The sequence below is a fragment of the Gobius niger genome, assembly GCF_951799975.1.
Source record: "Gobius niger genome assembly, chromosome: 5".
Lineage (NCBI taxonomy): Eukaryota > Metazoa > Chordata > Actinopteri > Gobiiformes > Gobiidae > Gobius > Gobius niger.
The window spans coordinates 6,600,778-6,744,956 of NC_136856.1; the positions used below are offsets into that span (position 1 = coordinate 6,600,778).

The 144,179-nt window shown below is 42.0% G+C and overlaps 4 protein-coding genes across 4 annotated transcripts; 2 read left to right on the forward strand and 2 right to left on the reverse strand.

The window, feature by feature from the left end:
- Nucleotides 1-15,536: 15,536 nt before the first annotated feature.
- Nucleotides 15,537-16,565, reverse strand: LOC306963524 (uncharacterized protein; the record flags this gene model as incomplete). Its single annotated transcript, XM_079557097.1, has 1 exon — nt 15,537-16,565. A coding segment is annotated over one exon (960 nt), but the record flags the coding sequence as incomplete, so codon positions are not given.
- A 17,172-nt stretch (nt 16,566-33,737) lies between these two features.
- LOC306963458 (uncharacterized protein) lies at nt 33,738-45,416 on the forward strand (the record flags this gene model as incomplete). Its single annotated transcript, XM_079557029.1, has 4 exons — nt 33,738-33,887; nt 34,044-34,117; nt 44,208-45,360; nt 45,411-45,416. The coding sequence occupies 4 exons, from the start codon at nt 33,738-33,740 to the stop codon at nt 45,414-45,416; spliced, it is 1,383 nt and encodes a 460-aa protein (XP_079413155.1).
- Nucleotides 45,417-69,158: 23,742 nt separating this feature from the next.
- Nucleotides 69,159-82,011, forward strand: pdhb (pyruvate dehydrogenase E1 subunit beta). Its single transcript, XM_079556263.1, has 11 exons — nt 69,159-69,257; nt 69,345-69,404; nt 72,513-72,620; nt 74,464-74,526; nt 74,667-74,702; nt 76,251-76,441; nt 77,801-77,895; nt 77,969-78,079; nt 80,113-80,204; nt 80,286-80,427; nt 81,536-82,011. Exons 1-11 carry the CDS (start codon nt 69,222-69,224, stop codon nt 81,679-81,681), a joined length of 1,080 nt encoding a protein of 359 aa, XP_079412389.1. The 5' UTR covers nt 69,159-69,221; the 3' UTR covers nt 81,682-82,011.
- Nucleotides 82,012-85,400: 3,389 nt separating this feature from the next.
- On the reverse strand, nt 85,401-140,042 carry fer1l4 (fer-1 like family member 4; the record flags this gene model as incomplete). Its single annotated transcript, XM_079556163.1, has 48 exons — nt 85,401-85,581; nt 86,634-86,734; nt 89,188-89,486; nt 90,273-90,396; nt 90,506-90,623; nt 92,553-92,651; nt 92,757-92,842; nt 94,527-94,708; nt 94,855-95,009; nt 95,984-96,154; nt 97,773-97,900; nt 98,124-98,237; nt 98,374-98,508; nt 98,644-98,741; nt 100,297-100,336; nt 100,552-100,674; nt 100,759-100,853; nt 103,240-103,414; nt 104,578-104,739; nt 104,840-104,947; nt 106,133-106,306; nt 108,702-108,836; nt 109,007-109,131; nt 110,930-111,104; nt 111,287-111,439; nt 111,508-111,624; nt 113,596-113,683; nt 113,844-114,068; nt 116,374-116,608; nt 119,727-119,835; nt 119,957-120,051; nt 120,124-120,199; nt 120,274-120,396; nt 120,471-120,550; nt 121,706-121,892; nt 123,384-123,561; nt 124,950-125,115; nt 126,117-126,201; nt 126,271-126,333; nt 127,978-128,109; nt 128,190-128,250; nt 131,304-131,465; nt 131,540-131,584; nt 132,436-132,530; nt 133,192-133,291; nt 136,049-136,137; nt 139,823-139,878; nt 139,964-140,042. The coding sequence occupies 48 exons, from the start codon at nt 140,040-140,042 to the stop codon at nt 85,401-85,403; spliced, it is 6,102 nt and encodes a 2,033-aa protein (XP_079412289.1).
- Nucleotides 140,043-144,179: the final 4,137 nt, after the last annotated feature.

Consider the following 144,179-nt stretch of genomic DNA (forward strand, 5'->3'; position numbering starts at 1 on the left):
CATTTGAAAGCTAAGACCCACAAGACTGATCTTTTTCCTCGCGTTGTTGCTGTGTTGGGTCATCTTTTGTATGTTTTTTTTTTTCTTTTCTTTTCTTTTTCCATTTTTGTCACATTTTTGTTGAATTTTTGTCTTTTTTTTCCCGTTGAGTTTTTGTTACATTTTTGTTGAGTTTTTCATATTTTTTTTGTTTTTTTCACTATTTTTTCTATCATTTTTTGTTGTGTTTTTTTGTCATGTTTTCCTCCTCTTTTTCTAGCTATTTTGATGCTTTTCTTTTTAGCCTTTAGATTTGGGCAAAGCTCGGTTGAGGCAGAACTGGGGGCCCTTCTGTGCTCTTCCAGAATGGACACATGGCCAGTCCGCCCCTGCATTCCTCCATGCAGATCTTCTCGAGAGCAGTGATGTTTTGGGGCTGTCGCCGAGCAACACGGACTTTCAACTCCCTCCACAGATTTTCTATGGGGTTGAGGTCTGGAGACTGGCGAGGCCACTCCACGACTTTCAAATGCTTCTTACGGAGCCAGTCCTTCGTTGCCCGGGCGGTGTGTTTGGGATCATTGTCATGCTGGAAGACCCAGCCACGTTTCATCTTCAAAGCTCTCACTGATGGAAGGAGGTTTTGGCTCAAAATCTCCCGATACATGGCCCCATTCATTCTTTCCTTAACACGGATCAGTCGTCCTGTCCCCTTAGCAGAAAAACAGCCCCAAAGCTTGATGTTTCCACCCCCATGCTTCACAGTAGGTATGGTGTTCTCGGGATGCAACTCAGTATTCTTCTTCCTCCAAACAAGACGAGTTGAGTTTATACCAAAAAGTTGTACTTTGGTTTCATCTGACCACATGACATTCTCCCAATCCTCTGCTGTATCATCCATGTGCTCTGTGGCAAACTTCAGCCGGGCCTGGACATGCACTGGCTTAAGCAGGGGGACACGTCTGGGATTCCCTGTGGTTGTAGTGTGTTACTGCTGGTAACCTTTGTTATTTTGGTCCCAGCTCTCTGCAGGTCATTCACCAGGTCCCCCCGTGTGGTTCTGGGATTGTTGCTCACCGTTCTCATGATCATTTTGACCCTACGGGATGAGATCTTGCGTGGAGCCCCAGATCAGGAGGGCCAGCTCCGTCCTGGGCTGCCCCCTGGACTCTGTGGAGGAGGTGAGGGACAGGAGGGTGTTAGCCAAGCTCACCTCCATCATGGACAACACCTCCCACCCACTGCACGGGACTGTAGAGGAGCTGAGCAGCTCTCTCAGTGGCAGACTGACACACCCTCAGTGCAGGACGGAGCGCTACCGCAAAGCCTTCATCCCCACTGCTGTCAGACTGTGCAATAAGACTGTGAAGTAACGCCGACTGTAACAAGTGAATTTCTCCTTTGTGAGATCAATAAAGGTTTATCTTATCTTATCTTATCTTATCTTATCGAGGGAGATTATCAGTGGTCTTGTATGTCTTCCATTTTATGATAATTGCTCCCACAGTTGATTTTTTTCACACCAAGCTGCCTGCCTATTGTAGATTCACTCTTCCCAGTCTGGTGCAGGTCTACAATTCTTTTCCTGGTGTCCTTCCACAGCTCTTTGGTCTTGGCCATAGTGGAGTTTGGAGTCTGACTGTTTGAGGCTGTGGACAGGTGTCTTTAATACAGATAACCAGTTCAAACAGGTGCCATTAATACAGGTAACGAGTGGAGGACAGAAGAGCTTCTTAAAGAAGAAGTTACAGGTCTGTGAGAGCCAGAGATCTTCCTTGTTTGAAGTGACCGAATACTTATTTTCTACCATCATTTACAAATAAATTCTTTAAAAATCCTACAATGTGAATTCCTGGATTTTTTCTTTCACATTCTGTCTCTCACAGGTGAAGTGAACCTATGATGAAAATTACAGACCTCTGTCATTATTTTAAGTGGGAGAACTTGCACAATTGGTGGCTGACTAAATACTTTTTTGCCCCACTGTAAATGAGACCCCTGGAGAATAAGCAGTATCAATTATGTAAGATGATTCTCCAGTAACTTCTATTGCACCGCTCTCTACTCTGCCTCCACACTCGTCACTCCGGTCTGCGTCCACACTCGTCACTCCGGTCACATTAGTGCAGAAGCAGCAGCTGGTCTTTGTGGTCGCCGCGCCTGAACTGTGGAAGTTCACACTAAAGACTCGTCTCTTGAAATTGGATTTTAGAACTCACTGAATTCTGTCCAGAAAACAATAAAATAATCGCAACAATCACAATAATCTGATGCTGACAAGTTTGTCTCAGCTTTGGTACAAACACATTCAAGCAAATGTATGTCATTTCACTAATTTCAGATGATGTTTTTTCGAGTGTTGAGTGTTTGTCTGTGTGTCCCATGTGGCCCTGAAGTCAGATGTGTTTGTGTTTCAGCCGTGAGCTTCAGTCTCTGCTCTGAGAGGCCCCTGTACCACTTTGTGGATAAGAACCTGACCTGGAGCGAGGCTCAGCAGTTCTGCAGACGCCACTACCATGACCTGGCCTGTGTGAGCAGCTCTGAGGACAACCTCAGACTGCCCCGCCCTCCAGGCTACAGCGCCCCCGTGTGGATCGGCCTGTACGACGACCCCACAGACCTGAGCCAGTGGAAGTGGACGGCCACCAACTCCAGCGGATCCTACTGGAACTGGAGGTCTCAAGAACTACGTTACATTCTCAAGCCTCAGCTGTGTTGTGAAATCTACAAGTTTAACTTGCGCATCTTCAGGTGCTCCTATGAGCAAAAAGCCGTCTGTTATTCAGGTAAGGATTTGGGATTCGTGGCAGAGATGGTGGATTTTGGCGGCAGTTTATAGATGTGTTTTGTTTTTGGAGGTTCCAGCCCAAAAGTCTTTCATTTAACACCTGATCGTCTGAATTGGAGCGAGGCTTTGACCTACTGCAGAACTCACCACACAGACCTGGCTTTGATCGAGAGTGCAGAGGAGGACGCTGCTGCTAATGCTGCTGCTGCTGTTGAAGATAAGTATGTATGGATCGGTCTGTTCAGATCTACAGGGAGGTGGTCGGACAAAAGGACGGTCGCCTTCACAGCCTGGGACCCCGCGCTGAGTGGATCTAAAACCTACCACGAGCCTTTCTGCGCTGCACAGAACAAGAATAACACCTGGGAAGTCTCTTCCTGTCAGCAGAGACGCTCATTCTACTGTCAAGGTAACACTTCACACTTCACCTCCTCAGCCCTGCAGTGGCCACTTCGGTTTGTTTGTTTGTTTGTTTACTTTATTGTCCCCGTAGGGAAATGTGTCCTCTGCATTTAACCCATCCTTCGATGCCGCTGGGGCGACCCGTAAGGAGCCGTGGGCGACGGCCGTGCCGCCCGGGGACCCGTCTCCATGATGTGGAGCCAGGCTGGTGGTCAGAATCACCTGGCTGGAGGATTCACCTATTGTACATGTTTTTAGTGGTAGGGGAAACCGGAGTACCCGAAGGAAACCTACGCAGACACGGGGAGAACATGCAAACTCCACACAGGCCCCGTCCTGGTGGGAATTGAACCCGGGATGTTCTAGCTGTGAAGCGGAGGCGCTAAGCGCAGTGCTAACACTGGGTGGCGCTGTGGCTCAGCAGTTAGATTAAAAACTGTGTTGTTGTTTTTTTACTATTGTGAAGCACTTAGTGATGTTTGTCTGTGAGAAGTGCTGAACAACAACACTTTGCCTAAGACGTTTGCTTCCTGTTTTGTTCAGGAGAGCCCAAAACCTTTGGTTTGTTTGTGAAGATGAAGTTCTCTGGACTCGGCCTGGATGATCCAGTGATGAACCAGCAGATGTTAGACGAGGTTGGTTTAAATCTCATTCCCAGAGCTGGACTCACTCAGCAGAGGAGCTTTAACTCTGGGTTTGTTTAGATCCAGAGAAGGTTTGAAGCTGCAGGTCACCCTGACGTCAAGATCAAGTGGAAGACTGCCCCGGAAAAACAAGAGAAGAAAAAGAAAAACGAAGAACCTTACTGTCCTCGGAACCTGTGACCTGTGTGTTCTTCAGATTCACCTACGATGCTACTGGAGGACTTAGTTAGAAATAGATAAAATCACATTAGTACATTTATATTTTCCTTGTCATAACTAAACTATCTAATCTCTGTAACATCTGTGAAACATCTCTGATCAGTGATGGGCAAGTGAAGCCTGTAACACTGAAAACAGTCTGGTGAGGTTCAAAGTCTGAGCTGCTTCATTGTGTTTGAACACTGACCTCTTGTGGACAAACTTTATTATTACAACACAATCATGTGGAAGAGAAGTTTCAAACAAACATTATTTGCAGCCCGATGTTGATGTTTGATCAGATCAGTCACAGGCCGATAAATCAGAGGCATTTTCTTAACGCGAGTCTGTGATTCACGGAGCTCTAGTGGGCGGGGCCTCCGTGGGCGGGGCCTCAGTCCCCTCTGCAGCTCAAAGGCCGGACATCAGTGCGTGATCGTTTTATTTCATTCAGTCAGAGCTCATTTACACACTTGTGTCATCTCTTCAAAAGCAGGACTTTGTAAGGAATAGTTTATTCTGACCCACAGCACTTTCACCACATGACCCGGGACAGTCACATGACCCGGGACAGTCACATGACCCGGGACAGTCACATGACCCGGGACGCTGATGCAGAGACAGTCACATGACCCGGGACAGTCACATGACCCGGGACAGTCACATGACCCGGGACGCTGATGCAGAGACAGTCACATGACCCGGGACGCTCATGCAGAGACAGTCACATGACCCGGGACACTGATGCACAGACAGTCACATGACCCGGGACAGTCACATGACCCGGGACAGTCACATGACCCGGGACACTGATGCACAGACAGTCACATGACCCGGGACGCTGACGCACAGACACTTTCACCACATGACCCGGTGTAGTGATTTCAAACTACCCCCCATTCACCTTACGCCCCGGTACTTTGAAATTGATTTCAGATTACCCCCGGGGTAACCTAAAACTGATTTCAAGTTACCCCCCCCCGATTTCAGATTACCCCCGCCACAATATGTATTGTTTGTTTGGCACGACTGTGTAAATAGAAAATGCCCGGATAGGGCTAAGGTAAGGCTAGCTTTAGTTCGTAAACTCCACTATCCTTAAGTTTAGGGCTAAGGTAAGGCTAGCTTTAGTTCGTAAACTCCACTATCCTTAAGTTTAGGGCTAAGGTAAGGTTAGCTTTAGTTCGTAAACTCCACTATCCTTAAGTTTAGGGCTAAGGTAAGGTTAGCTTTAGTTCGTAAACTCCACTATCCTTAAGTTTAGAGCTAATGTAAGGTTAGCTTTAGTTCGTAAACTCCACTATCCTTAAGGTTAGGGCCAAGGTAAGGTTAGCTTTAGTTCGTAAACTCCACTATCCTTAAGTTTAGGGCTAAGGTAAGGTTAGCTTTAGTTCGTAAACTCCACTATCCTTAAGGTTAGGGCCAAGGTAAGGTTAGCTTTAGTTCGTAAACTCCACTATCCTTAAAGGAATAGGCCACCGTTTTTATATACTAAGATATGTTCTTAGCTCACTTTAGTCGAGTTAATATATCCCCGTCTGGTCTTTGTCCGCGCGCTCTGTCACGCAAACGGAGCACATACGCAGCCTCTCCCACATGTCACATAGCTCCGAAAAAGCTCACGATAGAAGCTACCAAGCTCTTCCACGTGTTCCCTATTTAAATAAAGTTACGTGAAGTGTTTTCATGCGAAGTATATTTACCCAGAAATGTAGCATGTCGATTTTATAAGCAAATAAAAAGGGGGACTATATTGTGAGGCGTAATGATACGAGGAGCAAAACGTCCGCGTAGTAACTCCTAAAGACTTCCCCCCGCTCACTTCCGTCAATAACCTTTAGGAGTTACTGCGCGGACGTTTTACTCCTCGTATCATTACGCCTCACAATATAGTCCCCCTTTTTATTTGCTTATAAAATCGACATGCTACATTTCTGGGTAAATATACTTCGCATGAAAACACTTCACGTAACTTTATTTAAATAGGGAACACGTGGAAGAGCTTGGTAGCTTCTATCGTGAGCTTTTTCGGAGCTATGTGACATGTGGGAGAGGCTGCGTATGTGCTCCGTTTGCGTGACAGAGCGCACGGACAAAGACCAGACGGGGATATATTAACACGTCTAAAGTGAGGTAAGAACATATCTTGGTATATAAAAACGGTGGCCTATTCCTTTAAGTTTAGGGCCAAGGTAAGGTTAGCTTTAGTTCGTAAACTCCACTATCCTTAAGGTTAGGGCTAAGGTAAGGTTAGCTTTAGTTCGTAAACTCCACTATCCTTAAGTTTAAGGCTAAGGTATGGTTAGCTTTAGTTCGTAAACTCCACTATCCGTAAGGTTAGGGCTAATGTAAGGTTAGCTTTAGTTCGTAAACTCCACTATCCGAAAGGTTAGGGCTAATGTAAGGTTAGCTTTAGTTCGTAAACTCCACTATCCGTCAGGTTAGGGCTAATGTAAGGTTAGCTTTAGTTCGTAAACTCCACTATCCTTAAGGTTAGGGCTAATGTAAGGTTAGCTTTAGTTCATAAACTCCACTATCCTTAAGTTTAGAGCTAAGGTACGGTTAGCTTTAGTTCGTAAACTCCACTATCCTTAAGTTTAGGGCTAAGGTAAGGTTAGCTTTAGTTCGTAAACTCCACTATCCTTAAGTTTAGAGCTAAGGTATGGTTAGCTTTAGTTCGTAAACTCCACTATCCTTAAGTTTAGGGCTAAGGTAAGGTTAGCTTTAGTTCGTAAACTCCACTATCCTTAAGGTTAGGGCTAAGGTAAGGTTAGCTTTAGTTCGTAAACTCCACTATCCTTAAGGTTAGGGCTAAGGTAAGGTTAGCTTTAGTTCGTAAACTCCACTATCCTTAAGTTTAGGGCTAAAGTATGGTTAGCTTTAGTTCGTAAACTCCACTATCCTTAAGTTTAGGGCTAAGGTAAGGTTAGCTTTAGTTCGTAAACTCCACTATCCTTAAGTTTAGGGCTACGGTAAGGTTAGCTTTAGTTCGTAAACTCCACTATCCTTACGTTTAGGGCTAATGTAAGGTTAGCTTTAGTTCGTAAACTCCACTATCCGTAAGGTTAGGGCTAATGTAAGGTTAGCTTTAGTTCGTAAACTCCAGCATCCTTAAGTTTAGGGCTAAGATAAGGTTAGCTTTAGTTCGTAAACTCCACTATCCGTAAGGTTAGAGCTAAGGTAAGGTTAGCTTTAGTTCGTAAACTCCACTATCCGTAAGGTTAGGGCTAAGGTAAGGTTAGCTTTAGTTCATAAACTCCACTATCCTTAAGTTTAGGGCTACGGTAAGGTTAGCTTTAGTTCGTAAACTCCACTATCCGTAAGGTTAGGGCTAATGTAAGGTTAGCTTTAGTTCGTAAACTCCACTATCCTTAAGTTTAGGGCTAAGGTAAGGTTAGCTTTAGTTCGTAAACTCCACTATCCTTAAGTTTAGAGCTAAGGTAAGGCTAGCTTTAGTTCGTAAACTCCACTATCCTTAAGTTTAGGGCTAAGGTAAGGCTAGCTTTAGTTCGTAAACTCCACTATCCTTAAGTTTAGGGCTAAGGTAAGGTTAGCTTTAGTTCGTAAACTCCACTATCCTTAAGTTTAGGGCTAAGGTAAGGTTAGCTTTAGTTCGTAAACTCCACTATCCTTAAGTTTAGAGCTAATGTAAGGTTAGCTTTAGTTCGTAAACTCCACTATCCTTAAGGTTAGGGCCAAGGTAAGGTTAGCTTTAGTTCGTAAACTCCACTATCCTTAAGTTTAGGGCTAAGGTAAGGTTAGCTTTAGTTCGTAAACTCCACTATCCTTAAGGTTAGGGCCAAGGTAAGGTTAGCTTTAGTTCGTAAACTCCACTATCCTTAAGTTTAGGGCTAAGGTAAGGTTAGCTTTAGTTCGTAAACTCCACTATCCTTAAGGTTAGGGCTAAGGTAAGGTTAGCTTTAGTTCGTAAACTCCACTATCCTTAAGTTTAAGGCTAAGGTATGGTTAGCTTTAGTTCGTAAACTCCACTATCCGTAAGGTTAGGGCTAATGTAAGGTTAGCTTTAGTCCGTAAACTCCACTATCCGAAAGGTTAGGGCTAATGTAAGGTTAGCTTTAGTTCGTAAACTCCACTATCCGTCAGGTTAGGGCTAATGTAAGGTTAGCTTTAGTTCGTAAACTCCACTATCCTTAAGGTTAGGGCTAATGTAAGGTTAGCTTTAGTTCATAAACTCCACTATCCTTAAGTTTAGAGCTAAGGTATGGTTAGCTTTAGTTCGTAAACTCCACTATCCTTAAGTTTAGGGCTAATGTAAGGTTAGCTTTAGTTCGTAAACTCCAGCATCCTTAAGTTTAGGGCTAAGATAAGGTTAGCTTTAGTTCGTAAACTCCACTATCCGTAAGGTTAGAGCTAAGGTAAGGTTAGCTTTAGTTCGTAAACTCCACTATCCGTAAGGTTAGGGCTAAGGTAAGGTTAGCTTTAGTTCATAAACTCCACTATCCTTAAGTTTAGGGCTACGGTAAGGTTAGCTTTAGTTCGTAAACTCCACTATCCGTAAGGTTAGGGCTAATGTAAGGTTAGCTTTAGTTCGTAAACTCCACTATCCTTAAGTTTAGGGCTAAGGTAAGGTTAGCTTTAGTTCGTAAACTCCACTATCCTTAAGTTTAGAGCTAAGGTAAGGCTAGCTTTAGTTCGTAAACTCCACTATCCTTAAGTTTAGGGCTAAGGTAAGGCTAGCTTTAGTTCGTAAACTCCACTATCCTTAAGTTTAGGGCTAAGGTAAGGTTAGCTTTAGTTCGTAAACTCCACTATCCTTAAGTTTAGGGCTAAGGTAAGGTTAGCTTTAGTTCGTAAACTCCACTATCCTTAAGTTTAGAGCTAATGTAAGGTTAGCTTTAGTTCGTAAACTCCACTATCCTTAAGGTTAGGGCCAAGGTAAGGTTAGCTTTAGTTCGTAAACTCCACTATCCTTAAGTTTAGGGCTAAGGTAAGGTTAGCTTTAGTTCGTAAACTCCACTATCCTTAAGGTTAGGGCCAAGGTAAGGTTAGCTTTAGTTCGTAAACTCCACTATCCTTAAGTTTAGGGCTAAGGTAAGGTTAGCTTTAGTTCGTAAACTCCACTATCCTTAAGGTTAGGGCTAAGGTAAGGTTAGCTTTAGTTCGTAAACTCCACTATCCTTAAGTTTAAGGCTAAGGTATGGTTAGCTTTAGTTCGTAAACTCCACTATCCGTAAGGTTAGGGCTAATGTAAGGTTAGCTTTAGTCCGTAAACTCCACTATCCGAAAGGTTAGGGCTAATGTAAGGTTAGCTTTAGTTCGTAAACTCCACTATCCGTCAGGTTAGGGCTAATGTAAGGTTAGCTTTAGTTCGTAAACTCCACTATCCTTAAGGTTAGGGCTAATGTAAGGTTAGCTTTAGTTCATAAACTCCACTATCCTTAAGTTTAGAGCTAAGGTATGGTTAGCTTTAGTTCGTAAACTCCACTATCCTTAAGTTTAGGGCTAAGGTAAGGTTAGCTTTAGTTCGTAAACTCCACTATCCTTAAGTTTAGAGCTAAGGTATGGTTAGCTTTAGTTCGTAAACTCCACTATCCTTAAGTTTAGGGCTAAGGTAAGGTTAGCTTTAGTTCGTAAACTCCACTATCCTTAAGGTTAGGGCTAAGGTAAGGTTAGCTTTAGTCCGTAAACTCCACTATCCTTAAGGTTAGGGCTAAGGTAAGGTTAGCTTTAGTTCGTAAACTCCACTATCCTTAAGTTTAGGGCTAAGGTATGGTTAGCTTTAGTTCGTAAACTCCACTATCCTTAAGTTTAGGGCTAAGGTAAGGTTAGCTTTAGTTCGTAAACTCCACTATCCTTAAGTTTAGGGCTACGGTAAGGTTAGCTTTAGTTCTTAAACTCCACTATCCTTACGTTTAGGGCTAATGTAAGGTTAGCTTTAGTTCGTAAACTCCACTATCCGTAAGGTTAGGGCTAATGTAAGGTTAGCTTTAGTTCGTAAACTCCAGCATCCTTAAGTTTAGGGCTAAGATAAGGTTAGCTTTAGTTCGTAAACTCCACTATCCGTAAGGTTAGAGCTAAGGTAAGGTTAGCTTTAGTTCGTAAACTCCACAATCCGTAAGGTTAGGGCTAAGGTAAGGTTAGCTTTAGTTCATAAACTCCACTATCCTTAAGTTTAGGGCTACGGTAAGGTTAGCTTTAGTTCGTAAACTCCACTATCCGTAAGGTTAGGGCTAATGTAAGGTTAGCTTTAGTTCGTAAACTCCACTATCCTTAAGTTTAGGGCTAAGGTAAGGTTAGCTTTAGTTCGTAAACTCCACTATCCTTAAGTTTAGAGCTAAGGTAAGGTTAGCTTTAGTTCGTAAACTCCACTATCCTTAAGTTTAGGGCTAAGGTATGGTTAGCTTTAGTTTGGGTTATCTTATCATCACTATCTATTATATAATTGAGCTTTTATGTAAACCTAGTGTTTTATTCACTGTGTTTTATGGCAAAGAGTGTTGGAGAAGTAAACAGCAGCTGCATAAGGAGTCGTACCAACACCACAGAGGAGCTCGGTCAGCAGCTCATCTCCATCTCAAAACCACTGATCTTTCCCGGAGGTTCAAATTTAAGCCAAAGTAACAGGATCCTGGTTTGAGAGAGAAGTGAAAGAAGCCGTTATTGTGATTTGAAAATAAAACGTTTCATTCTCCTGCGTAAACAAAGATCTTTAGTGTCTCTGACGAGGCTTTTGGAGGAAACGAGTCCAAACCTTACATGACAAAGTACAGATGACGGTTTAAAAACCTTTATGCTGTAATCATGATATCTATCAAAGGACGTGTGCGTTAGTTCATGTCTGTAATGTGTGTGATGTGATTATTGATTGTTTCTTTTCTAATGATGATAAAAAAAAAATACTTCCTGTTGCAGCGACTTGTGTGAAAATCTTGTAGAAATAAAGTTCTGAAAGAAGTTGATTTGTTTTCATTTATTTATCCTTAAACATATATGTAAATATTGATGTATTTAGTGTTATACAGTGAGAGTCACTAAAGCAGTGCTTAATTTGATCCCCTGTTTGGGGGAACGCATTCCCCCAAATCAGTTTTTTTCAGGGCAAAGGATCCGGGAAATATTTTTGAGGATCCGGCAAAAATGTATCTGATATAATGATGTTTAATGAGAGTGTTCAGGCAAATGTTTTGGCCTGTTCCCCCAAATCCATCACATCAGACAACAAGTGAAATGAAAATACTAATTTACAAATTAAGCACTGCACTAAAGTATCAGTGTCAGATACATAGTACGTATAAAAGTATAACTACAGCTTCAACAGGTCAGGACTTTTGAATGAACCGGGAATCATGTAAAAATAACTTTTGTCATCGACATGTTGAGTCTTGATTTTTATCTTTTATCTAAGTCAGAAAACACTCAAATCACATCACAGCGCTGATCAGATCAAATGAAACACGACGCTGAAAGGATTAGATTTCATTCAGCAGCTAAACATTTCATCCGGAACCGTCCATTTAACCCCTGAGCCTCGTGACTGCACAGGAACAGCCTCACTGTGAGATTAGGTTTGTCCCATAGAAATACATGGACTGTAAAAATCACAAATGTTTCCTCCTCTGATCAGAAGAAACACACATAACCAAAACAATCTGAGTTTAACGCTTTGATGTTGGAGCACTTATCAAAAATCAGGTTTAAACATCAATGTTTTAATTCATTTTAAATACAACACAGTTTTACATACAATTGACTGAATAGACTAAACAGTGCTAGTGTGAACAGTGTAGCTCATGTGGCTGGGGTGAGCTGGACTCCGCGTTGTGTTTAATTAAAGGTAAATTGCGTAACATTTTGGACTATACTGTTGCGGCGAAACAAAACATGCTCCTAATGACCAGCTCAAGACAGAAAATACTAATACTGCAGTGTGTAATAAAAGAATGGGTTTGGAAGAGAAACTAACCTGTTTAAATCTCAAATTCTGCTGACTTTAGTCACATCTCCATGGAGACGAGCTGGAGACGCACCCACTCCCGGTAAAGCTTACAGTCATGTCTTAAATGTTTGTACATTTATTCGGTATTTTTCAATTATGAAAATATCTGTCATAAAATAAATGCTTGTATTTCAATTTTCCTTGTATTTCAATTCTAGCATCCAATCCAGAGGAGGCAACCAGCACCAACACCATTTATAGTCTGGCTAATAATGAATCCCGGCTTTAGCCTTTGCTCACATGTAATCCTACAACAAACAAACAAAGACATCCATAAACATAAATAATAAATGGCACATAGACAATACAATAACTTTAAATATATGTTAAAATTGAAATAAAATCAAAGGACGCCAGATCCTCACCTCGACCCACAAGAGACAATCAGAAAGGGAAGAGAAAGGGGGATTTATAAGGGTGCAGCCAAAAAGGGTGTGACATCACAAGGGCCCAGGGGCGGACTGGCCTTATGTCCACTCTGGAAGAGCCCAGAAGGGCCACTGGCTCTCGGGCCACCGGTCTGGCCTTTCCATTTTCTCATCTTATCCCCGACCTTAACCTCTCACCACCCGCCTAAACCCAATGCATTCTCTCCTCTTTGACTAAAGGCAAAAGCTTTTAGATTTGGGTAAAGCCAAACTGGAGAACATGCGATCGGCTAAGGCGGGAGTTAAGAGGTTTTAACCGAGCTTTACCTAAATCTTAAAGCTTAAAAAGGAAAGAATCAAAACAGCGACGAAAATGAGGATGAAAACGGAACAAAAATGTGCCGGGAAAGCAACAAAAACATGACAAAAAAGAGACGAAAACACAACAAAGCAATGGAAAAAAAGGAACACAAAAACACAAAACGAAAGTGACACAAAAGTGACGAAAACACAACGAATACACGACAAAAAAGAGACGAAAAAGCAACAAAAACATGACGAAAATGTGGCGGCAACGTGACAAAAAGTTTCAATCACTTTTGTACGTCTTAGCTTTCGAATCAGGCTCTTCGGTCAAGAAGCTTTTAGATTTGGGTAAAGCCGAACTGGAGAAAATGCTCTCGGTTAAGGGTTAAATATGTATTTGTGGAAGTGTTGCATTTACGCTGGTTTGGGCCTGGCTGGTCCAGAGTCAGGGCCGTTTGTCTGTCCCGGTCCAGCCCCTGCAAGGACCAGAAAGCCAAACAAAACACTACCAGAAACGGGACTAAAATAATTGAAACAATGAACACAAGGACAATCAACAATATGAAAAATAACATGAACTTTAAACAAAACAACACTCGCTACCATCCAATGTGCCAGGATTTAACCGGCTGTATCAACTCTGCTGCACCTACACAGCAGTTAGAGGCTTTATTAATCCGTTAAAGGAGTTGAGCAGAGTGAGCGATAATGACTTTGACAATTTCCCACGAGTCAGTTCAATCTAATGTTAAGTCTGTTGGTGTGGAACAGCATTGAAACTCTAGCATAAGTGTTGCTTAATTTATTCAACTGGACATTTTGATCCATAGTCGCCTGACGCTTCGAGAATCATACAATTCTCTTATTTTTATTTATGGTTTATTTGGTAGGGACAGTGCAAGTTAATGAACAAGCCACGCCGGATTGTAGCTCATTTTCATCCGTCGTCCCCCAATCCAATCCAATCCACTTTATTTAGATAGATAAGATAAGATAAGATAAGATAAGATAAGATAAGATAAGATAATCCTTTATTGATCTCACAAAGAAGAAATTCACTTGTTACAGTCGGCGTTCAAGAAGATCCAAAGTGCTGCACATGCAACAAAATCAATCAAATCAAAACAATACACATGAGCTCTACCGCTATAGATACAGACGGCATCTCTGGAATCGCCCATATATGGTCATTTTTGAAAACTGTTAAGGGGGAAAACAATTTTGAATAAAATTATATTTTCTCTAATTATTCAAAAACTACTGTAACAAATGCTGAATTATGAATATAGTTTTTACTACATAATGATACAAAGACATGGGGAGGAGCAAAGTGGTTCAACAGCCCATAAATACATGAATAACGGAGAATGCTAACTTGATGCTACATGTTAGCATCGGGCTTATGCTAACGGTTAGCTAGCGCTTGCTACAACTGCCGTTTTTTCACTTCTACTGAACAATCTGCTGTGAGAAAATATCCATATGGGCCTGATTTACACTTGACTTTATTTATGTGATAAATAAGTTGATATTCCACCAGAAAATGGCTAAAAAGAGGGAAAATTGTGTTTCTCTAAAGATTCTATGTTCCCCCTCGGCGAAGCCACGCCCCCTTCTATGACGAGATGCCGTCTGTATCTATATGGGTGTAAAACAATAAATATGAATAAAACAGTTTAAAACAATAAATATAAATAAAAACACATTAAAAACTATGAATAAGAATAAAACTCTAAAAAAAAAACTCTAAAACTCTAAAACTCTAAAATAAGTAAAAAGACACAGGGGACCACACGACTCACGCGGTGCTAAAAGCCAGAGAATAAAAGTGAGTCTTAAGACGAGATTTAAAACACTCCGCGGTGGGGGCCGTCCGGATGTGGGGGGGGGGGCAGAGCGTTCCACAGCTTAGAAGCTTAGCTCTGTCCCCTCTGGTTTTACGGTTCGTCTTCGGAACCACGAGCTGGAGCTGGCCCTCAGACCTCAGAGCGCGTGGGTAATGCGCACTCTCAAACACACTCTCGTATATCCTGGCCTATTGTACATGAAGTTTCTCCAACTGTTCAACTCCAACTCTCACATGAAGCGTTTTCTAGCGAACTAGTTCCATGCACCCTTCCTTTATACCGGGGGGGGGGGCCCTTTGTCTCCGCGGGACTCGACCAATCGACTCAGTCCGTAACGTGATATGATTGGGGCCCAAGTGGGATGGGAGGAAGGCTTATCTTGCGGAGTGTGATTTAAGAATTTTTAAGCTGCTTCACACAAGGGCTCCTGTTAAGATTTTTTTGATTGAAATATCTTTTGATTTCAGTAAATATGACCTCCTAATGCTACAAATACAACAAATGACCATTTTCAGTTAATTACAAGCTTTAAACTGTATTGAAACGATGAGTTGCATAATAATTTGGAACAGTGGATTTTGAGGTTTTTACTATATTTATTTTTGATAAAAATACTGTTTTCACTGGGAGATTTTTTCCACCACATTTAAATGATCCTCGACCAGTTAAAGACTTGAAAATGATGCTGACTCTCATTTGAGTCGACAATTTAGAAAATCTTAGAAAAATGTCATTTGCATAATAATTTGGAACGCAGTGTAGCCCCTTTAAAAAAAAAGCATGAATACAAAAATGATCATTAATATCAGTCACTGGGTCCATGATCTCTCTGTACAAGATGAAAAATGTCATCAAACATGTTATAATTTTACCTCTATATAATATTATAGGCCTTTAAAACGCTGTGACGTCACCTGCAACCCAGCAATTCTTATAATCTTGAGCGCAGTTAATGTCTTTCTCTATTATAATTTTATCTGGTTGCACAATATACTGAACAATCACATACTAACGAGTTTGTACCAAGACAAACTTATCAAACTGGTATGTCACAGTAAGATTAAAAATGAATACTCCCGTGATGGTCCATGTGTTGGACTGACAGCCTCACTAAAGTCACCCAGAAACGCCCACAGCGACACGATGAAGTCTGATCTCCACTTCTTTCAGTTGTAGTTTTGCTTTTGCTTGAATGTGTGACAGTTCTTTGGTCACACCTTTCTTCTCTTTGGAGATATGAGTCTGTGTACGAAGCCTGAGTTTTCCTCCCGTCTGGACTCTGTGAAGCCTGATCTCCAGCTTTTTAAGTCTCACTTTGGGTTCACTTGATCTGGCCTCAGGAGCTCTTGTACTGTGCGCCTTCAGATGAGCATGTTTTCTTGCCATATGTTTCTTATAATTTCCTGACTGACTAAAGGCCTGTCCACACTCCTCACAGACGTGGGGTTTTTCTCCAGTGTGAACTCGACGATGTAAGTAGAGGGAAGACGGAGCTGCGAAGGTTTTCTGGCATTGGTCACAACTGTAAGGTCTTTCTCCGGAGTGGCTTCTCATGTGGTTCTTGAGAACATGTGAATATATAAAGGTCTTCCCGCACTGGTCACAGCGGTAAGTTTTCTCTCCGGTGTGGGTTCGGTAGTGAATATTGAGATGCTCCGCTCTCTTAAAAGTCTTATCACACCGATCACATTTGTGCGGCCTCTCTTCACTGTGCGCACGTTTGTGATTTGACAGTTCACCTGCTGACCAGAACTCATGTCCACACTGGTCGCACTTGTGCTGCTTTCCCCCAGTGTGACATCGCTGATGCCTCATTAAGGTGTTTCTCCATTTGAAAGTCTGGCCACACTCCTCACATTTGAACATTCTCTCACTTCTATGGACGTGCTGGTGTGACGTAAGCTGAGCAAATAACTTGAACTTTGTGCCACACTGATCACATTCAAACGGCTTTTCTTCAGAGTGAGTTTTCATGTGCACCTTTAAGCTCGCCGACTGAGTGAACGCCTTCCCACAGTCGTCACAAACGTAAGGCCGCTCTCCAGTGTGAGTGCGGCGGTGCACTGTCAAGTCTTTCAAGGTTCGGAATTCATTTCCACAATCGTCACAAGAATACGGTTTTTCGCCAGAGTGGATTCTTATATGACACTGATATGAATAAGAAGAGGAAAACGTACTCCCGCACTGGTCACAGCTGAAGGGTTTCTCTCCAGTGTGGGTTCGGTAGTGATTCGACAGGTGCTCTGATCGCCTAAAAGTCTTATCACACTGGTCACATTTGTACGGCTTCTCATCTCTGTGGACGTGCTTGTGATTTGAAAGCAATTTTTTGTCCCTAAACAACTTTCCACACTGTTCACACTCATATGGCTTCTCTCCAGTGTGAACGCTCTTGTGCATTTTGAGGGAATCGGCCCGTCCGAATGTCTTATCACAAACATCACAGCTGTACAGTTTATCTCCAGTGTGGACGATCATGTGGGATTTGAGAGATTTCGCTAAAGAAAAGGCCTTTCCACACTGATCACAGCTGAAGAGTTTCTCTCCAGTGTGGATCTTCTTGTGTGCATACAGGGAGGCCGACTGAGAAAACGCCTTGTCACAAACATCACACCTGTACGGTTTCTCTCCAGTGTGGACTCTGGTGTGTATCTGAAGTTGATCTAATGAAGAAAAGCTTTTCTCACACTGGTCACATTCAAACGGTCTCTCTCCGGTATGAATTCTCTTATGCATTATAAGATTGTTGGACTGTGTATACTCCTTCCCACACTGATCACAGCTGTAGGGTTTCTCTCCAGTGTGGGTTCGATAGTGACTGGTGAGTTCTCCTGATTGCTTGAAGGCCTTATCACACTGGTCACATTTGTAGGGTCTTTCTTCTTTGTGGACACGCATGTGGCTTAAGTATTTCTTTCGCTGCCCAAACGTTTCTCCACACTGGTCACACTCATGTGTTTTAACCTCATCGTCGACATGGTTTCCAAGAGCGCCGGGCGTCGAGAGGCGTTTGTCGTTCCGGAGCGACATTTCAGATGTTTTGAGAGAGTTAAGTCAGGCTGTTTCTCTGCAACACAAGGAAGATTTCATCAGTTTTAACACAATCAAACCTGAGTGAACTTAAACATAAAAAATAAAATATGAAGAGTTCATTTGTAAAAAGTGCCATTATTGCTTGATTATTGAAAAAATAATAATCACCATTATTTTTGTCATAATTGAAATCGCGGTTATTCAAACGATTATTTGTTGCCTTTAAAAAAAAGTCTATCTTTATTTTATTTATTTATTAATCCAAACACTATGATGATATTTTCTGTTTTCTGGACAGTCATAAAAGTACAAATGATTTCAAGTTTGCCTTGATTAAAGCGAGGTCCCTGTTTGATGACATCATCACACAGCGCCGTTTGTTTTTACGTCAGACAAAAGCCTGAGCCCCGGCAGGTGAAAAGCGAAGGGAAATTAATCCCAGCGCCGTGAAATAACGCAAGTCTGCTTTGCAAAAAAAAAAAAAAATTGAAAAAGGAAAAAAAAAAAAAGGAAAAAAAAGAAAAATTGAAGTAAAATAAAATGAAATGTAAAAAAAAAAATTCTAAAAAAAAAAACTTGAAAAAAAAAAAAGGAACAAAAAAAAATGTAAAAAAAAAACATTGAAAAAATATGCCTATTTGGTCATTTTGAACATGTAAAAAAACGGTCCTTTTTCTTACATATAGGGAAGGTTTTAAAGAGTCCTTTGAAAGGTTTCACTAATTTCTCAGTGGGTAATTGTTACTCACCTCTCACACTCACTATGTGCCTAATTTGACCCAATTTCACTGTATAATTCATGAATAAATACACTACCAATATGCCTATTTGGTCATTTTGAACATGTAACAAAAGCTCCTTTTTCTTAGATATAGGGAAGGTTTTAAAGAGTCAGTTGAAAGGTTTCACTCATTTCTCAGTGGGTAATTGTTACTCACCTCTCACACTCACTATGTGACTAATTTGACCCAATTTCACTGTATAATTTATGAATAAATACACTACCAATATGCCTATTTGGTCATTTTGAACATGTAACAAAAGCTCCTTTTTCTTACATATAGGGAAGGTTTTAAAGAGTCCGTTGAAAGGTTTCACTAATTTCTCAGTGGGTAATTGTTACTCACCTCTCACACTCACTATGTGCCTAATTTGACCCAATTTCACTGTATAATTTATGAATAAATACACTACCAATATGCCTATTTGGTCATTTTGAACATGTAACAAACGGTCCATTTTCTTACATATAGGGAAGGTTTTAAAGAGTCCTTTGAAAGGTTTCACTCATTTCTCAGTGGGTAATTGTTACTCACCTCTCACACTCACTATGTGCCTAATTTGACCCAATTTCACTGTATAATTTATGAATAAATACACTACCAATATGCCTATTTGGTCATTTTGAACATGTAACAAAAGCTCCTTTTTCTTAGATATAGGGAAGGTTTTAAAGAGTCTGTTGAAAGGTTTCACTAATTTCTCAGTGGGTAATTGTTACTCACCTCTCACACTCACTATGTGCCTAATTTGACCCAATTTCACTGTATAATTTATGAATAAATACACTACCAATATGCCTATTTGGTCATTTTGAACATGTAACAAAAGCTCCTTATTCTTATATATAGGGAAGGTTTTAAAGAGTCATTTGAAAGGTTTCACTAATTTCTCAGTGGGTAATTGTTACTCACCTCTCACACTCACTATGTGCCTAATTTGACCCAATTTCACTGCACAATTTATGAATAAATACACTACCAACATGACTGGTCATTTTGAACATATAACAAAAGCTCCTTTTTCTTACATATAGGGAAGGTTTTAACAAGTCCTTTGAAAGGTTTCACTCATTTCTCAGTGGGTAATTGTTTCCTTCCCTATATGTAAGAAAAAGGACCCCGAGGCGACACCAGGCCAGCTCGGAGATATAGCCCCACCACCGTGTCCTGGGTCTTCCACGAGGCCTTTTCCCACTAGGACATGCCTGGAACACCTCCCGCGGGAGGCGACCAGGGGGCATCCGGAACAGATGCCCGAGCCACCTCAGCTGGATCCTTTCGACGTGAAGGAGCAGCGACTCTACTCCGAGCTCCTCCCGGGTAACTGAGCTCCTCACCCGATCTCGAAGGGTGCGCCCAGCCACCCTGCGGAGGAAACTCATTTCGGCCGCTTGTATTCGCGATCTTGTCCTTTCGGTCATGACCCAAATCTCATGACCATAGGTGAGGGTGGGAACGTAGATCGATCGGTAAATCGAGAGCTTTGCCCCGACTCAGCTCCCTCTTCACCACGACAGACCGATACAGCAACCGCATCACTGCTGACGCTGTCGATCTCACGCTCCATCCGTCCCTCACTCGTGAACAAGACCCCGAGATACTTGAACTCCTCCACTTGAGGTAAGGACTCCCCACCGACCTGTAGAGGGGAAGCCACCTTTTTCCGGTGGAGAACCATGGCCTCAGATTTGGAGGTGCTGATCCTCATCCCGGTCGCTACACACTCGGCTGCAAACCGCCCCAGAGCGTGCTGAAGGTCCTGGTTTGTTGAAGCCAACAGCACAACATCGTCTGCAAGCAGCAGAGATGAGATCCTGAGGCTCCCAAACCAGACACCCTCCGGCCCCTGACTGCGCCTAGAAATTCTGTCCATAAAAGTAATGAACAGAACCGGTGACAAAGGGCAGCCCTGGCGGAGACCAACACGCACCGGGAACAGGTCTGACTTACTGTCGGCAATGCGAACCAAGCTCCTGCTGCGGTCATACAGGGAACGGACAGCCCTTAACAGAGGGCCCCAGACCCCATACTCCCGGAGCACCCCTCACAGGGCACCACGAGGGACGTGGTCGAACGCTTTCTCCAGATCCACAAAACACATGTGGACTGGTTGGTCGAACTCCCACGAACCCTCGAGCACCCGATGAAGGGTATAGAGCTGGTCCAGTGTGCCACGACCAGGACGAAAACCGCATTGTTCCTCCTGGATCCAAGGTTCAACTATCGGCCGGATCCTCCTCTCCAGCACCCTGGAGTAGACCTTACCGGGGAGGCTAAGGAGGGTGATTCCTCTGTAATTGGAACACACCCTCCGATCCCCCTTTTTAAAGAGAGGGACCACCACCCTGGTCTGCCAATCCAGGGGCGCTGTCCCCGACCGCCACGCGATGTTGCAGAGATGTGTCAGCCAAGACAGTCCTACAACATCCAGAGACTTAAGGTACTCAGGACGAATCTCATCCACCCCCGGAGCCCTGCCACCGGGGGAGCTTTCTCACCACCTCGGTGACTTCAGCCTGGGTGATGGACGAGCCCACCTCCGAGTCCCCAGCCTCTGCTTCCTCATTGGAAGACGTGACGACGGGATTAAGGAGGTCCTCGAAGTACTCCTTCCACCGCCCGACGACATCCCCAGTCGAGGTCAGCAGCTCCCCACCCGCACTGTAAACAGTGTTGGTGAAGCACCGCTTCCCCCTCCTGAGGCACCGGATGGTTTGCCAGAATCTCTTTGAGGCCGACCGATAGTCTTCCTCCATGGCCTCCCCGAACTCCCCCCAGACCCGAGTTTTAGCCTCCGCGACCGCACGAGCTGCAGCACGCTTGGCCTGCCGGTACCTCTCAGCTGCCTCAGGAGTCCCACAAGCCAACAAGGCCAGGTAGGACTCCTTCTTCAGCTTGACGGCATCCCTTACTTCCGGGCGCCACCACCGGGTTCGGGGATTGCAGCCGCGACAGGCAATAGAGACCTTACGGCCACAACTACGAGGAGTAACAATTACCCACTGAGAAATGAGTGAAACCTTTCAAAGGACTGTTTAAAACCTTCCCTATATGTAAGAAAAAGGAGCTGTTTCTACGTGTTCAAAATGACCAGTCATGTTGGTTGTGTATTTATTCATAAATTGTGCAGTGAAATTGGGTCAAATTAGGCACATAGTGAGTGTGAGAGGTGAGTAACAATTACCCACTGAGAAATGAGTGAAACCTTTCAAAGGACTTGTTAAAACCTTCCCTATATGTAAGAAAAAGGAGCTTTTGTTACATGTTCAAAATGACCAAATAGGCATATTGGTAGTGTATTTATTCATAAATTATGCAGTGAAATTGGGTCAAATTAGGCACATAGTGAGTGTGAGAGGTGAGTAACAATTACCCACTGAGAAATGAGTGAAACCTTTCAAAGGACTCTTTAAAACCTTCCCTATATCTAAGAAAAAGGAGCTTTTTCTACATGTTCAAAATGACCAGTCATGTTGGTTGTGCATTCATTCATAAATTATACAGTGAAATTGGGTCAAATTAGGCACATAGTGAGTGTGAGAGGTGAGTAACATTTACCCACTGAGAAATTAGTGAAACCTTTCAACGGACTCTTTAAAACCTTCCCTATATGTAAGAAAAAGGACCGTTTGTTACATGTTCAAAATGACCAAATAGGCATATTGGTAGTGTATTTATTCATAAATTATACAGTGAAATTGGGTCAAATTAGGCACATAGTGCGTGTGAGAGGTGAGTAACAATTACCCACTGAGAAATTAGTGAAACCTTTCAAAGGACTCTTTAAAACCTTCCCTATATGTAAGAAAAAGGACCGTTTGTTACATGTTCAAAATGACCAAATAGGCATATTGGTAGTGTATTTATTCATAAATTATACAGTGAAATTGGGTCAAATTAGGCACATAGTGAGTGTGAGAGGTGAGTAACAATTACCCACTGAGAAATGAGTGAAACCTTTCAACTGACTCTTTAAAACCTTCCCTATATGTAAGAAAAAGGAGCTTTTTCTACATGTTCAAAATGACCAGTCATGTTGGTTGTGCATTTATTCATAAATTATACAGTGAAATTGGGTCAAATTAGTCACATAGTGAGTGTGAGAGGTGAGTAACAATTACCCACTGAGAAATTAGTGAAACCTTTCAAAGGACTCTTTAAAACCTTCCCTATATATAAGAAAAAGGAGCTTTTGTTACATGTTCAAAATGACCAAATAGGCATATTGGTAGTGTATTTATTCATAAATTATACAGTGAAATTGGGTCAAATTAGGCACATAGTGAGTGTGAGAGGTGAGTAACATTTACCCACTGAGAAATTAGTGAAACCTTTCAACAGACTCTTTAAAACCTTCCCTATATCTAAGAAAAAGGAGCTTTTTCTACATGTTCAAAATGACCAGTCATGTTGGTTGTGCATTTATTCATAAATTATACAGTGAAATTGGGTCAAATTAGGCACATAGTGAGTGTGAGAGGTGAGTAACATTTACCCACTGAGAAATTAGTGAAACCTTTCAACGGACTCTTTAAAACCTTCCCTATATCTAAGAAAAAGGACCGTTTGTTACATGTTCAAAATGACCAAATAGGCATATTGGTAGTGTATTTATTCATAAATTATACAGTGAAATTGGGTCAAATTAGGCACATAGTGCGTGTGAGAGGTGAGTAACATTTACCCACTGAGAAATTAGTGAAACCTTTCAACGGACTCTTTAAAACCTTCCCTATATGTAAGAAAAAGGACCGTTTGTTACATGTTCAAAATGACCAAATAGGCATATTGGTAGTGTATTTATTCATAAATTATACAGTGAAATTGGGTCAAATTAGGCACATAGTGCGTGTGAGAGGTGAGTAACAATTACCCACTGAGAAATTAGTGAAACCTTTCAAAGGACTCTTTAAAACTTTCCCTATATGTAAGAAAAAGGACCGTTTGTTACATGTTCAAAATGACCAAATAGGCATATTGGTAGTGTATTTATTCATAAATTATACAGTGAAATTGGGTCAAATTAGGCACATAGTGAGTGTGAGAGGTGAGTAACAATTACCCACTGAGAAATTAGTGAAACCTTTCAACGGACTCTTTAAAACCTTCCCTATATCTAAGAAAAAGGAGCTTTTGTTACATGTTCAAAATGACCAAATAGGCATATTGGTAGTGTATTTATTCATAAATTATACAGTGAAATTGGGTCAAATTAGGCACATAGTGAGTGTGAGAGGTGAGTAACAATTACCCACTGAGAAATTAGTGAAACCTTTCAAAGGACTCTTTAAAACCTTCCCTATATGTAAGAAAAAGGAGCTTTTGTTACATGTTCAAAATTACCAGTCATGTTGGTTGTGTATTTATTCATAAATTATACAGTGAAATTGGGTCAAATTAGGCACATAGTGAGTGTGAGAGGTGAGTAACATTTACCCACTGAGAAATGAGTGAAACCTTTCAAAGGACTCTTTAAAACCTTCCCTATATGTAAGAAAAAGGACCGTTTGTTACATGTTCAAAATGACCAAATAGGCATGTTGGTTGTGTATTTATTCATAAATTATACAGTGAAATTGGGTCAAATTAGGCACATAGTGAGTGTGAGAGGTGTGTAACAATTACCCACTGAGAAATGTGTGAAACCTTTAAAAAGGATTCTTCAGTACCATCCGAAATGTAGAAAAAAATCCACTTTAGAGGATATAATACATTGTCGACGGTCCCTAATTAGTCGTGCATTGGCCTAGCGTGTTGATCTACGCTTAAGAGGACGTACATTATATTGTTGACGGTCCCTAATTATCTCTGCATTCGTGGTAATAATCTACGCTTAAGAGGACGTACAATACATTGTTGACGGTCCCTAACCGTGAGCGCATTGGTCTACCGTATCAGCGGTAATAGTCACGCACAACAAAACAGCGTTACGGCTGGCTTGACTGGCATTTTGCGGATGACGGCTCACTTGACCGCAGTGTTTTACGCCACGCTGTGTCAGTGACTCTGCTAACAACAACAAGGATGGAAACGCAACAAAAATGTGACAAAAACTCAACAACTTCCCCCCTGGCTCCTCTCCCTGTAACCAAACTACCAGTCCGTAAAACTGTCTCAAACAAGTCCAGTCCGTCTGTGCTTCGAGTAAACGCTTGAAGCTCGTATATTATAATAAATACTTACATGAGCAGAGGCGGAGGAGCCGTGACCACTGGAACAAAGCTGTGGAAACAAACCCAAGAGGAAGTAGAAGTTGGGACGGAAAGGAAGGAGGAGCTGCGTGAATCTAGTGCGTGTAACTGAAAACAGAACAGCTCTCCCTAGTGGAGCACAATGACATCTCACTATTTCTCAGGCAGTGGTTCTTGATCGTGTCAGAAACAGGAAACCCAGGGCAGCTCGAGGAGACGAAGCTTTTTAACCCCTTAACTCCCAGCTGAACCGAGCACATTTTCTCCAGTTTGGCTTTACCCCAATCCAAAAGCTTCTGGAAAAAAGGTGTTCTCACCTTTTTTAGCGACAAAACTGAGACGAAAACAATGATGGAAATGTGACAAAAAAGTGACGAAAAATGTGATTAAAATTTGACAAAAACAAATTACAAAAATTTGACCAAAAAAAAAAAAAATGTGAGAAAAATGTGAGAAAAAAATGACAAAAAAATGACAAAAATGTAACAAAAAAATGATCCCTCACTCTCCACTCTCTCCTTTACTCCCATGTAGGTCGGCCGTCTCTCTCCTCACCACGTTTTATTCATTGGCTCTTGTTCATTTACAATAATTTACATTTTTGTTTTTTGTCACATTTTTGTTGATTTTTTGTCACATTTTTGTTGAGTTTTTGTTGAGTTTTTGTTGATTTTTTGTCACATTTTTGTTGATTTTTTGTCACATTTTTGTTGAGTTTTTGCTGAATTCTTGTTGAATTTTTGTCACATTTTTGTTGAATTTTTGTTGATTTTTTGTCACATTTTTGTCACATTTTTGTTGAGTTTTTGTCACATTTTTGTTGAATTTTCATCCTTGTTTTCTTCTCATTTTTTGTGGCTGTTTTGGTGCTTTTTTTTTAAGCTTTTTGATTCGGGTAAAGCCAAACTGGAGAAAATGGGATCCGTTCAGGTGGGAGTTAAGAGGTTAAAAGAGAAATCGAGGCCAGGTCACTCTTGTAAAAGAGATGATAAATCTCGATGAGTTTTTTTTTACCTGGTTAAATAAAGGTTAAATAAAATAAAAAATAAATTATCCTGTTTTGTAAAATGTTTCCCCTTTTCTGTTTCTATCGGTTTCTTCTGATTTTATTTAATTGTTTCCCCTCTGTCTTCCCCTGGCTTTTAACCATGTTCATATTTGTTTACATGTGTTTATTTCTGCCCTACTTTTATTTTGTAATTACATAAAATAAAATAAGCCCCTCCTCTTTCTTTATTTCCGCTTCCGCTTCTCGGTCCGTTGTGGACAGTCTGTTCCGCGGCTGAACTGTCAGCGACTCGACCCCATCTGTTCCTTCTGGTGAGTTTGTGCGTTTGATTTCATTTCAATAATTCACTTCTTCAAACCGCGTCTGGTTCGAAATCAGACTCACACTGAGCGTCATTTTACGTGAAAACATGTTTCCTTTGGCGGGATAGTGCTGTTTTTCCCAGGATAGTTTGTGCATCAACCAATCACAAGTCATGAATGTGAAACGTCATGCATTTATCAACCAATCAGCTTAACCCTGTCCCTGCACGAGCTACTCCCCCTGTGGGCTGAAATGTGCACTGTACCAACTATCCTAGGAAAAAAAATAATGTTGTCGCAGATGGGAACGAATGGTCTGCGTTTGTTTGTGAGGGACAGTTATTCAGTGGGGACAGAGCACAACAACACAAGACAGAGGCAGGAAACAACAACACAAGAGCGAGGCAGGAAACAACAACAACACAAGACTGAGGCAGGAAACAACAATAACACAAGACAGAGGCAGGAAACAACAACAACAACAACACAAGCCAGAGGCAGGAAACAACAACAACAACAACACAAGAGCGAGGCAGGAAACAACAACAACAACACAAGACAGAGGCAGGAAACAACAACAACAACACAAGACAGAGGCAGGAAACAACAACAACAACAACAACACAAGACAGAGGCAAACAACAACAACAACACAAGACAGAGGCAAACAACAACAACAACACAAGACAGAGGCAGGAAACAACAACAACACAAGACAGAGGCAGGAAACAACAACAACAACAACACAAGACAGAGGCAGGAAACAACAACAACAACACAAGACAGAGGCAGGAAACTACAACAACAACAACAACACAAGACAGAGGCAGGAAACAACAACAACAACACAAGACAGAGGCAGGAAACTACAACAACAACAACAACACAAGAGCGAGGCAGGAAACAACAACAACACAAGACAGAGGCAGGAAACTACAACAACAACAACAACACAAGAGCGAGGCAGGAAACAACAACAACACAAGACAGAGGCAGGAAACTACAACAACAACAACACAAGACCGAGGCAGGAAACAACAACAACACAAGACAGAGGCAGGAAACAACAACAACACAAGACAGAGGCAGGAAACTACAACAACAACAACAACACAAGACCGAGGCAGGAAACAACAACAACACAAGACAGAGGCAGGAAACAACAACAACACAAGACAGAGGCAGGAAACAACAACAACAACAACAACACACTGACCAAGACAGAGGCAGGAAACAACAACACAAGACAGAGGCAGGAAACAACAACACAAGACAGAGGCAGGAAACAACAACATCAACAACACAAGACAGAGGCAGGAAACAACAACAACAACAACAACACACTGACCAAGACCGAGGCAGGAAACAACAACAACAACACAACACACTGACCAAGACAGAGGCAGGAAAGATGCGACTTCACAATCTGAGGATTTGAAGCTCAAGCTGCCCCTGAGAGGAAATCATTGTTAACCTCTTACCGCCCGCCTGAACCGAATGCATTCTGTCCGCTTTGGCCATTATATAGGTCTGTGTAGCACCTCATTTGAAAGCTAAGACCCACAAAACTGATCTGTTTCCTCACGTTGTTGCTGTGTTGTGTCACCTTTTGTATGTTTTTTTTTATTTTGGTCACATTTTTGCTAAGTTTTTGTCACATTTTTGTTGAATTTTTGTTGAGTTTTTGTCACAATTTTTTGAATTTTTGTTGAGTTTTTGTCACATTTTTGTTGAATTTTTGTCACATTTTTGTTGAATTTTTGTCACATTTTTGTTGAATTTTTGTCACTTTTTGGTGAATTTTTGTCATTTTTTTGTTGAATTTTGTCATTTTTTGTTGAATTTTGTCTCATTTTTGTTGCGTTTACATCCTTGTTTTCTTCTCATTTTTTGTGGCTGTTTTGGTGCTTTTTTCCCCAAGAAGCTTTTTGATTCAGGTAAAGCCAAACTGGAGAAAATGGGGTCCGTTCAGGTGGGAGTTAAGAGGTTAAAAGAGAAATCGAGCAAATTCATTGATTCATTCGTTTTGCTTTTTGTATGAATTGCACTGTTCAGTTTTATTCAGGTAATTGTAATATTTCAGTGATACTTCGTGTCTTTGTCTGTCTAGATCAGGGTCACCAGCCTTATTTCAGCTGAGCTACTTAAAGAGCATTAAGTTGTTCGAGGGCCATCAGTTAAAAACAAATCCTTAAAACTTAAACGTACACTGCTCACTTAGATGTCGACCACACTGGTTTAGATCATTGACGGTGAGTCCAGAGCCTGATACTGAAGGACATGATCGTAGAGAGACAGTAGTTGTGCGTAAAACTGATTAGATCAAACATTTTTGTTCGTGTCTCTCCAGCACTTTTCATCAGACCTTTGCTAACTTGAGATGAAAGTGAATGTGTTTTTGTCCTTGATTTATTGATGACAGAGGAAATCCTGCTCTTGGGTTCACACCAGTGCCTGTGCACAAAGGAGACCCCAGACTCCGGCCTCGTATAAAGATTTCTTTTATTGCCATTATTCCTGTTATAGTATCTATAGTGTCTGCTGAACCAAAGGAATGGCCTAAATGTGCAGATACAGCGGCAACACTTGGAGCCGCAGGCCGACAATCACAAGGTGACTGCACCTTCATATAAGAGGCCTTTATATTCAGCGCTCTTGGCCAAATGTGCAACAAGTCCTCCAAATCCATACGACACAAGTGGTCGTTTGTCTTATCCCTGAATTACGACCATATAGGACGTCTACTAAAACAGCGCCCCCAAGCTCCCATTGAGGGTATGTACATTACATTTAACCCAATTAAGAAACAACTTCATTTTACGTAGTGTTTATGACCAGCTTCAACGACGATTCCAAAAGTCAAACGCAAAGAAATAAATCACAAACTTGCAAAATTAGCCCCACATGCAATAAGTAAAGCAGCCCCAGATCTTCAGCCCTGCCGCACCTGTGGAAGAACTGAACGTCCAGCGGTGCCAAAGGCTCTCCAAGCGGCTCTGCGCTATTACGCATCACACCTCCCCAACCGCAGCAGCGGCTACAATTTACCGCTCTCATTATATTACATTATATGTGTGAGCTATAGGTTATCGCCATTTTACTCACAACAACAGCGACACCAAAGCACTACTTACCACTGATGTCTTCGTGTCTTCTCCTCCAGATGCGTCTCCAGCTCCATATCTCTCCTGTCACTTCCATCTCTGTCCTCAAACGTCCTCGTGTCTCAGACTCCGTGTCTCCCGTACGTCCGGTTGTTCGGTGACCGCGGCGAGCCTCGGATCCGCCCCGGGTTCCAGAGCGTCTGATGCGGGGAAAAACCTCTCGTCATCCCGGTAAAGTGTGGCCTCGGCTCCGCTGCTGTTCTCCACAAAGTCCTGCGTCTCTGTCAGAGTTCCTCTGGAGAACGAGCTCCAAATGTCCTGATCAAACTGAGCTCGTTCATTTCTCCGCATTTTCGTCATTTAAGGATAAAAATATAAAACATCACAGCTGTGTTTAGCTCGCGGGTTTTTTAACTAGATTTGATGGAAACCCGCTCCGTCCAATGAAAACACGTGAATCAGACAGAGGGCGTTTGGGCAGGTGAGCCTGCGCTCTGATTGGCTGAAGGGTTCCAAATAATCTCACATTTCCGAGTGCACAATTCCGGCCTGTGATATATGAAGAGTTCATTTGAAAAAAAAGCTGATTTTTATTTTATTTCTTTCGTTCCTCTACTCTACACATGACGCTTGTGAAACTACATTTCTGTGACTTTGATTAACCTCTTAACTCCCGCCTGAACCGAGAGGATCTTTTTCCTCACGTCAGATTTTTTTTCCATCATGTTTTTGTTGGGTATTCAACTCATTTTTGTAACTTTTTTTGTCATTTTTTGGTCAAATTTTTGTAATTTTTTTGTCACACATTTTTTATCAATTTTTTGTCATTTTTTGTCACATTTTTGTCACATTTTTGTCATTTTTTCGTCCATTTTTTATCCATTTTTTGTCATTTTTTGTCACATTTTTGTAACTTTTTTGTCAAATTTTTGTCTTTTTTTTTTTTTACATTTTGATCATTTTTGGGTCATTTTTGGTCACATTTGTTGTCACTTTTTCATCAATTTTTCGTCACTTTTTTTGTCACATTTCCATCATTGTTTTCGTTTTGTTGCTATTTTCACAGCTTTTTCCCAGAAGCTTTTGGATTGGGGTAAAGCCAAACTGGAGAAAATGTGCTCGGTTCAGGTGGGAGTTAAGTAAGAACTCGTGACTTTATATTTTGATGCTGCTGAAACAAACCTGGGAATGAAAAACTCTGGAATCATAGGGTTGAACCGAATGACTTGCAGCACAGACACCGGGTTAATTACAAAAAAAGGTCAAACAATAGGAAACAGGGCTGGAGCAGGAGGTGCAGCGGAGGAGAATCTAGGGCTGGATGGAGAATTACACAGAAAAAGGTAACTTTAAACAGGTAGGTTGCAAGTTTTATACAGCAAAATATCAAAAAGCCAAGATTAGTCCAACACAAGGTAAGGGACGATCTGGCAGAGTCGAGGACTGAAGAGGCTTCAGATGGAGGTGGTGATGAGTTACAGGTGCTCGAAACAGACAGACATGGACACACAGGGACAAGAAGAAGATCTTTATTTATACAGCGCCTTTCACAGACATGGTCACAAAGCGCTTTACATGAGACAATTGTACATTCACTCCATGCTGGTAAACTAGGGCTGCTCGATTATTGAAAAAATAATAATCACGATTATTTTTGTCATAATTGAAATCACGATTATTCAAACGATTATTTGTTGCCTTTAAAAAATCCATCAAAAAAGTGACAAAAATCCAGCAAAAAAATGACAAAAATCCAGCAAAAAAATGACAAAAATCCAGCAAAAAGCCTCAGCTGCTTTGTCCCCTTCATGTTCAACCTCCTGATGAGCACGTTTTCTTTTCATGTGTGTCTTCAGACTTCCTGACTGAGTAAAAGGCCTGCCCACACTCCTCACAGACGTGGGGTTTTTCTCCAGTGTGAACTCGACGATGTGTGTAGAGGGAAGAATAAGCTGCGAAAGTTTTCTGGCATTGGTCACAACTGTAAGGTCATCATCATTGCTTTCAAATCACATGCAAGCCCACAGAGATGAGAGGCCGTACAAATGCGACCAGTGTGATAAGACTTTTAAGCAATCAGTGCACTTGTCGAATCACTACCGAACCCACACAGGAGAGAAACCCTTCCGCTGTGACCAGTGCGGGAGTGCGTTTTCATCTTCTTCTTCATATCAGTGTCATATAAGAATCCACTCTGGTGAAAAACCGTATTCTTGTGACGATTGTGGAAAGAAATTTCGAAACTCGAAAGACTTGACAGTGCACCGCCGCACTCACACTGGAGAGCGGCCTTACGTTTGTGACGATTGTGGGAAGGCGTTCACTCAGTCGGCGAGCTTAAAGGTGCACATGAAAACTCACTCTGAAGAAAAGCCGTTTGAATGTGATCAGTGTGGCACAAAGTTCAAGTTATTTGCTCGGCTTACGTCACACCAGCACGTCCATAGAAGTGAGAGAATGTTCAAATGTGAGGAGTGTGGCCAGACTTTCAAAAGGAAAAGTACCTTTAAAAACCATCAGAGACGTCACACTGGGGAGAAGCAGCACGAGTGCGACCAGTGTGGACATGAGTTCTGGTCAGCAGGTGAACTGTCAAGTCACAAACGTGTGCACAGTGAAGAGAGGCCGCACAAATGTGATCGGTGCGATAAGGCTTTTAAGAGACCAGAGGATCTAATGGTTCACTACCGAACCCACACCGGAGAAAAACGCTACCGCTGTGACCAGTGCGGGAAGACCTTTGCACGTTCACATGTTCTCAAGAAACACATGAGAACCCACTCCGGAGAAAGACCTTACAGTTGTGACCAATGCCAGAAAACTTTCGCAGCTTATTCTTCCCTCTACACACATCGTCGAGTTCACACTGGAGAAAAAACCCACGTCTGTGAGGAGTGTGGGCAGGCCTTTTACTCAGTCAGGAAGTCTGAAGACACACATGAAAAGAAAACTTGCTCATCAGGAGGTTGAACATGAAGGGGACAAAGCAGCTGAGGCTGGATCACATAAACCTGAAGTCAGACTCAAACAGCTGGAGATCAGGCTTCAGAGAGTCCACACTTAACTGTCTCTGCTGTGAAACAAGTGACTGTAAATAGTGCAGCGTCTCCTGTTCCAACGCTCCAAGTGTCCAGGGTTGAATGTTTATGAAGGAAATATGAGTTAACGTGAAGTGGAACAAATGTACAGGTAGAAAGTAAAGTTTAAGTTTACTGCATTAACCCCTTAACTCCCACCTGAACCGAGCACATTTTCTCCAGCTTTACCCCAATCCAAAAGCTTCTGGGGGAAAAAAGGTGTGAAAATAGCAACAAAACTGAGACGAAAACAAGGATGAAAATGTGAAAAAAGTGAGAAAAAATTGATGAAAATCGAGAGAAAATGGACGAAAAAATGATAAGAATTTGACAAAAAAAAATGCGAATAATTTGCCGAAAAAGTGACAAAAAAATTACAAAAAATTGACAAAATTTGACAAAAAAGTGAGAAAAATTTGACAAAAAAATTACAAAAATTTGACGAAAAATTGAGAAAAAATGGACGAAAGTGTGACAAAAAAATTACGGAAAATGACAAAAATGGACAAAAATTTGACGAAAAATGGATAAGAATTTGACAAAAAAAATCGAAAAAGTGACCAAAAAAAATCGAAAAAGTGACCAAAAAAAATGTGATGACGTGAGGAAAAAGATCCATTTAGGTGAGTTTTGTAGGTCTTAGCTTTCAAACGAGGCGTTACACTGGCCTACAGGATTTGGGTAAAGCTGAACTGGAGAAAATGCTCTCGGTTCAGGCGGGAGTTAAGAGGTTAAAGCAATTCTACATCATCAGTCAATGCGTGGATCTGGTCTCTTCTCTGTATATAATTAAGACTAACTCGACTCTTTACATAATCGTGAATATTTGTTCTACACGAGTATATTTTTGAGCAGTTTTTATAAGTCATGTTTTAATATGAAGTAAATGTTTGTCGAGGCGATACATCCTAAATGTGAGTGTGTGATATTAAAGCATCAATGCACGTGGTTTCCCATTGTTGTTCAATTGTTTGTTTGTTTTCATACAAAGTCACACAAAAGCATTACATCACTGTGTGTTTTTTACATTCTCAATAAAGGAGAAAAATGACGAACTCGACTCATCTTCTTGTCAAGTCTTTCTGTCGGTCACATTCAGGGGCGGACTGGCCTCATGTCCATTCTGGAAGAGCAGAGAAGGGCCACCGGTCTCTCCATTTACTCCTCTTATCCCCGACCTTAACCTCTTACCCCCAGCCTTAACCTCTTATCCCCCGCCTTAACCTCTTACCACCCGCCTTAACCTCTTATCCCCGACCTTAACTTCCTATCCCCGACCTTAACCTCTTACCACCCGCCTTAAAGGAATAGGCCACCGTTTTTACATACTGATATATGTTCTTACCTCACTTTAGTCGAGTTAATATATCCCCGTCTGGTCTTTGTCCGTGCGCTCTGCCAGGCAAACGGAGCACATACGCAGCCTCTCCCACATGTCACATAGCTCCAAAAAAGCTCACGATAGAAGCTACCAAGCTCTTCCACGTGTTCCCTATTTAAATAAAGTTACGTGAAGTGTTTTCATGCGAAGTATATTTACACAGAAATGTAACGTGTCGATTTTATAAGCAGATAAAAAGGGGGACTATATTGTGAGGCGTAAGGATACGAGGAGCAAAACGTCCGCGCAGTAACTCCTAAAGACTTCCCCCGCTCACTTCCGTCAATAACCTTTAGGAATAGCGGTCCCATCAATAAAGATTGAGACAAACAGACGGACTTCGGATGGACTGGCGGTGTACATGTCAGGATGTACCGCTACTCCCAGGAGAAAGGGTGCTGCTCAGAAACTTCCGTCGCCATGACCAAGGCAAGCTGGCGCCCCGTTGGCAACGGTCACCCTACGTTGTTGTGTCTCAACTCCACCCTGATTCGCCGGTATATGAAATTCGGCCTGAAGGTCAGGTGGGGCCTATAAAGACTATGCATCGCAATAACCTTAAACCATGCCCACTAGAACCTGGCGATCAGTTGGTTACGGAGCCTGCCCAATCGAGACACTCTGTGCCACCAAATTCTATGCCGCTCTTCTTACCTGTTGTATTACCTGTTACAGAGTCTCGTTCGGCACCCGAGCCAGCAGGGAATGAACAAACGCCAGACCCAGGGTTTCCACATGAACAGCCACCCGTAAGACGTTCTCAGCGTCGCAATTTGGGTAATCTACCGTTAAGGTACAGAAACCAATCACTGTAGTAGTCGGGACGACTATCTGAAAACTGGGGGGAGATGTCAGGAGGAGAGGACACATCGCGCGGGGTAGTTTTAACTTTGATTTTGTATATGCGTTGTTTCTGCATGTTTTGTTTTCCTTACGGGATTTGAAGTGTTTTTAGTTTAACGCACCCCTGCCGAAATGGATTGATCCTCCCGCCCAGCCAATCAGACTGTTCCCCCAAACGGCGTAATCAGTGGACAGTGTTTTTAAACGAGGAAGTGGGACTGGAAGCGAGGAGAGTCACCGGTGGACGTGGGGACCGAGGGACAACTCGCCGCCGCCCTATCGCAGCAGGACCGTGGATCCAAGACCAGCAGCAGCAGCAGCAGCAGCAGCAGCAGACAGCATATGATACGCCCTACAAGAGCTAAGTGAAGGGACGAACCCATGATTATCGCCGTGTGTGTGTGTGTGTGTGACGGGTTTTGACGAGCGGTTTCACTGACGGCTACTGTGTCGCTGTTTCCAGCTGTGCTTCGCCTGGTCGCACGGAGGGGTGTCGCGGACCTGCGAGGGGATCGAACCACGGGACGTATACGGAGCTCCACGCCAGCGGAGGCGCAGCGCCTACCCGATGCCGGGACGGCTCCAGGCTGGTGACTCATACTACGGATTGTCATTCCCCGGAAATCGTTTTAACCTTTAGAGTTTTTAACGAACATTTTATCTGAACAATTATTTTTATCAGAACAATTTTATCCAAAAGACTTTTATGAGAATAAACTTTCTAAAACTTTCATTTGTGTTGTGTTGTGTGGCCCGGGCTCAGAACGAGTTTCAAACTGCGACATACACAGTGGAGATGGCAGCAGTTCTGGTGGCGGTGAAGTGGATAGAGCATTCAAAACTAAGACAAGTAGTAGTTCAAGAACAAGGCAGGGTGTGCTGTTCCATATTCTTGTGTCTGTGAACAGAATAAGGAGGGGTGACGGGGAGGTTCGCTTTCTTTGGGTGCCAGCGCATGCAGGAGTTGGCTTGTTGCACGGTATGGCTATGCTAGTTCCTCTGACCTGAAGTTGTGAGCGCCAGTATTTCCTGTCTGTGTTCTTTTCCTATAGAGATTAGCTCAGACCTGCTGGAATAATAATCATATTTTCTAAAGATTACGTTGTGGGCAGTGAGTTCCTGGTAGATGATCATTTACAGTGTGTTCAAATCTTGATGTAGGATGTAGCGAGTTCAGAGGAGACGCCTGTGATCATAAAGGATTCATAGTTTGTCTTGAAGCTAAAGGCTAGTGTAGCGGACAGTAACTATTGGGTGAGGCCGCTTCCTGCCTAATGACGGAAGCGGCCTCTTTAAATCTCCCCCGCGCCTGGCACTCATTCTCAACTGCTGCTGGCTGGTGACCGGTGCGTTTTTAACTTCTCCTCTCGGTTTTAGTAATTTTAATGTTCATTTATCTTTCTGGTTTTAGAGCTTGTTTTAATGAACTCCGGTGGCGGCTATTTCCCCCCCGTTTTTATACCAGTTTTAAGGCGGGACAAGCGTTTAATATTTTGTTTACATTTATTATCTTTCGGTTTTAACGTTGTTTCCCTTTTAATTGCAGATTTTAGCTACTGTTTTGTTTAGAGTTTGTTTTAGGGTTTGGTTGCATTTGAGTTTGTTTTTGTAGCCTTTTTAAACCCTTTTAGCTCTGCGCCAGTTTTGTACCGCAGTCCCTGGGTCTTTTAGTCTTTAGATTTCAGTTCCCTTGGATGTGCTCGAGTGGGGGAGTCGGCCCGTTTTCTTTGTTTTGCACTTGGGATTTTGGTTATTTAGTGTGTGTGTGTTTGTGTGTGTGTGTTTGTGTGTGTGTGTTTGTGTGTGTGTGTGTGTGTGTGTGTGTGGGGAGCACTTTCCGTTTGTTTGGGGTGGGGCTCCCCCCTCTCAAGCCATCCAAGTTTGGTTATTTTCTAACGTTTATTTGTGTTTCAGATTTCCTTTGGTGCTGGCCCAGGGGCTGCAAGGTTTTATTGTAATTTTGCACTTTTTCACATTGGCCATTTTTAATATAAATTTTAATCATAATAGTAAATACTTTTAATATCGTTCTCCTGGTCCTTTAAAATAAACTTTTAATTACATATTTTAAAAGCACTGTCTCTGCCTGTTTTTACAAATCCTTATCTGCGTGTCCTTTGGTTTTATCCTGGTTTTATCTTTGGGTTAATTCTGTTTTTAAAGTACCTCAGGTCACACATGCAATAATAAGTATAAAGGGCAGTCACTGTTTTACACGGTGCGTTTATGTTTGACATGGCAACAGCGTTTCGCGCTGTTTTCGTGCGCACTGCGTTGCGATTACAATAGGCCCTTGCGCCGGCTCGCTCGGGCCAAATAATCTTGGTCAAACGGCCAACTAAATCTTATCTAGTCAAAACAACTCAAATAAAAGGATTATGCTCAATTTGGGACATTAAAGGGACCGAGGGATATTGTACATCCAATTACACAATGGAGATCATTTGTCAATCAATCAATCAAAACTTTATTTATAAAGCGCTTTTCATACAAAGTTGCAACACAAAGTGCCTTACAGATTAAAAGCAGTTCCCGCCCACCCAACCACCCACTCTTCCAGACAGACAACACTGCTCAGCCCACACCCTCCCCATAGACACGCACACGCACACACACACACACGCACGCAGCTCTCAGTCGTACAGGAGTTGTCCATCTTCAATGGAGGTATTCAAATCATCTTCTGTACTGGTGGTTGAAATCTCGAACGTTTTACCTCTCAAAAGGCTTCGAAGCCTTTTGGACGAAGCCTTTTGGATGAGAGGCGAAACATTCGAGACTTCAACCACCAGTGCAGTTCTGTAGGTCTTCTGGTGAGAGGGTCCGTGAGGCGTGAAACAATTCAGTCATCTTCTGTACTCTGGTTGAAGTGTTGAATGTTTCACCTCTCATCCAAAAGGCTTCGTCAGTAACACTAAGCACAGCTCCGCCCACAGACCAGATCTTTATCCGATCGTCGGGCCGAGCTGAAACGTTAGTGATCAAGAGAAATAAGATTAAACTAAAACTAGCAATTGGAAGTGTGAAACTACAAGTAAAACATGTGGTCCTGTTGTGGCTTAAGGTACAAGACCAAGAGGAATGACATTTGAGACGATGAAATAAGGTTTATTTGATATTTCCAAAAACAGTTAAACATTTGTTTATCGTTACCATGACAACAGCTCCAATGGAAATTGATAAGAATCTTGCTTCCTGCCTCCAGCTAAGCCCCGAATGTTTACAAACAATTAAAGGGTCTATGGATACAGACGGCGTCTCTGGAATCGTCCATATATGGTCATGTTTAAAAACAGTTAAGGGGGAAAACAATTTGGAGAAAAATCTAAACTTTAGATTAGATAATTATTCAAAAACTACTTTAACAAACGCTGAAATATGAACATACTTTTTCTATTAGATAAAGATGCAAAGACATGGGGAGGAGCAAAGTGGTTCTACAGCCCATAAATACATAATAACGGAGAATGCTAATTTGATGCTACATGTTAGCATCGGGCTAATGCTAACAGTTAGCTAGCGCTTGCTACAACTGCCGTTTTTTCGCTTCTACTGAACAATCTGTTGCGAGAAAATATCCATATGGGCCCGATTTACACTTGACTTTATTTATATGTAATAAATAAGCTATGACAGGCGTTTAAGCTAGCTTCATGTACATTTGCTAATGTTAGCTATGACAGGCGTTCAAGTTAGCTTCAAGCTACATTATGCTAATGTTAGCTACGACAGGCGTTTAAGCTAGCTTCATGTACATTTGCTAATGTTTGCTACAGCAGCCATTTTTTTTGGTTCTACTTCTACAATTTGAGGAAAAACATTGTTATTTACACAAAGAAGAGTGAGGAGGAGTTATTTGTGCCTTTATGTTTGATAAAAGACTTATATATACATATCATGCAAAATGAACTTTTTGTAATGTTAAGACTCTATTTTCAGACTCTGTTGACACCTTCAAGAGTGAACTTCAGACCCATTGATTTGTCCAGGCTTTTACTTTGCTACGTTTGTGCTGCTATGATTTTGTTTTGTCTTGGCCTTTTTATATTGTGTGTAATTTCAGATGTTTTTACACAAACCGCTCGTGCGTCAGATTAACTGTTACAGCAGACGACACGTTTCACTTCAGGGTCAAAATATTACAGTTGAACATTAAAAAATATATATTTAGTGTTAGAATTTTGCTTTGCAGATTGGGAAAAAGTAGATTAAAAAAGAAAATGCATTGAGAATTTACATTTTTTTTTAATCCTAATTCACAAATCTGTTGGGTTAATGCAAATCTTACTTACTGACGTGGACGCCCTAAACAATGTTGGAATTACACAAAAAATGGTAGAAATTATTTTTATGACCAAAGGAATGTTTTAATACTGGGGACATGATGATTGGTTGACATTGGGGCGTTTTTTGGGGATTATTTTTTGTTTTGTTTTTTGTATTATTTTGCTTTGTTCGTGTACAAAGGGTGTAGTGTGTAAGCTCATGGGCTGACCCATACTCCGGAACAGTAGGAGGCTGTAATGCTCCTTTAAGCTGGTTGCCAACCGCTGTAAAACAAGAAGAGGAAGAAGATTCATGCACGCTCCTCCTTCCTTTCTGTCCCAACTTCTACTTCCTCTTGGGTTTGTTTCCACAGCTTTGTTCCAGGGCACCGCCTCTGCTCATCGTCGTAAGTGTCTATTATAATATACGAGCGTTTACTCGAAGCACAGAAGGACTAGACTTGTTTTTGTTGTCGAGTAACATCCTCATCGTGTGAGATGAGCCCGATGAGGGAGGACTGGTAGTTTGGTGACAGGGAGAGGAGCCAGGGGGGAAGTCCACAGTGGGTTGTCAGTGTTGGAGACGATCTTCCTCAGCTACACGTGCTGATGCCTATGGTGATTTTTGGGCTGCAGATTTATTAGAATGAATAGATTTTGGTTTAGGCTTTAACCAAAGTGTATTGGGTTTTTTAGCCGCTTTTTCATCCGGGTTGTCATTGGTCATTTCAAGTAGACTATGAATGAAAGAACATAAAAACACAAACTTATATGAACTCCAAACACCACGTGCCGTGGTTGAGGCATTTGTGAGCTCAGTATCAAATGTGCAGCTCAAAACATTTATCTTATGACAAACAATTTTGTTTTACCTTTTGCACATTTTAAATGAGGCTGTTCGAAAAGGAGTGGGGGAAGTAAACACTTATTTAGTCCCACCCCTTTTAAGTACTCTCAGCATCTTGTTCTATTTACTTATTAAGCTTCCTTAAAACAATACTTTGAGCACTGTGATCTAAGTCCAAGTTGTCAGAGATACATAGTGAATACTACCTACCAATCAACATCTGGTTTACAACAGCTGAGCCTGAAAAGTCATATATTTTCTTCAGCTACAAACCTAGAGAATATTCATTCTTTGTATTGATTCTTAAACTGTCTGATATTTGGACATTGTTTGAGGTCTACATGTAGTTTGTTCCATATTTTACGACCACAAACGGACACACAGAAATGTTTTCATCCTGTATTAGGATAAATGCTCTGCTCGCTGCCGTGCTCAGTGCGAATAATACACAAAACAATACAAAATATAGCGACAAGTGCATACTGTATATTTATATTTATATACACTAAAAGACGTGGCCCGGCATGGCGCAGCCGGGGCCCCACCCTGGAGCCAGGCCTGGGGTTGGGGCTCGAACTCAAGCGCCTGGTGGTCGGGCCTCTGCCCACGGGGCCCGGCCGGCACAGCCCAAAGGGGCGACGTGGGCCCGCCCTCCTGTGGACCCACCACCCGCTTCTGGCGTTCAGGACATGGAACGTCACTTCACTGGGGGGGAGGAGCCTGAGCTTGTGTGGGAGGTTGAGAGATACCGACTAGATATAGTCGGGCTCACCTCTACGCACAGCTTGGGTTCCGGATCCCAACTCCTGGAGAGAGGCTGGACTCTCCATTTTTCTGGAGTTGCCCGCGGGGAGAGGCGGCGGGCTGGGGTGGGTTTGCTCATATCCCCCCAGCTCAGCCGTCACGTGTTGGAGTTCACCCCGGTGGACGAGAGGGTCGCGTCCCTACGCCTTCGGGTTGGGGACAGGTCTCTCACCGTTGTCTCGGCCTACGGGCCCAACATCGGTGCAGAGTACCGGCCTTCTTGGAGTCCCTGGGAGGGGTACTAGATAGTGCTCCGACTGGGGACTCCATTGTTCTGCTGGGGGACTTCAACGCCCACGTGGGTAACGACAGTGAGACCTGGGAGGGAGTGATTGTGAGGAACGGCCTCCCCGATCTGAACCCGAGTGATGTTCTGTTATTGGACTTCTGTGCTAGTCGCAGTTTGTCCATAACGAACACCATGTTCGAGCACAAGGGTGTCCATAAGTGCACGTGGCACCAGGACACCCTAGGCAGGAGGTCGATGATCGACTTTGTAGTTGTGTCGTCTGACCTCCGGCCGCGTGTCTCGGACACTCGGGTGAAGAGAGGGGCTGAGCTGTCAACCGATCACCACCTGGTGGTGAGCTGGATCCGCTGGCAGGGGAGGAAGCCGGTCAGACCTGGCAGGCCCAAACGTATTGTGAGGGTCTGCTGGGAACGACTGGCGGATCCCTCTGTCAGTGGGGTCTTCAACTCCCACCTCCGGAAGAGCTTCACCCAGATTCCGGGGGAGGCGGGGGACATGGAGTCCGAGTGGACCCTGTTCTCCTCCTCCATTGTCGATGCTCGTAGTTGTGGCCGTAAGGTCTCTGGTGCCTGTCGCGGCGGCAATCCCCGCACCCGGTGGCGGCGCCCGGAAGTAAGGGATGCCGTCAAGCTATGGCGCCCCCTGCAGGTGGTGGGTCCACAGAAGGACGGCCTCACGATTAACCGGGCCTGTTGGTCTCTCATAAGGAGCTTCTGAACCGCTCTTTGTCTGACCCGTCACCTCGGACCTGTTTGCCCTGGGAGACCCTACAGGGGCACGAAGCCCCCGATAACAGAGCTCCAGGATCATTCAGGAGCTCAAACCCTCCACCACGTTAAGGTGGCGGCTCCAGGAGGGGATGAATAATATCTCTGAATACAAAATAAGCGACAAGTGCAATTTACCCAAGAGGCTACAAAGTTTTACCACATTATTTTTCATGTTTCAGTGGTTTTATGCTGACAGTTCCTGTTTATACAATTTCTTGGTAACTCTCTATCCACTCACAGTGTAATAGTAAGTCAGCGTTTGGATTGGAACAGAAAAGTCTGTGTGTTCATTCACTTATGTGGAGTTAAAGACAGAAAAAGAGCACATGAAGTTTCAGTCTGTGGTTGTGGTCATGATAAACTCGTGTTTCCTGTTCTGTCAGTTTCACTCATGGCTTCACTTCCTTGTGTAGCAGTTGTTGTGTGTTTTAATTTGTTTCACAGCCACATGATGTTTTTATATTCACGGTGTTCACGGCTCTTTAATAGTAGCTGAATCTTTTGGAACAGATCATTTTAAAGGAGGTACAGACAGCTGTTGTGTTTTTGTTAAGACACTTTGTGTTTGTGACTGTTGTCCAGAGGTGGGAGACTCGAGTCACATAACTTGACTGGAGTCACATTTTCGGGACTTGAGACTTACTTGACCAAAGCTGCAAAAAGACTTGACTTGACTTTGGACTTGCTGTTTGTGACTCGAGACTGAACTTGGACTTGAGGCCAGTGACTCTCAATGACTCGCTGTGACTTTATAGTTATTATTTATTTGAGTGAAACTGTGAAAGATCAGGATTCATTTTGTAAAAGCGGCGCATCTTTGTTTACATTATGGTGATTATCCACATGTGTGTTCGGTTTCCCGACACAGCTTCTGATCAATACAGCGCGAAAAGGCAGGAGGAAATACCACGTCGAAATACGTGCATTAAGAGTTTTCTAAAGACAGTGAAGAGGAGGAGATTTACGGACAGGAAAACGTTTGAAACAATGGGCTGGACCTACAGCGCAGACGGAGCCTCCAGAACCACCATGTAAGAGCTGATTCATAACAGGAATCTTGGGGTTTTTCCATGTTTTAATTCGTTCACACAAAGTTTACAGCATTTAGAGGTTATTTTACGCATCCGCCACAGCCCAGTGACAGCGGGACTGAAGGCTACGCAGAATCTACTCTGAGCAGGGGCGAATCCGAGTATACAGGGGCTGGGGCAGCACAGGGGAACCACTGACAGAAAAACTGCCAGAAACTAAGAAAAATAAAAAATATGATTTTATATTTATGTTTCAGACTGCAGGGAAAAGCAGCTCATGTTTAAAATACTATATTTCATATTTTTGAAGTCGCCCCCCCCCGGGCCCCATTCCTTAAAATGCTGTCCCAATAATGTTGTACATAGACTGGAGTATTTAAAATATATATAGTTTGAATTTTTTGGTGATTAAATATTTCAAAAAAATTAAATCCAAATAAATAACAATAATTATTAACAATTAACAATAATATCCAAATTGTTGTTTGGACAATGTGCAAAATTGGAATATCGAGTATTTTTATAAATTGTAGAATCTGACTCTACAAACATGAAGAGCTGGCGAAAGTTAAAGACAAAGTAAATAACGCACACTGTAACTTGCCTCTTTGGTTCAAACTGAAATGGAACTGCAGAGAAGTGTTTACAAAGCACAAAGCTACGGCAACTCACGGCTGCCCGTGTGACTGAAACATTTATGACGGCGCTTGGTATTAGTTGGTTTTACGTTCAAGCGAGAAAGCGCAGTCAAAAATGTTTCAGTCACACTGGCAGCTCCACGTTTCCCTACAAAGTTAATTTATAACACAAATTGTATCGAAACCAGTGATCTTTTGTTACTTGAATAAGTAAGGATTAAACAACTCGGAGCCGCATTAGACGGTTCTAACGCCCGACACAGTGTTGTTTAATCCGCTTATACCAGGGTCCCACAAACGCAACATTTATAATAAATGTTTTTTTCTTTGACTAAAGTCACTAAATCTGCCAGACTACGGGACTATTTTGTGTGGGTTATTAGCCGGTCACTGAAGGCTGGTCTCAGAGCGAGTCATTCTCCGCAGCTATTACGAGGATCTCAGTCAGGCTCAACGACACAACATCAGCACAGAATCACAACACAACAGGACTAACCCGGAAACACTTTTCCCTGGAAGTAAACACCGATATGCGGCACTCGTGGGCAGGAGTTATTTACCTTTTACAAGGTTTAACCTGAAGCTAGCTAGCTAGCTCAACCAGCTCAACTGTTTATGGAAACAGCTGCGGTGGAGTCGCTCACACCTGGGCCCCCCCAACTGAAACTTTTATGTTTGACTTTACTAATCCAGACAAATATGCTTCAATGCAGGATCATTTTATGTACGCCTGAAAATGATGAATAGCCTTAACCGTTTTCAATAGAAATGTAAAGCTCATATGTTATTAACAGTAGCTAACCTAGCTGCTCACTCTCCTCTACAAACATTTAGCAAACACTAAATCCATCTCATACGTTCCTGTCAGTCACTAATTACGCCTTTATCTGACTCAGCTGTGTCATGCGTTGCTATGGCGACGCCACAGCGGAGTGATATCCCAGTGATTTAACTACCGGACTACGTGTGCGGTTATACCAAAATAATGCACCAGCCAATCAGAGTCCAGTATTCACCCAGACCATGGTATAAATACTAATAATCAGTATAACTTGGTTCATGTTTCAATCAATAATGACAAATATCTTTATGTGCAGCTAAATCAATACAACAGGTTGGACGCATCAAACCAAAAGATTAGCAAGACCTCATTTGCATAATCGCACACTTGTCGATCCTAAAAACATCGTCTGAATTTCAATAATAGATATTGGAAAAATATAGTTATTTGTTTTTGCCAATATCGCCTCTAGTGGAGATTGAAACCAATCTTTTCCAAATCATTGATTGCTCATAGATTGACCATCTGTGAGTTTTTGTTTTAACTTCTCCTTGTTCTCTTTCCTGTGTTGATGATAATAAACATATTCACCCTTTTCTTATTTTTGCAGAGAAACCTTACATCCTCCTCTAATGGCGTCTGACATGTCACTAAGCTGTGACCAGTGTGAGAAGACCTTCTCAACAACAGACTCTCTGAAAAAACACCTTGAAATTCACAAGGAGGTAAAATCGCATGAGTGTGACCAGTGTGGAAAGACGTTTGGCCGTAGAAAGGATTATTCAAGCCACATGCGTGTCCACAAAGAAGAAAGACCCTACAAATGTGACCAGTGTGATAAGGCCTTCAAAGTATCAGGAAAACTCACCAGTCACTATCGAACCCACACTGGAGAGAAACCCTACAGCTGTGATCAGTGTGGGAAGGAGTTTACACAGTCTGGTGCTCTTAAGAATCATAAGAGAGTTCATACTGGAGAGAGACCGTTTGAATGTGACCAGTGTGAGAAGAGCTTTTCTTTCTTAAACCAACTTCAGATACACACCAGAGTCCACACTGGAGAGAAGCCGTACAGGTGTGATGTTTGTGACAAGGCGTTTTCTCAGTCGGCCACACTAAATGCACACAAGAAGATCCACACTGGGGAAAAGCCCTTCAGCTGTGATCAGTGTGGAAAGGCCTTTTCTTTATCAAAATGTCTAAAATCCCACATGATCGTCCACACTGGAGATAAACTGTACAGCTGTGATGTTTGTGGTAAGACATTTGGACGCGCTCAATCCCTCAAACAACATGAGACCGTTCACAGAGGAGAGAAGCCATATGAGTGTGAACAGTGTGGAATGTCTTTTAGGATCAAATCATTGCTTTCAAATCACATGCAAGCCCACAGAGAAGAGAGGCCGTACAAATGTGACCAGTGTGATAAGACTTTTAAGCGATCGACGCACCTGTCGAGTCACTACCGAACCCACACAGGAGAGAAACCCTACAGCTGTGACCAGTGCGGGAGTGCGTTTTCATCTTCTTCTTCATATCAATGTCATATAAGAATCCACTCTGGTGAAAAACCGTATTCTTGTGACGATTGTGGAAAGAAATTCCGAATCTTGAAAGACTTGACAGTGCACCGCCGCACTCACACTGGAGAGCGGCCTTACGTTTGTGACGACTGTGGGAAGGCGTTCTCTTGGTCAGCTGGTTTAAAATCACACATGAAAACTCACTCTGAAGAAAAGCCGTTTGAATGTGATCAGTGTGGGGTGACTTTTAAGAGGTCTACTGAACTTACATCACACCAGTTTGTCCATAGAAGTGAGAGAATGTTCAAATGTGAGGAGTGTGGCCAGACTTTCAAAAGGAGAGGCGCCTTAAGAACACATGAACAACATCACACTGGGGAAAAGCAATACGAGTGTGACCAATGTGGGAACAAGTTCTGGTCATTAAATAAACTGTCTTATCACAAACGTGCGCACAGTGAAGAGAGGCCGCACAAATGTGATCGGTGTGATAAGGCTTTTAAGAGAGCAGAGCATCTGATGGTTCACTACCGAACCCACACCGGAGACAAACCTTACAGCTGCGACCAGTGCGGGAAGAAATTTAGAGATTCAAAAGGTTTTCAAGTCCACCTGAGAGTCCACTCCGGAGAAAGACCTTACAGTTGTGAGTACTGCCAGAAAGGTTTCAAAGCTCTCTGTTCCCTCAACGCACATCGTCGGATTCACACCGGAGAAAAACCCTTCGTCTGTGAAGAGTGTGGACAGGCCTTTAGTCAAAAAGGAAACCTGAAGAGACACAGGAAAACCCACACTGAAGAGAGGATGTACAGCTGTGACAGATGTGAAGACAGTTTCAGGAAACATTCTGAGCTGAAGGCGCACTGTCTTGAACATGAACGAGACAGAGCTGCTGAGGTCGTATCAAGTGAACCTAAAGTCAGACTCAAAAAGCTGGAGATCAGGCTTCACCGAGTCCAGATTCATGCCTTAACCTCTTAACTCCCGCCTGAACCGAGAGGACCTTTATCCTCACGGCAGATTTTTTTTTTCTATCATTTTTTTGTTGGGTATTCAACTATTTTAGTAACTTTTTTGTCACTTTTTTGTCAATTTTTTATATATTTTTTTATAAATCTTTGTCCTTTTTTCTGATAATTTTTTGTCACATTTTTTCGTTATTTTTTTAATCCATTTTTTGTCATTTTTTATCACATTTCCATAATAATGCTAAAAAAAATTAATCAAATTTTAATCAAATTTTTGTCATTTTTTTGTCGATTTTTTGTCATTTTTTTGTCATTTTTTGTCATTTTTTTGTCATTTTTCTAATCAAATTTTTGTCTTTTTTGTCACATTTTTGTCATTTTTTGAATAAAATGTTTGTCATTTGTTGTCAAATTTTTGCCACATTTCCATAATTTTCTTTTCGTCATTTTTTGAATCAAATGTTTATCACATTTTGCCTTTTTTTGCCACATTTGTCATTTTTTCATCCATTTTTTGTCAATTTCTTCTCAATTTGTTGTGACTTTTTTGCCACTTTTTTGTCCCTTTTTTGTCAATGTTTTCTCAAACTGGATTTTTGTCATTTTTTGTCACATTTGTCATTTTTTCATCAATTTCTTGTGACATTTTTGCCACTTTTTTGTCAATGTTTTCTCACTTTTTTGTCACATTTCCATCATTGTTTAGATAATTAATATATTTACTTGAAATACTGTCCACAAAACATGCCACACAATTGTCTGTCTCCAAAATAAAGAATATGAAACAAGAACCAACATATGAATCAGTTTCAGCATGTCATTCATGTCATTGAAGATAAAGCACACCATCTTCCAGATCACAAGTTTTTATTGCCATTGTAATGTTTCACAGACTTATTTGGTGCAATAGTGCATCATGAAACTGACTTTAGACATGACAAAACGTCTGGTCAAAAGAAATAAACAAAGATAAACAAGATATGGCAGTGTAAAGGTAGCTCAACTCTTTTTGTAAAAGGTTCATACGGTCTTCTTGGTTAGACTATTACTGTTTTCTTCTTTCGGTAAGACAGAAGGTGATCGAAACTAGTAAAGCAGGTAAACAAACCTTTTTGCCTTACCTAAAGAACAAAACAGTAATAGCTCAACTCTGAGTATACAAAATGAAAACATCAGGTAGCGAGTTATTTACTGATCAGGAGTCTGGCAGGATACAATAGTCTTATGCAACAGCTGAATATTCTAGTCACAATAAACTGATAACTTCTGCAAGTCTATATATTAGTTATCTACGCAGCATGGTCAATTACTTTTACCCCTAAAACAGCTGAAATGCATTATGTTTGCACTGTTCTGAATGTAATGCTCATAACTACCCATTTGTTCTGTTGTGACACTTGAACCCACAAAATGCATTGACTTCAAAAGTGTGATCATGACTACGCAGTAAATCACTACCTAAACAATCCCATATAAGTGGAAAGTCTCTGGACCAGCGTTCAGCGCACACTGAACTGCTGAACCTCTGCAGGCGTCGTCTTCTGTGGGGCACAAGAAATGAGTTCCAGGGAAGTTGATCTTCAGTCTGTTGTGTAGTTATGTCGTCTCAACCTGAGGGGGGAAAGTACAGGCTTTTGAATTGACAAGCATTTCATACTTCCATACCAGAACAGAAAACAGATTTTCAATGAGTTGCTCAGAATACAATGGTCCTGAAACAATCCAAAATACTTTGTAGTCGTTTCATTTGTGGTGGTGTATTGATACTATCCATTAGATCTGGGATTATACCTCCTCCCTGATGAACGCCGACGTTTCCTCCTGTCCACCACTTACTCAGTGTCCATCATGTGTTTTTGAACAATTTATTGATTTGTACAAGACATGGCTAATGACTAGAATAGCGAGAGGAGAAGGAAGCTGTACGAGAGCTCACACAAACAATGCTCTCTTATAGCAGTAGATCGGTAACTGCTGCTCACCTCAAAGTCTAGTCATCCGGATCAGGACTGGACGCACACTCTTCACAGCTGAGGTCTTCCTCCTCAGCGCAAACAGCAGCTGTGGAACAAAAGCATAAAAGATATAATGATGTCATTTCAAAGATTTAATCACAGATATCTGTAACAGTGTATGCAGAATGTGAACCTCAGGTTTGATGGGTGTTGAGTGGGCTCACTGGGAAATCTCTGAGCTTGTGCATTTCACCACATCTGCTTGTAGCTTCTCATGTAGACTTGGAGTGCAGTGAAGACACTGTGGTCTGAAAGAGGCAAAGATAAAACATAATGTCAGTCATGAATATACACTGCTCACAAAAACTTAGGGCACACTCAAAAAACACAAAACATATACAGACAAGTGCATACTGTATATTTATATTCATATACACTAAAAGACGTGGCCCGGCATGGCGCAGCCGGGGCCCCACCCTGGAGCCAGGCCTGGGGTTGGGGTTTGAACTCGAGCGCCTGGTGGTCGGGCCTCTGCCCACGGGGCCCGGCCGGCACAGCCCGAAGGGACAACGTGGGCCCGCCCTCCTGTGGACCCACCACCCGCTTCTGGCGTTCGGGACATGGAACGTCACTTCACTGGGGGGGAGGAGCCTGAGCTTGTGCGGGAGGTTGAGAGATACCGGCTAGATATAGTCGGGCTCACCTCCACGCACAGCTTGGGTTCCGGATCCCAACTCCTGGAGAGAGGCTGGACTCTCCATTTTTCTGGAGTTGCCCGCGGGGAGAGGCGGCGGGCTGGGGTGGGTTTGCTCATATCCCCCCAGCTCAGCCGTCACGTGTTGGAGTTCACCTCCGACTGGGGACTCCATTGTTCTGCTGGGGGACTTCAACGCCCACGTGGGTAACGACAGTGAGACCTGGGAGGGAGTGATTGGGAGGAACGGCCTCCCCGATCTGAACCCGAGTGGTGTTCTGTTATTGGACTTCTGTGCTAGTCGCAGTTTGTCCATAACGAACACCATGTTCGAGCACAAGGGTGTCCATAAGTGCACGTGGCACCAGGACACCCTAGGCAGGAGGTCGATGATCGACTTTGTAGTTGTGTCGTCTGACCTCCGGCCGCGTGTCTCGGACACTCGGGTGAAGAGAGGGGCTGAGCTGTCAACCGATCACCACCTGGTGGTGAGCTGGATCCGCTGGCAGGGGAGGAAGCCGGTCAGACCTGGCAGGCCCAAGCGTGTTGTGAGGGTCTGCTGGGAACGACTGGCGGATCCCTCTGTCAGTGGGGTCTTCAACTCCCACCTCCGGAAGAGCTTCACCCAGATTCCGGGGGAGGCGGGGGACATGGAGTCAGAGTGGACTCTGTTCTCCTCCTCCATTGTTGATGCGGCTGCTCGTAGTTGTGGCCGTAAGGTCTCTGGTGCCTGTCGCGGCGGCAATCCCCGAACCCGGTGGTGGCGCCCGGAAGTAAGGGATGCCGTCAAGCTGAAGAAGGAGTCCTACCTGGCCTTGTTGGCTTGTGGGACTCCTGAGGCAGCTGAGAGGTACCGGCAGGCCAAGCGTGCTGCAGCTCGTGCGGTCACAGAGGCAAAAACTCAGGTCTGGGAGGAGTTCGGGGAGGCCCTCGTGGTGCCCTGTGGGGGGTGCTCCGGGAGAATGGGGCCCGGGGCCCTCGTGGTGCCCTGTGGGGGGTGCTCCGGGAGTATGGGGTCCGTGTCCCTCGTGGTGCCCTGTGGGGGGTTCTCCGGGAGTATGGGGTCCGGGGCCCTCGTGGTTCATTGCCGGCAGTAAGTCAGACCTGTTCCCGGTGCGTGTTGGTCTCCGCCAGGGCTGCCCTTTGTCACCGGTTCTGTTCATTACTTTTATGGACAGAATTTCCAGGCGCAGCCAGGGGCCGGAGGGCGTCCGGTTTGGGAGCCTCAGGATCTCATCTCTGCTGTTTGCGGATGATGTTGTTCTGTTGGACCTTCAGCTGCTCTGGTTGGTATTACGAAGCAAAATCATTAATACCTGGCAGGCCCAAGCGTGTTGTGAGGGTCTGCTGGGAACGACTGGCGGATCCCTCTGTCAGTGGGGTCTTCAACTCCCACCTCCGGAAGAGCTTCACCCAGATTCCGGGGGAGGCGGGGGACATGGAGTCAGAGTGGACTCTGTTCTCCTCCTCCATTGTTGATGCGGCTGCTCGTAGTTGTGGCCGTAAGGTCTCTGGTGCCTGTCGCGGCGGCAATCCCCGAACCCGGTGGTGGCGCCCGGAAGTAAGGGATGCCGTCAAGCTGAAGAAGGAGTCCTACCTGGCCTTGTTGGCTTGTGGGACTCCTGAGGCAGCTGAGAGGTACCGGCAGGCCAAGCGTGCTGCAGCTCGTGCGGTCACAGAGGCAAAAACTCAGGTCTGGGAGGAGTTCGGGGAGGCCCTCGTGGTGCCCTGTGGGGGGTGCTCCGGGAGTATGGGGCCCGGGGCCCTCGTGGTGCCCTGTGGGGGGTGCTCCGGGAGTATGGGGTCCGTGTCCCTCGTGGTGCCCTGTGGGGGGTTCTCCGGGAGTATGGGGTCCGGGGCCCTCGTGGTTCATTGCCGGCAGTAAGTCAGACCTGTTCCCGGTGCGTGTTGGTCTCCGCCAGGGCTGCCCTTTGTCACCGGTTCTGTTCATTACTTTTATGGACAGAATTTCCAGGCGCAGCCAGGGGCCGGAGGGCGTCCGGTTTGGGAGCCTCAGGATCTCATCTCTGCTGTTTGCGGATGATGTTGTTCTGTTGGACCTTCAGCTGCTCTGGTTGGTATTACGAAGCAAAATCATTAATATAAATAATAATGGTCCCAAAATTGAACCTTGTGGTGCACCATACTCCATGGAATTCCTTTTAGATTCATGTTTTTTTATAGTGGTAAAGACTGTCTACAATGGACCAAGAAGCGGAAGAGGAAATAAAGAAAGAGGAGGGGCTTATTTTATTTTTTATTTAACGGATATGTAATTACAAAATAAAAGTAGGGCAGACATAAACACATGTAAAAAAATATGAACATGGTTAAAAGCCAGGGGAAGACAGAGGCCCCCCTCTAATTAAATAAAATCATAAGAAACCGATAGAAACAGAAAAGGGGAAAAATGTTACAAAACAGGATAATTTATTTTTTATTTTATTTAACCTTTATTTAAGCAGGTAAAAAAACCTCATTGAGATTTATCATCTCTTTTACAAGAGTGACCTGGCCTCGATTTCTCTTTTAACCTTTTAACTCCCACCTGAACGGATCCCATTTTCTCCACTTTGACTTTACCCTAATCAGAAAGCTTCAAAAAAGCACCAAAACAGCCACAAAAAATGAGAAGAAAACAAGGATGTAAACGCAACAAAAAAGTGACAAAACTAAAAAAAAATGTGACAAAAACTCAACAAAAATGTGACAAAAACTCAACAAAAATGTGACAAAAATTCAACAAAAATGTGACAAAAACTCAAACAAAAATGTGACAAAAACTCAACAAAAATGTGACAAAAACTCAACAAAAAATCAACAAAAATTCAACAAAAATTCAACAAAAATGTGACAAAAACTCAAACAAAAATGTGACAAAAACTCAACAAAAATTCAACAAAAATGTGACAAAAATTCAACAAAAATGTGACAAAAACTCAACAAAAATTCAACAAAAATGTGACAAAAAATCAACAAAAAATCAACAAAAATTCAACAAAAATGTGACAAAAACTCAACAAAAATTCAACAAAAATGTGACAAAAAATCAACAAAAAATCAACAAAAAAATCAACAAAAATTCAACAAAAAATCAACAAAAAATCAACAAAAAATCAACAAAAATGTGACAAAAATTCAACAAAAATGTGACAAAAATTCAACAAAAATGTGACAAAAATTCAACAAAAATGTGACAAAAACTCAACAAAAATATGACAAAAACTCAACAAAAATGTAAATTATTGTAAATTAACAAGAGCCAATGAATAAAACGTGGTGAGGAGAGAGACGGCCGACCTACATGGGAGTAAAGGAGACAGTGGTGAGTGAGGGATTTGAGATTGGAAAAGAATCTAAGCGCTCTGTGGTGAACTGTATCCAGCGACTGGAGCGATTTCGCAGAATAAATACATGAATAAACTACCTGTAAAGTGGCAGATCATATTTGCAGGATGCATTATGGATTATGATGGCTTTGATTGGCCTCTTGGTTTTATGAATGTGATATTTTGCCAGGTGATAGTCTGCACAAGAAGGGAAAGGTCTCCAGGTATAATTATATCATAAAAATAAAACATTAGGTCACGATCCTGGAGGCTAATCACCTAGAAGAGGAGGGGCTTTTTTTTGTAACTTGAGAATTCAACCTAAAAGTATAGTTGTACAACGGAATTTCTCCTGACAGCTGAAAGAATGTTTATGTTTTAGAAAAAAAAAAATCATAATCTGTACTTTTTGTATGATAGTAGCAGTTTATTCAGTCCAACAAATACAACACACAATAACAACATCTCTATCATTTCTGACTGAGCGAAGGGTTTAACCTCTTAACTCCCACCTGAACATGTTTTCTCCAAACTCTCCAAATCTGAAAGCTTCTTCAGAACAGAGGCAAAAGGTGACCAAAAAAAGAGACAAAAATGACAAAAATCCAGCAGACAAAATGACAAAAATCCAACAAAAAGTGACAAAAATCCAGCAAAAAAATGACAAAAATCCAGCAAAAAAGTAAAAAAAAAATCCAGCAAAAAAGTGACAAAAATCCAGCAAAAAAGTGACAAAAATCTAGCAAAAAAATGACAAAAATCCAGCAAAAAAGTTAAAAAAAATCCAGCAAAAAAGACTAAAATCCAGCAAAAAAAAAATAGACAAAAATACAGCAAAAAAGTGTCAAAAATAGATACACAATATCACAATAGATATTAGATCAGGGCTGGACTGGGACTGAAAACCAGCCCTGGACTCTGGTCAGCCTGGCTCAAATTAGCGTAAATGTGACACTTCCACAAATACATATATTAACCTCTTACCCCCCGCCTTAACCGAGAACATTTTCTCCAGTTCGGCTTTCCCCAAATCTAAAAGCTTCTTGACTGGAGAGCAACACTGTAACTCCTCATTTGAAAGTTAGAATCTAGAAAAGTGATGGTAACTTTATGTCACGTTGTCGCTGCATTTTTGTTTTTGCTTTTTTGTGGCTTTTTGGTGTGTTTTCGTCTCTTGTTTTTCGGGGTTTGTTTCATGTTATTGTTGTTTCTTCACCGCTTTTTTCATCGCTTTCTCGTCACGTTTTCGTCACATTTTGTTGTGTTTTTGTCACTTTTTTGTTGCTTTTCCAGCACTTTTTTGTTCTTGGCTGCTTTTCTTTTAAGCTTTTAGATTTGGGTAAAGCTCAGTTTCCCCCTCGGGTAAGGGTTAGGTCAAGTGAGAGGCCAGACCGGTGGCCCGAGAGCCAGTGGCCCTTCTGTGCTCTTCCAGAATACAGGACATGTGGCCAGTCCGCCCCTGAACAGTATAATAAGCATTATAAAAAGCTACATATAAATCTGTAAAGTGGCGCCATCTGCTGGTCTGACAGGCACAGTGACACGGTGGAGTCTTATCTCCAGCTCTTTAAGTTTGTTCTTTGCTTGTGGTTGAACCTTAGATGGTTCTTTGATCACACTTTTCTTCTTTTTGGGGTCATTTTGTCCTCGAGGCCTGTTCTTGCCTCGACTGTGGACGTTTCTGGTGTGGACTCGAACTCCGCTTAATCGAGCAAAAGCCTTTCCACAGACACCACAGACGTACGGTTTGATTCCCGAATGGACTCGCTGATGCATTATTAGATATTCTGAACATGAAAAACTCTTCTCACACTGGTCGCATCGGTAACGTTTTGTTCGAAGGTGGATTTTCAAGTGGCGTTTGTGATGATCTGAGTCGGCGAATTCTTTCCCGCACTCTTCGCAGCGGTACGGTTTGACTCCCGTGTGGGTTTGATGGTGTCGGGAAAGCCCAGTCGATAATTTAAAAGCCTTATCACACTGGTCACATTTGTATGGCTTTTCATCTCTGTGGACGACTTTGTGACAGTTCAGTGCGCTCCGGTCAGAAAATGCTGCTCCACACTGATCACACTCAAATGCTTTCTCTCCGGTGTGGATGCGCTTGTGCTTTTTAAGGGAAGAGGAATGTCTAAACGTCTGATCACAAACATCACAGCGGTGCGGCTTCTCCCCAGTGTGGATTCTCATGTGACATCTGACGTTTTTTGCTAAAGAAAAAGACTTTCCACATCGCTCACATTCATATGGTTTTTCCCCAGTGTGGATGGTCTTGTGCTGCTTCAAGGTGGAACTGTCTCTGAACTCCTTCCCACACAGATCACACCCGTATGGCTTTTCTCCAGTGTGAGATCTCATGTGGCTTCTATAACTAAACAGCTGAGCAAATGCCCACTCACACAGTCGACACTTGTAAGGCCTCTGACCAGAATGAATCTTCTCATGTGACTTTAAGCCCGATGCGCTTGTAAATCTCCTCCCACATTGGTCACAGCTGTGAGGCCTTTCTCCTGTGTGGACTCTGTAGTGACTTTTGAGGTTGTCTGATTGCTTAAAGGCCGCGCCACACTGCTCACACCTGTAGGGCCTCTCTTCTCTGTGGATGAGTTGATGACGTACAAGCTTGCCTCTGAGCCTGAACGTTTTCCCACACTGCTCACACTCAAATGGCTTCTCTCCGGTGTGAACACTCCGATGTTGTTTTAGGGCATTGACACATCTGAACGCCTTCCCACACTGATCACAGCTGTAGGGTTTTTCACTCGTGTGGATTCTCACATGGCCTCGGAGATTGGCTTTGGAAGTGAACGCCTTCTCACACTGATCACACTTGAACCGTTTTTTACCGGTGTGACTCATCAAATGCCGTCTATAATTACCCAATCGAGCAAATTCAGCCCCGCACTGGTCACAGCTGTAGGGTTTTTCTCCTGTGTGGGTTTGCCTGTGATTGCTGAGGTGCGCCGCAGTTTTAAAGGCCTTGTCATACTGGTCACACTGGTATGGCCTCGCCTCACTGTGGATCTGCTCGTGACTTAACAGAGCGCTTCTAAGTCCAAATGTCTTTCCACACTCATCACAGGGAAAAGGCTTCCTGTGGGTTTTCAAGTGAGACTCACAGCTGCGCTTTTCCATCTTTACTGTTTAGGTGGTCCAGGTCTGCAGAAAGGGAACACAGACACACAATTAGTCATGGTTTGTTGTCTTCAGATCATTAAAGAGGGTGTGCATACAATATGATGAGTTACTGCAAGGACTAGAAGAAGCTGTTTGGGCAAAAACTAATAATTAAGTCTTGTCCAGCAAGTACCATACACATGTCATCGCTCTCATGAGCTACATATAAATCTGTCAAGTGGCACCATCTGCTGGTCTGACAGGCACAGTGACACGGTGGAGTCTTATCTCCAGTTCTTTAACCCCTTAACTCCCGCCTGAACCGAGCACATTTTCTCCAGTTTGGCTTTACCCCAATCCAAAAGCTTCTGGGAAAAAAGCTGTGAAAATAGCAACAAAACTGAGACGAAAACATTGACAAAAAATTGACGAGAAAATGACAAAAATGTGATAAAAAAAAATAACAAAAATTTGATAAAAATTTGACAAAAATGTGATTTAAAAAATTACAAAAATGTAATTTAAAAAAATGTGATAAAAAATACAAAAATGTGATTAAGAAAATACAAAAAATTGATAAAGACGAGAAAATGACAAAAATGTGATTTAAAAAAATGACAAAAATTTGATAAAAATTTGACAAAAATGTGATTTAAAAAATTACAAAAATGTAATTTAAAAAAATGTGATAAAAAATTGACAAAAATGTGATAAAAAAAGTGATTAGAAAAATACAAAAATGTGACAAAAATGACAAAAAAAACAAAACAAAAATGTGATAAAAAAATTACAAAAATGTGATAAAAAAAGTGATTAAAAAAAATTACAAAAATGTGATTAAAAAAATTGATGAAAAAAAATACAAAAATGTGATAAAAATTGGACAAAAAAATGACCAAAATGTGACAAAAAAAATGTGACAAAAATGACCAAAAAAAATAACAAAAATGTGACAAAAAATGTGACAAAAATGACCCCAAAAAAATAACAAAAATGTGATAAAAAAATTACAAAAATGTGATAAAAAAATTGATGAAAAAATGACCAAAATGTGACAAAAAAATGTGACAAAAATGACCCCAAAAAAATAAAAAAAATGTGTTAAAAAAATTACAAAAATGTGATAAAAAAAAAGTGATTAAAAAAAATTACAAAAATGTGATTAAAAAAATTGATGAAAAAAAATACAAAAATGTGATAAAAATTGGACAAAAAAATGACCAAAATGTGACAAAAAAAATGTGACAAAAATGACCAAAAAAAATAACAAAAATGTGACAAAAAATGTGACAAAAATGACCCCAAAAAAATAACAAAAATGTGATAAAAAAATTACAAAAATGTGATAAAAAAATTGATGAAAAAATGACCAAAATGTGACAAAAAAATGTGACAAAAATGACCCCAAAAAAATAAAAAAAATGTGATAAAAAAAAATTACAAAAATGTGATAAAAAAAAAGTGATTAAAAAAAATTACAAAAATCTGATTAAAAAAATTGATGAAAAAAAATACAAAAATGTGATAAAAATTGGACAAAAAAATGACCAAAATGTGACAAAAAAATGTGACAAAAATGACCAAAAAAAATAACAAAAATGTGACAAAAAAGTTACAAAAATGAGTTGTATACCCAACAAAAAAAATGATGGAAAAAAAAAAGTGATGACGTGAGGAAAAAGATCCTCTCGGCGGGTGTTAAGAGGTTAAGTTTGTTCTTAGCTTGTGGTTGAATCTTAGATGGTTCTTTGATCACACTTTTCTTCTTTTTGGGGCCTTGGTCATTTCATCACTCTAATAACTGAATTGAAATGTGACTATTTTACAAAGCCTGTATTTAGATCCATAGATCCATATTTGAAAGATACAACATCGCTTTTCATTGTTTTGCTGATGATGTTCAGATATACATTCCAGCAAAACCAAACACAATTGAATCCCTCTTAAAGCGTCTGCAAGAAGTAAAAACTTGGTTGGCCCAGAACTTCCTAAGTCTTAACGAGAAAAAGACAGAAGTTATTGTTTTTAACCAAGGCCGTGGGAACCCAGCCTGGTGGATCGTTTGTGAACTGCAGGCAATATTAACCTCTTAACTCCCACCTGAATCGAGCACATTTTCTCCAGCTTTACCCCAATCCAAAAGCTTCTGGAAAAAAGGTGTGAAAAGAGCGACAAAACTGAGACGAAAACAATGATGAAAATGTGAAAAAAGTGAGAAAAAATTGACGAAAAAGTGACAAAAAAACTACAAAAACTGACAAAAAATTGACGAAAAAGGGAGAAAAATTTAGAAAAAATTGACAAAAAAGGTACAAAAAAGTCACGAAAATGCCCAACAAAAAAAGTGATGAAAAAAAATCTGACGTGAGGAAAAAGATCCATTTAGTTTTGTAGGTCTTTCAAATGAGGTGTTACACTGGCCTACAGGATTTGGGTAAAGCTGAACTGGAGAAAATGCTCTCGGTTCAGGCGGGAGTTAAGAGGTTAATAAATAGGAGTTATGCACAGAAAAAGTATTTTGGGGGTAAATTTTGTCCCTCAGCGCCCCCTAACTAAAACATCTTCCCACGGCTCTGTTTTTAACAACAGCAAATCTGCAAATGACCCGCATGACGCTCTTGGCTCTCTGGCTCCTCCCCTTCAAGCCTCTGCCAGAAACCTTGGGGTAGTTTTTGATAGTATAGATAGATAAATGTCTTCATGGATCTGCTCCTGAGTCTCTCTCTGAGCTTTTGTCCGTTTATGCCCCAGTCAGGTCAGTAAGGTCTGCGAGTCAGCTGTCTTTGAACGTGCCCAGGTCCCGTTTAAAGACGCGAGGAGATCGAGCGTTTAGTGGAACAGTCTCCCCCGAAAACGTCAGAGCTGCTCCAACCATAGAAACCTTTAAGACGGCCCTTAAAACACATCTGTTTGCGTTGGTGTTCAGTTCAAGCTGAGCTGTATTATAACTCTATTGTGTGTGCTTCTCTTGTTGTTTTGTACTGTCATTTTATATTGTGCACCTGTATGTGAAGCACTTTGGGCACCTAGTGTTGTTGTAAACGTGCTATACAAATAAATTTGACATTGACATTGATTCCCTCTCGACTGTGGTCATTAATCATGGGAGGAGTGAGGAAGTAGTTCAAAATCCGTGCAGTAATCTTCACTTTGCTGTGCGGATGCCAAACTACTCCTGGTATTATTACGCCTTACAATATAGTTCCTCCTTTTATCCGCTTAGAAAATCCACATTGTTTAATTGTGTGTAATTATACTTTGTAGTGGAACACTTCACGTAACCATATTTAAATAGGGAAAACGTGGAAGAGCTTGGTAGCTTCTATCTTGACCTGTTTTGGAGCTATAGAGGAGAGAGGGAGAGGCTAAATGCTGACGCCGTCTGCGCTGTGTTTACGTGACTGAAGGCACGGGGGAAGATCAGACAGGTCCTAAAGAACTCGTCAAAGCTCAGGTAAGAACATATCTCAGTATGTAAAAACGGTGGCCTGTTCCTTTAATAAATAGTTTTATTTCCTCTTATAATCTAGATTTTATGTTTTTAGCTGAAACATGGCTAGACAAAAACACTGGTAATGCAGTTTTGATTGAGTGTAGTCCATCTCACTTCAATTTTGTGCCTGAAACTCGCCAAAACCAGAGGGGTGGGGGTGTTTGTGCCATATTCAGGGACAATTTACTCCTACGAAAATTTTCATTTGGGCTTTTTCCATCGTTTGTGTCATTCAAAATGGAGATAAAACAATATTCCATACTCTATATGACCACTTACAAACCACCACACAACTGTTTTACTGAAGATTTTACTGAATTACTTTCATTTATTTGCATTGATTTCGATTGTTTAGTAATTTCAGGTGATTTTAATGTGCATCACTCTAAAAAGTAATGACTTAACCCAATGAGATAAATTGAGGCAATCCTCTCCATTTTTACGTTGTATCAACTGAACAGAAATTGTCTTCAACTTATTGCTTCTTTCAATTTGAGGTAACTTGATTTTCTCAACAGTAAACCTTTTATTAACTGAACATACTCAATAAATATCTGCATTGATCGACATTTTTGAGTTGGTTCCTTACTTATTTGAGTCGCTTCCATTGATATTGTACCACAAGCTTAACCCATTTTAAAATGTTAACAACTTGAATTTGTTAGTTTTAGTTGCATTTTACAAAGAAATGATCACAAACAAACGTATTATTTTATTGTAGATTGGATTTATAGATTGTAATTGTAATGCTTTATGTTCACACCTGTCCAGGGACTGCGGATGGAAAACATCTGCTGAGCTAAATCTGGTACAAACCATCTCCTCTTGTAAAGACTAGTGGTTCTGCACATTGTCCCTGTTTCAATAAATAAATAATGAAATAATTTGACAAACTGCATTTATTGTGCACTGGAGCGAATTGCTGCCTCTCGACGAGCATCAACGATTGAAAGCAAGTCAGAATTAGATGAACAGCATTTTTTTTTTTTTTACAAAAGTATATTTAAAACACATACCGGAAAATGTGAGTCTTTAATTTTCCTCATTATTTCATCAGTCGCTCCTACAAACCATGATCCCAGTTCCTAGAGCTTCAGCCAACAAACAGCTGTGCCATAAATGTGGACTCCAGACTTTCAGTGGTTATTCTTTTGAATTCTTCATTCAGCTACAAAATACACAACACAAATACCACAGTTAAAAAGGCAAAAATAAATCACTACGGGTAATGTACTGCAATTTGCAAGACTTGAACAATACATCCTAATAAATACGAAGTGACAGGCATGAAATATGTACACAGACAGCTGCAGGTGTGTCCATGAGAGCAGCTACATTTTTAAATTCTCTGATGATACGGCTCTATTGACCCTTCTGCAGGAGCAGACTCTGATCATGGTCCTGCTCTGCTTCATCCAGGGGTGCGATGACGACTTTCTGGACTTAAATGTGACAAAAACTAAAGAGCTTGTTGTTGACTTTAGGAGGAATCCAGAGAGCCCCAAACCGAGCTTTATTCACGGGGAGGAGGTGGAAAAGGTCGACTCTTTGAAGTACTTGGGGACTGTTTTTGATTCCTCTCTACGATTTGATAAAAACACAAAGTGTCAAACGTGGACATCAGCGAGTTCACCTGATGAGGAAACTGAACTCTTTTAATGTATCAGCAAATATTAATTTCTAAGTCCTGAGGAAAGTAATGTAAACCTACAGAACTATGACAAGCTACAACACTACACTTTCTCCCCATCCTAACAAACAAGACTACAACACTACACGCTAATATTACACAATACAGAACACTAAATACAGCTAACCTAGCTAATTCTTATGCTAAATGCTACTAATCTCTCACTAAGACTAAACTACAACTAAATCTAATAACTATCTTTCTTTTCTTTTATCTATTTGATAGGGACAATGCATATTAATGAACAGTTGCACATGACCACTGTAAATATGCCATCTATCTAAACTACGACAAGCTAATAAATCTAACTAAAAGCTATGCTAATAAATCGCAAACCTGAAAATCGATATAAAGACACTCGCTATTCCAAACTCCAACTCGCTACGGGCGTGTGTGCGGAGTGGGCTGCTTTTATACTCCACAGAAGAGAGGTCGCTGACGTCGGCGGCCTCCGGCTGACGTCAGCGACCCGCTCAGAGCAAATCACAAAGGAGACCAACAGTAAAGCATGTGTAGCAGAGTGGAGGTTACTATAAAATAAATACATATGTTGCCACAACGCCACCCAGTATAACTGGGAAATACCTTAACAAGTCTAAGGCACACAGGTTCGTTAAAAGGACCGGGCAGAGGCAAATGATTTACAAAAGCATGTTCTGTTTTATTATAAAAGTTAAGTTTGGTTTCTTAAAAAGTTCATTTTGGATGTTTCGTTCTTTAAAAGCTGAATCCAGGACGTTCAGAAGAGAGCAAGTGGACAGACATACAGGCAGGGGAGGCATGATGGTGCTGCCAAGACCCTGGTAGCGAAAGCGAAGCCACACCCTACGAGCCCGCAGACCCCGGACCACGTCCAGCTATGCGACACCACTCGGACCGGCATCAGCAGCGCATCGAGGCATGGAAGTTGCACACAAAGTTGACGGCCTTAAGCCTACGTCGCCGGCTTGACGCTCCCGACACGACGCACAACCAGACAAGCCAGACTAGCCGCTAGCGAAGCCCCGCAGCAGGTGTGACGTCAGAGAGGTGAGAGGGCAGGTGATGGGGAAGGGACACCTGCCCCACCTCACTACACATGTAATGCACTCGATAAGGTGCAGATGGCGCCACACAGACGGTTTGGGACACAAAGACAGGATTTCAACAAATATGCACTAACTTGTTAAAATAGTGACAGATACATGTAGACAACACTATAAGATACCCATTTATACAACTTAGTTAGAAAAAAAAGTTGATTTGGGGCTTAGTTGTTCTTTAACTTTTATCATTCTTTTATTGAAAGTGTCTTAACCTTTTCTTTTATTTGCTGGTTTGACGCCGGTCTGTGAACAATAAGAACAGTCTGAGCCACATTGTCAAAGTGTGTAGCCAGATTTCTGGTGTGCGTTTTGAAGACCTCGCCTCACTCTGTAAGAAAAGAGACGTCCAAAAGACTCCATCGATTTTGGGTCAACAAAATCATGTCTTTACTCTGATGCCTCCGGGAGGCGATATGTCGTCCCCCAACAGAAAAGAAACCGCTATTCAAAATCCTTCATTCCGACTGCTGTCAGAAACTTAAATGACAACATCTAGGAAGGCAGTGTTTATCGTGTTCTTTTTTTCCTGGTCCCCTTGTGTCCTGATGCTCTTACAGTTCATGACGTCTGCATATGGTTGTATGTGTCTCCATTTACTGTTTTTTATGACCAGAGACCAGTGAACAGAACTGCCCATTGGGATGAATAAAGCTGTTTTGATTTGATACAAATGTGTAAAGAAAAAAGTAAAAAAATAAAAATGCATTACCTGTGATGGATTGAATAGTGCAGGCCTCCACGGCAGACTTTGCAGATCCAGTCCATATTGAAAAAACATAATAATAAGTGAGCAAAGGGAGGAAAAAAAATGTTTTCAATAAGCAGCAAAATCTGATGAGCAAGTCTGAAAGGAATTCTGCAGCTGCACACGTTGTTATGGTACACCGGCTAACTTCATTGGCGTGCTACTCATATCACTGGTTGTTTGTGTTTTAAATAATGGATACGCACCTTAAAAACTTAGCTTAACAATGTTTTTTTTCCTCCTTGTGAAAAAGCCAGGTCAAGGACAGTGCAGCCATGCGCTAAACGACATAGTGGACTCTCAGAGCGGGGGATGAGCAGGGACAGAGTCTATGACCTGACCGTGAGACATACGCGACTGTTAATAAGCCTCCATCGTTATCAGCTGTTCTCCGGTCGAGTTTTATTTTGTGAGCAGACAACACGGGAGTCGAGCGCACGAGAGATGGAGAAAGAGAAAGAGAGGGATGAACTGTCCCCTCTCGGTTATAGGAGAGGAAATAGTTACTTGTTGTGGAGTTTGGGCTGGTCTCCAATCGGGCAGAAAGCGCAAAAATAACACTGCGCAAATGAGTGATACGTGCCTTTGCCCAATTTGTCGTGTAAACTCGTTGCAACAGAGTCCATGGATGACTTATTAGAGTGTGGATGTGACCAGCATGCAAAAGAACTGCTGTCCTTGAAATGCTTGGTTTAACTCAGCACGACTCACAACAAAGGTCACACTCTAGATCTACTTATTACAAAAGGTGTTGATATCAAATGTGAATGTTGTTTTTGTGTCTTCTTTGACCTGTGTGTTACACCTAAACCAGTGGTTGGGCCTGGAGTTATTCAAAGAAGACACATAAATGATACAACAAGGACACAGTTTATGGAGATGATCAGATTTGAAAATGCCCCATGTTCTAAAGTTGATAATCTGTTGGACTCTTACACATCAAGGGTCTTAAATGTTTTGGATACTATTGCTCCTGTCAAGGTTAAAATGGTTAACAATAGGCAAAAGGCACCTTGGAGAAGTGAAGATTCGGTCAGGGCACAGAAAAGGCAGTGCCGAAAAGCCGAACGGAAATGGCACAAGTCAGGTCCAGGTTCATTTTGAGGTTTACAAAGAAGTGCTTTGTGAGTTCAACCAGATTTTGCGTGGAGCAAGGGAGAAGTATTTCTCTACAATCATCTCAAACTGCAGAAACAATTCTCGCGTTCTGTTTTCCACAGTAAACAGATTAACCAACCCTCCAGTTTCGCTGCCCCAAGAACTAATCTCTACATCTAAGTGTAATGAGTTTGCAATATTTTTCTATGACAAAGTCCAAAGCATTAAAAATGCCATAATTTCCACAACACAAATAGAAACTCTGCCACCAGATAAACACCTTGAGCTGACACATTTCACACCTGTTACTGACAAAACAATGGAAGAGCTTATCTCCGGTCTGAGTTCATGTACATGCTGCCTTGATGAATTACCCACTAGATTTCTGAAGTCTGTGCTGACCAGCTTGTTACCACAACTTGCTCAGTTAGTTAACATCTCACTCCAGACTGGAGCATTTCCAAAGGCCTTGAAAACTGCAGTCATTAAGCCTCTTCTAAAAAAGAGCAGCCTTGATGCCAAGGTACTGAACAACTACCGGCCCATATCAAACCTGCCATTCTTAGGAAAAGTCCTAGAGAAAGTAGTATATCAGCAGCTCACTTACTTTCTCCTGTCTAACAATGTGTTTGATACTTTACAGTCAGGATTTAGGCCCCATCACAGCACTGAGACAGCTCTGATCAAGGTGACAAATGATATCCATATGAACACCAATGCAGGTAAGGTCTCAGTTTTAGTTCTGCTGGACCTGAGCACTGCCTTTGACACATATAAATATCTTAGTGCTATCTTAGACTCAACGTTATCTTTTTAAAATCATGTCATATGTGTAAAATTGTAAATTTTAATCTTCGTAATTTTAGACAAATCAATCGAACATCACTGCCAGAAAATGCAGCTAAAATGTGTCTTCATTGTATGATCTTTTCACATATTGAATATTGCATCACTAACTGGTCACTGACACGTCTGACTACTTTAAAACCAACCGAGTCGCTTTATAAAAAAGCTTTACAAATATTTGATTAAAAAAACATTTTCATTTCATCATTGCTTAATACTTGAAAAACATAATATTCAAAATTTTTAAAATGGCTTGTTCAGTTTATAAGACTCTCTCCACCATCCTTGAATGAATTCATTAAGTTCAAATCCACCAGAGGCGACTGTGTGGTTTCTTAAGGACGCACAGCGTTTAGTCACAGGTGTATCAGTGAAAGGGTTTGGAACAGCATCCCAGCAGACACCAGAGACTGTACCACATGCACAGTCTTTAAAACTAAACTTAAAGGTTGAATCAGACATGTGACCACTGACCATTATCCTTATGTTTCATGTCTCAAGTTGAATTGTGTGATGATCTTTTGTCTTTAACGTTGTACACTGGACTTTGTATTTTCTTAATCTGCCAGGGACTACAGATGGACAGTAGCCACTGGCTAATTCTGGCATATTTACATTTCTATGTTCATTAATATGCATTGTCTCTTTAAATAAATAAAATAAAAAAATAAAAAATAAAAGTATTGTTGGCGTGTTCGTTCGTTGGAAGGAAAACCAAGATTCGATCAGTTAAATTCAAGGAAATATATTCCCTGTTGTTTACAATTCTAATACAGAGCTCTGGGTGGTAAGCGGGTGGTAAGCGGGTGGAAAGCGGGTGGTAAGCGGGTGGTAAGCGGGTGGTAAGCGGGTGGTAAGCGGGTGGTAAGCGGGTGGAAAGCGGGTGGTAAGCGGGTGGAAAGCGGGTGGAAAGCGGGTGGTAAGCGGGTGGTAAGCGGGTGGTAAGCGGGTGGTAAGCGGGTGGAAAGCGGGTGGTAAGCGGGTGGTAAGCGGGTGGTAAGCGGGTGGTAAGCGGGTGGAAAGCGGGTGGTAAGCGGGTGGAAAGCGGGTGGAAAGCGGGTGGTAAGCGGGTGGAAAGCGGGTGGAAAGCGGGTGGTAAGCGGGTGGTAAGCGGGTGGTAAGCGGGTGGTAAGCGGGTGGTAAGCGGGTGGTAAGCGGGTGGTAAGCGGGTGGTAAGCGGGTGGTAAGCGGGTGGAAAGCGGGTGGTAAGCGGGTGGTAAGCGGGTGGAAAGCGGGTGGTAAGCGGGTGGAAAGCGGGTGGAAAGCGGGTGGTAAGCGGGTGGTAAGCGGGTGGTAAGCGGGTGGTAAGCGGGTGGTAAGCGGGTGGTAAGCGGGTGGAAAGCGGGTGGTAAGCGGGTGGAAAGCGGGTGGAAAGCGGGTGGTAAGCGGGTGGAAAGCGGGTGGTAAGCGGGTGGTAAGCGGGTGGAAAGCGGGTGGTAAGCGGGTGGTAAGCGGGTGGTAAGCGGGTGGTAAGCGGGTGGAAAGCGGGTGGTAAGCGGGTGGAAAGCGGGTGGAAAGCGGGTGGTAAGCGGGTGGAAAGCGGGTGGTAAGCGGGTGGTAAGCGGGTGGAAAGCGGGTGGTAAGCGGGTGGTAAGCGGGTGGTAAGCGGGTGGTAAGCGGGTGGTAAGCGGGTGGTAAGCGGGTGGTAAGCGGGGCTCACGTCAGGCAGTCTGAACTGCCCGCGTGTCCCTACACCCTGTATATAAACACAGTATCATTAATATTTATGATGTTGTATTTTTCTATCTTCACTCATCTCTTCGCATGTTATTTTCTTTAGAATGAACGAAAGCGAGTGGCGGATTCTTCTTGATAAGATCCAGCTCCTCTGACAGCTGATAAGCCTTTGATCTTGGTTAATTATTGTAGAAAGAGCAAAGAGCAAGAATGTGGTTTGGCAGCGTGTAAGTGTGAGTCCTAAACCTTCCTTTGATCATTATTCACTGCCAATGAGAGCACAAACATATTAAACATATTAAACATATTCAAACAATATTATTAAACTTAATTCATTCCCCCTTTCATAACAATGTGACCGGTTACATTTCCTCAGGGACAGGCGCCTCCTGTGGTACCAGAGCAGACGGACCCTTGGACTCTGGTCTCACCGCAGTATCGATGATCCCAGTGCAGAGACTTATAAAACACAGTACAACAACATCCAACAACTGCAAAAATAGCAAGGACAGACACAATGGAAGTCACTACAGTCAAGAATGCTCATTTCTAAGTAACTGTATTCTGGTAAAGTTACACTTTCCTGTGAGTATTTAGGATACAGTTACTTTCCTGATTACATCCCAGAATTCCATCATTAGATTGTAGCTTAATTTTGCAATATTATGAAAGAACTCACCTATATCGTAGACTCCTTCCCAAGGCCGTGGGAACCCAGGGTGCTGAGGGCGCTGCAGCACCCCCTGGTGGATAGTTTGTGGACTGCAGGCAATATTAACCCCTTAACTCCCACCTGAACTGAGCACATTTTCTCCAGCTTTACCCCAATCCAAAAGCTTCTGGAAAAAAGGTGTGAAAATAGCAACAAAACTGAGACGAAAACAAGGATAAAAATGTGAAAAAAGTGAGAGAAATTTGACGAAAAAGTGAGAAAAATTTGACGAAAAATTGAGAAAAAATGGACGAAAAAGTGATAAGAATTTGACAAAAAAAATGCGAATAATTTGACGAAAAAGTGACAAAAAAGTCACAAAAATTTGACAAGAATGAGACGACTGCCCAACAAAAGAAAGTGATGAAAAGAAATCTGACGTGAGGAAAAAGATCCATTTAGTTTTGTAGGTCTTTCAAATGAGGCGCTACACTGGCCTACAGGATTTGGGTAAAGCTGAACTGGAGAAAATGCTCTCGGTTCAGGCGGGAGTTAAGAGGTTAATAAATAGGATTTATGCACAGAAAAAGTATTTTGGGGGTAAATTTTGTCCCTCAGCGCCCCCTAACTAAAATATCTTCCACGGCTCTGCTCCTTCCGTTACCTGGGCACCACCGTCACCCAGGACCTCAAATGGGAGCCAACCATCAGCTCCCTCATCAGGAAGGCCCAGCAGAGGCCGACCAAGATGCTGGTGCAGTTCTACATGGCCAGCATCGAGTTCATCCTCACCTCCTCCATCACCATGTGGTCAAGCATTGACTGCGGCACATTGTGTGTGCTGCTGAGAAGGTGAGTGGCTGTGAGCTCCCATCTCTCGAGGACCTGTTCACCTCCAGGACCCAGGGGCGTGTAGGTCAGATCACAGCTGACCCTTCTCACCCTGGACCCACCCTCAGACCCACAGCGTGAACAGTTTATCCCCTCCGTCATCAGACTCCTTTTGGCTTTATTCAGCAGCTCGTGTCCTGACGAAGACCAGGAGGCGGGGACACATTACACCGGTTTTAGAATCGCTGCATTGGTTCCCCGTGTGTTTCAGGATTGATTTTAAAGTTCTTTTAATGTTTTTTAAATGTCTTAGTCACTCAGAGAATAGACTTTAAAACAGCTCTGCTTGTTACAAGTCTTGTCATGGTTTAGCACCAAAGTCCATCTCTGACATGTTACAGCCGTATGAACCATCTCGGGCCCTGAGAACTTCAGGGAGGGGCCTCCTGGTGGTTCCCAGTAAACACGGTGAGGCTGCGTTTCAGTTTCATGCAGCTAAAATCTGGAACAGTCTTCACGAGGATGTGAGACAGGCCTCAACTCTGACAATGTTCAAATCCAGGCTGAAAACAGTTCTTTTTACCGATGCATATGACTGAAAGTATTTTATCTACACTCTCGCCTTGTACTGTAATTGATTATTTTTATGTTGATGAGGAGAAGGAGCCACAAAACAGAGGTTAGGTAACTTTGTGTGAACGAGCAAGAAAAAATTGTGCTCAAGACAGAGCGAATCTAAACAAGACTTAAAAATGCAAATAACTGAAAGTGTTTTATCTACACTCTTGCCTTTTACTGTAATTGATTATTTTCATGTTGATGTTTTTATTGATTGTATTTGTTTTCTTATATTTATGCAACTGTGAAGCACTTTGAATTGCCTTGTGTAAGAATTGTGCTCTACAAATAAACTTGCCTTGCCTTGGTCCTTCTTATCTTTCAGAACTGCTTTTACCTTACGAACCTTCACAGCCCCTTCGCTCCTCCGGCAGGGGTCTCCTAGTTATTCCTAAAGTCACAAAAAGACTCGTGGTGAGGCGTCTTTCCAATATTACGGCCCTCGCCTCTGGAATCACCTGAGGAGCAGCTCAGACCTGAGGAGGAGCTCAGACCTGAGGAGGAGCTCAGACCTGAGGAGGAGCTCAGGGCTGAGGAGAACGTTCATGTTTTTAAGAGCAGCTCAAGACCCACCTTTTTAGCTTAGCCTTTAACTGACTAATGTATTTATTTAGTCCTAATATATAAAATGTATATATATATGGGAGGTTGTGCAGGCGCATTGTTTTAAATGTTGTATCTGTAAAGCACTTTGTGATGCCTTTCGGTATGAAAAGCACTTTATAAATAAAGTTTGATTGATTGATTGATCATGAACAAAAACAAGACCCAATAACTCTGTATCAAGACTCATGAACTAATGACACCAGCTCTATTGCACAATGTGGTATGTCCACACTCATATCTACTGCTAACATTTACTGTGAATGCACTCACGCTGTTGTTGTTGTCTTGATCATAGTTTAAATGTAATCTTCTTATGCATGCCCTTATGGTCTTATAGTTTTAAGCTTTTATAGTTTATTATTTATCTAAGTTATGTGTTAAATGTTTATGCTTCATGTTGTACGACTGAACCGCAAAACAGTCCTAGTTGTGAACCTGTTCGTGACAATGGCAGTAAAACTATTCTGATTCTGTAAAGTCCTGGTTAAATTACTGTCCCACCATCTCTCACTCGCCCGTGTCCTTGGGCTTTTCCCATAACACACGCTTTGTCCCGCCTCCGTGTCCCACCCTCCCTCTCTAATTGGCTGTTTTTCATGTTGCGTACCGAGCGTCACCGTGATCCTGAGCGCTGATTGGCCGCTCCCCCTGACCTCGCGCTGTCGCCTCCTCCTCCGGCACAGAGGACAGATTCAACATGGCGTCGCTGAGGTGTTTTCTCCGCTCCGGAAAGGTCCCGCGCGTTTAATACAACACGATTAACGCTTTTCACCGGATTGTTCACCTGTTTAACGCTGTGTTTCGTTGTGTTTTCGGACAGAATGCGGTGGCGGCTCTGCAGAGGAGCGGCTTTCACAGCAGCGCTCCGGCCGCTGTCCAGGTCAGTGCTAGCTTTAGCGTTAGCCGATGACTTTTTAGCCATGTTTTCTTGCGCATTTAACCCATCCCGTTACAAATATCAATCTTAACCCTCTCTCTGGGATTGACGGCACCCCTGCTGGCTTAATTCAGTATCTTACAGTCGCTGTTTTTCGGCGCAATTGCCTCTTGTCTAGACATATGCACTACAGGCTGTGGCATTGAAGCAGATGACAGAATGGGGCGTTCATGGTTCTTGGAAAATTATTGAACCAGCACTTATTAATTATGCTTTATTTAGCTGACCCACAATCACAATTGGTTGCATTAAACATTATTGCTCCTGTTTTTCACTGGGGAATGGTATTTTTCAAACCTGCTAAACCTGTAATTTAAGTGTCTACAAATATGTTGCAGCTGTAAAATGTTAAAACCTAGGCCAAAATGCAGTAGAGTTCGGGAATGTGACGTCATATCGCTAAGCATCATGGGATTAGCAGCAATTGTAAACAAATGGAGATTTTAAAAGTTGAAATACTGGAGTTATTGTTCACATTAAAACACCACAGTGTGTTAGATGTATTTACCAGCAGTAACTCAGCAGCTAACGGAGCTGTTCCACGGCTTTTTCCTCCACTTTTTATACCGTTACTCAATGGAAACGTATGCTAACAGCTGCAAAGATGGCGGATCTCCATGGTAACTGTACAATTTCCCGAACTCTACAGGGGAGGATCGCTGTTATTGTTTATTTCCGTGATTTTCAAGGAAGTTTTAGCGACTGGTGGGCATTAGGGCTGTCACGGTATGAAAATTTTACCTCACGGTTATTGTGACCAAAATTATCACGGTTTGCTATAGAGCTGTGGGAGACGGTCACGCTAACGTTAGCTTACTGCTATAGAGCTGTGGGAGACGGTCACGCTAACGTTAGCTTACTGCTATAGAGCTGTGGGAGACGGTCACGCAGGAGAGTCAGAGGTTCGAAGTCTTGCTGCTTTAGAGACACTTTTTCCTGCACGTTCCACAAACAGGAAAACTGTCTCTATCAACTGTCCTTCAGCTTCTTAAAATACACAAAACATGTCCAGACTTCAGGCTCGGTCTCTGAGGCTGATCCTGCGCTGTCGTGTCGGACATGATTCCAGCTTTGAGAAAGTTTAGTTTTGGTTGTAGCTACAGAGGCGCCTGCGGCAGCTTCAGCAGAGGAGACGACGGCTCATGAGGCTCACTTTGCCTAAACCGCGGGCGCCGTAATCCACCGCGGTAACATATTATTTCAAAAACAAGACGGTAATTATTATTGTCAACATTTTTACCGGGGTTTACCGCTACACTGGTAACCGTGACATCCCTAGTTTTTAGCTAATGTTAGTCAATGGAAACGTATGCTAACAGCTGCAAAGATGGCGGATCGCCATCGTAACTGTACAATTTCCCGAACTCTATTCACCTTATTCCGCCCCGCCCACTTTTGCCACTTTTTGCGTTGTCTCGGCGCCTCTTTTTCCAGACACTTCCGGTCGAGCGCGAAGCCCGTTCATTTTAACGGAGAACGAGGGAAAATATTCTCCGCTCAAATCTGATGTTTAGTCGATTGATTTGTGTAAAATGTCCGATGTTCATTTGCACCAACATGTCGACACTGCAGCGTTTCTCTGTGCGGCCTGAAAACGGCTTTGTTTTCCTGTAGTGACTGATTTTATGTGGACTTCTCCAGCCCCATGTTAACACATAGGAGAAAAGGGGCGGGCACAATTCATGGCGGCGCCCACGCGAGCCTCCGGAATAAGGTGAATAGGGAGCATCGCTGTTATTGTTTATTTCCGTGATTTTCAAGGAAGTTTTAGCGACTGGTGGGCAAACAGCTGATTTTTCCGAGCTTGAAGATCTGTTTACTTAAATCACAGATCTTTTACAGCAGCGATCTTTTCACAGATGCAGTGCTCTGTTTGTGAACGATGTTTTGACCCACCATCGAACTGTTAGTATCTGTTTAATACATTTGCGTTGCCCACCAGTGCCTCGGACATGACGACACAGCGATGCCCTTAATACTTCTCATAAAACCGCTTATCCCCAGCCTTTACCGAGTGCATTCTCTCCAGTTCGGCTTCACCCAAATCTAAAAGCTTCTCGACCGGTTTACAGCCTACAGGCCAGAGTGACGCCTTATTTGAAATAGGGCTGCAACTAACGATTATTTTGTAATCGATTAATCTATCAGTCATTTTTACGATTAATCGATTAATCACTTGGCTGTTAATGGTGTAGTAAAAATTATTTTTTTTCCATTTTTTTAATCACATATAGCTTAAGTCGCGCTGTTAAAGGGAGTGCTGATGGAGTAAACTAAAGGGAAATGTTTTTTGAAGGCTCTATTCATGAAATTTACATTGTACAAACCACTACAGACCCTAAATATAAAATCAAAGTAGGTTTTCATCAAAAATGCTACCTTTTTTTGGTCATTTTTGCTCCATTTTAGTCTGTGTGAGCAAGAAAACGATTAATCTATTAGTCGTTTCAGCCCTAATTTGAAAGCTAAGACCTACAAAACTGATCGTGTTTTTGTCGCTTTTTTTATTGTGTTATTGTTGTGGTTCAGGCACGTTTTTGCCGCTCCGTTGTGAATTTTTTTTTTTGCTTCTTTTTTGCCTTATTTTTGTCTATTATTATTTCTTTTGTCGCTCCTTTGTGAATTTTTTTTTTTGCTTCATCACTTTTTTGCCATGTTTTTGTCGAATTATTATTATTTCTTTTGTCGCTCTTTTGTGTTTTCATTCTCATTGGTATTTTGACACTTTTTCCAAGAAGCTTTTAGATGTGCTTAACGCCAAACTGGAGAAAATGTGGTCTGTTCAGGAAATTAAATGCTGTAACGTTCAGTAAGAAACAAAAAACAAACAAGAATCCTCCCCGTCTTTGCTTTTTCCTTTTACAATCATTTTTTTCCTGAAGGCAACCAAATGTCATGTCACAGAAATGAACAAATACACTTAACCTTGAATTAACAAGCATGACCAAACCCTGGTACAATCTGGTGACTTTGTTTTAGAGTTTAAATAAAGCGTTACATTAAAGTCTTTCTTGAGAGGTTTGTTTATCGATGCACTTGTTGTTTGTACAGATGACGGTGCGAGATGCCCTGAACCAGGCGATGGACGAGGAGCTGGAGAGAGACGAGCGCGTGTTTCTGTTGGGAGAGGAAGTGGCGCAGTACGACGGCGCCTACAAGGTCAGACTGATGAGGTCAACTTGAATACGGCCCTTTATTTTCTCTTGGGCTTTAAAGGGACTATACAGAGTTTAAAAATGTTAAAATTAAAGGAACAGGCCACCGTTTTTACATGCTGAGATATGTTCTTACCTTAGCTTTGACGAGTTCTTTAGGACCTGTCTGATCTTCACCCGTGCCTTCAGTCACGTAAACACAGTAAAGTGAAGATTACTGTGCGGATGCCAAACTACTCCTGGTATTATTACGCCTTACAATATCGTCCCCCCTTTTATCCGCTTAGAAAATCCACATTGTTTAATTTTGTGTAATTATACTTTGTAGTGGAACACTTCACGTAACCATATTTAAATAGGGAAAACGTGGAAGAGCTTGGTAGCTTCTATCTTGACCTGTTTTGGAGCTATAGAGGAGAGAGGGAGAGGCTAAATGCTAGTTTTTGCTAAGAATGCTAAGTATTTTCCCCCCCTACATGTTTCAACAATGTCCTAAGGTGTAGAATGAGCCCAGACCTGTTCCCCACAACTGCCTCGAAAATGCTGCACTGTCACTCAAAAAGGTGTGAATTCGGGTCCGAAGTGCCGTCGTGCACGAGCTTAATATATAGGGATGCACCGATGCCGATACCACATGCTTGTACTCATACTCGTACTTATTCATGAGGTCCCGACACCATTTGACGTGCGGCCAGCGCACCTAAGAGGCGCAGCTACGAGGCGCAGCTCTCAGCTGAGGAGAGAAGAAGCAACAAACTGGAGAATTGTTTAGTGTAAACATAATAATCCACATAGAGCCAACTTTATTACAGACTGCGCTCTCTAAACCAGAGTCTGAGCTGGATTTAACCAGAGCTTAATGTTGTTAGTGCTGCAGCGTCTGCAGTGTTTACAACATACAGGCTAACGATGCTAACTCGCTGCAGCGTCTGCAGTGTTTACAACATACAGGCTAACGTTGCTAACTCGCGGCTAACAGTTTTGGCAACATTCTGACGCTGTTTTAAGCCCAGGGGTTTATTCATCTGAAAAACTAACCCAGCGACTAAAAAGTCCTCAGAAAATCCAAAATGTTTATATTGAGGGAAAATGAGCTGCAGCAGAACAATGAAGACGCTGTAGCTACTCGCTATAAACACACGAGAAAATCTACAGGAGCTGAAGTAAAGACGAAAAGAGACCATTTAAGTAACATCTCCATACTATTGTTAAATAAAAACACATAAATAAATAAAGCTCAGGCATTGGGAGCTTTAGGACATGGGCTTTTCTGTCTATGATGGACAGAGACATAAAAATAATAATAAATAAATTATATTGAATGAAAATATAAATAAATAAATAAATAAATAAATGGCATCAGCACAATTCTATTATAACTGCTCTTAAATGTGTCGCCGACTTTACTTAAGGAAAAGTACATGAGTAAATTTACTAATTACAAACCAATGCTGTGAAAAAAGTAAGAATGTTGAAGAAAATGCCTTGTACTCGTATCGGTATTCGGTATCGGCGAGTACTTAAATCCAAGTACTCGTATCAGTTTTAGAAAAAGTGGTATCGGTGCATCCCTATTAATATAGAAGCTGCAGTTACACGTATGACCTGAGGTGGCAGTAGTGAGTATAAACTAGCTAACTTGCATCTAGCCCTTTAACTACTTTTGTTATAATAATAGAGTAAACTGCAGTAATCTGACTATTGTTGCCGCCTAAAGACTTCCTGGTCAAATAACGGTCAAATAAAATTAATTACAAATAAAGGAAGGTTTTAAAAAGTAATTGAATAAGGAAAACATAAGACAATAGATTAAGGCGAGTCATTCATTCGAATCATGTTTGTTTTAGGTGAGCAGAGGTTTGTGGAAAAAATATGGAGACCAGCGGATCATCGACACTCCTATTTCAGAGGTGAGAGTGAAAATCTGTCACAATGCTGCTACTCTTGTGTTTTGCTGCACCGTAAATATTCCACGTAGACTTCTTTGAATGTTAGTGACATTCCTCAAATGTCTGTGACTCTGCTTAACCTGTTTGCTGTTTTTCTGTAGATGGGCTTCACTGGAATCGCTGTCGGAGCCGCGATGGTGAGTCTGACCCCCTTTTCATGAGCTCGTGTGGCTAATGACGAAAGCATTCTAAAGTATTATGTTTTCACTGCACAACTGTGTCAAAATTAAGAAAAACAAACAAGAAACGTCTTTAACATATTACACTGCAGTTTTTGCTGAAACTGTTCACAATCTTTTGCTCAACGTTTGCTTTCAAAGTTGAGGTTTTTGTAGCTTAAAGGAACAGGCCACCGTTTTTCCACACTGAGATCTGTTCCTACCTGAGCTTAGACGAGTTGATCCGTACCTGTCTGGTCTTTGTGCCTGTGGAAGAGCTTGGTCGCTTCCAACTTCACCCCGTTTGGAGCTATAGGAATATACTGGGAGAGGCCAAATGCTAACAACATTTTTGGTCGTTTTGCGTGACTGAGCGAACAGACAAAGACCAGACAGGTACGCATCAACTCGTCTAAAAAAACAGTGGCCTGTTCCTTTTAAACAATATTGTATTTGGGCTTTAAAGAGGGGGTATTCTGCTTTTTCCAGTCCCACAGCACCAGTCTATATCACACTACAATGATGACCAAACCTTCTGTTGGTCTGTAAATGCAGTAAATTAGAATAACTGCCTTGTATAAAATGTCTCTCTCAAAATGGCTGTAGTGAATGTCTTGAAATAGGCCTCTGTCTCTTTAAGAACCTCTGACTCTTTCCGACACGCCCCCTCCACACGCTGTCTGTGGCATCAGTGGGGAGGGGGTTCTGCTGAGGAGCAGTGGTTGGTTACTCGGCTGGTGACGAAAGCTCGGAGGCGTCTCCAGGAGGTGGGGGCGTTCCTAGGAGGACTCAGGCAAACCTATCCCTAAAATGGCCGCCATCAGAGTTTTTACAGATGACTCAAAAATACGTGAATGTGCCAAGGCAACACTTCAGGCATGTTTTTAATGAGGGAGTGACATAATAACATGATGGAAAGCTTGAAAAAGTCCATTTTGCATAATACCCCCCCTTTAAAGCGCTTATACCAGGGTCCCACGAAACAAACATTTTATAACAAATGTTTTTTTCATTTACTAAACTCACTAAATATGCCAGACTACCGGGACTATTTTATGTGGGTTATTAGCCGGTCACTGTCTGAAAGTCATTCTCCGCTGCTAGCACGAAGATCTCCGTCAGGCTCAACGACACAACATCAGCACAGAATCACAACACAACACTACCGGACTACGTGTGCGGTTATACGAAAATAATGCACGCAGCCAATCAGAATCGAGTATTCACCCAGACCATGGTATAAATGAACCATATGAGTCAGACTGGCTCAGATAGTCTCATAACAAACGCTCTTGTTTTTGCGTGAACACCACAGACTGCTCTGTGTGTTTCCCAGAGTGTATGTCATGTGTTGTTTTATTATTGCAATATATTTAGTTTTGTGGTATTGATAATGCATCAGCTGGTAAAGTCATGATGATTTTATGATCTGTTTTACGGCTGGATTGATCGACTGAGCTTCTGTTGCCTCTAAACTACCTTCATCTCACGTTTTACTCGTCTGTCTGTGTTTTCCTGTGTCTTTAGGCGGGACTGCGGCCGATCTGCGAGTTCATGACCTTTAACTTCTCGATGCAGGCCATAGACCAGGTCATAAACTCCGCGGCAAAGACCTGCTACATGTCGGCGGGTCTGCAGTCGGTGCCCATCGTGTTCAGGGGCCCCAACGGATCCTCGGCCGGAGTCGCTGCTCAACACTCGCAGTGCTTCGCTGCGTGGTGCGTTCACTGACCACACAGATCGTCTTCAGGCTCTTTAATGGGGTGGGAATGTGTCACAGATGAGACTTTATTCCTGTTGTGGGACTTGCTTAACCTCTTAACACATTACAGCTGTTCGTTACGCAACACCACGCCCCCTCGGACTAAAAAAGAAGAAAAGAAACGCAATATCTAAAAATGTCCAGATCGTGTCTTTGATCGTCATTTATTTCACTTCTGTTCATCACAGAGTTACCAAAATCACACATTAGGTGTATTAGAGTGTCCCAGCAAAAACGTGTTTTGTGTGTTAATCCCCACCTGAACATTTTCTCCAGTTTGGCTTTACCCAAATCTAAAAGCTTCTTGAAAGAAAGCGGTGACGAAGATGAAAACACAACAAAAAAAAGCATCAAAAACAGGATTATAAAGTGAAAAAACTAGTGGTGGGGCCAATGACAGAGTGAAAAGAAGACAGAAAAACACCGCAGCCCCACCCTCTTTCAAAACAGCGACATAAACAACTCATTTCATGGCCACAGCCCCACGCCAACCAGCCCCAGCTTCTCTTTCTCCGCTCTCCGCTGTCTCCTCCGCCTCGCGGCTGAGGCCCGTTTCCTTTTCTGATCAAATCCAAAGAAATACGTCCCACATCTTCGTGTTGTCAACGTTTATCTCCATTTTGACAGAACTATCGCCAGGTTGAAGCTCGTAGTAGCAGTAGCTTTTAGCATGAACTGCGTTGTTGTGACAGTGATCACGTGACACTGTTGACACTGTTGACCAATCAGGAGACGCGCACATGTTTCCCACGCTCACAAACAGAGGCCTATATGTTCTGATCTGGTCAAATGGCCCAACTCACCCGTAAATAAATACTTGGGGACTCCTGCCACAACTGTCCCATGTTCTTTAGCAGGTCATAGTTGCAGAAGAGGAGATTTAGTTTGTCACAAAGCTACTGACTGTAATTAGTTCATCGGCATACAGTTCAAAATTAATGTTTAACTGAATAAACAGTTAGTAAACACAAGTGCATCTTCTTGAACATGAATTATTTTCATCCCCAATAATCATAGTAGAACGTTCTCAAGCAGTTTGTGATGCATTTTGGAAACAGGAGATGAGCCCCTGGTCTAACGCACCAAAAACTCGTCCTCAAAGACTGGAGAACGAGGAGCTGACAGCATTTAGGCCAGTTTTTTGTCAATTTTTGTTGTTTTTCTCACTGCCATTTTGTTGTTTTTGATGAGAAAAGATTGGGAGTTAAATTCTTAAAGGGGTGTTGTGATTTGTGACTATTCCAAGGCATGAGGATGACATTGTCGATATTGTGCAGTTTTTAAGACGTGGTCCCGTGTTTTCCGCTGTGCTCAGGTACGCTCACTGTCCCGGGCTGAAGGTGGTCAGTCCCTGGAACGCTGAAGACGCCAAAGGACTTCTCAAAGCCGCCATTCGGGACGACAACCCAGGTCTGCCCCCTGCTGGTGCGAGGGAGTTATGTGTCTGACTGCGCTGGCTGATCCCGCGGTTTGTCTGTTTCAGTGGTGTTTCTGGAGAACGAGCTGATGTACGGCGTTCCCTTCGATATGTCGGAGGAAGCTCAGTCCAAAGACTTCGTAGTTCCCATCGGAAAAGCCAAGATCGAACGGACAGGTCAGTGCACATTCATTCCGCCTTACCCAAATCTAAAAGCTTCTCGACATGAGTTTACAGCATTTAGACCTGAACGCTGAGACCTACAAAACTGATCGAAACTGATCTTTTTCCTTGCGTTGTTGCTGTGTTGTCGGCACGTTTTTGGTATTTCTTTTCATTGCTTTATTGTTGTTCTTTTGTGGCGTTTTTGTCACATTTTTCACTTTTACATCACATTTTTGTCACATTTTTCATAATTTTTCACGTTTTCATTATTTTTTCTTCACTTTTTCATCACATTTTTGTCATTTTTTTAATCAATTTTTTCACATTTTTCATCAAATCTTCGTCACTTTTTCCTCACATTTTTCCCTTTTTTGTCATTTTTTTATACATTTTTTACACTTTTTCATCACATTTTTTGTCACTTTATCATTTTTTGTATAATTTTTTTTCATTACATTTTATCACGTTTTTTCCATCATTTTTTGTCACTTTTCTATAATTTTCTTATAACATTTTTCATCAAATCTTTGACTTTTTCATCACATTTTTCCCGTTTTTGTTATTTTTTCATCACATTTTTTCACTTATCACATTTTTTTGTCAATTACTCAAATCTGTAATTTTTTTATCACATTTTCCCCCCTTTTTTGTCACTTTTACATCACATTTTTGACTTTTTGTATCAATTTTTTTCAGATTTTTCATCAAATTTTTTCACTTATCATTTTTTTAAATCATTTTTTTAATCAAATTTTGTCACATTTTTTTATTATCACATTTTTGTCATTTTTTGAATCAATTTTTTCACATTTTTCATCAAATATTCGTCACTTCATCACATTTTTCCCCTTTTTGTCATTTTTTCATCAATTTTTTGTCATTTTTTCATCACTTTTTCGTCACTTTTTTTTTTAAATCATTTTTTGTATCATTTTTTTTCATCAAATTTTGTCACGTTTTTTTCATCACATTTTGTCACTTTTCTATAACTTTTTCCCCCCACATTTTTCATCAAATCTGTCACTTCATCACATTTTTCCCTTTTTTGTAATTTTTTCATCACATTTTTTCCCTTTTGCATCACAATGTTGTGACTTTTTGTATCGATTTTTTTTTCTTCAGATTTTTCATCAAATATTTTATAATTTTTTCATCACATTTTTTGTCACTTTTTTATAATTTTTTGTATCTTTTTTTAATCAAATTTTTGTCATCTTTTTTTAAATTACATTTTTCATCACACTTTTTCATAAAATCTTTGTAATTTTTACCTCACATTTTGTCACTTTTTTCCTCATTCTTTTGTGGCTTTTTTGTCACTTTTTTGCAAGGAGCTTTTTAGATTTGGGTAAAGCCAAGCTGTAGAAAATGTGCTCGGTTCAGGTGGGGGTTAACAGGCTAAAGAAAGAAGAGGGACCTTTCATTGAGCTATAACCTTTTGTGGAGCATTGACTTAAACAATACTTGATTTATGATACCAATACCTGAACAATACCATTTACTTAAATATTTGTTTTCTTCAGTGACAGGGAAAAGTATATGCCCGATTCCTGATTTCTTACTGTTTCTGATCATTGAGCCAATTTTTATATCTCACACAGACATTCTAAAACAAAATGCAGTTTCCAAATGATTTTCACATTTATTAAAGGGGCTGGAAGCAAGTTCGCCATTTTATACTCACTACTGCCACCTCAGGCCATATGTGTAACTGCACCTTCTATATTAAGCTCGTGCATGACGGCAATTCGGGCCGAAGTGACACATTTTTGAGTGACCGTACAGGATTTTAGAGGCAGTTGTGGTGAACAGGTCTGAGCTCATTCTATACATTAGGACATGGCTGGAACATGTAGGGGGAGGAAAATACTTAATTTTAACATTTTTAAACTCCTTATAGTCCCTTTAAGGTAAAGAAAAATCCAAACTGTTACGGTGCAGAGCCCGAGTCAACAGTCCATCCATAACCATAAGAAAAATCCTCTAAATAAGCAGATTATGTTTAACTTACAAAATAAAACAAGTCTTTGCTCTTTGTTTTGAAGGAGGTCACGTGACGGTGGTGTCTCACTCCAGATATGTCGGACACTGTTTAGACGCAGCAGCTGTTTTGGCCAAAGAAGGCGTGGAGTGTGAGGTACGTGCAAGTGTTTGTCTTTTCGGGGACGGTCATGCTCTCTCTTCCCCTTTTATTATTCTAAATTGTCTTTGATTTTAGGTGATCAACCTGCGATCGATCCGGCCCATGGACACGGACACCATCGAGGCCAGTGTGAGGAAGACCAACCACCTGGTGACGGTGGAGGGCGGCTGGCCACAGTTCGGGGTGGGAGCTGAGATCTGCGCCACAATCATGGAGGGTACGTTAAACCATCCAGGGCCGGGCGATATCGAGAAAAAGACATACCTCAATATTTTTGGGGGGATTTTTTCTGATAACGATGAATGAATAGCTTTTCAAACCATCAGAAATATGCAAGATGTGCTGCAAAAGTCTAAGTTTACATCGCTTTGGTGCTCAAAAAGATAATTGTTAGACTATAAAAAAAAAAAAAACACTTTCCACATTTGTTCCTCTATTTTATTCCACATTGTTTCAGTTTTTTCCCCCCAGTATTCGCCCACTACCCCCCCATTTCCATCATTTTTTTTTGTAAGGCGTAATAATACCAGGAGTAGTTTGGCATCCGCACAGTAAAGTGAAGATTACTGCGCGGAAAGTGAGGGGCCTTTTCTCTCAGAGCTACATTATCAGGACACGTGTGCGAACACATGAGCCACAGTTAAAGTAAAAAGGGAGAATATGGAAATGTATAAAAAATACTGCAAATTATTACAGCAACATTGAAAGTAAAAAATCTAAGCCCCATCAGTTCTAACTGCCGGTCACAAACAGGCCTGAGGTCAGAGGTCAGTGACTCCACATTATTTACATGAGGTGAATCTGAGCTGATCTCAGACCCTCTCTAACCCTAACCAGAGTCTGGAAAAGTGTCCGAGTCGACACATTCATTGATGTAGTTATTATGTGACAGGGTCATTGAGAATGAACACAGTACAAAACAAGTTTGAAGCTGATGTTTTTGCTGGTGCTCATGATCAGCTCCTGTCCCTTTTTCATTTCTTTAATAGGCTCACAGACAGAAACTGGACCTGACTCCTGAAACATCACTGATGCCCTGAACCCAAATGGGATTAATTACAAAAAACTTATTGTCTAAGTTTGTCATTTCAAATTTAGAAGCTCAGCAAATGTTTGGCTGATTGGAAACCTCTGCAAGCTTAAAAATGTGCAGATGTACAGACTATTTTAAGTTATATTATAGCAAACAATAAAAAAGCTGCTAAATCATAATTGACTTAATATAAAAGGCTTCGTCTGTTGCGGCCCCCGACCAACACTGGGTTCGCATTTTTGGCCCCCAGAGTTTGAGACCCCTGTCCATGACCATCTCCTGTCTCCCTCAGGTCCTGCCTTTAACTACCTGGACGCCCCCGTGACCAGAGTGACCGGAGTGGACATCCCCATGCCCTACGCCAAGATCCTGGAGGACAACAGCGTGCCCCAGATAAAGGACATCATCTTCTCCATCAAAAAGACTCTAAACGTCTGAAGCAGCTCCTCAAATGGACGCCTCGGTCCACTAACGCAGGGGTAGCAAAACAAAGTGAAACGCCGACACTTTCTAACGCTTTAGCCGGAAACGACGCACAAATAAAGTAACCATCGATAAAATAACTCCCTCTACTGTTGGCTGTAAAAAAAAAAAAAAAGTGTTGTGGGATCTTGTGGCGAAATGTTTTATTTATACAACACTCCTATTTTAGCAATAATCACGTGGACTTTGTGAAATAAAGTGTGGATTACGAAAGGGACGGTCTCGTATTGGTAAAAATAGTAAAATGCCAGTTATGAGCAGCAGGAGCAATGTGTTGAGGTTCTATATCCATCCATTTGTCAGGCTACTCTTCATTATAAAATGTGCTGAAATATTTAGTGACTTTCCTCTAGGGATGCACCGATACCGATACCACATGCTCGTACTCGTACTCGAGGTCCCGATACCAGAAACCAAACACCTACGAGGCGCATCTCTCAGCTGAGGAGAGAAGAAGCAACAAACTGGAGAATTCTTTAAAGGGGGGGTATTATGCAAAATGGATCCATCATGTTATTATGTCACTCCCTCATTAAAAACATGCCTGAAGTGTTGCCTTGGCACATTCACGTATTTCTGAGTAATCTGTAAAAACTCTGATGGCGGCCATTTTAGGGATAGGGATTATTGCTGCACCCTGGAGTCTGCAGTGTTTACAACATACAGGCTAACGTTGCTAACTCGCGGCTAACAGTTTTGGCCATTCTGACGCCGTTTTAAGCCCAGAAGCCTCAGAAAATCCAAATTAAAGACATACAGCATGTTTATATTGAGGAAAATGAGCTGGATAAGTTACTACAAACACATGAGAAAATCCACACGGAGCTGAAGTAAAGACGAAAAGAGACCGTTTAAGTAACATCTCAATACTATTGTTGGATAAAAATACATACATGAATAAAGAACAGGCATTGGGGAGAAGAAAATGCCTTGTACTCGTATCGGTATTCGGTTTTAGACAAAGTGGTATCGGTGCATCCCTGCCTTCCTCTGATGTTGAAGTCCGTGCTCAGGAACAGAGCAGTCGCCCGTGAGGATCTGACGAAGCCGCCTCCATTTAAGTCCCTTGTTAAGCTTCAGTGGCTTTGCTGGCCCCCTTCTGTCGCTGTAAACTGGCCCCTGTTACATTTGCAATGAATCCAGAAATCTATTCCAAACCCCCTTCACTAAAGTCTGAACCAAAATGATATTAAAGATATATTTATTTGCAGAAAAATACCCACAAAACAATGTATTATGTACAGTTTAAACATCTGGAACTGCTCGAATTGTGTAAATATCCCTGTTTCAAATCACATTTCTTTGATTCCATGTTTATTTTCTACTAAAGGAGCCACATGAACCCTGTGACAGCGAACGGGTTATTTATTATTAAAGTTTCTGCTGTAAAGTACTTCCTGTTACAAAATAAAAGTCTGAAAATTACAGCCGGGAGTTTCTGAAGAATGATTTACAAATGGATTCACACAGTGTTTTCTTTTTATGTACACTTTACTCGAAAATATATTCCAAAAACATGATTAGAATTTACAATATACAAGAGAAAATACATAAAATACAGATCCAAGTTCAGTGCAGTATCTGTAAACATGTGTTGGTGATATTAAGAATGTACTTAAAGATTTCAATGTCCTGGTTTGATGTCGGCAGATGGTCGACGAGGGGCTGTATCGGTGAAAACTTTAATAAACTTTTTTTTAGGCCAGGGGCGTCAAACTCTTTTTGGGTCGCGGGCCGCATGTAATAGGAAGGAAATGTTTCCAATAAATGAATAATAATGAGCTGTGATTTGACCAAAGCCCCAACTTGACTGAAGCTTCATTAATAACAACGGTTTACACTTGTATTGCACTTTACAAGCCTGTGTCACAAGTTCCTCAAAGTACTACATAGATACAGACGGCATCTCGTCATAGAAGGGGGCGTGGCTTCGCCGAGGGGGAAAATAGAGTCTTTAGGAAAACACAATTTTCCCTCTTTTTAGCCATTTTCTGGTGGAATATCAACTTATTTGTCACATATAAATAAAGTCAAGTGTAATTCGGGCCCATGTGGATATTTTGGATATTTTCTCACAGCAGATTGTTTTGTAGAAGTGAAAAAACGGCAGTTGTAGCTCGCGCTAGCTAACGGTTAGCATTAGCCCGATGCTAACATGTAGCATCATGTTAGCATTCTCAGTTTTTTTATGTATTTTTGGGCTGTTGAACCACTTTGCTCCTCCCCATGTCTTTGTATATTTATTTAGTAGAAACTATATTCATAATTCTGCACTTGTTAAAGTAGTTTTTGAATAATTAGAGAAAGTTTAGATTTTTCTCCAAATTGTTTTCCCCTTTAACTGTTTTTAAACATGACCATATATGGGCAATTCCAGAAATGCCGTCTGTATCTATGGTCATTATTCATTCACTCCACACTCGGTGGTGGTAAGCTGTTATTGAAGCCACAGCCGCCCTAGGGCATTAACCACGTAGCAGTATAATGTGTTGTTCATATCCTGATCTCTTATTATGTCAGTGCCCTCTGCTGGACACGAGTGGAACTATTTCCTTTTTTTCAAATTTAATGCCCCCTAGTGGCTAGAATGAGCATTCTGGTTATTCTTTAAAGGAATCCGATCGATCGCGATTGTCGTCACATCCGTTGGCCGTGGTCGGCGTTTTACGTTTTCATATTTGATAAACATTTTATTAAAATCCTATAATCAGCAAAAAACAATGTCCATAAACAGGGCATTGCTTCTCTTGCGCTGTAACAGATCGATCATGTGATAAAGCCGAGTTAGACCTGGAGGCATCAGCTGTTTCCGACCATTCACCAAAACATCCGGCCAAAATTGCGGAAGTAACAATAACAGCGATCGCTCGTATAGGCCACCGTTTTTCCATACTGAGATATGTTCTTACCTTAGCTTTGACGAGTTCTTTAGGACCTGTCTGATCTTCACCCGTGCCTTCAGTCACGTAAACACAGCGCAGACGGCGTTAGCATTTAGCCTCTCCCCTTAGTTCGAAATCCGTGCTGTAAAGTGAAGATTACTGCGCGGATTCCGAACTACTCCTGGTATTATTACGCCTCACAATATAGTCCCCCCTTTTATCCGCTTAGAAAATCCACATTGTTTAATTTTGTGTAATTATACTTTGTAGTGGAACACTTCACCATATTTAAATAGGGAAAACGTGGAAGAGCTTGGTAGCTTCTATCTTGACCTGTTTTGGAGCTATAGAGGAGAGAGGGAGAGGCTAAATGCTAACGCCGTCTGCGCTGTGTTTATGTGACTGAAAGCACGGGGGAAGATCAGACAGGTCCTAAAGAACTCGTCAAAGCTCAGGTAAGAACATGTCTCAGTATGGAAAAACGGTGGCCTGTTCCTTTAAGTTTTGTTTGAAACATGTGTGACTTTTTGTTTTGGTCAGGCAGGGTATTTAGATTAGTTGAACCTTCAGTAACAATTTGATATAAAGTGATTAAATAAAATTCTCAAATCAGGCAGTGATAAAAATCAAACATTTCTTTTTCCTTTGACTTCACGTCTTCATTCTGTGTCTCATGGGCTGGGACCAATTATCAGTGTTGAACTTCCCATAACTGTAGGCCCTGTTTTGACGCCACTCACGTCTTTAGATTCTCTTCACTCCTGTAGCGATAATGCAGTGATGTAGCGAATTCTACCCGTTGACCATGAGGCGGGAGATGTTCTGAGGCACCGTGTAGATGATTAAAACCAGGAAGAGGACGAGGATTGTCAGGACGAGGAGACCGATGATGTACCACTTATAGTTCCTCCAAATCAGGAACACAAAGGTCTTCATCGGGTTCAGGAACCAAGCGAAGCTGGTGGTGGGACGACTGACGGAGAGAGAGAGTCAGGGGTTAGAGGCAGGAGTACGCTCGGGCTGAAACTGGCAAATCATGCTCAAACTTCAACAGCAGAGTTATGAAAGTTTTATTTAAGTTTCCAACATCGTCATTGAAGTGGTTTAGTCATTAGAGACCGACAGCGCTTTTCACAGACAGACTCAAACTCCTTGATTTATAGGTGAGAAGAATGGACCAAAGCTCAACTCTCCTCCTGATGAAGAACAACAAGCGGCATGAAATGTTTTCCTACATTGAACTGAATTTCCACTTTCCATTACTGTGTGTGTGATAGTTAAAGGGACTGTACAGTGTTTAAAATGTTAAAATGAAGTATTTTCCTCCCCCTACATGTTCCAGAAATGTCCTAATGTGTAGAATGAGGTCAGACCTGTTCACCACAACTGCTTCTAAAATCCTGCACTGTCACTGAAAAAGTTATTAATTCGGGTCTGAAGCGCCGTCATGCACGAGTTTAAAGGAACAGGCCACCGTTTTTCCATACTGAGATATGTTCTTACCTTAGCTTTGACGAGTTCTTTAGGACCTGTCTGATCTTCCCCCGTGCCTTCAGTCACGTAAACACAGCGCAGACGGCGTTAGCATTTAGCCTCTCCCTCTCTCCTCTATAGCTCCAAAACAGGTCAAGATAGAAGCTACCAAGCTCTTCCACGTTTTCCCTATTTAAATATGGTTACATGAAGTGTTCCACTACAAAGTATAATTACACAAAATTAAACAATGTGGATTTTCTAAGCGGATAAAAGGGGGAACTATATTGTAAGGCGTAATAATACCAGGAGTAGTTCGAAATCCGTGCAGTAATCTTCACTTTACTGCGCAGTAATCTTCACTTTACTGTGCGGATGCCAAGATCAGACAGGTCCTAAAGAACTGTGTGCCTACAGTGCTTTAAAACGTCTTATTTCAAAAGTCTAAGGGGAAATGAATGGGCATTTACCATCCATCCATCCCAGATCTAAAACTGAACTGAACCACTCATTTCCTGCCTCTACATTCAACAGCACCAGTTCAGATCTCACTTGGGTTTGTCCAGAGGTTCTGGTTCTTTCCGAGCTTTTCCGACAGGATTTGCCTCGGCGTGTTCCAAAGTCACCAGCTGCAGCTCCGCCTCCACTTTACCCTGAAATGCACACATTTTAAAACATTAAAAACTTAAAACAACAACATAAAGGTCTGAAGTCTAGAGCTGAAACAACACCAGGGATTAACAGGACTAAAGAATCAGGACAAAAGCTGAATGTCTTCTTTGTCTAAAAACAAATTAGCCAGGTGGGTAAAGATTCTTGCCGAAGGTCACAATGACCGTAAGCACCAGTCAGTAGTGATGGTGAGATGAAGCCTTCACCACACTATATCTTCAAGATGATTCATTTGCTCTACTGCCCCATCATGTGGATACGAATGGAATACATGCAATGCGTACCGTAAATTCTCTAATACTGGCCTGTATTCCATTAGCGGCCGGGTCTCTGACGGAGGCCGGGTCTCTGACGGAGGCCGGGCCTCTGACGGAGGCCGAGTCTCTGATGGAGGCCGGGTCTCTGACAGGGGCCGGGTCTCTGACAGGGGCCGGGTCTGTGACAGGGGCCGGGTCTCTGACAGAGGCCGGGTCTGTGACAGAGGCCGGGTCTGTGACAGGGGCCGGGTCTGTGACAGGGGCCGGGTCTCTGACAGAGGCCGGGTTCGCGGCTGGCGGAGGCAAATTTAAGCCGGTCTCTAAAACAGGCCGGGGCTTTTATTAGAAACTATAACAGTAGAAATATTCCCCATGTTAGGAATGTGTCTCATACTCGTGTAAATGAAAACTCACGTGCAGGAAGTAACAAACTGAACCCGGGCCGAGGGGGACGCTGCGGAGGAGCTGATCCGAGCGTAACTTTGACACAGATTTAGCCACTTTTAAAACCTCCTGTGACGATATTTGGAAACAGGGCAACAAATGTTGTGTGACCGTCCAGGGTTTTAATAAAGTCTCCATCGCGTCTTCAAAGCACGTCCAGCTGCTCCGTGTGCAGGTCAGTCCCACGCCTCAAAATAACTCCTCCCATCAGCGCGAGCGTCTCGTCTTCTCTCGGGTCAGTCTCATGATCGATCACAAACACAAACGCTCCGTCTAAACTCGCCTTTTACACAAGAAAACAACAAATAATCCGGTCCGCGGTAAAAACGAAACAGAAACCTGCAGTGACATTGATGTCAAAGCTCCGCTAACGGCAACGAAACACTTCCTGTTGTCCCGACGAAATAAAAGGCGTCAATGTTCCAGCCGCTGGGAGAGGGTTTGAAATGTTCATTAATAAATGAACCTAATATTTAAGGTGCAAATGGACACAAATCTCGTTTTTCTTAATTTTCCTGGTCGTCCGTTTTGCTCAAATAGAAATAAAGGCCTGTCTCTAATTGTGGCCTGGTTCCAATAAAGGCCTGGTCCTAGATGCCCTTGAGTAAATAAAGGCCCCGGCCTATATTAGAGCATTTACGGTATGTATAAATCATGAACCATATACAGAGTGGTTTGGAAATATTAAACTCTAATACTTCATACAACAGAGAAAACAAAATGTTGTTTATTCCTGGTGTTTTTCAAACAATAAAGCTGCATTTCCAAAGTTTCCTTATAGCAGATGTGAAGCCCAAATCTTCTACACTATGTATGAGTGAAGCTTGAGTTTAACCCATAGACTGTATATATAAATGGACGTCTTCTCCTCACTCCTCCCCGTTTACCATAATGACCACGGTCGTGGGGGAAGTCATGGAGGATTTACAGACTCCTCCTCCCCAGCTCTGACGGAGCATGTTCCTAAAAAGGGCATAAGGGCGGGATCTACACGTGTAGCTCGCGCAGCTCCAATGCTAACAGTCCGACCCTCGTTAAGTACGAGATTTCAAAAATTCTTCTTTCGAAAACCAGCCTGGTTTCTTTAACTGTGACTAACCCAGCTTTATCACAGGAGGAACATCTAGGTCTAGATCGGGAGTAGGCAAGTTTTCTTAACAGAGGCCAATTTTTTTCGTTGTAAAAAGACCGAGGGCCGAAGCCGCCAGTTTTTAGGCCAAAGTAAAGCACTACACTGGAAAAATTACCATCTTAAATGAGATAAATGACTTAAAATTGCTTGAATAAAGGTTCTTTATGTTCAATTTGAGTCTGTTTGGACTAATCTAAGATAAAGATACAAATGCTAATGCCAATGGAACGAGCATAAAACCCACTTTGAAATCAGACACTTTTACTTTGAAAATAAATGTGTTTTTCACTTAAAATTATACAATATAATCTGAGTTAAGAGAATAATGACTTGTTCCATTGGCGATAAGATGTTTTATCTGATCTAAGACCAGACCAAATCTACTCAAACTTTAGGTTGAATCTCTTAATTCAAGTAGGTTTCTGTCATTCCTTCTATAATTTTGTATTTATTTTTTTCCAGTGCACATGATGTGACCTAATTGGGTGCATTGACAGTTTTCTCCCATTTAACCTTAAAAATGTTAAAGTGCTTTCTGATTTGAGTCATTGGAGACTGAAGAGCAACAAAGCTTTGATACTGACACTGAAGCAGCTCTTACCATCAGCACGAGTGTGGTTCCGTCGGCGTCTGTGAACTGCAGGTCCTCGGGTTTGAGTTGACTGTGTCTGTCTTTTTTCTTGTCCTTTTTGTCTTTTTTGCTTTTGGACGCTTGCTCTTTCTCCTCTCGCTCGAAGTCCTCGGGAGTCTTCAAGCGCGTAAGGGGCCACCAGCCCTTCAGCTTCCTGCTCCTGAAGAGAGACACTCGCGGCGAGGCTCGGTCCTTCGCCATTTTCACCGAACACTTCGAGGCAGATCGAGCCGGGCGCACCATGTCGAAGAGAGACATCTCGATAGAACCTGTTCAGAAGAGTTTAGACTCAAGCTGTGATAAACTAAAAACAACACCAGGACCAGTGTGGCCATAACGCTTTACAAAAGTGACACGTTGCAAAATATATAACTTTTTTCAGTAACTAAGGAATATAACGTATTAGTTACACAAAATATACAGAACATTTTACTCGATACAATTTAACCTCTTAACTCCCGCCTGAACCGAGAGGATCTTTTTCCTCACGTCGTCAGATTTTTTTTTTACATCATTTTTTTTGGTGGGTATTCAACTCATTTTTGTAACTTTTTTGTCATTTTTTGTCAAATTTTTGTCATTTTTTCTTCATTTTTTAAATCAAATGAAGTAGTTCGAAATCCGCGCAGTAATCTTCACTTTACTGTGCGGATGCCAAATTACTCCTGGTATTATTACGCCTTACAATATAGTTTCCCCTTTTATCCGCTTAGAAAATCCACATTGTTTAATTTTGTGTAATTATACTTTGTAGTGGAACACTTCACGTACCCATATTTAAATAGGGAAAACGTGGAAGAGCTTGGTAGCTTCTATCTTGACCTGTTTTGGAGCTATAGAGGAGAGAGAGAGAGGCTAAATGCTAACGCCGTCTGCGCTGTGTTTACGTGACTGAAGGCACGGGGGAAGATCAGACAGGTCCTAAAGAACTCGTCAAAGCTCAGGTAAGAACATATCTCAGTATGGAAAAACGGTGGCCTGTTCCTTTAAGCATTTGCTGTTATTTTCTGTACTTCAAATCAAATACAGTATTTCCAGAAGAACAGACTGCTTACCGAGGAAGTCGTTTGTGAGGATGCGGTCGTAGTCCCACACCTGCAGCGTGAGGACGGCCGGCTGTCGAAACTCCGCCTCCTCCAGCGAGAAAATGGACTCCTTCTTTTTGAACACCACCTCTTTCTGCACAGATTTATGATGCAAAGGTGACTGTTTTACTAAACATTCACCCTTAGATGAACTTAACATTGCTTAAATCTAACAAACGTAATAGCTGAGGCCAGGTCCGTACCTCAGTGGGCAGGTAGTCGAAGCGGAACACGAATCTCCAGTTGAAGTTGCCCTCGCCGGTCAGAGAGTTGAAATGGACGTCTGTCTCTTGCTTCTCTCCCTCCATACCTTTGATCCACCTGCAACCAGATGTTCAGCACCCATCAAGTATGTTCAACAGCTCTATCGCTTTTGTTTCTCTCTTTCGAGGCTTAAAGGGATATTTCAGGATTTTTGACATAGGGCCTCATTTGCTTGTTATCCAGAGTGTATTCTTTTGGTAATTTATGCAGTTCTTCTGTTGGAAGAGTTTCGTGGTGCTAGGCTAGTGCAAGGCTAGCACATTTCTATGGTATCAGCTAGCCTGCATTAAAAACAGTGTGACCCGCTCCACAGAGCACCTGAGGCAAATCACTTATAACACCAGACTAACCATATAAATGTCTGTGTCTATAGAGTAATTTGAACCATTTTGCATTTAAAATAATATTATTATTATTATTATATTTGATCAGCTTCGTGGTTGTATAATCCAGTGTTTCCCAACCAGGGGTTCGGGGACCGCTGGGGGTACTTGGAACTATTTCAGATTGAAAAAAGGGGACAATGTAACATAATTTTTTATAGGAAAAGCTATATTTTTCAGTAAAATGTGTTGCTTTGGGAGAATTGTAAGTTTATTTGGACTGCAACATTGTCCTTTTTCTTACAAATACCACTTTTAAGTAATTACTTTTTAAATAAACTGCAACACCCTTGAGGTAGGAGGTACACAGTTGACCAATGAAAGGCCAAAGGGGTACGAAAGACAAAAAACATTGGGAACCACTGGTATAAACTACGCGGCGGCGGAGTGATCTGCTAGAAAATAGTCCCTCAAAATGCGATCATTCATGTGATGCAGGTCAGTTATATTCCAAACATTTCTCTATGGACCCAGACATTTATATGGTTAGTCTGGTGTTATAAGTGATTTGCCTCAGGTGCTCTGTGGAGCGGGTCAGACTGTTTTTAATGCAGGCTAGCTGATACCATAGACATGCACTAGCCTTGCACTAGCCTAGCGCCACAAAACTCTTCAAATATAAAGAACTGCATGAATTACAAATAAAAACAAAAATCCAGAAATCAACAACACTCTGGATAACTGGGAAATGAGGCCCTATGTCAAAAATCCTGAAATATCCCTTTAATGGAGCTATCCTTGATTTTTTTATTTTCTGTTTTGGAATACAAATTGTTTTGTCCTTTAGTATCTGGTAAAAACAGACATTTATACAAAAAACACTGACTTTAAAGGGGGGGTATTATGCAAAATTGACTTTTTCAAGCTTTCCATCATGTTATTATGTCATTCCCTCATTAAAAACATGCCTGAAGTGTTGCCTTGGCACATTCACGTATTTTCGAGTAATCTGTAAAAACTCTGATGGCGGCCATTTTAGGGATAGGTTTGCCTGAGTCCTCCTAGGAACGCCCCCACCTCCTGGAGACGCCTCCGAGCTTTGGTCACCAGCCGAGTAACCAACCACTGCTCCTCAGCAGAACCCCCTCCCCACTGATGCCACAGACAGCGTGTGGAGGGGGCGTGTCGGAAAGGCTCAGAGGTTCTTAAAGAGACAGAGGCCTATTTCAAGACATTCACTACAGCCATTTTGAGAGAGATATTTTATACAAGGCAGTTATTCTAATTTACTGCATTTACAGACCAACAGAAGGTTTGCTCATCATTGTAGTGTGATATAGACTGGTGCTATGGGACTGACAAAAGCAGAACACCCCCTCTTTAAAGCCTTTTAAACAGTCATAAAATGTCAAGCTAGTAGGCATTTTTTACAGTGAAGCGACAGTTTTTCTCCCTGAAAGTTGTGAAACCTGGTTTAAACTCTTTTTTGATGCATGATGATGCAGTAGGAAAGTTTGAGATGAGTTTGGACCAGAAAATAACAGTTTGAAATTTGAGTGACCCTGTTTCTTTGTACAATCAGGTACAGCTCCTTTAATGTTGGTGCTCCATATCATGTAACTACATCATGCATTAGCAAAATGTGGTGCGTTCAAGGGCCGACCCTTTGACGTAAATGTCAGATGACGGCTCTCCGGTGAAAGGGTTGACGTCGTCCAGGAAAACATCGTCTGTGTTCCAGATGATCACGCGCAGCTCGTACCTGAAACCGTGCAAACAAAGTTAAAGGCGGCCTGAGCAAGGACTAAAGTATGAATGAACATACAAAGAACCAGCACTAACACATTTATAAACTACGGTTACATACTGCACTGGGAGGCGGGGCTTGATGTTGACAGGAGGCGGAGCTGGAACATCGGTGGGAAACATGTCGACCCACATCTGAAGAAACCCCTGCATGAAACAGAGACAGCTTTAATTCTGAAAGATGACTGAGGGTTTCAGGTTTCTGTGCGAGTTCCTATTTAGACAACGAACTGTGGCCCAAACAAGTTATGCAACAATAAGCTGGCCCTAGGCATAGGCGACCTAGACGGCTGCCATCTGTTGGAGGGGATGCTGAAACGCACTTAGGGTCCATGCAGAGAAAATGACGAAATGTATACAGTCTATAATCTATACACACAAGAAAAGAAACAAGTCCATCATCATATTAAGTTTGCAGCCGTAGGATCCATTCTCAACACATGTTTTTATGATTGAACAGAAGTTTAGCACAATTTACTCCACATACAGTATTAACTCATTGACTGCCAGACATTTTCACATCAGAGAGCTCCCACTGCCAGAGGTTTTTCAGGATTTTGACTGTTTTTTCAAGACCCACAGAAAATGTAGGTCTAAGTTTATGTCAACACGAACCCACCAAAAGAAAGATTAGACTCTCTTCTTTCATCTAAAAGAGTGTGTTTGTACCTCTTTCCATTCTTTAGTAATCGTCCGTAGAAAATAGGTGAAATCACCCAAAATGCTGTTTTCTGACCAAAACGCTGAGAAAATGAAAGAGCAATGCTGCCACCTAGTGACTCAATAAAATAACTTATAGTTCCTTTAGTGAGTCACTAGGTGGCAGTATTAGGCTTCACAACTAAGATTTTAACACCAGACATGCTCAAGGCTTTGCTGCAGCTGTTCCCATTGAAAAACCCAATTGACATCTATAGACGTCATTGGCAGTCAATGAGTTAATCACAACAACAGAAATATAGTGCTGCTTTGCAGTCGTTCACACGTTTGTTTTTTAAACACTTCATTATGCAAATAGTAAAAAAGGCAAATCAGGACCATTAAAAAGACATGACATGTGTATGTGTACATATGTATGTATATATACATATATGTATATGTGTGGGTGTATGTGTATAAAATGTATGTATTATTGTATGTCTATTATAGTTTTGTTTCTTATAGTACGACAGAAGGTTTAGTTTACCTGCTTGACTAGTTTCGATCACTTCCTGTGATCTTCCTCAGAAGCGACACCTGGTGGTGGAGGTGTCGTGTCGTAGGCAGTGCACATGGATGTTCCAGTCAGTAGGGAGAGCTTACGCCCCCTACTGACTGGCGCCTTCTCCAGGACGGCGTCCCAAGTGTGGGATAAGGTGTACGCTCCCTCGTTCCGGTTCATAGATGTTGTTGCACGTTTCCTGATCTCGATGGCTTCTCTGATCCAGCGGTGGTGCTTGTTACTTTCGGCACGGATGTATGTCCATGTGCACTGCCTACGACACGACACCTCCACCACCAGGTGTCGCTTCTGAGGAAGATCACAGGAAGTGATTGAAACTAGTCAAGCTGGTAAACTAAACCTTTCTGTCGTACTATAAGAAACAAAACTATAATAGCCTTAACCTAAGAAGACAGTATGAACCTTCTACAAAGTATTATTGTATGTGTTGCTGGTGTTATAACATGTTAGTATCATCACGCTGCTGTTTTTTGTTGTTGTTGTTTTTTGTTTTTGTTTTATATTGTTATTGTTTTGTTTGTCATTATGCGTTTAAAAAAAAATATTAATAATAAAAAACAATGAATGAAAAAAAAAAACTGAATGAAAAAAAACATGACAGAACCAGACCTGGGGTAGTCCGGGTTTATCGGAGTTCATCAGAGGCCGGACTTCCACGTGCTCTGGGACCAGAGGCACCGCTCCAGGGATGAACTCGCTCATTTCAGCCCAGCGGTGCAGCACGTTCAGGGCCATGTGCTCCTCCAGCTCTGCCTTCTGCAGCTCCGACAGCTGGTTCTGCTTCAGGATGGCTGTGCAAGAGGGTTAGAAAAAACACGCCTTGAGAGAAACAGATCAGGACACAATCAAGGCTAAAGTGTTCAGGTAAAGTTACAGACTGAAGAAACTAAATCTAAAACCAATTAGAAGTCCACACCAGCACTAAACCAGGTCTTACCCTCGGGAATGGCGTCTGGGGGAATCTTGAAGATCTTGTTGAGGACTTTGACTTCATTGGTTCTGAACTCCGGGTCTGGGATATTGTGTTTTCGACAGAGTTCAGCTAAAATGATGCTGGGCCTCTTCGCGTCCCGCCACATGTTGTAGCCCTCTCTGAAAAACAGGACATAAGTGAAGTGAATAGCCCTCCTTTTCCTTCAACAAAAACCTTTACATTTATAATTTATGGAGATGTTCAGAGCCGTGGGAAGATATTTTAGTTAGGGGGCGCTGAGGGACAAAATTTAACCCCAAAATACTTTTTCTGTGCATAAATCCTATTTATTAACCTCTTAACTCCTGCCTGAACCAAGAGCATTTTCTCCAGTTCAGCTTTACCCAAATCCTGTAGGCCAGTGTAACGCCTCATGTGAAAGACCTACAAAACTAAATTGATCTTTTTCCTCAAGTCAGATTTTTTTTTCATCACTTTTTTTGTTGGGCAGTCGTCTCATTTTTGTCACATTTTCGTGACTTTTTTGTCACTTTTTCGTCAAATTATTCACATTTTTTTGTTGAATTCTTATCACTTTGTCAAATTTTTGTCCATTTTTGTCATTTTTTTGTAATTTTTTTGTCACTTTTTTGTCAAATTTTTGTCAAATTTTTGTCAAATTTTTGTCAAATTTTTGTCACTTTTTTGTCACTTTTTTGTCACTTTTTTGTAAATTTTTTCTCAAATTTTCGGAAATGTTTTCTCACTTTTTTCACTTTTTCATCCTTGTTTTCGTCTCAGTTTGGTTGCTATTTTCAAACCTTTTGTCCAGAAGCTTTCAGACTGGGGTAAAGCTGGAGAAAATGTGCTCGGTTCAGGTGGGAGTTAAGGGGTTAATATTGCCTGCAGTTCACAAACTATCCACCAGGGGGTGCTGCAGAGCCCTCAGCACCCTGGGTTCCCACGGCCTTGGAGATGTTATGTTGATACTTTGGGTGGTGATTTCAAGTTAGTTGCTCTGACCAAGACAAAGGCCATGACAGAATCTGCCTCGATGTTTAACTGTCCTTAAACCTCCATAGGCAGTGAAGTCTTATCATTTTAGATTTACGAGGTCATGCTCTGCAGATGTCCAGTGTTCATTCAGCCTTACGTGTCATAGTACAGCGGGAGTCCGCAGCTGGCCCGGTGCCGGCTGTAAAAGCGGTTTTCCAAATCCAGACGAGTTTCCCCGATGACGTCATCGGCTCCGACCAGATCATGGTCCAGGATTTTGACCAGGAGCTCGGTCTCCAATGGAAACGAGACCGTGAACTCAAACACCCTGGAGCAGATGATAAAAGAAGACTGAATCAATACCAAAAAGACCAACTGCGCTACACCAGATGTATGTACCAAATGTATTAGAATCGAGTCTGTGCTATGAACCAGTCTACAGCAAAATAATAATAATAATAATAATGATAATAATAATAACAATAACAATAATAATAATAATAATAATAATAATAATAATAATAATAATAATAATAATAATAATAATAATAATAATAATAATAATAATTAGGGGTGTAACGGTTCGCAGGGATGTATTGAACCGTTTCGTTTCGGTTCGGCCTGTTCGGTTCGGTCCACTTGCGTACCGTTTCAGTGCATTATTTTCATTAAATAATGTAAATTTATTATTAGCGTCATATTAAGTGCCGCGGAACAAAGTTCCTACGCAAGTTTCCGCACAGACGCTATTGAGTGACGTACATTGAAGCTGCATGAGAGAAACGGCATCATGGCAACAGCGAAAGTGAAGCCAGAGCTTGAAGACCCTCCACATCACTACAGTCTCCTGTTTGGGAACACTTTGTCTTTCCGGTTAAAACTCATGACGGGGACGAGTGGATAAATCCAAAGTTGTTGCCGACATTGTTCCACGGAGATCGGGTTTGCAGCAGCAACACATCAAACATGTTAACGCACTTAAAATGGCATCATCCGAATGTGAAAACCACGTCTACTGAAGAAAGGCAGCCTCGTGCAAACACCGCTAACGTCGGCATCAAACAACCCCTGTCAGTAGTTCGGATCAGGCAAAAGCAATCATGCATGGTACAGGTGTTTTCATCGCTACGGATTTGTGCCATATTCAGTTGTTGAAGGCGCTGGTTTTAAGTATTTGATTAAAAGTCTTGAGCTACAATATCCCATCACGTCCGCACTTCAGCCAAAAAGTTAAACCAGCACTTCATGAAAAAGCTCAAACTGATGTGGTCAACAAGCTATGAGTGCACTTACTGTATCACTTACTTACAGTATTTACATTTTTTTTTTAAATGTTGCAAAATGTGTATTTCATTATAAGAGTGCAATTTATTTAAAATATCACCCAAATGTGTCGCTTTTATTTATTTTATGCAAGAATTGTATTGTGTATTGGCAGCTTTTCAAAAGAAAAATTGTGTTGGTTCTTATTTATTTGTACCAAAAATTTACCGGACCGAATACAATTTTAGAGTACCGCTACACCCCTAATAATAATTAATAATAATAATAATAATAATAATAATAAAAATAATAATAATGACAATAATGGATCAGTTTTACATAGTTTTCTGGACACTCAAAGACGCTTTATGTTGCATTATTCATTCACTCCATACTCGGTGGTGGTAAGCTACTATTGTAGCCACCGCTGCCCTGGGGTAGACTGACGGAAGCGAGGCAACCAGTCTGCGCCATCGGCCCCTCCGACCACCACCACCCACTCACTCACTACATTCGCTATAGGCTTCCTGGTGTTTCCCAAACGGCCTCCTATCCAAGTCCTGACCAGGCCCTTCCCTGCTGAGCTTCCAGGGTCTGACAGGATTTGGCAGAGCAAAGGCGGTCTGGCCACAAACACAGTATATACAGCACATTATCCAGTATCAGTTAGTTGTGACACTGACTCGCCGAACACGGGGTTGAGTTGCTTCGGGATGTAGCGGTCCTTGGTGTCCTGGCTCTGAGCCCCGACCTGGAGCACCAGATATGGGTCAGCTTTACCGTTCGGGTCAGTGGGCGACAGACTGGAGGCCTACAGCACACAAAACGCACATTCAGAGAACATTTATGTTGAAAAGTTATTGTGGCAACCCAGTCTATAATTTATAATACTGTATATCTGTAGTAACAACCAACTTCTTCCATCTTATTATGCTTTTGCTCTTTACTTTATTCATCCGTAATATTTTCAGTAAATTACTCGTACAGTACTGGGTCAGTAGATGGTTTGATCCGGATGATTTGGGCTGTAGTACCTTGATGATGTAAACCCGGACCAGGACTTTGACAGGAGAATTCTTGGGAATCCCGTCTGTGATCTGCACCGGGCCGTCCGCCTCAGGGTCAATGGGATAAACCAGGAACGAGCCCTGAACAATATTACGGACACAAAGACAAACACAATGTGGCAGATGGGGCCATTCGGATGAAATGTCCACACAGCACCTCACAGTATAAAACATAAGATTTATTCTAAAGTTATATCTATGATCTAAACAGACAGACCTTGAACTTGCCCATGACGCGTTCCTCCGGCTCCTCCTCCAGAGCGTCCCCTAAAGCCCTGCCTTTGAACAGAGGAAGCACCTGCAGCCAGTCCTGGAACTGATGGAACTGACCCTCCAACTCCCCGCTGTACAACTGCAACACAGACACAGAGGGATCCAAGCATCAGCATAATAACACCAAGAACAGGCAAATACTACAGAGCCACTGCCGCTGCTGTCCGACCGCATCGCAAAAGTGAAATAACACCGATAACTTTATTATTCTGACCGTGAGAGTCGCAATGTTCTTTCGTTTCGGAGGCTCTATTTCCACCACCACCGTCTCATCCTCGTCTTCAATGCTGGACATCGTCAGGTTGGCCCCATCTGTAAATAAAGAAACAAATGAATAAATAAACATCAACGTCGTCTACACTGAGGGCTGTGCTATGAAGCCGGGTGAACTTAACCTGTATTTGTTCCTGTAACCGGGGACGTTGAGCTTTTAGATCAGTGGTACCAACCCTGGGTTTCTCTCAGGGTTCATGTGAAACAGGAGGAGTGCCAAGCGTGAAATATCCATGAAATGAAAATAATCTACACTGAACCAAGCAAGGAGTATGTTCACATTTGTTAAGGGAATAGTTCACCGTTTTTCCACACCTGTCTGGTCTTTGTGTGTGCCCGTGGAGGAGCGTAGTAGCTTCCAACTTCTCCCCCGTTTGGAGCTATAGGAATACATTGGGAGAGGCCAAATGCTAACAACATCTTTGTTTTTTTGACAATCTTTATCACAACTTATATGCAACACTCATAGTACACTGCAAAAAGTGGATTCTAAGCAAGTAAAAAATGTCTTACTTTAAGAAATAAGTTTTTTTTTTCCCCCCTAAAAAGTAATAATGTTTTGCCAAGCAAAGTTTTCTTGAGAAAAAAATTCTTATTTTAGGAAATAAAATCTGTCCATTTCTTGTTCAGATATATATATAAAAAACATGCTAATTTTTCTTGTAACAAGAAAGAAAAACTTTTTGAATCTTCTTCAGCTTTAGACAAAGAATATTTTTTCTTATTTTATGAAATGTAATGTGTGGCGCAGCGGTTAGAGCCTCCGCTTCACAGCTCAAAGGTCCTGGGTTCGATTCCCGCCAGGACGGGGCCTTTCTGTGTGGAGCATTTTCTTCCTGTGTCTACCACTAAAAACATGTACAATAGGTGAATCCTCCAGCCAGGTGATTCTGACCATCAGCCTGGCTCCACATCATGGAGGCGGGTCTCTGGGCGCGGCACTATTTTCCTTAAATTTATTTATTTATTAAGAACATTTTGCTCAAAAATGTGTGTAATTTAGAAAATGTTACTTCAATCAAGCAAGATTTAAGTAAAACACCCACAATTTTTCTCAAAATAATAAGTTATTCCATTTTCTGAGGACATTTTGCTTAATTCTAGCTATTTATTTGCTTAAATTTAGTGTTTCTTTCTTGTTTTATGATAAGAAAAATATTCTAGAAATAAGAATTCGTAGCAAGAATAAAAATGCTGACCCCAATGGCAGAATTTTTCCCTTAAAACAAGACAAAATGTCTTATTTTGAGATTTATTTTCCTTGTTTTTAGTAGGGTACTTTTTGCAGTGTATTATGTGAACAAGATATAAGAGCTATAAAATCCATGTGCACTTTCAAATAAAGGACTTCTGTCGCCGCCGCTCAAGGCACTTCCTCCTCGTTCCTCTCTGCTCTTCACAACCTCCGAGCACCGCAGAGTTTGAGTGACTAAACCTGGTCCAGAGCAGGGCATGTGTCCAGGGAGATCTACCCTGAGAGAAAGTTTTCCAGCTTTGTAGGCCGTCAAAACCAGGGTTAAAGCTGGACTTACCCTTAACCTTCTAAACCAGCTTCATAGAGCACCCCCCTGGAGGTCAATACACCACCTCTCACCTGTTTCTGCTTGTTCCTCCAGTTCTCTCTGAGTGGCCGCCTTCAAAAACAGGACAGACAATTAAAGACTGGGCTTGGACTCGGTGCATCCTTTACACTAAACCCCCACCTCCGTCCCACTCCAGCTCCTCTGTGGTAGAAACATCTAAGCATCAAGCACCCCTTCCAGAACAATATTATGGCTTTAAACCCAGTCATCGTCTAAGTTCAGTCTCGAGTCTTTATTTAGATATTAAAATGAGCGGTAAGTGTCACCTCCATGTCCCGCTCTTGGATGGAGGCGTAATACTTGGACCACCAGTCGAGCTCCTCCTTCTCCACAGGCTCCTCCTCCAGCTCCTCATCCTGCAGCTTGTCTGTCACTATCTTCAAGGGGTTCTGAGCGAGAGGAGCAAAGGTTTTTTTTATTTTTATGTGTCTTTGTTCTGTCCTGGTTCTGTCCACATTTGAACCCCGTAGTACCTTAACGGGAATCTTTGGGATTTTGCTCTGTTTGAGGTTGAGTGAGGTAAGTCCCAGGTTCTTGACTGTGTCGACTGGAGTCACCTTCAGAACAACTGCACGACAAAACAACAGCAGCAGCACAATTATACATTATTAGCTTTATTAAGAAGCACTTTTGTTGTCCTTAAAGGAGCAGGCCTGAGATATGTTCTTACCTGAGCTTAGACGAGTTGATGTGTACCTGTCTGGTCTTTGTGTGTGCGCTCAGTCACGCTAATGTTTTTAGCATTTAGCCTCTCCCAGCAAAGGTTTAGCCCCAAACTGGGGTGAAGTTAGAAGCGACCAAGATGTTCCATGTTTTCCCTATTCAAATACAGTTATGTGATACGATCCAAGTCTCGTTACACAAAATTAAACCTGACGATTTTCTAAGTGGATAAAAAGGGGAACTATATTGTAAAAGGAGTTCAAGTATCGGGTTCTTGTTCACGAGTGAGGGACGGATGGAGCGTGAGATGGACAGACGGATCGGTGCGGCGTCAGCAGTGATGCGGTCGCTGTATCGGTCTGTCGTGGTGAAGAGGGAGCTGAGTCGGGGCAAAGCTCTCAATTTACCGATCGATCTACGTTCCCGCCCTCACCTATGGTCATGAGATTTGGGTAATGACCGAAAGGACAAGATCGCGAATACAAGCGGCCGAAATGAGTTTCCTTCGCAGGGTGGCTGGGCGCACCCTGCGAGATCGGGTGAGGAGCTCAGTTAGTCGGAGTAGTCGCTGCTCCTTCACGTCGAAAGGAGCAGCTGAGGAGACTCGGGCATCTGTTCCGGATGTGTGTGGATCGGGAGGTTTGGGCATCTCTGCTGAGACTGCTGCCCCCGCGACCCGGCCCCGGATAAACAGAAGAAAATGGATGGATGGATGGATATTGTAAAGCGTGATAACATGGTCCACTTCGACGTCCGCACAGTAATATCTGACTTTACTGCATGGCCATGGAAGTGCTCCTCAGTAGGACTGAATTTCATATCTCGATATTCATGCCAGATATCCCGATATCGATACGATACAACTATGGGTTAGGTGAAAATTAAGCATTCTTCAGAAAAATAAAATCATAATACAAAAGAGTGCAGTTTTATTGATGAAAATCCTTATCGTTTATATCCTGCTTTTTAGATTTTAATATTTTTAATGTTCATCACTTGATATCAATACAATAACGATATTTTTTTCTTTTGCGATATTGATATCTTGAATGTTAGGAGCCCTACTCCTAAGGTGTAGAACATCCACATGTTTAAGGCGAGACACTGTAGGTGAATAGGGAAAAAATGTATATTTATAGATATCAAACTTTAGCTGTCGATCACTGGCATAAATGTGAGAGAAAAAATACATTGCAAGTTTTCTGTCATTTTATCTTTTCATAAAAGAACAAGGTGTTTTATGCCTAAAAATGCCCCAAATTTCCCATCTTTTCGGCGACGAAATCTGAATAATGGATAGAGCGACATTCAAAGTTATGGTTTCATTTTATTGATGAATGAGTTGCCAAGACGTTTTCAGGGGGGATTTTGGATTTCTTGTTTAGTTTTAAAATAAGCTGTTTTTTAGTGGAAAATTTTGTAAAAATGTAATTTTCGCCTTATTTTTTGACATTCAAAACTCAATAAATGGGGCTTAAGGGATTAAATAATAAAAAATCCCTCTGAAAAAATCTTCCAAATATTGTTCAGTCCAAGGCTGGAAAATGTCAAGTCTTTAAGTCCGACTGACGTGGACATAGTGTTGCCACAATGACAGAAAAATGTGTTTTGAGAAAAAGGCCCTTGAAATTGCATTCTCCCATATAAGTCTATGGGGGAACATTGAATCAGCGCAATATTTAAACATGTTATTGTGAAGATTAGGTATATTTTCTGTTTCCGGGTGAAAGTTTATATGTTCAGAGACCAATATGGCCCAAAACCTGAAAACTGAAAAAATTGAGTTTTGCCTGTAGTGGCTCCCCCTAATTTTGTATAACTAGACTTGGCTCGTGTAAAGGCTTACGTAACTGTATTTAAATAGGGAAAACGTAGAACAGCTTGGTGGCTTCTAACTTCACCCCAGTTTAAAGCTATTCCTTTGCTGGGAGAGGCTAAATGCTAACAACATTTGTGGGATTGAGGGCGCCCACAAAGACCAGAAAGGTACACATCAAAAAACCGAAAAACGGTCTGTTCCTTTAAGACTAAAACAAATCTTTGCATTTAACTTAACCCCCAACTGAACCAAGCACATTTTCTCCAGTACTTCTTGAAAAAAGTGAGCGAAAAAATAGCTACAAAAATAGAATTAGGATGAAAATACAACAAAAAAGCCACAAGAGAGCAACAGAAAAGTGATAAAAAAGGGACGACAACATGAGGAAAGTGATACATTTTAAAGTTTAAAGCTCAAAATGTGGATTTATGCAACTAAAACAATGCGTGAACTCTCCCGTGGTGGGTGGTACCTTTCTTTTTAGGCTCCTCCCACTCTTGATCTGACTCCGCCCCCAGCTCCTGCGGGGCGTAGGACATGAGGCTCTGCACCACGTGGGACCCAACCAGGACCAGTCTCCCGAAGGCCCTCCGCTCCACCACAAACAGAGTCAGGGGCGGGTGGAGGTGCACCTGCTCTGGCAACTCCTAACCACACAGAGAGACCGGGGTTATTTAGATTTTCTCCAAAGTGTTGCCAGACTAGAGGAAGCTGAATAGATCTGGAAGTCTTCTAGTTCAGTATGTTCTAATTTAGTACTGAAAGTGATACCGTAAATGCTCTAATATCGGCCGGGGCCTTTATTTACTCAAGGGCACCTAGGACCAGGCCTTTATTGGAACCAGGCCACAATTAGAGACAGGCCTTTATTTCTATTTGAGCAAAACGGACGACCAGGAAAATGAAGAAAAACGAGACTTGTGTCCATTTGCACCTAAAATATTAGGTTCATTTATTAATGAACATTTCAAACCCTCTCCCAGCGGCTGGAACATTGACGCCTTTTATTTTGTCGGGACAACAGGAAGTGTTTCGTTGCTGTTAGCGGAGCTTTGACATCAATGTCACTGCAGGTTTGTTTTGTTTTTACCGCGGACCGGCTTATTTGTTGTTATCTTGTGTAAAAGGCGAGTTTAGACGGAGCGTTTGTGTTTGTGATCGATCATGAGACTGACCCGAGAGAAGACGAGACGCTCGCGCTGATGGGAGGAGTTATTTTGAGGCGTGGGACTGACCTGCACACGGAGCAGCTGGACGTGCTTTGAAGACGCGATGGAGACTTTATTAAAACCCTGGAGGGTCACACAACATTTGCCCTGTTTCCAAATATGGTCACAGGAGGTTTGAAAAGTGGCTAAATCTGTGTCAAAGTTACGCTCGGATCAGCTCCTCCGCAGCGTCCCCCTCGGCCCGGGTTCCCGTTTGTTACTTCCTGCACGTGAGTTTTCATTTACACCAGTATGAGACAAATTCCTAACATGGGGAATAGTTCTACAGCTATAGTTTCTAATAAAAGCCCCGGCCTGTTTTAGAGACCGGCTTTAATTTGCCTCCGCCAGCCGCGAACCCGGCCCCTGTCAGAGACCCGGCCCTGTCAGAGACCCGGCCTCTGTCAGAGACCCGGCCTCTGTCAGAGACCCGGCCCCTGTCAGAGACCCGGCCCCTGTCAGAGACCCGGCCCCGTCAGAGACCGGTCCCTGTCAGAGACCGGGCTGCTAATGGAATACAGGCCAGTATTAGAGAATTTACGGTAATTTAGCAGATCCTCGATATCCTTGTCCTTTTACTTTAGTCCGGGTTTATTCCTCACCACGTCCAGGCATCGAACCACGTCCTTGAAGTTGGACTGGCTCTTGTAGTTCGCGATCTCCTCCGACTCCAGAGTTTTGCCCGAACACTCCACTCTCACCATGGGCCGCTCGACCTCGAACAGCTGCACCCGCTTCAGGTCCCGCAAACCCCAGAACAAGACCTGGATGCAGGAAGAGCGAAGGGAAACAGTTTGGTTATTTCCTTCACCTGTTGAACCACATCGGCCCCTGACCTCTACCTGACCGCAGAACAGACTTTACCTCGATCCTGAAGGTCTTGAGGACCGGTCTCACTCCCTCTGGGATCAGAAAGGTCCGATCCTCGGCCTCCTCGAGCTCCTGAGGGTCCAGGCTGTACGGGAGGCGGGGCTAAAGAGAGTCACGTGATCAGTGAAGAGGCGACGGCATGAAAATCGGAAATTCAGTACATTTAGAAACCGTTTTTGTTGATGAATTGGCTCCAGAAGTTGACACAGAGATTTGTTTATATATATTTACAGCGTAATTGACTTACAGATCAGAGAGAGGGGCCAAATATATGTATGAGACCATTGTGATGCCTGTAAATATTGGGAAGGTGGGAGGGTTTATAAATGTAAGCACTTTGTGATGCGTTTGTGTATGAAAATTGCTTTATATATATGTATTGACTGATTGAAATGTATTATCCATAATCCTATAATACAGTAGAACATCAGCAGTGAGTTGCCTTTTGCTTCAGATATTAGTTGGACACACCTTATAGCTTTACGTTTAAAAAAGTGACGTTATTCTTGTTGCAGGCATTTGGTAATAATCTCAAACATGCCTCATCTCTGTCTTACTCTTGATCTAACCTCTTAACTCCCGCCTGAACCGAGAACATTTTCTCCAGTTCAGCTTTACCCAAATCCTGTAGGCCAGTGTAACACCACATTTGAAAGCTAAGATCTACTAAACTCATCTAAATGGATCTTTTTCCTCACGTCATCAGATTTTTTTCCATCTTTTCTTGTGGGTATTTTTCTTTTTTGTCATTTTTCTGTAATTTTTTTGTAATTTTTTGTGTGTTGTTTTTGGTTTTATTTCAGTACTTTTTTGTCCAAGTTTTCTCACATTTTTGTCACATTTCCATAATTGTTTTCGTCTCAGTTTTGTTGCTATTTTCACAGCTTTTTTCCAGAAGCTTTTGGATTGGGGTAAAGCCAAACTGGAGAAAATGTGCTCGGTTCAGGTGGGAGTTAAGGGGTTAAACACAAAATTCCTTATTATCAAGTGATCTCTTGTAATCTCCTTATCAGCCCTCCTCTTACTCCCCTTTTCTGCGCTGCTGTTTCAATAAAGAAAAAAGGTTGGAAAAAGTTAATTTTTACTTCACGATGAAAGGATTAAGTTTAGCAAGAGATCGAGAGGTGAGGAAAGCACATCCTGGATACGTAGGATCTTAGGAGGAGCTACGCAGAATATCCTCTGGGAAAGATTGCCCAAAGTGAAAACATTGTGCTGTGAAATATAGATGTTGGTAATCCTCCTCCCCTCCTTTAAGCACAGCTGATCAATGGCGTGCGGCTGTACCTCCCCTGGTCCGGAATAGTCCAGTTCGATGAGTTCGAAGGCGGCCAGCAGCTCTCCGGCCGAGGCTCTGCCCAGAGACACATCGTAGAACTTCAGCTGAGGTTTGCTGTAAACATCCTCCACTCGTTTGATCTGCGGCTCGGCGTAGGCCCGGCCCAGGGACCGCGGACTGCCCTTGAACGCAACACGAAGCACAGGGTCACTCATAGTTTACTATTTTTAAACCATAATGAAAAAAGAAAGTACTAAAATGACCCTGATCAGACGTTTACATGCCCCAGTTTTAAATGTTTTGCCCCCCTGACAGCTCGGAGTCTTTTGTGGTAGTCGTGCATGAGGCTCTTTATTTTTTCTGATGGTAAAGCGGACCATTCTCCTCAGCAAAAAGCCTTTAGTTCCTGGAAATGAGCTGTTTTGCATGAACTGCACGTTTCCCCACAGTGGTTCAATGATACTGAGGTCAGGACACTGAGATGGCACTAACGGGACCTTCACTTTATTCTTCTGATTCTCTAGCATCAGCGAACCACCTCCATATTTCACAGTGGGTATGGGGCACTTTTGTGTTGTCAACAAGGCCTATGATGAAATTCTGCCATGGTATTTAACCCTTGTGTCGACTTCACAGGTCTTTTTGACCCGCTGTCATGTTCCGGGCATTTGAATTTTAACAGTCATATCAAGTCCATCACATCAGCGGCCTATTACCACCTCAAAAACATTGCCAAAATAAAAAACATAGTGTCCAAACCAGACTTGGAGAGACTAATTCATGCTTTTGTCTCTAGCCGGTTAGACTATTGTAACGGCCTGTTCACTGGCCTCTCTAAACGAGCTGTTAGACGACTGCAGTACATCCAAAATGCTGCGGCTCGAGTCCTGACCAAAAGCAGGAAATACGACCACATTAGTCCAGTGCTCCGGTCTCTGCACTGGCTTCCTGTTGCTCAGAGAATAGAGTTTAAAACAGCCCTGCTTGTGTATAAGTCCCTTCATTGTCAAGCACCAAAGTACATCTCTGACATGTTACAGCTGTACGAACCACCTCGGGCCCTGAGTTCGTCAGGGAGGGGCCTCCTGGTGGTTCCCAGAGTAAATAATAAACTTGGTCAGGCTGCATTTCAGGTTCATGCAGCAAAAGTCTGGAACAGCCTCAATGAGGATCTGAGACAGGCCTCAACCCTGAGCATTTTGAAGTCCAGGCTGAAAAGACACCTTTTTACTGCGGCCTGTGGAGATTGAAACCTTTTTATTTATTTTATGAAATTGTAACTAATGATTTGTTTTCTTTATTTTCATTGTGTTTTTAATGCTTTTTTGTGTGTTTTTAATGCTTTTTATTCTATTTTTACTATGTTTGGTGTTACTGTGAGGCACATTGAGTTGTCTTGTACATGAAATGTGCCATACAAATAAACTTGCCTTGCCTGCCTTGCCTTGGATGCAAGGTGACACAAGGGGGCGCCCTTCCAACCTTCTCAGTGTAAATGTGAGTGGACTTTCTTCAGATTTAGACTTTAGGTCAGTCACCATGAGTGACAGTAACATGAGGCTAAATACAGTGAGCTCTTTGTTTGCAGTAAAAAGGCTGAGGCCTCATTGCTCTTCAGTCACAGACTGAGAAGTGAAGAAGGAAGTCATGGAGCTTCTGCTTTAGACAGAACTTCAGACTTCTGCTGCAGGTAAGAGTCATATCATATTCTGAAACTCAAATCTGTAGCTAAAATATGGAAAATTATTATTACAACTACAAAAAGAAAAATATTTGATTATCCTGTATCCAGTCAAAAACATTTTTTTATTTACTCTCATTCTAAAAAGAAAACCCAAACAAACCCAAACCATGTGTATCTGCTGTAAAGTCATGTTTGTCCCAGTTCCTCTGAGTCCTGGTGGGTCCTGGTGGACCATGACTGATGTGGACAGGACTGTGGTAGATCTACTTTTACTTTGGAGAAAATAGTTACTATAGAAACTGTTGAAGAAATGAACCTCACGAGCTTCTTCTGTAACATCTGTCCACATCAGTCCTGCTGCACCACGACTCAGAGGAACTGGGACAAACATGACCTACAGCAGATACAGATGACCTGGGTTTTTTTTGTTTTGTTTTTTGTTTTTAGAATGAGAGTAAATAAAAAAAAGTTCCTTCTTCACTTCTCAGTCTGTGACTGAAGAGCGATGAGGCCTCAGCCTTTTTACTGCAAACAAAGAGCTCACTGTATTTAGCCTCATGTTACTGTCACTCATGGTGTCTGACCTAAAGTCTCACTGAAGAAAGTCAACTCACATTTACACTGGAAGGGCACCCCCTAGTGTCACCTTGGATCCAAATGCCCGGAACATGACAGCGGGTCAAAAAGACCCGCGAAGGCGACTTAAACCTTTGAGCACAACTGTATCTGTGAAAACCCTCACTAGGTTTTATCGCAAAAGCCTGCACGAGGGCAGCTGCAAACTGAACCCAAACCCACAAAACATACGGCAAAACATATTTTTTCAAGGCAATTTGTATCCAAAGTAAGTGCTCCTGTGATGAGAAGGAGGAGGAGGTTTCAGGAAGTGTTACCATGGCGTCCTGGTCGTAGATGCTGATGATGACAAGGGGCGGGTCCTGCTCCAGTTCCTCTCTAGATCCTTCCACTAAAACTCTGTCGAAGAGTAAACACTGGCACCAGGCCGGAGAAAGCGTGTCCTGCATCACCTGAACGCAGCACAACCAACACAACCTTGACAAATCCCGTCTTTTATAAGAAGAAAGCCACCGGTTATGACACTGCAGAGGAATATTGAATCAATCTCAGCTCATTTGTGTTTTTGTTTCATAAAAATTGGTTTGATGATTATAGATATTGACCATAAACCAGAACTCACCTTGGAGACCTGACACTGTGTGGAGAACAGCACTTTGGCGAATGGATCCGAGAGTCCGTTATCATCAGCCGCTAACAGGCTCCTGCCCTGGTACAGGTGACACCGGAGCTGGAAGTAACGACTGTCTGTGAACGCAGCACGGAGACAGATCAACAATTAATTATTGTTAATTAGTTAAATTGAAGAGTTTGTGGTTCGGCGGGAAAGAAAAATCTCTATGAAATTGTCAAATGATGATATTGGGCCTGGGAAGGTTTGCCGAAGGTTTATTTTGGGATGAACCTCTTAACTCCCGCCCTCCTTTTTTTGTCACATTTTTGTCATTTTTTGTCACATTTTTGTCATTTTTTGTCACATTTTTGTAAATTTTTTTGTCACATTTTTGCCATTTTTTTGGTCACATTTTTGTCATTTTTTGTCATATTTCTGTCATTTTTTTGTCACATTTCTGTCATTTTTTGTCACATTTCTGTCATTTCTTGTCACATTTTTGTCACATTTTTGTCACATTTTTGTCATTTTTTGTCACATTTTTGTAAAATTTTTTGTCACATTTTTGCCATTTTTTTGGTCACATTTTTGTCATTTTTTGTCACATTTCTGTCATTTCTTGTCACATTTTTGTCACATTTTTGTCAATTTTTTGTCATTTTTTTGCCATTTTTTTGGTCACATTTTTGTCAAATTTTTGTCATATTTTTTGTCATTTTTTGTCACATTTTTGTCATTTTTTGTCACATTTTTGTCATTTTTTTGTCACATTTTTCTCATTTTTTAGTCACATTTTTGTCATTTTTTGTCACATTTTTGCCATTTTTTAGTCAAATTTTTGCCATTTTTTTGGTCACATTTTTGTCATTTTTTTGTCACATTTCTGTCATTTTTTTGTCACATTTCTGTCATTTTTTGTCACATTTTTGTCACATTTTTGTCAATTTTTTGTTATTTTTTTGTCATTTTTTTGTCATTTTTTTGTCATATTTTTATCACATTTTTATCACATTTTTGTCGTTTTTTTGTCACATTTTTGTCATTTTTTCGTCAATTTTTTTTATATTTTTTGTCAAATTTTTGTCATTTTTTGGTCACATTTTTGTCATTTTTTGGTCACATTTTTGTCATTTTTTGTCACATTTTTGTCATTTTTTGTCATATTTCTGTCATTTTTTGTCACATTTTTGTCATTTTTTTGTCATTTTTTCTTCCATTTTTTTTTTCAATTTCTTCAATTTCTTTTTCAACAATTTTTCATCACTTTTTTGTCACATTTCCATCATTGTTTTCGTCTCAGTATTTTCACAGCTTTTTTCCAGAAGCTTTTGGACTGGGGTAAAGTCAGTCATTTTTTGTCACATTTTTGTCACATTTTTGTCAATTTTTTGTCATTTTTTTGTCATTTTTTTGTCAAATTTTTGTCATATTTTTGTCATTTTTTGTCACATTTTTGTCATTTTTTAGTCAAATTTTTGCCATTTTTTGTCACATTTTTGTCATTTTTTGGTCACATTTTTGTCATTTTTTTGTCATATTTCTGTCATTTTTTTGTCACATTTCTGTCATTTTTTGTCACATTTTTGTCACATTTTTGTCAATTTTTTGTCATTTTTTTGTCATTTTTTTGTCAAATTTTTGTCATATTTTTATCATTGTTTTCGTCTCAGTATTTTCACAGCTTTTTTCCAGAAGCTTTTGGATTGGGGTAAAGCCAAACTGGAGAAAATGTGCTCGGTTCAGGTGGGAGTTAAGGGGTTAAACACCAATACATCATGGATTATTCAATTGCCATGTTAAGCACACAGCCTCGAAGAAACCAGGAATTGAGTATAGGTTCAATCGAATGACATACAAAACCATTTCTGTTCCTAATTCCTGCAGTTTTTGTTGTTAACTTGCAGACTGGGCTAAGGTTTGGTAACTACTCACCCTGACAGGCCAGACTGAGAGGAAATGGTCGGCTCCCCCCCGGCCCCTCCTCGGGTATGACGGGTGTGAATTCTTCAGGTAATGAAGCCACAGCATCTTTACCGTATTTACTCTGCCCCAGCCACAGGTAGAGCTCGAGCTTCGCAAACACCTCCCCGGGAGCTGAACCGGGCGACTAGGGGTTAAAAATACAGACTCAAAAGAAAATGGGAACAAAGGAATATCAAACACCAAATAATGTAGAGAAAGGGAGTTTGTAGTGCGCAGGAACTCATGCCTAATCTCAAGACTGAAAGCTCAAGACTGAAAGCTGTAAATGTGAAGAAGAGCAAACGTCTGAAGGTGTAGCAGAAATACCTTCATGTAGAAAGTGGACACTCGGCCACAGTCCCGCCCCTTCTGCTCCTCCACCATCGAGAAGAGCACGGAGTAGGCGGGGATTCGGATGTAGGCCAATCGTTTCCTCTCGCTGCGTAACCATAGCAACACGTCAGGGAGCGTGCTCTGGGGCTGGCGGGACAGAGGACAAGTCAAGTTTCATTCTAAAGAGTTCTTTGGCCTAAACTGTGACCTCTGACCTCGTGTGCCAGGAGGCGGAGCTTCCTGAGTATCTTCCTGGCGTCAATGAGCTTCAGTTTGATGTTTCGTTTGGTGATTCGCCGCCGCGTTCTCACCGCCTGGCGCGCCAAGATTACCTGCAAAAGACAGACTTTAACGTTAGTCTAGTTTGAGTCATTTAGTCAACAACATCTTCATGTGGATTTCGTTAGACCACATTTTAACCTCTTAACCCCCACCTGAAACAAGCACATTTTCTCCAGTTCGACCTTACTCAAATTTTTAGATTTGCTGAACTGGAGATGAATTCCAGTTCATCTTGGATTGATCAGTGTGGGGGGTTAAGAAGCTGGCATTTTGGCAACCATACGATTCTCTGATTTTTTTTTTTTTTTTTCATCGTGATGTCTTCATGGATAAGCTTCGTCAGACAATATGAGTTCACACAGAAAAAAATAATTTGTCATGAGGTTTCTGGTTTTGGAAAGTAATGTGTGAAACAAAAACATTCATGTGACTCCTGATATCCATAAATATATACACTACAAAATATAGACCATGAGGTATGGAAGCCCGTTTCCGCCATGTTAAAAAATAAAAGCCCAACAGGAAGTCGAAATTTCGAGATATAAACTTGTAATTTCGAGATTTAAACTCGGAATTTCAAGTTTTTAAGATCCGTAATCATAGACGTCGGCCCTATTTTACTTTGAAAATCGGGATGTTGTTGCCGTTCTCTTTCCTGTCTGATGCGTCTGAACTGTGGAGCTTGATCTGGCAGAGCCGTGTCTTGGAATCGTATCATGCCTGAAAAACAACTGCTATTTTGGGGCAAACTCGTCCCTCTTTGCCTCTGCCATGTCCTATGGACCCCCCATGGTCTCCCCGCTTGATAAAAAGGCGATGCCGGTGGACAATGGCTAGTTTGCCCGGTTAGCATGTGCAATCCACCTCATTGTTGATAAAAAAAAGTCTGCAATTAACCACCAATCCCAACCCAGTGTGTGATAATCTTCAAGGCTGCTTTATGTGGTTACGGCTTTATTGACGTTTTTAGTGTATAATTCTTAATTCCACAAGATCCATTATTGGAGCTGATGCTAGCGCTGCTAAGAAGCTAGTTAGCTCCGGGTGCTAAGCAATCGGCTACGGCTAACTGTACATGAAGTGTGAGTAATAAACTGCCAAATCAACCAGCCCGGCTCAGTGTGTGATCGTTGTTAAAGGGATGCTTTATGTAGACGGTGTTAAAGGGATGCTTTATGGAGACGGTTTTATTGACTTTAATCAGGCATATTTCCCATTTTCACATGATCATGATCATCCGAAGTTCATCAAAGTTCATGATGCTACGATCGTAGCATTAGCTTTGGGAATGCCCTGCATCATCAAGGCCTAAACACATTCCTATCGTGGATACAGACATTTTTAATACGTTTTCTTGTCACTACTTTTAATCCTGGGTGTTGAGGTAAAATAAACACTTCTGTGTCTTTGTAAAAGTCCCAGAGCTGCTGTAGCTCCGGTTCACAACACGATGAAGCTAATCCTCCATGACTGTTTGTTTACATCTGCACCAGTGGTTCCGACGTCTATGATCACGGATCTGAAAAACTCGAAATTCCGAGTTTAAATCTGGAAATTCTGAGTTTTAAAAGTCGTAATTTCGAGATTTAAACTCGAGATTTTGTGTTTTAAAATCTCGTAATTTCGACTTCCCGTTGGGCTTTTATTTTTTAACATGGCGGACCACTGACATTATGAGGCTCTTACAAAATGTCACTGGAAGTTTAGATGTTTTTCGTCAGTATTAGTTAATTAATCAATTTAATTTTTTTGCTTGGTTTTTGGCAGTCATAGTGTCTTTTGATTACGTTTTTGTCACAGGAATATTACTTTATCCAAAATCAGGAGAAAAATATTTAATCCACCCAACTACGTCAAGCTCCAGTAAACATACAACAGTTACAGCTGAGCCACAAACAAGTCATTTGTCTATTACCTATGAAGAACGTATCACAGCTTTAGCTGCACCTCCTCTGACCCCCAATAACCCGCAAACAGAGGAGCCCCAGTGCAGAAAGTTAGCATTTAGCAGCTAAGCTCACCAGGTTCTTCTTGATGTATTCCTTCCGGCAGCGGTCCAGCGCGTTGGGTCTGAACTGGGAGCGTCTGTCCGAGAACACACTGAAATGTCTGAGGAAGACACTGGCGTTAGTGCTGAGCTTCATCTTGGTAAGACTTTTTAACCTGGTTTAGCCACGATTAAGTCCCAGGGTTTAAAAATAAAACAGTCTTGGTTTTGTAAAGTCCAAGTTTCTAATGTTTAATTCTTCTGTCCTTCTTCAGTGCGTACTTGCAGGATGCGATAAGCTCCAATAGCGCCTCCTGCAGCCTGTCTTTAGCGTTGGACCCCGGTCTCCTCATAAGCCTCTCGACCTGGTCCAGACCCTGTTGCAGTCGGTCCGAGATCTTGTGGAGCCAGCTGGACTGATGCAGGCGAGGACTGTGGTCTTCGAACCGGGACAGCACCCACAGACAGGGTTTAGGCCTGGACTGCAGCGGGACGCACCGGAAGGACCTAAAGCAAGGACCAAAAACAAACCAACATCATTTCATGTTGGCGGTTGTACAAAGAGAGCAAAGCAATGGCCCTAATCTTCAAATGAACATGTCTAGATAACAGCACCAGCTCCAGAGCAAACGGACTGAGGGTGCATTCAAGTTTCAAAAGGGCAAGTAGAGTTTCTCGCCATTTAAATACATTGGGATGCCATGAGGGTGCAAACATTTCAAAATTAGGTTGCAATGCACCCATTTGCACCCCCGCAGATCCGGGCCTGCTAGATAATCCTAGACCCAAGCCAGGGACACCTGTCCAGAGACCGACAAGGCAGATCTCACATAGAAAACATGCACAAATAACTGATTAAAAACTACCGTAAATGCTCTAATATAGGCCCGGGCCTTTATTTACTCAAGGGCATTTAGGACCAGGCCTTTATTGGAACCAGGCCACAATTAGAGACAGGCCTTTATTTCTATTTGAGCAAAACGGACGACCAGGAAAATGAAGAAAACGTGATTTGTGTCCATTTGCACCTAAAATATTAGGTTAATTTATTAATTAACATTTCAAACCCTCTCCCAGCGGCTGGAACATTGACGCCTTTTATTTTGTCGGGACAACAGGAAGTGTTTCGTTGCTGTTAGCGGAGCTTTGACATCAATGTCACTGCAGGTTTCTGTTTCGTTTTTACCGCAGACCGGATTATTTGTTGTTATCTCGTGTAAAAGGCGAGTTTAGACGGAGCGTTTGTGTTTGTGGTCAATCATGAGACTGACCCGAGAGAAGACGAGACGCTCGCGCTGATGGGAGGAGTTATTTTGAGGCGTGGGACTGACTGCACACGGAGCAGCTGGACGTGCTTTGAAGACGCAATGGAGACTTTATTAAAACCCTGGAGGGTCACGCAACATTTGTTTCCCTGTTTCCAAATATCGTCACTGGAGGTTTGAAAAGTGTCTAAATCTGTGTCAAAGTTACGCTCGGATCAGCTCCTCCGCAGTGTCCCCCTCGCCCGGGTTCCCGTTTGTTACTTCCTGCACGTGAGTTTTCATTTACACCAGTATGAGACAAATTCCTAACATGGGAAATATTTCTACTGCTATAGTTTCTAATAAAAGCCCCGGCTTTTTTAGAGACCGGCTTTAATTTGCCTCCGCCAGCCGTGAACCCGGCCTCTGTCAGAGACCCGGCCTCTGTCAGAGACCCGGCCTCTAATGGAATACAGGCCAGTATCAGAGAATTTACGGTATAACTCTTAAGTATAACGTTGGTTGAAGTCCAAACAAAATATGATGACCCCTCGAAGTGTCACCATTTCTGTCATTTGGCCTCTTTGAAACAAAACAAAAAACTAAATTGACATTTATTAAAGAGGGGGTGCTTTTTTCAGTCCCATAGCACCAGTCTATATCACTCTACAATGATGACCAAACCTTCTGTTGGTCTGTAAATGCAGTAAATTAGAATAACTGCCTTGTATAAAATGTCTCTCTCAAAATGGCTGTAGTGAATGTCTTGAAATAGGCCTCTGTCTCTTTAAGAACCTCTATCTCTTTAACCTCTTAACTCCCGCCTGAACCGAGAGCATTTTCTCCAGTAACGCCTCATTTGAAAGACCTACAAAACTAAACTGATCTTTTTCCTCACATCAGATTTTTTTTCATCACTTTTTTTGTTGGGCAGTCGTCTCATTTTTGTCACATTTTCGGGACTTTTTTGTCACTTTGAAATTTTTAATTTTTTTGGTCAAATTCTTATCACTTTTTCGTCCATTTTTTGTCCATTTTTTGCAAATTTTTCTCACTTTTTTGTCAAATTTTTCACATTTCCATCATTGTTTTCATCTCAGTTTTGTTGCTATTTTCACACCTTTTTTCCAGAAGCTTTTGGATTGGGGTAAAGCTGGAGAAAATGTGCTCGGTTCAGGCGGGAGTTAAGGGGTTAAGAACCTCTGACCCTTTCCGACACGCCCCCCCCCCCCACACGCTGTCTGTGACGAAAGCTTGGAGGCGTCTCCAGGAGGTGGGGGCGTTCCTAGGAGGACTCAGGCAAACCTATCCCTAAAATGGCCGCCATCAGAGTTTTTACAGATTACTCAAAAATAAGTGAATGTGCCAAGACAACACTTCAGGCATGTTTTTAATGAGGGAATGACATAATAACAAATTAATTAACAAAATAACGAATTAACATACCCAAAATGACAGAAATACTTCTTTTATTCTGTCGTGGTTTTCTAGAATCCGCGTTGTGTGTTAAAATTTTGCAATGAACTGCTCCTTGTTTAATCCCTACATCTAAATGAACTGCGTGTCACCTGTCATAGTCAGTGAACTCCGGCCTCATTGGTTCAGTCACAGAGTGGTTCTCAGGCTGTGGGTCGGGGTCCAGCTCGCGCTCCGGGGTCTGCGGTCTGTCCGGGTCCTGGTCCAGATCGTCCTCAGACTCCAGCAGAGTCTGACTGTCCTCGCTCAGCTCACGCCTGCTCCCACGCAGCTCCTCTTTGCTCTGCACGCGCCTCCGCATCACCTCCACCGCCTTCCCGTAGTTACCTGAGGAGATCAGTCTGTGAGAGCGGACTGCGATGTTACGTGTTAGAAAGATCTCACACTCAGGAGCAGGGGCGGACTGGGACTGGAAAACGGCCCTGGCCCAAATGAGCGTAAATGCGGCAACAGTGTAATGCCTGATTTGAAAGCTAAGACCTACAAAAGTGGTTGCAAGTTTTTGACACGTCACCGCTTTTTGTCATGTTTTTTTGTTGCTTTTTCATAACTTTTTTAGTGTGTTTTTTTTTTGTGTGTGTGTGTGTGTATTTGTTGTGTATTCGTCACTGTCTTGTGTTTTTGTTTTGTTATCATGGCTATTTTGTTGGTTTTTCATTGCTTTTTTTCGTTGCTTTGTTTATGTTTTTGTCATGTTTTTTTTTCACTTTTTGTGTTTTTTTTGTTGCTTTGTAGTCACATTTTTGTCGTGTTTTTGTGGATTTTTTGTTGGTTTTTCATTGCTTTTTATCATAACTTTTTTGTCATGTTTTTTGTTGCTTTTTCATAACTTTTTTTGTGTGTTTTCGTCACTTTCTTTTTTATGTGTGTGTGTATTTGTTATGTATTCATCACTGTCTGTCTTGTGTTTTTGTTTTGTTATTATGGCTATTTTGTTGGTTTTTCATAGCTTTTTTTCGTTGCTTTTTTTTTTCACTTTTTGCGTTTTTTTTTGTTGCTTTGTAGTTGTGTTTTCGTCACATTTTTGTTGTGTTTTTGTGGATATTTTGTTGGTTTTTCATAGCTTTTCATCATAGCTTTTTTGTCATGTTTTTTGTTGCTTTTTCATAACTTTTTTAGTGTGTTTTTTGTGTGTGTGTGTGTGTATTTGTTGTGTATTCGTCACTGTCTTGTGTTTTTGTTTTGTTATCATGGCTATTTTGTTGGTTTTTCATTGCTTTTTTTCGTTGCTTTGTTTATGTTTTTGTCATGTTTTTTTTTCACTTTTTGTGTTTTTTTTGTTGCTTTGTAGTCACATTTTTGTCGTGTTTTTGTGGATTTTTTGTTGGTTTTTCATTGCTTTTTATCATAGCTTTTTTGTCATGTTTTTTGTTGCTTTTTCATAACTTTTTTGTGTGTTTTCGTCACTTTCTTTTTTTTGTGTGTGTGTATTTGTTATGTTCTCATCACTGTCTTGTGTTTTTGTTTTGTTATCATGGCTATTTTGTTGGTTTTTCATTGATTTTTTTCGTTGCTTTTTTTTCTTCACTTTTTGCGTTTTTTTTTGTTGCTTTGTAGTTGTGTTTTCGTCACTTTTTTTGTGTGTGTATTTGTTGTGTTCTCATCACTGTCTTGTGTTTTTGTTTTGTTATAATGGCTATTTTGTTGGTTTTTCATTGCTTTTTTTCGTTGCTTTTTTTTTCACTTTTTGTGTTTTTTTTTTGCTTTGTAGTTGTGTTTTCGTCACATTTTTGTTGTGTTTTTGTGGATATTTTGTTGGTTTTTCATAGCTTTTCATCATAGCTTTTTTGTCATGTTTTTTGTTGCTTTTTCATAACTTTTTTATTGTGTTTTTTTTGTGTGTGTGTGTGTGTATTTGTTGTGTATTCGTCACTGTCTTGTGTTTTTGTTTTGTTATCATGGCTATTTTGTCGGTTTTTCATTGCTTTTTTTCGTTGCTTTGTTTATGTTTTTGTCATGTTTTTTTTTCACTTTTTGTGTTTTTTTTTGTTGCTTTGTAGTCACATTTTTGTCGTGTTTTTGTGGATTTTTTGTTGGTTTTTCATTGCTTTTTATCATAGCTTTTTTGTCATGTTTTTTGTTGCTTTTTCATAACTTTTTTGTGTGTTTTCGTCACTTTCTTTTTTTTGTGTGTGTGTATTTGTTATGTTCTCATCACTGTCTTGTGTTTTTGTTTTGTTATCATGGCTATTTTGTTGGTTTTTCATTGCTTTTTTTCGTTGCTTTTTTTTTTCACTTTTTGCGGTTTTTTTTGTTGCTTTGTAGTTGTGTTTTCGTCACTTTTTTTGTGTGTGTATTTGTTGTGTTCTCATCACTGTCTTGTGTTTTTGTTTTGTTATAATGGCTATTTTGTTGGTTTTTCATTGCTTTTTTTCGTTGCTTTTTTTTTCACTTTGTGTTTTTTTTTTGCTTTGTAGTTGTGTTTTCGTCACATTTTTGTTGTGTTTTTGTGGATATTTTGTTGGTTTTTCATAGCTTTTCATCATAGCTTTTTTGTCATGTTTTTTGTTGCTTTTTCTTAACTTTTTAAGTGCGTTTTCGTCACTTTTTTTTGTGTGTGGTTATGTATTCGTCACTGTCTTGTGTTTTTGTTATGTTTTTATGGCTATTTTGTTGGTTTTTCATTGCTTTTCTTCATTGCTTTGTTGTGTTTTTGTCATGTTTTTTTCTTTCTTTCACTTTTTGTGTTGTTTTGTTGCTTTGTAGTTGTGTTTTCGTCACATTTTTGTCGTGTTTTTGTGGATTTTTTGTTGGTTTTTCATAGCTTTTCATCATAGCTTTTTTGTCATGTTTTTTTTTAAACTTTTTTAGTGTGTTTTCGTCACTTTTTTTATGTGTATTTGTTATGTATTCGTCACTGTCTTGTGTTTTTGTTTTGTTATTATGACTATTTTGTTGGTTTTTCATTGCTTTTTTTCGTTGCTTTGTTGTGTTTTTGTCATGGTTTTTTTTCTTCACTTTTTTTTTTTTTTTGTTGCTTTGTAGTTGTATTTTCGTCACATTTTTGTGGATTTTTTGTTGGTTTTTCATAGCTTTTCATCATAGCTTTTTTGTCATGTTTTTTGTTGCTTTTCCGGCACATTTTTGTTCTGTTTTTATCCTCGTCGCTATTTTGATGCTTTTCTTTTAGGTAAAGCTTGGTTAAGGCGGGGGATAAGAGGAGAAAATTGAGAGGCCGGACTGACCCTAGAGCCATTGGCCCTTCTGTGCTCCTCCAGAACGCACATAAGGCCAGTCCGCCCCTGCTCAAGAGTAATCTGAGTCAGGTGCTTGAAAAGGCTAAAATGTGTCTCGCTAAACCACAAACGCAATAAATATTTCTTTGCGTTATCTTGCATCTGTACATGTTTTCACTTTTGTCGTAGTTTGCACATCTAACAGTGTGGCTGACAAGATGGATCTCCAGAAGTGAGCTTCTTGAGTTATTTCTGTGAGACTGTGTTACCGATGGAGAGTTCCAAGTTGAGAGGTTTGTTGCCCACTCTCAGGTCCACCATGGTGATCTCAAACAGCGACGCAAACAGCACAAAGTCTTGTTTCTCTCCCAGAAAACCCTGCAGATATACAACATCAAGGGATTTTATGGGAAAATGCTTGTTTATTGATATCGGACAGCAGCGTCCAAAGATCTACAGCAGCAAAACTGAGAAAAGAAAAGATCATGAGGGGCCTGACCTCAGGAAGAGGGTGGATCTCCTCTGTCTCCACGGTAACAGCCTCAGGAACTTCCCCAAAATCCTCTGCATTTTCTTCAGTGACAGACGGAGGGGCTGCAACACAAACCAGGACGATGACCAGGTCACATCAAGACTGAAAAAGGACTACGATCAAAGCCTCTTTACGTGTGTTTTGCGCCTGGTTCTTCTTCTTGCTGCTTCTCTTCTTCCTCAGCCCAAATTTACCCAGAACTCCTTTCACCTGCACGGATAGGAAGCACGTGTGGGCCACGAGGTGTAGATGCTAGTGCAGATGGGATTCTGTAAAGTGAATACCTTGGACACGGCACCAGGCTGGACCTCGTTTGCCGCTGAAGGAGAAGAATAGACCTCCACAGTCAGAGAGATCAGGATCCGGCCTCGATAGAAGATCCCCTGCCCGAGTCCCTCATTCAGAGCCTGTCAGGCCACGGGCAAAAGTTACAACTGGCCCTGAAGGCGAAGTTACTGTTGTGGTTTTGCATGTGTAGCACCTGGTGGATGTCTCTGAGGGTGGAGTTCTGAGGAGAGCCGTACAGATTCACCCAAGTCGGACCGAACGTAGGATTGAAGCCTTAAACACAGGTTATTTCTGTCAGACGTCTGTTCACACTGTATGCAAGGCCGTGGGAACCCAGGGTGCTGAGGGCACTGCAGCACCCCCTGGTGAACTGCAGGCAATATTAACCCCTTAACTCCCACCTGAACCGAGCACATTTTCTCCAGCTTTACCCCAATCCAAAAGCGTCTGGATGGAAATGTGAAAAAAGTGAAAATATGTTTACAAAAAATGACAAAAATTGACAAAAAAAGTGAGAAAAGTTTGACTAAAAATTGCGGGGGGAAAAGGGAAAAAAGAAAAGAAAAAAAAGGACGAAAAAGTGACAAAAAAATTACAAAAAAGTGAGAAAAATTTGACAAAAAAGTGAGAAAAATTTCACGAAAAATTGAGGAAAAATGGACGAAAAAGTGATAAGAATTTAACAAAAAAATGTGAATAATTTGACGAAAAAGTGACAAAAGATTTACAAAAAATGACAAAAATTGACAAAAAAATGACTAAAAATGGAGAAAAAATGGACGAAAAAGTGACAAAAAAATTACAAAAAATTACAAAAAATGGACGAAAAAGTGATAAGAATTTGACATAAAAATTGGAATAATTTGACGAAAAATTTAGAAAAAGTGACAAAAAATTTACAAAAAATGACAAAAAAATGACGAAAAATTGAGAAAAAATGGACGAAAAAGTGACAAAAAAGTGAGAAAAATGTGAGAAAAAAGTGACAAAAAAATTACAAAAAATGACCAAAATGGACAAAAATTTGACAAAGTGAGAAAAATTTGACAAAAAATGGAGGAAAAAATTGACGAAAAAGTGATAAGAATTTGACAAAAAAATGCGAATAATTTAAAGAAAAAGTGACAAAAAAGTCACAAAATTTTGACAAAAATGAGACGACTGCCCAACAAAAAATCTGACGTGAGGAAAAAGATCAATTCAGTTTTGTAGGTCTTTCAAATGAGGCGTTACACTGGCCTACAGGATTTGGGTAAAGCTGAACTGGAGAAAATGCTCTCGGTTCAGGCGGGAGTTAAGAGGTTAATAAATAGGGTTTATGCACAGAAAAAGTATTTTGGGGGTACATTTTGTCCCTCAGCGCCCCCTAACTAAAACATCTTCCCACGGCTCTGACTGTATGGTCTTGTTTTTGGAGTCCACACTGACCGTTCCTGGTCGGGTCTGAGATCTGCTGCAGGTCCAGGAAGTGCGTTGCCAGGGAAACGTCTCCGGTCTTTGCGTCGTCGAGGATTTGGATCCTGATTCGCTGAGCCAACGGCGGGAACTGTTCGATGAACGAAATCTCCTCGTTCCACACGGGACAGCTGCTCGCTCCGGCCACTGAGGTCTCTCCCTGAGGAGCACGGGTCAATAATGAGTGAGCATATTCAGAAGCTCGTCAGTTTATTTTGTGGTTTATTGTTTGAATACTACTGTAAAGGTAATGGGTGCTTAATTGCGCCACTGTTGCTTTTTGTTTTGGTGCCTTTAACATTTTACATTATGTATGTTTTTACTTTTAAATTACAGCTCAGTGTTAATTTATATTAAATAGTCCTCATTATGGGGCTGAATAAATATTACTTATATACTTAATACTGTACTTAACTTACACTTATAACTATACTTAATGGTGTCTACACATCTAACCGTACGGACCGCGCTGTTGCCTATATTTGGACGCCTGAAAGGTTTTCAATCAGACACTCTGTATGTGTTCACCTCAGGCAGGGAATAAAAACTCTGCGCAGTTGCTGCTAAGTAGGGATGGGACGATAAACAATAATGTTGTTAATTGCGATAAAAAAATGCAGCAATTAATCGATCACCACATTTTTTGATTATCGTGATTATCGTGCTAGAAGATTATCGCTAAATCCAACAGAGAACCAGTGCCGGTAACTTTACCGGGAGTGGGTACGTCTCCATGGAGATGTGACTAAAGTCAGCAGTATTTAAAGAACAGGCCACCGTTTGTACATACTGAGATATGTTCTTACCTGAGCTGTGATGAGTTCTTTAGGACCTGTCTGATCTTCCCCCGTGCCTTCAGTCACGTAAACACAGCGCAGACGGCGTCAGCATTTAGCCTCTCCCTCTCTCCTCTATAGCTCCAAAACAGGTCAAGATAGAAGCTACCAAGCTCTTCCACGTTTTCCCTATTTAAATATGGTTACGTGAAGTGTTCCACTACAAAGTAATAATGTTTTGGCACGGGTGAAGATCAGACAGGTCCTAAAGAACTCGTCAAAGCTCAGGTAAGAACATATCTCAGTATGTAAAACGGTGGCCTGTTCCTTTAAGGCCACAGTTTCAGACCCTGCACTTTGTCCAACAGTCGCTTTCGAGGATCAGAAATGTTTTTCTCACATAGTTTTTCCAACTATGTGAACAAGGCCTGGTGTCACTTTGAAGCAGCTCTACATATGAACCGTTCAGTTCTTTCCGTTTCTGTCTCTCCGTAGCAGCCCTGGTGTAAAAATAGACTTTGTGCTAATATCGTAACAAGCTCCACGGTGACGACAAAAGCACTTTATATCATCAACTTTACAGCGGTTAAAACGGTCCAAAAAAACGGGCCTTCTTCGTTGCTTTACGGCAGCTGAAATAAATTCCATTACCCATAATGCAACGGGCAACCCGAGATGGGCATTTGGCTTATACACAGGAACCCACTGCCCCTGCCGTGGGAACCGTCTTAGGTGTGGATGTAGGATGTTATTGATCAACTATTTTACACCAAAATGCAAAGGGAGATTCTCAGAGAAAACATTAATGAAAGAAATGCTTCTAAGTAAAGTCAGATTCTACAAAAGCAAGACTAAGCAGCCTAGTCTAGTCTCACTTGTTGCCCACAGAAGGTGACTTGCACATAGGGGTCGATGAACACAGTTCGGTCTGACACGTCTATCTTTGCCATGATTCCAGAGTCCATCGTAGGAAGACCCTCGGCTCGATAGATCCGGACCCTGAACCGGGCCCAGGGCCGGTCCTTGGACATGCCTCGAGGCAGCATCAAGTTTCTGTGTTGCAGAAGAGGTAAAAAAAAACAAAGCTATTACCATCAAATATACTGTACAGTGAACAATCAGTAGAATCTGAGCTCACAGAGGGCTACGGACGTCTTGTCTATTTCAGAACTTTCCTTTTGTCTTCCCTCAGTGAAGTTTGCTTTTGCTTTTGCAACCAGTGCAATACAATACACAAGCCATGCTCTAACTGGAGCTGATTGTAGAGTAAAAAGCTATAGCACAATGTTTGGCAAAACCCTCGTCTTTTTGCTTTTTGTTACCAAGAAAATATGTTTTGTGGTAATGTACTGTCATCATGCAGGGTCAAGGTCATACTTACTCAAAAAATGACATGTGTGTCCTATTTCTATCAGTATTAATGTGTAATTATGTTCATTACCATGTCATTACACTTTTACCATCACATTTACCACAAGTACCATCATGATCATTCCATCCTGTTTACCATGCTATTTCTGTGCTGTAAAAAGGTTCCAAAAGAGCATGGAAACTGGCAGTGTTAATTTTGACAACACATTTTAATTTAGTTTTAGTCTTAGTCTTTTGACTAAAATGTAATGTCATTTTAGTCAAAAAAAAAATTTCAGTCGAGTTTTAGTCGAGTTTTAGTCGTCTGAAATTGCATGTCAATTTAGTCGACTAAATTTAAGACTGATTTAGTCGACTTATATTTATAATATTCATTATAATCATGTTTAATGTCGTGAACAAAGCTCAGAGCTGATCCTTTGGCAGAGAATTTACATGATCTGAGGCTCTTTCAGACGCTCAATAGAAGTTTGGATGATTTTAGTCTCTCTTTTCATTTTTATTTAGTCTTATTTTAGTCGACCAAAATATCTGGACATTTTATGTCAATGTCAATGTCAATTTTATTTATAAAGCACATTTAAAAACAACCATAGTCGACCAAAGTGCTGTACAAGAACAGCAACAATATGTACAATACACACAATAAAACTTGAACACAGGTCATATATAAAGGCACAAACTGTGTCTGGTCTACATGGAACCGAAGGCCAAAGCAAAAAGATGAGTTTTTAATTTGGTTTTAAACTCCTCTATAGACTGAGCCGAGCACACATTTTAGTCATAGTTTTAGTTCCATGAGAAACGTTTAATTTAGTTTTAGTCCAATTTTAGTCGTCAAAAATATCACTTTGACTAAAATTAAGACTAAATATTTTAGTCGACGAAATTAACACTGGAAACTGGAAATACAGAAATGAAATCAGTCAATAAATTATCTCAACCACTAAAAATAGAATTTATGAATTATTTAGACTGAAAAATTCCAACTATGCAAATACAATATGGTATTAGTGATGTTTTTTGTTTCAATCCTGAGATTCCCACTCTCAGCGCACAGAGTAACTCACTTCTCTATGTCGGGCGTCCCGGTGCTGCTGGAACTGGGATCGAGGCTGGTGCCCACACTGTCCCCCTTCATCAGGACCCCGACTGTCGCTCGCACATAACCTTTGACCCCCGAGCGCGTGTCTGTGGGGTCACACAGCGGCGCCCACTGCTGGTAGAAGCGCTGATCTGCAGTTACAAGTTACATTCAGGTTATCAGAGCATTTTATAGAGCCTCGATCAGCCATTACACAAAGTTCATTGTTAGTATAGTGTGTAAGGAAGGCCATGGGAACCCAGGGTGCTGAGGGCGCTGCAGCACCCCCTGGTGGGTAGTTTGTGAACTACAGACAATATTAACCCCTTAACTCCCACCTGAACCGAGCACATTTTCTCCAGCTTTACCCCAGTCCAAAAGCTTCTGGAAAAAAGGTGTGAAAATAGCAACAAAACTGAGACGAAAACAAGGATGAAAATGTGACAAAAGTGAGAAAACATTGACGAAAAAGTGACAAAATCTTTTACAAAAAATGACAAAAATGGCCAAAAATTTGACCAAAAAATAAGAACAATTTGATGAAAAAGTGAGAAAAAATTGACGAAAAATTGAGAAAAAAATTGACGAAAAAGTGACAAAAAATGTACAAAAAATTACAAAAATGGACAAAAAATTTACGAAAAAGGGAGAAAAATTTGATGAAAAATTGAGGAAAAATTTGACGAAAAAGTGACAAAAAAATTACAAAAAATTATAAAAATTGACAAAAAATTGACAAAGTGAGAAAAATTTGACAAAAATGGAGTAAAAATGGACGAAAAAGTGACAAAAAAGTCACGAAAATTTGACAAAAATGAGTCGACTGCCCAACAAAAAAAGTGATGAAAAAAAATCTGACGTGAGGAAAAAGATCAGTTTAGTTTTGTAGGTCTTTCAAATGAGGCGTTACACTGGCCTACAGGATTCGGGTAAAGCTGAACTGGAGAAAATGCTCTCGGTTCAGGCGGGAGTTAAGAAGTTAATAAAAAGGATTTATGCACAGAAAACGTATTTTGGGGGTAAATTTTGTCCCTCAGCGCCCCTAACTAAAATATCTTCCCACGGCTCTGTGTGTAAGTGTGAAAGGAGAGAAAATGGTTTGACGGTTTGAGTCTGAAATGAAACTACTAAAAAGCAAAAGCAGGTCTGGTACCTGGCTGGTTGAAGACCGTCCTTAAGTCCATTTTGAACAATCCAATCAGATCCAGAAGAAAAGGCAGTGTTTTCCTGTGACACACCTAAACAAATATTTAACAAGTGTGAATCAGCTCAACATTGTTAAAGCAAAATTGCTGATAAACCCACACCTTGATCTCGATGACTTTGTCGAAGAGCATCTCCGGAGCCTCCTGAAGCTCAAACACAAAATTCTGCAACAAAAATAACCTGTTAACATGAATGCACATGAAAGCCTCAAAGTGATACTTTCCTTTATAAATCCCTCCCATCATCACATTAAAGTTTTCTTCTGTTTCATGTTAGTGCCGTGTGTAGGAACCGATAATGTAATAACACAGTTGAGCCAATAACGTAATATCGATTCACCGTCCGATAATGTAATATGTTATTACATTATTGGTCGCACAAGATGAAATCGTTCTCAAATGTAAAAGTGGAATGTAAAACATCTGTCTGAATTTACTACATTTGTGAACAGGTGTGAACCGGCCAATAATCTAACAATTAGCCAAAAAAAGGAATATCTTGCAGAATTTTCCAGAATGTTTTTATAGTCTGGCTGGGGGTGCGGCTTACACTCAAAATATAACATTTAACATGTTTGTTATTTTCACATTGACAGCAATTAGAGGATAAATGAGCAGCAGAAAGAGAGTTTGGAGTGAGTGAGAAACTTGTGATGGACCGCCGAAAAGTGGAAGTTACTCTCACTGCAATGAAGAAAACAAAAAAAGCTAATCATGGGTTAAAAGCCAGAGGAAGGAATTCACAAATGAGAGCTTGAACAACGTGCTGCCGGGAGAGGTTTGCCAACGGTGCAGTTACACCTCTGCGCCAAGGAAGTTGCCAAGGCTGGTGCAACTTATACCCCGGAGCGACTTGTATATCCACCCATCCACCCACCCATCATCCATCCATCCATCCATCCATCCATCCATCCATCCATCCATCCATCCATCCATCCATCCATCCATCCATCCATCCATCCATCCATCCATCATCCATCCATCCATCATCCATCCATCCATCCATCATCCATCCATCATCCATCCATCCATCATCCATCCATCATCCATCCATCCATCCATCCATCCATCCATCCATCCATCCATCCATCCATCCTCTTCCACTTTATCCGGGGCCGGGTCGCGGGGGCAGCAGTCTCAGCAGAGATGCCCAAACTTCCCGATCCACACACACTTCCTCCAGCTGTTCTGGGGACCCCGAGGCGACACCAGGCCAGCTCGGAGACATAGTCCCACCAGCGTGTCCTGGGTCTTCCACGAGGCCTTGTCCCACTAGGACATGCCTGGAACACCTACCGCGGGAGGCGACCTGGGTGTGTCCAGCCACCCTGCGAAGGAAACCCATTTTGGCCGCTTGTATTCGCGATCTTGTCCTTTCGGTCATTGCCCAAATCTCATGACCATAGGTGAGGGTGGGAACGTAGATCGATCGGTAAATCAAGAGCTTTGCCCCCGACTCAGCACTCCCTCTTCACCACAACAGTCCGATACAGTGACCGCATCACTTATATATATGTTTTTTTTCTTTTCTTCTTCATTATTCATTATTTGGCTGGTGCGACTTATGCTCCGGGGCGACTTATAGTCCGGAAAATACGGTACATGATCGGCCGGTAAATCGTTCTGACGTTATCATTTCTACAGCTTGTAATACATCATCAAACTGCAGCTAAAATGGGCATATGAGCCGCCTATGGGCCACACAAATGAAAGTGGACGCGCCCCTGCTGGGGTTTAAGCTCCAAGCCCGATCTGTTCAGTAGGTTTGGGGCCCAGGACTTGAACCCTTGTGCCCATGATGTTGCTCACCTCGTTATAGTAGGGCGTGTTGGTGGATTTCTGCGTGGCTGTTTTCCTCTTGTGACTCCCCACTTGGATGAACACGACCGGGTTGATGTTGACTCCGACCAGTTTCTGAGCCTCCATGATGTTCACGCTTATCTGATCACACAGACCAAAAGATGCCGTTATAATTGACACAAATCATCATTTTTATTTTTGTTTCATCCTGGATTACTCGCCTGAAAACTGTGCACTTTTGCGGTGGCGACGGTTTCTCTCTTTGACAGTGGTCTACAACGGCTGAGGAAACAGGATAATCATCATTTTTATAAGTGGTATTTATAATGGACAGCTACATATAGGTATTAGACTCTCTACTCCCACTAACTTATGCACCATAGTACTTTTGGTGGCTCATAGGCTTTGATTTTGTTTACATAAATAGCTCTTGACTCCCCCTGGTGGCTGTTTGCATCAGCTATCCATCCATCCATCCATTTTCTTCCGCTTTATCCGGGGCCGGGTCGCGGGGGCAGCAGTCTCAGCAGAGATGCCCAAACTTCCCAATCCACACACACCTCCTCCAGCTGTTCTGGGGGGACCCCGAGGCGACACCAGGCCAGCTCGGAGACATAGTCCCACCACCGTGTCCTGGGCCTTCCACGAGGCCTTGTCCCACTAGGACATGCCTGGAACACCTCCCGCGGGAGGCGACCAGGAGGCATCCGAAACAGATGCCCGAGCCACCTCAGCTGGCTCCTTTCGACGTGAAGGAGCAGCGACTCTACTCCGAGCTCCTCCCGGGTAACTGAGCTCCTCACCCGATCTCGGAGGGTGCGCCCAGCCACCCTGCGAAGGAAACTCATTTCGGCCGCTTGTATTCGCGATCTTGTCCTTTCGGTCATGACCCAAATCTCATGACCATAGGTGAGGGTGGGAACGTAGATCGATCGGTAAATCGAGAGCTTTGCCCTCCGACTCAGCTCCCTCTTCACCACGACAGACCGATACAGCGACCGCATCACTGCTGACGCCGCACCGATCCGTCTGTCGATCTCACGCTCCATCCGTCCCTCACTCGTGAACAAGACCCCGAGATACTTGAACTCCTCCACTTGAGGCAAGGACTCCCCACCGACCTGAAGAGGGGAAGCCACCTTTTTCCGGTGGAGAACCATGGCCTCGGATTTGGAGGTGCTGATCCTCATCCCGGCCGCTACACACTCGGCTGCAAACCGCCCCAGAGCAGCTGAAGGTCCTGGTTCGTTGAAGCCAACAGAACAACATCATCTGCAAACAGCAGAGATGAGACTCTGAGGCTCCCAAACCGGACACCCTCCGGCCCCTGGCTGCGCCTAGAAATTCTGTCCATAAAAGTAATGAACAGAACCGGTGACAAAGGGCAGCCCTGGCGGAGACCAACACGCACCGGGAACAGGTCTGACTTACTGCCGGCAATGCGAACCAAGCTCCTGCTGCGGTCATACAGGGAACGGACAGCCCTTAGCAGAGGGCCCCGGACCCCATACTCCCGGAGCACCCCCCACAAGGCACCACGAGGGACGCGGTCGAACGCTTTCTCCAGATCCACAAAACACATGTGGACTGGTTGGGCGAACTCCCATGAACCCTCGAGTACCCGATGAAGGGTATAGAGTTGGTCCAGTGTGCCACGACCAGGACGAAAACCGCATTGTTCCTCCTGGATCCGAGGTTCAACTATCGGCCGGATCCTCCTCTCCAGCACCCCGGAATAGACCTTACCGGGGAGGCTAAGGAGGGTGATTCCTCTGTAATTGGAACACACCCTCCGGTCCCCCTTTTTAAAGAGAGGGACCACCACCCCGGTCTGCCAATCCAGAGGCACTGTCCCCGACCGCCACGCGATGTTGCAGAGACGTGTCAGCCAAGACAGTCCTACAACATCCAGAGACTTAAGGTACTCAGGGCGAATCTCATCCACCCCCGGAGCCTTGCCACCAAGGAGTTTTCTCACCACGAGCCGCAGCACGCTTGGCCTGCCGGTACCTCTCAGCTGCCTCAGGAGTCCCACAAGCCAACAAGGCCAGGTAGGACTCCTTCTTCAGCTTGACGGCATCCCTTACTTCCGGGCGCCACCACCGGGTTCGGGGATTGCCGCCGCGACAGGCACCAGAGACCTTACGGCCACAACTACGAGCAGCCGCATCGACAATGGAGGAGGAGAACAGAGTCCACTCTGACTCCATGTCCCCCGCCTCCCCCGGAATCTGGGTGAAGCTCTTCCGGAGGTGGGAGTTGAAGACCCCACTGACAGAGGGATCCGCCAGACGTTCCCAGCAGACCCTCACAACACGCTTGGGCCTGCCAGGTCTGACCGGCTTCCTCCCCTGCCAGCGGATCCAGCTCACCACCAGGTGGTGATCAGTTGACAGCTCAGCCCCTCTCTTCACCCGAGTGTCCGAGACACGCGGCCGGAGGTCAGACGACACAACTACAAAGTCGATCATCGACCTCCTGCCTGGGGCGTCCTGGTGCCACGTGCACTTATGGACACCCTTGTGCTCGAACATGGTGTTCGTTATGGACAAACCGTGACTAGCACAGAAGTCCAATAACAGAACACCACTCGGGTTCAGATTGGGGAGGCCGTTCTTCCCAATCACCCCCTCCCAGGTCTCACTGTCGTTACCCACGTGGGCGTTGAAGTCCCCCAGCAGAACAATGGAGTCCCCAGTCGGAGCACTATCTAGTACCCCTCCCAGGGACTCCAAGAAGGCCGGGTACTCTGCACCGATGTTGGGCCCGTAGGCCGAAACAACGGTGAGAGACCTGTCCCCGACCCGAAGGCGTAGGGACGCGACCCTCTCGTCCACCGGGGTGAACTCCAACACGTGGCGGCAACTCCAGAAAAATGGAGAGTCCAGCCTCTCTCCAGGAGTTGGGATCCGGAACCCAAGCTGTGCATCAGCTAGATGTCAATAAATGGCTCTCTACTCCTTCTTTTGGCTGTACGCAAAAGGAATAACTTCAACCCTTTCCTTTTTGTTAATACTCGAGAATAGTATTGATTCAGAATTTATCCAATGGATGGCTCTCTACTCCCCCTCGTGGCTGCAACAGTATCCAAAATGAATAAATGACTCTATACTCCCCTGGTGGCTGCACACAGGATCCTAACATGACTAAATCGCTCTCTACTCCCCCTGGTGGCTATATGCAGCATCCAAACCTAAATAAATAGCACTCTACTGCCTCTGGTGGTTGTATATATTATTTAAACATGAATGAAATAGCTCAATTAGCCCCCTGTTGGTTTTATGCAAGAGTTAGACCTAAATCAATGACTCTCTACTGCCCCTGGTGGCCGTTACCTGAGCAGCTGTGTGAATGTGACACTCTCCAGCTCTGTGTAATCTTCATCCCAGTCTTCATCGCTCTCGTAGTCGTCGTCGCCGCCACTCGTCACCAACTCCCGTCCCAAACGGCGAACCTCACGCTCCAGCAGTTGGCTGGGACGGCCCACGGTCAGCTGACTATAAACGACGAGTCGTGTCTTAGCTGAATGTGAGCCCCAGAAACTGTGTATCTAAAGTCTTTTCACACTCACCCCTCCACGTCATCGAACGCAAAGTTTCTGAACACCAGGCTTGAACTGAAAAACATTTAACGTTACAAAAAGGAGAACCACAAATATTTACTCAGAACTTTAACTGAGAACAGAGCCGTGGGAAGATATTTTAGTTAGGGGGCGCTGAGGGACAAAATTTACCCCCAAAATACTTTTTCTGTGCATAAATCCTATTGATTAACCTCTTAACTCCCGCCTGAACCGAGAGCATTTTCTCCAGTTCAGCTTTACCCAAATCCTGTAGGCCAGTGTAACGCCTCATTTGAAAGACCTACAAAACTAAATTGATCTTTTTCCTCACGTCAGGTTTTTTTTCCTCACTTTTTTTGTTGGGCAGTCGACTCATTTTTGTCAAAATTTCGTGACTTTTTTGTCACTTTTTCCTCAAATTATTCGCATTTTTTTTGTCAAATTCTTATCACTTTTTCGTAATTTTTTTTTCCAAATTTTTTTCAATTTTTTGTCCATTTTTGTCACTTTTTGTAATTTTTTTGTCACTTTTTCGTCCATTTGTTCTCAATTTTTCGTCAAATTTTTCTCACTTTTTTGTCACTTTTTCGTCAAATTTTTGTCACTTTTTTGTCACTTTTTCATCCATTTTTTCTCAATTTTTCGTCCAATTTTTGTCAATTTTTGTCATTTTTTGTCATTTTTTGTAATTTTTCGTCAATTTTTTCTCAATTTTTTGTCAAATTTTTCTCACTTTGTCAAATTTTTGTCCATTTTTGCTGGTGGGAGTTAAGGGGTAAACATTGCCTGCAGTTCCCAAACTATCCACCAGGGGGTGCTGCAGCGCCCTCAGCACCCTGGGTTCCCACGGCCTTGAATGAGAATGAATTTCTGATTATTTCCAGTCATAAATAAGTGCTTCTTACTCGTCCTTGTCTTCTAGTTGAATAAAGTCATGGCCATCCCAATTTCCAGCTGCTCCTTGAACTGGATGGTACCTGATGTCCAACTCGATGTAAATCTAAGCCACAACAAAAATACATATCTATGAATAAAGTTAATATGACACAGCTGGGATATTGCTACTGTTTTGGAATTAAACTAGAAAGAATGGTAAAAAAGAAGAAGCAGAATTAAAATAGAACAAAGTAAATTACATTTAAAACATAAACATTGGTAGAAATGCTAATATTTTTTACTTTTTATTGAATTATTTGATAGGGACAATGCATATTAATGAACAGTTGCACATGAGCACTGTAAATATGCCAGATTATAGCGGGGATGCTAGTTTCCATCTGTAGTCCCGAGACAGGAAACACATACACAATTTACAATTAACAAAATGTGACAACAATAAATGCAGTGACACCTAAAAGTGTTCACAGGCCTGGTTTTCCTTTAGCCACAGTTTAAAACGTGCTTTAAAAGTGGCCAGAGTTGGAGTCTCTCTGACTGATAAAGGGAGACTATTTCATGGACTAATGATATGAAAGTTTTATCTTGCTGTTGTTTGATTATATCAGAATTTGGCAAAGACCGACTGTGGGAGTTAGAAAGACCTGTGCCCCGTCATGTGTCCCCGCCCTCAGGTACACGATGCTACACAGTTCGTTTCGGTTTAATAATCTCAATTCGACCAAAAACAGAGAAATGTAAGATAGAAACTTACGTGCACTTACATCTGTGAGACTGTAGTTGGTGTCAGTGAGCGGTTCCCTGAGAATTAACCGTCCAGACGACAGCACATGCTGCAGGCTGACCTCCAACCGACCCAGCAGTCTGAGATGAGAACTTTATCTTTATGCTCAGTCGACACGGCGCTTTACAGAATACAGCATTACATAAGGTACAAGATAAAGATACAAGATAAATAAAGTCCACAAAATCAGACAGACAGAGCTGGAGTTTTGGGACGATACAAAACTAGAAGGTGCAATTTTGCGTAATGTTTCCCATTCAGAATGTAGGAGGGAATGGGTTTTTTAAAAAGAAAATGTGTTTAAAGCAGCACTAAGTAACTTGTCTACCTTAATAAATCCTTTCCCTCTGGGGGTACTACAAGTGTTAATGGGATGATTGGGAGTCTTTCATCTCCCTCTGGTGTCTCTGGCCAGAAAACTACAATTGCAACTTCGCTGCCAGCGGGTTGGTGTCACCAATACACACTAGTGGAATCACGAAGAAGAAGCTAACAGACTAACGGGCAAAGCTAACTGCGGGCAATAGTTACAGCCAAGTTTGAGTGAAAAAAAAAAAATCTCCATTGCATAATTGGATGAAGAAAATCCCTCTGTCTTTTCTGTCAGCGTAGTATTTACTCTCACAGAATGAGTAAAAATCGTAACTTGCTACGACACCTGCAGTGGCGCTTAGGGCCTCTAGGGGCATGAGTTACTTAGCACTGCTTTAAGAGGAGGCATTATACTTTTGGTATGTATTTGGTAATAACCTTTATACCATGGTCTGGGTGAATACTGGATTCTGATTGGCTGGTGCATTATTTTGGTATAACCGCACACGTAGTCCGGTAGTTAAATCACTGGGATATCACTCCGCTGTGGCGTCGCCATAGCAACGCATGACACAGCTGAATCAGATAAAGGCGTAATTAGTGACTGACAGGAACGTATGAGATGGATTTTGTGTTATTTTCAACGTTTTTGGCCAAAACAAAACGTTTGCTAAATGTTTGTAGAGCAGAGTGAGCAGCTAGGTTAGCTACTGTTAATAACATATGAGCTTTACATTTCTATTGAAAACGGTTAAGGCTATTCATCATTTTCAGGCGTACATAAAATGATCCTGCATTGAAGCATATTTGTCTGGATTAGTAAAGTCAAACATAAAAGTTTCAGTTGGGGGGGCCCAGGTGTGAGCGACTCCACCGCAGCTGTTTCCATAAACAGTTGAGCTGGTTGAGCTAGCTAGCTAGCTTCAGGTTAAACCTTGTAAAAGGTAAATAGGGCCTAACTCCTGCCCACGAGTGCCGCATATCGGTGTTTACTTCCAGGGAAAAGTGTTTCCGGGTTAGTCCTGTTGTGTTGTGATTCTGTGCTGATGTTGTGTCGTTGAGCCTGACTGAGATCCTCGTAATAGCTGCGGAGAATGACTCGCTCTGAGACCAGCCTTCAGTGACCGGCTAATAACCCACACAAAATAGTCCCGTTGTCTGGCATATTTAGTGAGTTTAGAAAATGAAAAAAACATTTATTATAAATGTTACGTTTGTGGGACCCTGGTATAAGCGGATTAAACAACGAGGAGCCGCATTAGACGCTATAACCGTCTAATGCACGGCTCCGAGTTGTTTAATCCTTACTTAACACATTGTTATCACCATCTTACACCTTGTTAGCTGGAAATGCAATATTGATCTAAAACAACTAAAACAAGTCCTTATGCGGGGCAACATTGCTGCGATACCACCCCCTGGCGGCGATTCCAGAAGGTTTACAAAACCAATGGAAGCCAATGGGGACTTGACATATGTGAAAAAACTACTTTAAAGGAATAGCCCACCGTTTTTACATACTGAGATATGTTCTTACCTGAGCTTTGACGAGTTCTTTAGGACCTGTCTGATCTTCACCCGTGCCTTCAGTCACGTAAACACAGCGCAGACGGCGTTAGCATTTAGCCTCTCCCTTCGAAATCCGCAGTAATCTTCACTTTACTGTGCGGATGCCAAACTACTCTTGGTATGATTACGCCTTGCAATATAGTTCCCCCTTTTATCCGCTTAGAAAATCCACATTGTTTAATTTTGTGTAATTATACTTTGTAGTGTAACACTTCACGTAACCATATTTAAATAGGGAAAACGTGGAAGAGCTTGGTAGCTTCTATCTTGACCTGTTTTGGAGCTATAGAGGAGAGAGGGAGAGGCTAAATGCTAACGCCGTCTGCGCTGTGTTTACGTGACTGAAGGCACGGGGGAAGATCAGACAGGTCCTAAAGAACTCGTCAAAGCTAAGGTAAGAACATATCTCAGTATGTAAAAACGGTGGCCTATTCCTTTATACCCTGATTTTTTTTATTGTTTATAAAATTACAGTTTATTCCCATGACAACTCTGAGAAGAGTGAAATATTTGCAACCACACGTTTTTAGTTATTATTATTACTTTTAGTTGTTACTTTTTGCGTTCATTGAAAGACCCTGGAAATCTGAAGAGACTTGTTGATTTGGCGTTTCCAGCCTTTTTGCCCTTTTTTGGAACATGCTCTGTTGGAAGACACTGAGCCGCCATCATGGGTTCTCTCTTGAATAGAGTAATTAACTTAAATGGCGAGGAGTGAGCAATGACAGTCTGTAAATACAAGTCTATGCTCTCTCTCCTCTGCAGGCAAGTGTTTTTACTCTGCGATGATGTAACTGAGCTTTGGATGATAGAAAAACATTTCCTGGATAAGTATGATTTCAGGAGAACCTTTTTCTGCTGAGAATAGCCGCTGCTAGTGGCTCCAAACACAACGGAACACATGTTATTGACCAGGGAACAACATTGTAGAAATCCCTCCCCTTTAAAGCACAGACCTGTTGGAGAAGATTCTGCTGCAGTTGTAAACACAGACAGTCAGCACTTCGTCTTTGCCCAGTTTCCCGTAGTGAGGCCAGCGGAAATACTGCGAAAAGACAGACAATCACAGTTAAACACAAACACGATGTACCAAGAGCAATTCAAAATACACTGCTCACAAAAACTTAGGGCACACTCAAAAAACACAAAGTAACTCCAAGTCAGTCAAATTTCTGGGATATCAGACTATCCAGTTAGGAAGCCACGCTTATTGTGAATCAATTTCACTTGGTGTTGTGGAAATTAAACAGACACAGGTGGAAATGAGAGGCAATTAGCAAGATCACTCCAAAAGAGGAATGGTTTTGCAGGTGGTGACCACAGACCATTTCCCTGTCTTCATCCTTTGTACTGTATTTTTGGAACACTTTTGCATTTGTCCAGTGTTCTCACCACTAGAGGCATCATGAGGAGCATCTACAACCCACAGAAGCTGCTCAGGGAGTGACGCTCATCCAAAATGGCACGTCCATTCGTGCTGTGGCAAGAAGGTTTGCTGTGTCTCCCAGCGCAGTGTCCAGAGCCTGGAGGAGATACCAGGAGACAGGCCAGTACACTAGGAGACCTGGGGGGGGCGACCGAGGTCAACAACCCAGCAGCAGGACCGCTATCTGTTCATTTGTGCACGGAGAAACAGGAGAAGCACTGAGCCCTACAAAATGACCTCCAGAGGGCCACAAATGTGCATGTTGGTCCTCAAACGGTCAGAAACCCACTCCATGAGGGTGGTATGAGGGCGGTATGAGGGGGGTATGAGGGGGGTATGAGGGGGGTATGAGGGGGGTATGAGGGTGGTATGAGGGGGGTATGAGAGGGTGGTATGAGGAGGGTATGAGGGTGGTATGAGGGTGGTATGAGGGGGGTATGAGGGGGGTATGAGGGGGGTATGAGGGTGGTATGAGGGGGGTATGAGGGCGGTATGAGGGGGGTATGAGGGGGGTATGAGGGTGGTATGAGGGGGGTATGAGGGGGGTATGAGGGGGGTATGAGGGTGGTATGAGGGGGGTATGAGAGGGTGGTATGAGGAGGGTATGAGGGTGGTATGAGGGTGGTATGAGGGGGGTATGAGGGGGGTATGAGGGTGGTATGAGGGGGGTATGAGGGGGGTATGAGGGTGGTATGAGGGGGGTGCTTACTGCCCAACACCGTGCAGCCCGATTGGCATTTGCCCGAGAACACAGGGATTGGCAGATTGGCCGATGGTGCCCTGTGCTCTTCACGGATGAGAGCAGGTTCACCCTGAGCACATGTGACAGACGTGACAGAGTCTGGAGACGCCCTGGAGAACGTTCTGCTGCTGCAACATCATCCAGCATGACCGGTTTGGTGGTGGGTCAGTGATGGTCTGGGGAGGCATTTCATTGGAGGCCGCACAGCCCTCCATGTGCGAGCCAGAGGTTCCCTGACTGGCATTGGGGACCGGGATGAGATCCTCAGACCTATTGTAAGACCATATGCTGGAGCTGTGGGCCCTGGGTTCCTTCTGATGCCTGATAATGCCAGGCCACATGTGGCAAGAGTGTGTCAGCAGGTCCTGCATGATGAAGGTATTGATGTTATGGACTGGCCTGCCCGTTCCCCAGACTTAAATCCAGTAGAGCACATCTGGGACATCATGTCTCGGTCCATCCGTCAACGCCACGTCGCACCACAGACTGTCCAGGAGCTGACTGATGCTCTGATCCAGGTCTGGGAGGAGATCCCTCAGGAGGACATCCGTGGTCTCATCAGGAGCATGCCCAGGCGTTGTAGGGAGTGCATTCAGGCACGTGGAGGCCACACACACTACTGAGGATGATACAGACTCGTTTGGAGGAATTTCTACAGAATTTGGATCAAATTCTGTAGAAATTTTAATTTTGGATCCAGACCTCCAGGGGCTGAGAATTTGATTTCCATTTATCATTCTTATGTTATTTTGTTCTCAACACATTGCCCCACACTATGAGTAAAGATTTTCATCCGAAAAATCGAATTGATTGACATCTAGGATGTGTTTTTTGAGTGTGCCCTAAGTTTTTGTGAGCAGTGTATATTCCAAAGTATTCAAAGTGATTCATAATAAAACACCACTGGAAATTCCCTGCAGCAAAAACAGCGGAGGAAACAAAGCCACATGACGTGTAGAGTGGGTTTTATCAGATTTACTTTGACGTCACTTTCAAATGTTCCCACCTGGAAAACAAACACCGATCTCACCTGTTCCTGTAACAGTGGACGACATTACCCATCAACCCCTGCTCTAGCCTGATGAAGATGCCATGGTATTACTACAACAACGTTAAAAGGAATCTGGTTTGCTTCCTTTCTAAAACCAGGGCTGATTCATGACTAAACCAAGATCAACCTCGGACTTTATGAGTTATCCCTAAATGAGTGGTTCCTGAGTGAGTAATAAACATTGCTCAAGACAGAGTGAAATATTGCTCAAGACAGAGCGAATCTAAACAACGTAAAAATGCATATAACTGAAAGTATTTTATCTACACTCTTGCCTCTTACTGTAATTGATTAATTCTATGTTGATGTTTTTATTGATTGTATTTGTTTTCTTATATTTATGCAACTGTGAAGCACTTTGAATTGCCTTGTGTATGAATTGTGCTCTACAAATAAATTTGCCTTGCCTTGCCTTGAGTATATGACAAAAAGAGAAACAAAACAACCACAGGGTCTTGAACCACAGTTTTACGAACCCCGTCACAGAGGGCTGTATTTGATAAATACCAGTGCAGTATCTGTGGGCAGTCGTGTGTGGTGAAGGAGGGCCAGTGTGTGCAAAGCAGGAGCGGCACAGTTTATTGGAGATGCACCATGTGATCAATTACTGATAGAAGCTCCTCAAATCACAACTCGAGAGCTACTGTAAGATTTACTGTATGTACACACAAGACGTTATCAAAAGAGAGGGGAGATAAACAGTGCTAAATCTGGTTTTAAAACAGCACAACAAAAGCAAGGGTTTGGTGATGACGTCACTGCTTGGCAAAAGGCCTTTATGTACAGTATGATTGCACAGTGTCACATCCTGTGCCCGTTTAAGGATGTACAGTAAAACAAAAACATCAGAAAAAAGCTTTTAAATGTGTTACTGATGTCCTGGGGCCCAGATTCTCAAACTTTTCACATCTAATAACCACCAGTCAAGCAGCCAGATCAAAAAAGAAGGGGAGAAAGTTAACTTTATCATGATTCATGTGTATAGGCCCGGGGTAGGCAACGTCAGGCCCGGGGGCCAAATCCGGCCCTCCAGCACAGAACCTCTGGCACTCAAGGTGATTTTGAGAAACATAATGACTCAAATCAGAAAGTACTTTAACATTTTTAAGGTTAAATGGGAGAAATGCTGTCAATGCACCCAATTAGGCACATCATGTGCACTGGAAAAAAATCAGGAGTCCAATCAGGAGGGGAGGGGGAGGGGCTTGATGGTTTACTTTTGAAAATTCTGTTCTTGCTCTCCTCATTTTGCAAACTAAGAAGGGCTTTCTGGTCCAAGAAGGGAGGAATTTACTTTCAAATTTCACTCTCCTCACTTTGCAAACTTACAGACTATCACTTTAAGGCGGGGGGTAAGAGACTAAGGAGAAAATTGAGGGGCCAGATGGGTGGCCCTAGAGCCAGTGGCCCTTCTGTGCTCTGTGGCCAGTCCGCCCCTGCTTAAAACACAAACGCTTTTTACGCTGGTGTGCAGAAGCAGAAGTTTATGTGTAGTCGTGGGAGAGTCTAACCTCATTGAAGACGGCAGTGTCCTCTCTCTGAAGGATCCTCGTTTTGTGACTGAAACCTGTCGAACACAAAAATCAGGCCAAAAAGAAGAAGAAGAACGACACAGAGATCTAACTGTGAGAGCAGCGCTGAGCTCCTGTTACCTCTGAACGTGAGGCTGACCTTCCTGTCGCTGCGGCCGGGTAAACCCCACACCTTCCTCAAAGTCACGCTGATCGACATCTTCTAGTGTCCTTTCACATTTTGCCCAAACTTTTCAATAGTGGAGACATTTTGGAGTCTGCAGGAGGACAAACAAACAAACTTAACCCGTAACCCATGACCACAGCCAATCTCCCGGTTAAATAATGTGCATGTTTACAATGAGCGTTGGCCTGGAGCAAAAACAAACAGGTAATTCAGCCCCAAAGCAAACAAAATGTCTGACGTTGCTCTGCCGACAAACACATGAGTGAAGGTGTTTTAATTAAGCTACAGAGAAAATATTTGATCAAGAATCGAGTAAGTTGAAGTCTGGACATAAACAAACCCCGAAAGAACATCACCTCATCAGGAGACGGACTCAAACATGCACGAAAGATAGAAACAGTTGGAGTATGTTGCAAGTTTCATGTTACGGTAGATGTTGGGTAATCATAGCAGGATCTCCAACCTTTTTATGTCCTGTGAGCGACTTTAAAGTAACAAAAATGGCAGAGAGCAAAAGCTGTGTCCACCCTGGAGAGTTATATCTATGGCTGTGCACTGTTACATTTTATTTATTTATTTAAAGTCCTATTGAGATTAAAAACCTCTTTTTCAAGGGAGTTCTGGCCGAGAGGCAGCAAAAGACACGCAGTCGCAATTTCAATAACAATTCTTGGTTTTTGATACCGATACCTGAACGATGCTTTTGTGGATTTGATACTTAACCTCTTAACTCCCGCCTGAACCGAGAGGGTATTTTTCCTCATGTCATCAGATTTTCTTTCCATCATTTTTTTGTTGGGTATTCAACTCCTTTTTGTAACTTTTTTGTCATTTTTTTGTCATTTTTTGTTAGCCTGGCTAACCCCAGACTAAAATCACAAGTGATATTTAGTCTGGGGACCACCAATTAATTTTCTCGTAGGAGAGGTGTGGTTTACGGGGCGCTACAACTGTCTGTCATGCGTCTGCACGAGGCCACAGCCAATCGTATCATCGTATACGATGACGTATGACGTACCCGCTGTAAACTTTCGAGCTAAACTATTTAGAACAAGGCCTAAAGCTTGATCGAAAAATAACGTTGTGTCTGCTGCTGTCATGTTTGATCCGTAAATAAACTTTTTTTTAAAATCCGTAAATAAACTACAAGCTTCCGTATATCGAATAGCTCGTCATCATCTTGCCGTCCCTCCACATTCTGTGATTGGTTCCCAAATCCATGCGAAAATTTCAGCCATGGTCCCCAGGCTGCTGTGCAGTTCCAAATGATCCGAGCGCACACAGCAGCCTGGCGTTAGTCAGGTTTATTTTTTGTCACATTTTTGCCACTTTTTCATCACTTTTTTGTCACATTTCCATCATTGTTTTCGTCTCAGTTTTGTTGCTATTTTCACAGCTTTTTTCCACAAGCTTTTGGACTGGGGTAAAGCCAAACTGGAGAAATTGTGCTCGGTTCAGGTGGGAGGAAAGGAGTTAAACCAGGGGTGTCCAAAGTGGGGCCCGCGGGCCAAATGTGACCCTCAGACCAATTTTTGGTGGCCCTCGGGCTTCTTGCTGAATCAGTTCACATCATCAGAGATGGTCCTTTTTATTTAATATGTAATAATTCTACACAATTCTAACAACTAGCATTTTATTGTGAGACAGAGCTGGCATTAAGGTTTTAAGCATAAATAAAGGCATGAGGCACAATTTAAACCTCGTGGAGGTTCGTGGAACTCACCACCGACCCATGGCCCTATACCCTGTGTACGCTCCAATATGTGGCCCCCCATGAAAAAAGTTTGGACACCCCTGCGCTTTGAGGACTATACAGAGTTTAAAAATGATAAAATGATGTATTTTCCTCCCCCTACATGTTCCAGCCATGTCCTAATGTGTAGAATGAGCTCAATCCTGTTCACCACAACAGCCTCTAAAATCCTGCCCTGTCACTCAAAAGGTGTTAATTCGGGTCCGAAGGGCAGTAGTGAGTATAAAATGGAAAACTTGCATCTAGCCCCTTTAAAGGCCCTATACCTGATTTTTTGATTGCAAACAATAAAAGAGGAAATGTTAGCTGTGGTCCAAACTCACAAAAGACTATTTGTTTTGTATCATTTATTTGAACTTGTTTTAATGCTGTCCCTGGACCAACAGCATCAAAACTTGGTCAAATCATATCCTTTCAATACCTAAACTTTTTATATTCCATGCTGGTATTGGTTTATGGTACACAGCCCTAGTATTATCCCAGATGATATTTTAAGGAAGGTTTCTCACTTTACTATCTTTACTAGACAATACATTACATCTTGCACACATCATAGACTTTGTACTTCCAGCAAATGCTATGCCTTTTGTCTCTTGGTCGAAATTAAGTGATTTGCAATAGGCCTCTGTTAAAACCTCTTACCACCAGCCAAAACCAAATGCATTCTCTCCTCTTTGCCATTGTTGTCACTTTTTATTTCCCTGATGTGTTTCTGTCACTTTTTAATGGCACTGTTGTTACTTTTTTGTTACTTTTTTGCTGGATTTTTGTCACATTTTTTGCTGGATTTTTGTCACTTTTTTGTTGGATTTTTGCCATTTTTTTCTGGATTTTTGTCTTTTTTTCTGGATTTTTGTCATTTTTTTCTGGATTTTTGTCACTTTTTGCTGGATTTTTGTCACTTTTTGCTGGATTTTTGTTATTTTTTGCTGGATTTTTGTCACTTTTTTCTGGATTTTTGTCACTTTTTTTGCTAGATTTTTGTCTTTTATTTCTGGATTTTTGTCTTTTTTCTCTGGATTTTTGTCATTTTTTGCTTGATTTTTGTCATTTTTTGTTGGATTTTTTTTTCACTTTTTTCCTGGATTTTTGTCACTTTTTTGCTGGATTTTTGTCACTTTTGTCATTTTACATCGTCATTTTCTTCTTGTTTTTTGTCACCATTTTGAAGAAACTTTTAGATTTGGAGAATTTGGAGAACAGGAGAAAACATGTTCAGGTGGGAGTTAGTTAGTGTTTGGAGGCATTTATCTTTCACTTCATTATTATTACACATCTCTTTGTTAAGCCGCATTGATGCACTTTTCAATTTAACACTTTCATAAATGTCATATGGAATTTGGACACAACACTATATTTCCCTTTAAAAGTTTAACTCAATACTTACTGTATCGCAATGGTCCCCTGTATTGTATTGTATCTAAAGCGTATTGTCCCTGCCAGTGTTAATTTTGACATATTTTATTTTAGTTTTAGTCTTTTGACTAAAATGTAATTTAATTTTAGTCAAGATTTAGTCCAAAAAAACTTTTCAATTTTAGTCTAGTTTTAGTCGACTAAAATAAAGACTAATTTAGTCGACTTATATTGATAATATTCATTCTAATCATATTTAATGTTGTTCCTCTGCTTCATGAGCTGCTCCACATGAACAAAGCTCAGAGCTGATCCTTTAACAGAGGATTTACATGATCTGAGGCTCTTTCAGACGCTCAATACAAGTTTGGATGATTTTAGTCTCTCCTTTTCATTTTTATTTAGTCTTATTTTAGTCGACTAAAATATCTGGACATTTTAGTCATAGTTTTAGTCTCATGAGAAACTTTTAATTTAGTTTTAGTCCAATTTTAGTCACAAAAATATCACTTTGACTAAAATTAAGACTAAATATTTTAGTTGACGAAATTAACACTGGCCCCAGCCCTGATATTGACCATATCCCATAAATATATTTCATGTTGAGGGAAAAAAGAATCCAAATCGTCTCCTCAAGCTCATGTGGAAATGCGGCAAAGCCTTTGAGGAGCTACTTAGAAAGCGATGAGCGCCACTGCCAGGAGATCCCTGCCGTACGGTGAGTCGCTCACACACAAAATCAGCAAAAAGTAGAATTCGAATGAAGCAAACAAAGACCCGGAATAAGTCAAATAAAGCCAAGTGTTTGATTCCCTCACCTGTTCACGTGCACTCCTCTGCTCACTCCAGACTTCTGCTACAAACTTCGCCTGCTGCAGCGACGGCGTGTGTTTGATGAAGGGAGGAACCGTGTTTGCTCAAGGACTGGTCCACGGAGACGAGGAAGGAAACGTAAGGTCGTTCTTATAGACAAACAAATTAAAATCGTAACAGTATATGCACATGAGGAATGCTCTAAAACACTGACATGCAAAGGCTGGGCGCCGGCTCGTCTGGCAGCG

What these genes read in the sequence shown, in the direction of transcription:
- pdhb (XM_079556263.1), top strand. Translation starts at nt 69,222, where the DNA reads ATGGCGTCGCTGAGGTGTTTTCTCCGCTCCGGAAAG. An exon ending in CATTCGGGACGACAACCCAG is followed by an intron (nt 77,896 to 77,968) that starts GTCTGCCCCCTG and finishes TGTCTGTTTCAG; the next exon opens with TGGTGTTTCTGGAGAACGAG. An exon ending in AGCCAAGATCGAACGGACAG is followed by an intron (nt 78,080 to 80,112) that starts GTCAGTGCACAT and finishes TTTGTTTTGAAG; the next exon opens with GAGGTCACGTGACGGTGGTG.